This window comes from Ceratotherium simum, chromosome 33, assembly GCF_057802395.1.
Source record: "Ceratotherium simum simum isolate JZ-2026a chromosome 33, ASM5780239v1, whole genome shotgun sequence".
Classification (NCBI taxonomy): domain Eukaryota; kingdom Metazoa; phylum Chordata; class Mammalia; order Perissodactyla; family Rhinocerotidae; genus Ceratotherium; species Ceratotherium simum.
Genome location: NC_141932.1, coordinates 18,011,291 through 18,119,113, shown reverse-complemented (window position 1 = coordinate 18,119,113; position 107,823 = coordinate 18,011,291). Strand labels below are relative to the sequence as shown.

Sequence of the window (107,823 nt, the reverse complement as noted above, 5' to 3'; positions counted from 1 at the left end):
GATTCAATGTCACTAATCTTGAGGGACTGTTGGGTGGGAGCATGGCTCCCAGAACAACACTTGATCCCATTAAAGTTTATCAAAAAATTGCTTATTTTATCACAAATCAGATTTCTTCCCAGGAAGAATTTTTTTTTTCACTGAGGAAGATTAGCCCTGAGCTAACATCCATTGCCAATCTTCCTCCACTTCATATGTGGGTCGCTGCCACAGCGTGGCCGACGAGTGGTGTAGGTCCCCACCCAGGATCCGAACCTGTGAACCCCAGCTGCCGAAGTGGAGCCCACCGAACTCAACTACTACACCACGGGGCTGGCCCCTAGAAATCATTTTTTTTTTAAATAATTTTGCATTGTATCTTGCAAAATCAGGTTGGGGATCATTTGGCTTCTGTTGGAATGTGGACCTCCAAAAACGGCTTCTGTTCACTTACACTCAGGACCTAGAGTTGAGAGACTATGTCGTCTACAGGCCTAGCCTGTCAGAAAGTTTGCTCTCTAGAATCAGATCAGTAGCGAGACTAGGACACCCACTCTTGTCTGGAGGCTGTAAGTCACTTTGTCACAGAGGAGCAGCCTTGATTTCCAACCTAGGTGCAGGGCATCTGAGGAGGGGCTTCCAGCAACAACATCCCGCATTTATCTCAACTCTGGAGTCTCCAAGGAACAGGCCCTGGATGGAATTCTCAGACCAGGCCCTACATTAATCCCTTTACACAAGGCCTGCTTTGCCTTGAGCCAATCAAACTCTGTTTCATTTAAATTTTATGTAAATACTACTTTTCCTAAAAATCCTATAATAACTCTCTCTCTCTCTGTGTTTGGGGAGACAGCCAACGCTCCCTCTGTGGTCCTCTCTCCTTAGCTACTGCAAGTCAATACAACCCAACTTTGCCAGACTCCTAGTGTATTGCTGGTGGTCTTTATCAGGGGAAAGACTCAGAGAGCCACTCAGAGACAAGGGAGATTGTGAGCGAGTTGAGAGAGAAACACTCAGAGATAACAAAGAGAGAGACCTGGAGAGACTTTCAGAGACACGTGGAGAAATACAGAGTTGAAATGAGATGCTGTGATAAGAAAACAGCTCTTCTGAGTGGCTGTCTAGGCATTTTACAGTGACAACCCTGCTCACATCCAGAGTCTGGACACTGAGATAAGGACCTGAGCTCAGGATTCCTGCCCCAAGTTTCCGCTTTCCTTTCCCAGGAACACCTTTTAAAATAACCACTTAGGGGGGCAGGCCCCATGGCCTGGTGGTTAATTTCAGTGCACTCCGCTTTGGCAGCCCAGGTTCAGTTCCCGGGCATGGACCTACACCACTCGTGAGTGGCCATGCTGTGCTGGCGTCGCGCGCACATACAAGACAGAGGAAGATTGGCACAGATGTTAGCTCAGGGCGAATCTTCCTCAGAAAAAAAGAAAAAAAAAAAGAAAAGAAACACTTAGAGTTGAGCCTGTGAAAAGTTAGTGACCTCTGCTCCAACCACCTTATAATTAATAGGTGCATGCTACCCCCCTCGCCAACGATCCAGGACAGAGAACTGCTCTTCTGCCAGCTCCCCGCCCTCACGTTTCTGGAATCGGTAAGTAATAAATCTTGTGACTCTACTTCCTTTGTGTGCGTGTATTGAAACTGCACCTTCAATCAAAATGATCTGGGGTTTTCACTTCCCCAAGGTGGGAGCTTGGATGCTAGGGGAGCTGCCTGCTGACCTCGTGTGGGTGGCTTGTGCCTCCTCATTCAGCAGGTCATAATCTGCACATTCTTAACTTAATACACCAGCTATGGGCCCCTCAACACAGATGGCCATCAGAGAAATACGGTCACAAAGATACACTGGGAGATTCTCGAAGATTATGAAAGAAGAGATGTTGGGACATGAGAGTAGGGAGAGACGTGCAGAAAGAGGGAGAGACTTTCTCAGACCTGGGAGGCACCCAGACAGGAGAGAAAGAGGCAGGAAGAAAAGCTCAGAGTCAAAGAGAGAATTTGCTCGCTTACTCGTCAAGCTGAGGTCTCCCACCTGCCTGGCTCTAGGTGGGCAAAGCCAGCAGCCCAGAGATGAGTCCTCAGTTTTGTTGCTGGGGGACAATGGGGCGGACATCAGGGCTGAAACAACGGGAGGGATAGGGATTTTCAGGAGCCCAGGGGAGGGAGGAGCCAGGAAAATGGGGACCTCAAGCACTCTTTACTATGAGGGTCCCCCAAATAAGACCTACTCACCTCTGGGGCCCACTCTCATTGTTTTTGCGGGATTGTTAGACTCTTTACCAGTTCCTTGAAGGCATGCATGCTCTCGGGCGTTTTTGTAGGGTCAGCTGGGAGATGTCCCCCGAGTTAGAAATCTTGGCATCACCTTTCCCAGCTGTGTGATCTTGGGCTCAAAACTTATCCTCTTCAGTTTTCTTATCTGTAAAATGAGGTTGAAAAGAGTTCCATCCTCATTGTGAAGGTCCAATGCGTTCACACATGTAAAGAGTTTGGGAGGGCACGTGGCACAGAACAAGCTGTCCAGGGGAGCTGCCTACCGTTATCTCATCACCATCCTAGACTCCTTCCTCCTCTTGCCACCTCCTCCCAAGTCACCACTAGGCCCTGTTGAGTTAACCTCTCCAATCGGGCCACTTTTCCATCATCGTGCCCTCTGCCCCAGTCAAGAGGCAGCAAAGCATAAATGCAAATTACATGGATTCCAGGGCCAGGCTGCAGGGGTTCGAATCCAGGCCCGGCTGTTAGCGAACCAAGGGGGCTCACCTCCTCGTGAGTTAAATAAGACTCTACACTAGTGGAAGTTGTCTCACAAAGTAAAGTGTATTTGCAGCAAATAGGAGGCCATGAGGAATCATTTCCAAAGTCATGATGTCCCTGAACAAAGGAAAGCAGGAACTTTTATTTGGTTGGGGAATGAATATTCAAAAGAGGGAAGCGGGTATTTGCTTGCACAGGCTCAGTTGGAAAACATGCTTCCACATAAGGAGGCCTAAGCTCTCCCTGGAGAGATCTTTGTATTAACATAAGGCAAAGGTCATGGGCATAGCTCTTGTGGTGAGGCTTGGTCAGTTTCAGGATGGCTGGTGGTTACATCTCCTTAACACACAAAAGGAAAAGAAACAACTTGGAAAAACAGTTCATTGCTTCCAAATCCACCCTTGAGTTTCTGGAGGTACCTAGTCGGTGACCCTGCTACTTCCCGGCTGTGTGACCTTGGATAAATGACCTCCGCCCTCTGTGCCTCATTTTCCTCTTCTACACAACAGGGATAACAGTAACACTTCCTCTTAGAAAGCTGCTGTCAGGATTAAATGCATGCATAAAATATGAATATAAAGCACTCAGGATAGGTTCTGGTATATAATAAGTGCTAAATAAATGCTAGTAATTAATATAATTAAACAGCCTCCTCACGGGGCTTCTGGCTTCCACTCTGCGTCCCTACCATCCATTTTCCATGCAGTAGCCAGAGCGAGCCTTTTAAAATATCCATGTAAAAGAGACTGAAGAGTCACAGCAAATAGATACAGTGTGTGGATCTTGTTTAGATCCTGATTCAAACGAACCCAGGGTTATAAAAACATATTTATGGGATGTGATGTCTGGCATACAGCTTCAAAATCCTCTGGGAGGAGTGGGTAGGGGGAAATGAAACAACATTGGCAACAATTGGGTAATTGTTGATGCTGGCTGAGTCTATTATTAATGCAGAGAACAATTCTATGACTCTCTCGACTTTTCTGTATGTTTGAAATAAAATAAAACATTGAGCCTGGAAAAGAAAAAAAAGATATATATGGGACCATTGGGGGAATGTGAACTCTGATGGGATGTGTGATAACATGAAGAAATGACTAAATTTGGAAAGAGGTGACAATGATATTGTGGTTATGTTTAAAAGAGAGAAAGAGAGTCCTTATTTTTTAGAGACACAGACTGAAGTGTTTCTGGATGAAATGTCTGGAATTTGTTTCAAATAATTCAAGGAGGGGTATTGGGGATGATGAAACAAGATTGGCCATGTTGAACCCGGGTGATGGGTCTATGGGGTTAGTTATACTCGCCTCTCCCTCTCCTTTTGTGTATGTTTAAGATTTTCCATAACTTAAAAAAATGGTAAGAAAAAAAAGAGTACATGAAAACCTAAACTAGTCCACGTCACTTCCTGTGTTTAGAACCCTCCCTTGATGGGCCGACCCCGTGTCTTAGCGATTAAGTGCGCGCACTCTGCTGCTGGCGGCCCGGGGTTCAGATCCCGGGTGCGCACCGACGCACCACTTCTCCGGCCATGCTGAGGCCGCGTCCCACATAGGGCAACTAGAAGGAAGTGCAGCTATGACATACAACTATATACTGGGGCTTTGGGGGAAAAAATAAATAAATAAAATTAAAACCCTCCCTTGGTTTCCCACTTGGCTTCGGCCTTTTTCCAACTCCTTGACCTCAAGTTCGACATTCTCCCCATCATTCTATCCTCCCATTACTGAGGGCTTCTGGCTGTTAATTCTTTCAAGCATTCATTTGATACAGATTTATTGAACACCTACTCTGTGCTAAGCTCTGTACTGGATGCTGGGAACAGAGAGATAAACAAGATAGACAAGTGGTCCATCTTAACAGAGGATGCATTCTAACATGCATACAAGGGGGGTGCATACAAGGGGGATGAGACAACAGAGTCATGGAGGGAAGGGGGCTCCATGAGCTCAAGTAGGCAAGGGAGGCCCTCTGCAGTGGTAATATTTGAGGAGGGTGTCAGGCAGGCAAACTGATGGAGGAAGGGCCTTGAGAACAGAAGGAACAGCTAGTGCAAAGGCCCTGAGACAGGATTGACCATGGTATGTACAAGAACTGGAAGGAAGGTAAGGAAGTCTGGAGCATGGCATGACACACTCTTTCCCACCTTGAGGTCTGCGCACTTGCTGTTCCTGGGACAACCTTGACCCCATCATGGCCTAGTTCAAAGCGCAATAAAAACAAAAACCAATATTGATAACATTTATTGAGCACTGTAGGCACTGCTCCAAACACTTTCCATTGATTACTGAATTTAGTCCTAACAACCCTTCCTTTTATAGATGAGGAAACTGAGGCCCAGAAAGATGAAGTGACTTGCCCAAGGTCACACAGCTAGAAAGCAGCAGAGCCAAGATTCCAAACCGGTTACCCAGGCAATCTGGCTCCAAAGCCTAAATACCTCCACTGTATAACTCCTACAGCTCCCAGGGTTCACCAGACTTTGTGGGTTATCAGGCTGAACACCACCCATGCTGAGGATGTTTATGGGCACTCTAGGACTGCAGCCTCCTGGAGAGTTTCCGTGTAATCTGAAACCACCTCCCCCTTTGCACGGAGGGCAGGGAGAGATGGAAGAAAGAGGCAGACTACTCCAGATTGGTAGGTGGCGGGTTTAGTAAACAAGGGAATTTACGAGGCTCATCTTGGGTGGCCACGAGATGAGTAGTCCTCCACACCCACCTGCCAGAATCTTAAAAGTTTATAGAGAGGCCTTAACTGGGCTCAGTCACATGCACAGTCCAGAGAGGCTCATCACCACATTACTGTTTCAAGGCCGTATTCTTGGAGCTGCTTCTGGGAACCAGGAAGGCAAGTGGAATGCACAGTCCAAGGACAGAGGCGGGGGTGAGGAGCCTCCAATTGCCCAGGTCCAGCTCGAAGGTCAACTGGCAGTCACGTCCTCCCCGATGACCTCCTCCAACACTCCACCCCTCGTGACCAGCTCTTACAATCTCACGCGCCCCGATCTTCCACAATGTGCCCTCAGCGGTCAGCAAGGGACTTCACTGGCATGGAGATGGCTCATTTGGCAGATATCCGGCTGCACTGGAGGCAGACGCCACAACAACAGTACAGGCACACGTAAGAGAAAACACAGATTAAGACAATGATTCCTAAAATCAGTGACAACTTTTTCCACCAAGAGCCCCACGATCCAAACTACTGATTTACTAAGTCCCCGAGGCTGGGGTCGGATCACTCAGGGTGTTCACTTGTGACCTCATGTGATTTAATAAAGATTGATACTGGCCCTGGTATCGATTCCTCTACATTAAACCCAGCATATATGAGGTCAAAACCAGAAGCATCCATCCCCCTTCCCTGCGTCTTTAGTAACATTCATATGTAAATATCTGTTTCTTTAACCTTTGGAAACTTCTTTAACCTCTGAGCTTCAGAAAGGCAAATAGAAGTTACAAATTGTTGGGGCCTGCCCGGTGGCGCAGGCGGTTATGTGCACACGCTCCCGTTAAGTGCGCACGCTCCGCTGCGGCGGCTCAGGGTTGGCCGCTTCAGATCCCAGGTGCGCACCAACGCACCACTTGTCAAGCCATGCTGTGGCAGCGTCCCATATAAAGCGGAGGAAGATGGGCATGGATGTTAGCCCAGGGCCAGTCTTCCTCAGAAAAAAAGAGGAGGATTGGCAGATGTTAGCTCAGGGCCAATCCTTCCTCACACACACAAAAAAAAGAAGTTACAAATTGTTAAAGCCCAGGTGGCCTCACCCTGGGATCACACTAAGGTTTTGGCTAATTAGGGGTTCTTGAAGTTGATTGCAGCAAAACTGATGTCCAGAGAATATCAAGAAACTGAAGCTTCCCAAACCCCAACTTCTTGGCTTCCTGGAGCCAGAATCCACCATCCATCACAGAGGCAGACAACCAAGGACACCGACCTGCAGATTCCCTTACCTTGCCGTCCTCCTCCCTGCAAGCAGCGTCACAAGGCCAAATGCAGGCTGGTGGGAAGGCACCAACCAGCAAGGCTACATGCTGCCCCTCCCCTACCTAAAATCCCAAATAAAAACTCCTACCTTTTTCCCTTCAAGTTGGTAGATCTGAGTTTTTAGCTCCCATCTCCTCGTCTGGCTGCCTTTCGATAATAAAAGCCCCTTTCCAGGGCCAGCCTAGTGGCGTAGTGGTTAAGTTTGCACGTTCTGCTTCAGCGGCCCAGGGCTCGCAGGTTCAGATCCCAGGTGTGGACCTATGCACTGCTCATCAGGCCATGCTGTGGCAGCATCCCACATACAAAATAGAAGAAGATTGGCACAGATGTTAGCTCAGGGCCAATCTTCCTCACTAAAAACAAAACAAATAAAAAACCCCTTTCCTTGCCATAAGCATGGCATTCCAGTTTTTTAATTTTTTGACCCCTCCGTGTGGTGGGTAAAGGAACTTGTGTTTGTGTTCTGTAACAAGATGACACATTAGCAGACTCACCAGGTATGAACACACAACATCCTGTTTGGATAATGGCACAGGTGCCTCCTCATGAGGCAGTAATAACATTCAAGGCCATCCTATTTTGAAGGATAGCTTTTCTCATTAGAGACATTTCAGTGTTCAGTAAGGACCAGCTGTGTTGGCTGTCATTTAAGGCTTGCTGGGTGAATTTAGTAAGGGCTATAACACCCTCCAGGCCAATGGAAGGAACAAAGATGACAGCCAAATTGTGCCCACCTGACTTTGAGGAGCGGGAGGTTGGCAGCTTTAGGGACTTGACCTGGTTGTGCGTACCATACATGTCGGCCAGGGGAGGCAGCCCTGTCAGGCGTGAGGAGACGGACTGGGGGTGGGATGTGCCGGACTGGGCCCCGCCCCGCTCAATACTGCACTCTACCCTGGGTAGAGTGTGTTTCCACGGGCCTGGCTCGCAGCAGGACAACAGCATCCCAGCAGAGATTAAATAGTTCCCCCTCAGCCAGGGGCACCAAGTAACTCACTCATTCTGGCAGGACGTCCCATTGCAAATCCCAGCAGATAATGCCTCTCCCAGGCATGATGGGGCTTAGTGTTCTCAGCAGCATAGCATGTTGATCCACAGTGATAGTCAGGGCAATGACTGCCTCCTGCGACTCCCATACCTTTACAGTCTTGGGTGTCCCAGCAAGGGTCCCCCGTCTGGCATATGGGGCAACATATGGTTGATCATTCAAATGTGTTCACGCCTGGGACAGCACTATAGTCCAGTTGGCCAAGGTGGTTTTACCTGTTAGTAATTTATTCTGCTGTTTTCATATTCCATTTTTCCAAGCAACCCTGCTGCTTGCAGGTTATAGGGGAGATGGAACTTCCATCAATGTCACGTTCTTTTGCCCAGTCTTCGACATCATGACCTTTGAAATGTGACCCTTGATCACTGTCTAGTCAACGAGGGTATCTGTACATGGCACTCAATTTCTCTAATCCCCAATGGCAGCAGCCTGGTTTGTGCAGTGACAGGGGAAATCTTGGGTTGAACCAGACTCAGTGTCTACACAAACTAAGGCATATTTAGAATCCTCACTCACAGGAAGGGGCCAACATAATCAACCTGCCAGTCCCTCACCAGTTGGGAACGCCAGTGGATGACCCCAGATTCCTTTGGCAGTTGCCTTGGGCATTGTTTAGAACATACAGGACATGCTGTGACTGCATTACCCAAGCCACTGTATTTCAAGGGCAATCTGGCATCTTTGGCAATTAGCCATCCCACCCGGGCACTGCGGTGCCTGCTCTTTCTGTGCACTCAATTTGCTGTAAGTACTGAGGGGTCGGTTGCTGGGGCTCATACCTGGGTTAGGGCATTTGCTTCCTGATTGCCAGGGCGTGTCAGCTCCTTATGAGCCGGGATGTGGAAGACAGCGAGGACTGCCTCAGGCTCTTGCAGGTGAACCCAGATGTCCCTCCACATATCCTGACCCCACAACGGCTTATTCATGCTCATTCACCCCTTGGCTTCCTATTGTCCAAACCGTAGGGTTAATCCCTTTAGAACAGCCCAACTGTTAGTGCAAAGGGTTAATGGCCAGGGCTCACGAGGGATCATCAGCCAGATCCGTCTGAGTTCAGCCCACTGGCTGCTGCAGTTTGTTCCTCTTTCTGTCCAGATGGTGTCAGTGTTGGGCTGTGGATGGGCTGCCTCCACTAGAGCCATCTGTACACCAGGCATCAGTAGGAATTTCCCTTCATCCCTGTCTACAGGCCTCAGGGGCCTCCAGAGGGATGGGGGGAGGGGAGCATTTGGAGGATCTACATACTCTACGGGGCCTAGTAGCACCCATATGTCCCGAGACAGTGGGCTGGTGGACGGGGTGCTTCTCTGCTGCAAACAGACATGCTGCCTAGTCAACGTGGGGGGTTGAGCCATGGCAGAGGTGGGTCAATGGAACATATTCTCAATGGAACATATTCTCCCCACCCTCTGATAGGAAGGGAAGTTCTTACCACGATATGCTGTTCCTTTGTGAGCGGCTCTGTCTGGAGGAGCACCGTGTACACTGCTAGGAGCTGTTGCTCTATGGGGTATATTCGGGTTTTGCCCCCTTCCAGAGCTGGGGCCCAAATGCTAGGGCACTCTCTCCTTCTCTTGTCTCTGCCACAGCACCTGACCCATACCTTCTGGAGTCATAGACACATGCCACTCAAATGGCAGCCCTGCTTGCAAGATGCCCAAAGCTTTAATCTGTTTCACTAGTATCTTTGTCTTCTCAAAGGTGGCTTGCTGCTCGGATGCCCTGTCCCAGGGGCAGCCCCATGGCCTAGGGGTTAAGTTCAGCACGGTCTGCTTCGGCAGCCTGGGTTCATGGGTTTGGATCCCGGGCGCAGACCTACACCACTCGTCAGCCATGCTGTGGCGGTGACTGACACACAAAATAGAGGAAGACTGGCACAGATGTTAGGTCAGGGCTAATCTTTCTCAAGCCTTGCGAATCTTCCTCACCAAAAAAACCCCAAAAACACTGTGATCCCCTGTCTTACATGTGCCCTCTCTTTACCAGGTGGTATAAGGGACAAGAGGTGCTGTGCCAGGTGGGAAATAAAAGTCCTCCAAACTTGTCACCTCCCTACAAAGGCTTGCCCCTCTTTCATGTTCTTAGGGGCTTGCACCTTATCAATCACAGCTTCTGGGACAACACACATCTTACCAGACCAAACAACTCCCAAAAACTTTACGGAGGTGCCTGGGCCTTGAATTTTCTCTGGGTGCACCTCCCATCCTCTCCCTCACAGATGTTCCAGCAAAGTCTGCAGAGTGTCCTGCAGCAGAGGCAAGTCTTCACTTGTCACCATGACATCATCAATGTAATGGGCCCATTTTACTGAGGTGGGGAAGGAGAACAGGGACAGAGGAACATGTCCCAGGCTACCAGCCCATGACATCTGGTGGGGCTGTGTAGGGAACCCTGGGCAAGCACCTGGAAGGTCCATTGTTGCTATTTCCATGTGAAGGCAAATTGATCTTGGGACTCAGCAGCCAGGGGTATACTGAAAAAAGCATTTGCTAAGTCCAGCAAGGCATGGTACACTCCTAGGACCACGGCCAAGGTATTTAAGATGGTGGCAATGTTGGGCACAGCCGTAAGGATGGGGCACACTACCTTGTTCAATTCTCAGTAGTTCACCATCATCTGCCATGAGCCATCTGGCTATTTTACCTGTTATACGGAGCTGTTGAAAGCACTATAGGCAGAGCGTACAGTTCGCACTCGGTGCAGTTCTTGGATAGCTTCTCCTATCTCCTTGTGTCCCCTAGGCAATTTACACTGTTTGATAGTTACCACTTTTCATGGGGGCCGCGGGCCTTCCAGTTCCCAGTGGCGTTTCCCGTAAGCGCTGGTTCGATTACTCTAACTAGGAGCCAGAATTCACCGATAGAGGTTTGCAGAGTTTTTGTTTTGTTTTGCTTTGTTTTTGTGAGGAAGATTGGCCCTGAGCTAACATCTAGTGCCAATCCTCTGCTTTTTGCCAAGGAAGATTGGCCCTGGGCTAACATCCGTGCCCATCTTCCTCCACTTTATATGGGACACCGCCACAGCATGGCTTGCCAAGCGGTGTGACGGTGCACGCCCGGGGTCCTAACCGGTGAACCCCAGGCCGCCGCAGCAGAGCGCGCGCACTTAACCGCTTGCGCCACTGGGCCGACCCCGGAGCGTGCGAACTTAACCGATACGCCACTGGGGTGGCCCCCAAGGTTTGCAGAGTTTGACCCTGTAGGATAGCAATGCCCAATATGTTCCCTGGTATAGGAGACAGAAAAACCTTATATGCTCGGGGAGAGAATGACCAATTTGCAAGGTCAAAAGGACCTTCCTGACCATAACCATTTGCCCCCTATATCCATTGATGGCGCTGGGGGGGCCAGGAAACTTCTGAGGGTTACCATGTATTAGAGAACATTCAGCTCCAGTATCCACCAGAGCCATCACCTTTTGTTTATTTCTAGAGGACCATGAATAGTCAGTTCAACATGGGGCCTCCGATCACCCCCAACAGCCCTCACCTGAAGGTGATCTTGGCCTATACCCTATACCCGGGGCATGGGAGGCACTTGCCCCAAATAGGACTGTATCCCTCAGGCCTCTGCTGGAACAGGCAGGGCATCAGGGATGGCAGGGGCAGATGGGGCAGGTCTGAACTGCTGTTCAGGTTTTGAGGCTTTCCACAGGCCGACCAACACAGTGTCAGTTTGTCAGTCTATCTGCTCAGGTGCAGTCCCAGCATCAATGAGGTCAAACCAGACTTGCCTCCGGGTTACTTTCACCCGACCCTTTACAGTGATTGGGACAGCTCACTGATTTTCAGAGCTCCCTCACTATCTCGGGTCTTTCCCACAGCCCATACCTGTTTCTGGGATTTGTCAGTTTCTACCAGATCAGCAATGGATTGCTCAACATCATAAACTTCCTGTCTCACAGCTGCGCTCGCACGGAGATCAGCATCCCATACCAGGTGGGGGGGTGGGGTGGGGGTGCACTGGAGTATCTGGGCTTTCATTCCTACAGTGAATGTGGCCCGACCAAAGACAAGGGCGTAGATGGCCTGTCTCGTTCCCAGCTCTCTAGGAACTTTGTTGTACCTCCTCTATAGGTTTCCAGGGTCCCACATGCGCAGGGAGGTCCCCCTCATTGGGCCACGCCTCCCTGCAGACTAGAATAATCCAACCTGAAAGGGACTGAGTCCCTCAAACCACTGAGCACCACGCAGGCACTGCCAGAGGGCCAGGGGTGTGGTGATGTTGCTCATTTTCTCTGCCTCCTGCCTGCCGGGTGAGAGACATGCCATCGCCTCTCATATCCCATAGCCGCACTAACCACGCCTGGACACTTGCCTGGCCTTTTGCTGGATCTCGGCAGCTACATCAACAGCTCAGCCGGAGTACACTCTCTCATCAGGAGTGTTTCCTCAGTTAGGGGCTGCCTTTGTATGAGGGGTCCAACGGCATGGGACCTTTCGTCCTTTTCCTCATCGATCACCACATCCTCCTCTTCACCATCATCACTTTCTCAGGGTTCTGCCTCTTAGCATCCCAACCAGGCTTTGTCACAGCACTCGGACCCTACTCTGTGGCCTCTCGTCCCCTCCTAGCTTTGCTAAACGGCACGCTAAGGTCTCCAACTGATTATCCTGCTCTCCCACCCTGTCTGCCAGCCCCGGAGCTAGCCGAGGAGTGGACAATCACATGTCCTCTGTAACCTCAGCTCTTCTTCCAACTCTCTAACTCAAACTTCAGCCTCTAGTTGGGCCTCAGCAGCCAGCCAAACTGCCTACAGCAGAGGCCAGCCCACCGTGGCAGCCATTCGTGTCCCTTCTTTGCCGCAGTGTGCTACGCACAGTTCCTCAAACAAGCGCATTAGACCAGCCGGCATTTTGGGGGCAGCCCCATACTCAGTGGGGGCCCACAAGCATCTAACATACAGGCCACCTGTCCCCACAGAGGTGAAAGGCCAACTCGGGATTTCCCCCAACGATGCCGCTTTCCTGACGCCCATTTCTTTGGTCTCCTGACTGGCTGGACAATTGTTGCTTTGCAACCTCCTCCAGGAGCTTCAATGGCTGTAATCTGAAACCAGCCTGTAAGCAGACAGCAGGGAGAGACCTAAGAAAGAGGCAGACCACTCCAGATTGGAGGGTAGTAAATTCAAGGGAATTTACTTGAAGCTCATCTTGGGCAGCTGCAAGATGTGTAGATCTTGGCACCCACCCGCCAAATCATAAAAGTGCATATAGAGGCCTTAACTGGGTTCAGTCTAGCACACAGTCCAGACAGGTTCATCACCACATTACTATCTCAAGGCTGTACCCTTGGGCTGCTTCTGGGAGTGGAGAAGGCAAACGGAATGCACAGTCCAACGAGAGGGGAGGGGTGGGGAGACTCCAATTGCCCGAGTCCAGCTCAAGGGTCAACCTGCGGTCACATCTTTTTTTTTTTTTTTGGTGAGGAAGATTGGCCCCAAGCTAACATCTGTTGCCAATCTTTCTCTTTTTGCTTGAGGAAGAGTGTCCCTGAGCTAACATCTGTGCCAATCTTCCTCTATTTTGTATGTGGGACACCACCACAGCATGGCTTGATGAGCAGGGTGTAGATCCTGCACCCAGGATCCCAACACGCGAGACCCGGGCCACAGCCACCCAAGTGGAGCGCGTGAACTTCACTACACCACCAGGCTGGCCCCAGGTCACTTCTTCTTGATGACCTCCCCCAACAGGTACTTCATGGTCATTCTTGTGTGGGGTGGGAAAGTGCACCGTGACTGCCCGGGGAAGGGTGCCAAGGATGCTACCCGGGAATTGGCACCAGGAGCTCCAGCCCTCCCGGGAACAATGGCCTGGGCCCCTGGAACCCCCAGGGCCATAGCATTGGGGTGGGAGGGGATGAGAATCTTGCATCACCCAATGGCGAAGGGTGCCGCGGCGCTACGCAAATAACATGCCTTTTATTGGGCGTCAGCTGGCTCTGAGCCAGGAGTCCCGCCCCCGCCCTCTCTCGAAGAAATGGCCAGACTTTTTTGCAAACGCCTTGAGGGGTGAAATGGGCAGCTGGCTCTTGAAACTGACTTCGGAGACGCAACTCAAGCTCCCGGTGGAATTCTCTAAAAGAAGCGGGACATAGAAAAGGCAAGGTGCATATGCCAGGCGCTGTCTCGGTGATCTCTAAGCGCAGTTTCCCCGTGTTAAGTCCTGCACGTGCTTGACTCCAGTCAGCCACCGTAGGCCCTGCAAGCTGCTGTACACTTTCCTTCTGTCCTTCGGCCCATAGCGTGGCGCTTAGCTCACCAACTTGCCTGCTTTGCGCACTCACCCCCACCTTCCATTCCAGCTCCCCCGCAGCAGCCTCCGCTGGCTGCGGCTGCGCATGCGTACGGACGCCCCCACCGGCCCGGCGTGGGAGGAGGGGATGGAAATGAGGCTGGGCCGAGCAGCCCGCGCGCGCTCCCGCCCCTCCCCTCCCGCCGCTGGGCGCGCGCCGGGCGGTGTAGCTCCGCCGCGTCCGAGGGCAGCGCCGCCGCTGCAGCGGCCGCCGCGGGAGGGGCCCGGAGCCCCGCCCCCGGGGAGGGGCTGTCAGCAGGTGAGGGGGGCAGGGCTCCGGCCCCGGACTTCTGGGTCTTCGGGAAGTGGATTGGGGGCTGCACGGCAGGGTCTCCTGAACAGGGATCGATTGGGGTCCTGATGCATAGGTTCTGGAGGGCTGCACTGGTGCCTGGGCCTTGGGAGGGTGCATTGGTGCCCGAATGCCACCATCCCGAGGGGTGCATTGAGGCCCGGACGCTTGGGACCCCAAGGGAGAAGTCCCGTAGGGGTCTCTGAATGGCAACACACGCCACGTTCCTTCTGTGTCTTCCTCCAGGTCTCCCGTCTAGCCTCCACGGCCCCAACTCCATGCCGGGGATGAAATTTAGCGAAAAGGAAGCAGTTGACGCGGCGTCAATGGACTGAGACTAAGCCAAGAGCCGGGTAAAGCTACCTTTTCGCTGTGAAGTCCCGCCCACTGAGCTCGTAGCCCCTCCTCGGGGGCAGAGTTGCACAAGACCGGCCCACTCCCCTGGAAGGCCCCGCCCCTGAGTCTGAGTTGCTAAGCAACCGACTTTGGGTCCCGTTTGTATGTCTCCGCCCACTCCCGTCTCAGGTTCTGCGGCCGCGTGGTTCTGGTGGGGAGGTTCCGCCCACTCTGGGCATAGGTCCCGCCCGCTCCGCGCTCCGGACGGGCGCCGAATTTAAGCTGCAGAGGCCCCGCCAAAATCCGCTAGGTGGATCCAACCCTGGGTCTAAGTTGCGACGGGGCTGCTGCTGTCAATTTGTATAAACCCCGCCTATTGTGCTCTTAGGCTCCGCCTTCCCGCAAAGCCTGCCCTGGTCTTGGGATCCAAGGCTTAAAAAGACCCCGCTCCTAAACAGAGGGACCCCTGATTTCAGGCCCTCCAGCCCTATCCCCATCAGCCTGATAGTCACCGGCGGCGTCGCCCCCTCCCCGTCCTAGGCCCTCCCTCTAGGTTCTGGGCCAACAAGATGCAGGAGCGAGAGGCGGAGTCCGCGGCCGGGGGCGCCGATCCGAGTCCCGCTGGCAAGGAACCGGTGACCAAGGCAGGAGGTGAGAGCGGCGCCACCTGCGCGTAGGGGGCATTCTCCAGGAATTGGGGCTAAGAGAGTCACATTTTGAGGGAACCTCTGGGTGAAAGTTTGAGGGCGCACGGTGATGACCATTTGGGGTGCCCAAAACGCGGCGTTCTGGGAAATCCACCTGGTTATCTTTGGGGAGCCTCAGTGATCATTTCTAGGGCTCAGGAAATTACAGGAGGGACAGGGGGGATGACATGCGGGATTTTAGGGTGATCACTTGGGAAGATACTAGAAACGGACACCTTAGTAGCTTTGGGGAAGCCTCAGCTTTGGGGTTCCAGGTAGGTAACCCTTCGGAGCCCCTTAGGATGATGCGTGGCAGGGGGTGGGGAGTCGGAACATGCCATTTGGGGACTCTCAGTATGACCCCTGAGGTGTCCAGATACACTCGAACATCAAGCCTGGGGGTCGAGGGGGCTGACCTAGATTCAGGGCCTTGCCTGCTTCCTGGAGCCCACCAGCCCTCCTGTCCCCTAGCTCCCCACCAGGCCCCGCCGCAGAAGCCCAGCCAGCCGGTTCCAGGGCCCGCCGCGTCCCCGGGGGCGCCTTCCCGACCCCGCCGGCGGCCCCCGCCCCAGCGCCCGCACCGCTGCCCCGACTGTGACAAGGCCTTCTCGTACCCGTCCAAGCTGGCCACACACCGGTTGGCACACGGCGGCGCCCGCCCCCACCCATGCCCCGACTGCCCCAAGGCCTTCTCCTACCCCTCCAAGCTGGCCGCCCACCGCCTCACGCACAGCGGCGCCCGTCCGCACCCGTGCCCGCACTGCCCAAAGGCCTTCGGCCACCGCTCCAAGCTGGCGGCCCACCTCTGGACCCACGCGCCCGCCCGCCCCTACCCGTGCCCCGACTGCCCCAAGTCCTTCTGCTACCCCTCCAAGCTGGCGGCCCACCGCCACACGCACCACGCCACTGACGCCCGCCCCTACCCTTGCCCACACTGCCCCAAGGCTTTTTCATTCCCTTCCAAACTGGCCGCCCATCGCCTATGTCACGACCCCCCCACGGCGCCGGGCAGCCAGCCCACGGCCCGGCATCACTGCTCCAGCTGCGGCCAGGCCTTTGGCCAGAGACGCCTCCTGCTCCTTCATCAGCGCAGCCACCACCAGGCTGAGGGCCAGGGGGAGCGGGAGTGAGCCCTCCCTGGGCTCACTGGCCCCTCTGCCGCCAGCCCGGGTCAATAGAGGTGGCGTTTCTAAGCCAGGCTGTATGGACTTACCTCTCCCAGACAGCTGGCAGGGAGGCTGGCCCCTCATCCTGGGCTCAAACTTAGAAGGTGGAGGAACTCTTTGCCCGCCTGTTTTGGGGAAGGGAAAGCGTCACCCACAGAGAGTTGGCACTGTGCCCCAAACCATGGACCTGGAGGTGTGCTTTGAGAGCCCTGGCTCTGGTTTTCCCCTATTCATGTGGCAAAGGTAAAAGGTCAGCTGCATCGTGGGCTGGTGAGGAGGGTGGGGAACAGGCTCTCTCCACGTTGTTGTTGTGAGTTGAAATTAGTGGCTCCGCTTTGCCCATTTGACTGTATCGATAAAAAATTGAAAATGCACACATGCTCATGTCACCTATTCCACTTCCGGGAATTCATCCTGTAGATAAACTCAAGTGTGTGAAACAGGCACAAGAGTAGGGCTGCTCACTGCAGCGTGAGGGTTGGGGCCAACGATGAGAAACCACCCCGGTGCCCATTCACAGGGGACACAGCCACAGAATGGAGTATGTAGCTGTACGAAAAATGGCAGCTCTGCGTGACTGACGCAGCAAGACTCACAAGATATACTGGACGATAAAAGCAAGCACAAAGCCTGTACTACTGATAGTGTAAAAACACTTTAAAGCCCACGCTTTGGAGCCAGCCCTGTCACTCCTCTGGACTCAGAGGCCTGATCTGTGAAATGGGAGCGTTAGAAGGCTTCTGTAACAGCATAAACACCATCTCGGGCAAAGTCAGTTCCCCTCTTGGAGCCTGTTTCTCAAGTTATAAAATAAGGATGATCAAGCTAACCTTGGACTGCTGATCATTGTACAGATATGTATTAAGCACCTACTGTGTGCTGGGCCCTGCGCAGGGCATCAGGAACACAGCAGTCAACAAGACAGACCTGGTCTAGTGAAGGAAGTGGACACTAATCAAGTAGTGGCAAAAAAAGGGAAGGAAGCCAAGTCCATTTTGAAGAACAAGAAGGGGAGCTTGCCCCTCCGCCCACCGCCAGACAGCAAGAATTATTACAAAGCTATAGGAATGACGCCTGTGGTACTGGCTTGGGGACAGGCTGGTGGAAGAGAACTGAGAGCTCAGAAACAGACCTGTGCTTATAGGAGGTCCTGACATGTGACAGTCCCCACCTGTAGGTCATGGGTTGGCAAACTTTTTCTGTAAAGGGCCAAATCGTATTTATTTTTAGGTTTTGCAGGCCATACAGTGTCTGCTATAGCTACCCAACTCTGCCATTGTGGCACAAAAGCAGCCATACACACTGATACATAAATGAATGAGTGTGGTGGTGTTCCAATAAAACTTTATTTATAAAAATAGTAGGTGGGCTGGATTTTGCCTGTGGGCTGTAGTTTGCTGACCCCTGCTGTAGATGAGTGGGGAAAGGACATGCTAATCTGTGAACGTGCTCAGAGATATGGAAAAAATTAAATGGGACACTGTGGTAGGCAGAATAATGGTCCCCCAAAGATATCCACATCCTAATCCCCAGAACCTGTATGTTAGCTTACACATGGCAGAAAGGACTTCGCAGATGTGATTAAGGATCTTATCTTTTTTAAAATTATTTATTTATTTATTTATTTTCCCCCCCAAAGCCCCAGTAGATAGTTGTATGTCATAGTTGCACATCTTTCTAGTTCCTGTACGTGGGACGCGGCCTCAGCATGGCCGGAGAAGCGGTGTGTTGGTGCATGCCCAGGCTCCGAACCTGGGCTGCCAGTAGCGGAGCGCATGCACTTAACCGCTAAGCCACGGGGCTGGCCCAAGGATCTTATCTTGAGAGGAGATTATCCTAATTGTTAGAGTGGGCCCAGCGTAATCACAAGGGACTTTATATAGGAAAAAGGGAAGCAGAAGAGTCAGAGAAGGAGATGTGACAATGGAAGCAGAGACTGGAGTGATGCAGGGTCACAAGTCAAGGAATTTGGGCAGTCTCTAGAGACTAGAAAAGGCAAAGAAATGGATTCCCCTCTGGAGCCTGCAAAAGAAACACAGCCCTGCTAATAACACCATGATTTTAGCCTACGAAGACTGATTTTGGACTACTGACCTTCAGAACTATAAGAAAATAAAGTTGTGTTGTCTAAAGCCACCAAGCTTGTGGTAATTTGTTACAGCAGCAATAGGAAACTGATACAGATCCCTACCTCACACCATACACAAAAATAAATTTCTGATGATTTAAGATCTAAATTTGAAAAGCAAAACTCTAAAACATTTAGATGGAAATCAAAGAGAATAGTTTTGTAATCTCAGAGGAAGAGGAAGTATCCTTAAGATTAAAAAAGTGCAAATTGTAGAGGAAAAGACTGGTAAATCTGAACATAAACTATCAAGTTACAATTATGATAGAGACGCAGTATTATAAGAGTGTATACCTGGCACATATGATTATATAGAGGTTAGGAAAGACCTTTTTGAGGAGGTGATGTTTGAGCTGAGATGTGAAAGGTGTGGAAGATGGAACGAGAGATGGTTTGTAGAAGTTCCCAGCATAAGGGGTGGAAGCAAGCAGGCAAATGGAAATTAGCAGGCTGCTGGACTGCAGGCTACTCAGCAGGGCCTTGGGGGAGGGGTAGGGGAGGGTAAGGATTCGAGTCTCTCCTCCAAACCCAGCAGTACAGCTTGTATCCATGTTTACATACAGAGCTGTCCTGGAAGATTTCTTCCAAAGCAACTACACCACCATCCAAGTTTCAAATGCACAAAGTCATGTGAGAGGTGTTGATCTGGTCCAGCCTTACCTTGTACAGATGGGGAAACTGAGGCCAGGAGAGATGGGATTTGCCTGCAACCAAACAGTGGGGCAGTGCTGAGTCAGGGTGGATCCTGGGTCTCTGGATACCCTGAAGCCCTGTGTTCCTTGCACATGTCAAACCTGCTCCTGCCTGAGGGCCTCCGCACTTGCTTCTCCTCTGCCTGGAATGGTTGCCCCAGTGCCCCCTTACTTCTCCCAGGTCCCTGCAGAGGGGTAAGCCCCGTGAGAGGCCTTCCCCGATGACCCCATCTGAACTACCCCCACCCTGCTCCATCACTCCACTCGCCATGTACCTCTGCCCTGCTCTATCTGCTCTCACGGCATTTATCACTGCCCAGCACTGCAAGACACACTCAGCGTCTCTCTCCTACAGCAGATGTCAGCCCCCTCAGAACGGGGACTCATGTCTCCTCTTTCACACTGCAGCCCCAGTGTCTCACACAGGGTGGGTGCCTCTCAAAGATGTCCACACCCTAATCCCTGGAACTTATGAATATGTTATGTGGCAAAGGAAAATTAAGGTAGCATCAAGAATAAAGGTTGCTAATTGGGTGACCTTAAAACAGAGAGGTGGTCCCAGATTATCCAGGTGGGCTCAGTGTGATCGCCAGGATCTTTAACCGTGGAAGAAGGAGACAGAAGAGTCAGTGTCAGGGTGATACAGTGTCAGGAAGACCCCACTGGCCACTGCTGGCGTTGAATGTGGAAGGGGAATGGAGCGCAGATTGCGGAAAACACAAGAAAGCAGATTCTCCCCTCGAGCCTCCAGAAGGAACGCCGCCCCGCTGACACCTTGCTTTTTAGCCCAGGGAGACCCATTTCAGACTTCCGACCTCCAGACCTGGAAGATTATAAACTCCTGTTGTTTTAAGACACTAAGTTTGGGGTAAGCTGTAACCCAGCTCTGACTCTGCCCTCTGCCCTGCTGAAACCCCTTCCTGACCTCCCCACTCCCAGGATAACGTCCAAGCTTCTCGACCTGGCGTCCACAGCCCTTCACGACAGCCCTGTCCTTTTTCTTCTGTGGTGATGGAAATGTTCCCTGTCTGTGCTGTCTAGTACAGCAGCCACTGAGCACTTGAAATGTGGCCAGTGTGGCTGAGGAAGTGAATTCTTCCTTTCATTTCATTGTAGTTAGATTTAAATAGCCGCCCGTGTCCTGTGGCTGCCGCAGTGGACAGCACGGCTGCAAGGACTATGCCGACCTTTGCAGCCACATGGGCTCTACAGCCTCTTCATCACGAGTGGCAGTGCTCTCTCAACTGCCCCGAGGCACTAGGTTGGCTCCCACTTCGGGGACTTTGACCACGCCATGGCCCTGCCTCGAATGCCATCCCACTTCTGCCCTGATTCTCCAACACCCAGCTCAGTTCCCACCTGAAATGTGGTGGAGCCTTGAAGGGCGTGGGTTGATTCAAATGCCCCTTCCCGCCATTCTACCTCCCAAATAAGGTGATGTAAAACCACGCTGGCAATGGTTATACGGCTCCTTCTGAAAGCCCCAGAGAAAGGGAGCTATCCCTGGCCCAGGGGGGCTGAGACTTCAAGAAAGGCACACTGCCTGAGCATCCGGGCCTCCAGCCCAGGACCCACGGGGACAGCCAAGCACAGGAATGGGCTGAGGGGCAGAACCAGCTGAGAGGGGCGCTGAGTGTCAGATTCCCCATTCCCTGCCACCTGCCACCAGAGGGGTGAGGAGTCAGGGAGAGGGGACAAAGAGCTCCTTCCCTACCAGACCCCTCAGAGAGAGCCCCTCATTCTCTCCAGGACCCAGGACAGGAGTCTTACGGCAGCCAGAGACCTGGCGCTCAGAGGGGAAGCAAAAACCAAACCTAAGACAGAAAACTGTGAGCCTTCTGGAGGTTCTGGGAGATTCCTGAGGGAGAGGGACAGCTGCTCCAAACCAAGTCACCTTTATTAAACTCATCTTGTGTGTGCGAACATGCGTGCGCGTGTGTGTGCGTGTGCGTGCACGCACATACACGCAAGCACATATTTCAGGCCTGGGGCACCACCCCGTAGAGCTGGTGGGGAAGTAACTTCTGCTTCTCGTTGCAACTGTAGATCCATCGGGGGCGGACGAACACCAAGGAGGGGTTGTCCATCAAGGCCTGCAGGGTTGGGTGGGGTGCATACAGGAACATGTGAGTGAGGAGGGGATGGAGGGGATGCAAGGGCGGGTTGGGTCTCCCTTTCCTTGCCCCTCTGGGACTCACCTCCTCAAAGCTGGGGTCCCACTCCTGCGCCGTGATCACAAACTGGACCCGGTCGCTCATATAGTCCTCAAGCTCCCTGGTGGGAGAAGAAAAAAGGCAGAGAATCGGTGTCCCCTCTCCTGGCATCCTACTCCCCCATCATTCTCAAAGGCCATCCTCTCTGTCCCTACTGTGTCCCCTGTAGGCTGCCTGTGGACCCCCTTCCTCCCATGTGCCAGTCTTGCGCAGCCACAATACTGACAGATCCCCCAGTTCCCCCTGCCTCCCCCCCACCCCCACCGTCGCTAATCCTTTCAGAGGGGTGGTGGGGAGCCTCCCTTTAGAGAAGAGGAAACTGAGGGGAAGCCGTGCATCCCAGGCTGGCAATGAACCACATGGCCTGTGCCCATCCTGCAGGGTAGGCCCCTTCTCCGTCCTCCCATCGCCTTCCTTCCCACACCCTACCACAACCCTCCCGGGACCCATCACCCCCTCCCCCTGGAGAGGGGGACCACCCCCAGAGACTGACCCATTGAAGGCGGTGACATATCGGCTGAGCTTCCGCCGCTCATCCCCAGGGAACTCCCCATACAGGAAAAAGTGTTTGCCCTGGAAGAAGTCTGCAGGGGAGATGGTGGGAGAGCCAAGTGTGAGGCCCCTGGAGTTCCAAGGCACCAGCCAGGAGCCACAGAACACTTGGAGGCAAGACGGGAGGGCAGGCGCAGTGGCTGCTGAGGGGTGTTCACACACACCTGGCGGGGTGACAAGCAGTGGTTCCCGGCCAGGCCCATCAGAGCCTTCCGGGAGCTTTTGTTTTTCCTTTCTTGGCTTTAATGGTAAAAGACACAATGACTATTATTGCAACATGTTTCTTACACAAATCTGTGAGTGTTTTCTTAAATCACAGGTGGGCTGGAATCACTTATTTAGCCTGGCCTGGGGTCGAAACTCTCAAGCCTGCCCCTTCTTCCTTGGCTGTCTCACGCCTTCTCAACCAGCGCCTTCTCTGGCTCTGACCTTCAGGATGGCTCTGTCTTCATTCCCTTTTGACATGACTTTCCAGGCCATCAATTTGCTCATGCCACTTTTGGGGCTTTGGAGGACCAAAGTACTTTCCTGTCCCTCACCCATGAGGAACTGGGTAGAAACAGCTTCTTCCAGTGGCCACTGAAGCTCACTCCGCTCAGACTCTCTGACTGCCTCCATTCTTGACCGGCAGAGGCTCCGACTCCTGCCCCCACCCCACGCCCCCTGCATTCATGTCTGAGACGACAAATAACAATGCCAACACCACCCACGTCCCAACAGAGATCAGTGCCCACATCATCTGTGTGCCCAGGCAAAATTGAACCTGGCAGTGGGGCTGGACATCTGCAGATTCTAAAATCCCCTGATCCTGAAGCCTAGGGAGGGTGAAGCCCTGGGGTAAGGCAGGGCCATTCACGCTGGAGTGGAAAGCCAAAGGGGCTCACACCTGGCACTGGCTGTGACGGGCTGTGATGGAGGCGGTCACGGCAGGCAGTTGGGAGCGGGGTGGAGAGGAAAGTCACGAGAGGATGCCAAAAGGAAGGGAACAGGCCTAAGAGAACAAGGAGGTGGCAAAGGCGGGGGGGTTGGGGTTGGGGGGGACAGACAAACACAAGTCACAGGGGACAGCAGAGATCCCAAAGCTGCTGGGGTAAGTCACAGCTGAGAACCGAGAGGGACAAATCCCTCCTCAGGAGAGAGGGAGGGATTTCCTACCTGGGAGCTCGGGAACTGGTAGGTCGGGGGACTCCGGGGGACCCTCGTTGTCCGTGTTCTCATCCGTGGATCCCGCATACGGGTCCTCACCATTCTCCCCCTGGCCAGGAGGCTGCCTTTGTTCCCGCCGCTCAGTCACCCTGGAGGAGCCAAGAGGGGTGGAAGAAGAGCATGTAGACCAGATCCCCCTCCACCCAAGGCTGGGGCCACCCTGACTCCCAGCCCCCACCCTACCTTCTCAGCTCATCCTCAGTGTCCCCAGAATCTTCCGCCCCATTGTCCTGTCCTTCTGCGAGTGGAAGCTTAGTCAATGTGAGGTACCCGCCTTGTCTCCTGGGAAGACTGGTAACCCTCCCTCCCAGTCTCACACCCTAGCACAGAAGCAGGCATCCCAACCCCCAGCCTCGACTGCCCTCCAGATCCAGTTACAGAGCCTCTGCCTTCTCCTCCCCCAGATCCATTGTCTGGGATCCAGCCCCACCTCCCAGAGACCCAGGAGCTCACGCTTTGAGCTCCTTCCCCTCTTAGATACAGAGCCTGGGTCTCCAGTCCCTCCTCCCTCAGACCCAGGAGTCCGGGACCCCAGCCCCTCCTCCCTCAGACCCAGAAATCCCGGCCCCCAGCTCCTCCTCTCTCAGACCCAGGAATCCAGGCCCCCAGCCCCTCCTCCCTCAGACCCAGGAGTCCACGCCCCCAGCCCCTCCTCCCTCAGACCCAGGAGTCCAGGCCCCAGTCCCTCATCCCTCAGACCCAGGAGTCCAGGCCCCAGTGCCTCCTCCCTCAGACCCAGGAGTCCAGGCCCCCAGCCCCTCCTCCCTCAGACCCAGGAGTCCAGGCCCCCAGCCCCCCCTCCCTCAGACCCAGAGGTCCAGGCCCCAGTCCCTCCTCCCTCAGACCCAGGAGTCCAGGCCCCCTCAGACCCAGGAGTCTCGACTGTTAGCCCCTCCGCCCTCAATCTCTGACCTGACTGTTCCCGCTCAGCGTCGGTATCTTCCTGGGGTCCTGGTGAGGCTGGTTTGGTCTCTTCTGGGGTTGCAGGTCTCTGGGGTGAGCTAGGTCCTGCTGCCTGAGGGGGCTTGGTTTTGGTCTGGGGGCGCTGAGGAGGGAGGGTGGGTCAGTAAGGAGGGAAAGGGCAGTGTGGGTGTGAGTGTGTGTGGGGTGTGTGCCCAAAGGAGGCAGAAGTGGAGAGTTTGGGGTACCACAACAGATCCATGTCCTCCTCCCACTGTACCCTCCCACACTCGGGCAGGGGGAATCAGACCTTTCGAGGAAGCTTGGGGGCTTCATCCCCGCTGCTGCCGCTGTGAGAGGCCCCCTCGTCCTCGCTGCTGGAGCCTGGCCCTGCCATGAGGTACCTAGGGGAGGAATCAGGCCTCAGACAAAGAGCATATCGTGTCCTGTGGGGGAGGTAGGGAGCTGGCATTTACTAAATATTCAGGGTCACGATCGTGGCCGCTCTCCCAGCCTGCTCCTCCTCCCTGCTCCGGAAGGGCCCCAGTGACCCTCAGCCACCCCCCCACACCAGAGACCTGAGCACTCCCTGCCCTCCACTCCCTCTTGGGGAAGAAACGCCCCATTCCAGACACAAAAAAAAATCAAATAATTTTCCCCTTTGAGAATCAAAGTCAGTTTTTCATTAGGAGAATGCCTACCAATTAAGGGAAAAGTCTCAAAAGCAAATACATTTGTAAAGACCTTGACACTATATTCATGGTTCCTTAAGACGCTGACACTCCGGGAAAAGAATTCTCCCAGTTCTAATAATAATAGAAGCAGCTAACACTTACATGGGACTTCCTATGCGCCAGGCACTGTTCTAAACATTTATGACAAATTGAATCACTGAATCCTGGGGTAGGTGCTATTTTTAGCCCCATTTTACAGATGAGGAAACTAAGGACCAGAGAGATTAATTAATTGGCCCCAAATCACAGGGCAGCAGTATGCAGCAGAAGCAAATGAACGTGCTGGCTTTTCTCTCCTGGTGCGCACATTAAGACCCTTCTGTGCCTCATAGGGTTGTTTCAAAGCTGGTGAAACACTGTTTAGGTGACACACCCATGGGAACTTCAGAGGATGGAAGTGTGGCAGTTGATTGGAGAATCTAATGGTAGGTTTACTAAGCTTTTTCTTTAAAATGCTGTGAATTAAAAGATTTTCAAAAACTCAATTTGTGATCATTGTGGAGAGAGCCATCCCCCTGGAATCCTCCTTCTCTGGTTGATTTTTTAAAATATAAAGTGCTTTCTGATTTTTGTTTTTTGTCAAAACCCAGTCGCAAATCTAACACTGTTTGTCTAGCTGCCTTTTCTTCCACCTCTCCCAGGCGGACAATGATCCAAATCTAGTTCCTCTGCCCCTAAATACATCCCCAACCCACCCCTCTCTCCACTTCCGAGGGCCTGGCCGCTCCTTGACCCTCCACCCCTCACAGCAGAGCCTGGCCCTGCCCCACCTCAAACCCTCTGTGGCTCCCCATGCTCACAGAGGAGACCCCCGGAGCCAGATGGGTTTCAGAATTTTGAATTTTTCAGATTTTAGAAAGGCAAGTAGCAGGTGTACAGATTGTTACATAACACCCCCTAGTGGGGTATGAGGGACTGCCTTGTAAATCAAATCCATTAATATTTCTGTAATAAATATGATGACACACTTAATGGGATAAATAAAGCCCATAAATAGCCTCACATCAGTTCAGGATGATTGTGCAGCCAAATGAGTTTGTGCTAAACCTAGAGAAGCACTTTTGCTTCCAGAGATGTCTGGATTCCCGAACTACAGATGAGGGGTCTGTGGAGCTGGACAGAGCCTAGGGCCTTGGCCGGGCACTGGAGGCCCCTTCTCAGCTGACCCCACCCATCTCCGAGCTTCCACCTTCACCTCCACCTCTCCCCAGCACAGATCGTCTCTCAAACACACCAGCCGCAGCCCCAGTCCTGAGCACACTCAGGGCTTCTCTTCTCTCCCACGGAGTATGGTTCACATCTTCCCTCCAATCCATAGGCCTCAGATATGACCGTGCCCTTCCTCAGCTCAAAAAGCCTTCCACGGCTCCTGCTGCCCCCAGCTGAGCCCCACCTGCCACTCCTCGGGGCAGATATCGGGCTGACCTAACTCGGCTCCTCTGCCCAGCGTGCTTTCTGCCTCTGTTCTGCCCAGAAAACCTCTCCTCGTCCTTGAAGACAGCCCACTCACTGCGGCCTCCCCTTGGGCCTTCCTCCATACTGTTTTATAACAAGTATGGCCCCCTCATCAAAGTCGGAGCCCTTCAAGGGCAGCACCTGACGCCTGGGTGCCCAGCATCGTACAGCCCAGCCTGGCATCAAGCAGGGGCTTCATGGTCTCGCTTTGAATGAATCTAAACAGGCCCCGACACTCTGTTCTCCCACCTGTGAGCCTTTGCACGTGCTGTTTCTCCAGCCTGCGATGTCCTTTTCCTTCTCCACTAAGCAGACTGCCCAGAGCCTGCCAAGAACCCCCAGGCAGGCCCCTGCTCCCTCCTCTGCGTCTCCCAGCCCCTGCCCCTCCTCCTCTCAGAAGTCAGCTGACTCTGGGCTGGGCACCAGTGTCCTCTACCAGCAGGCCCCAGTCTGATTTCTCTCCAGATCCCTGGCATTGCCCAGCATGGGGATGAAGGGCAAGGTTGGTGTATGTATGTGTGTGCACGTGTGTGTGCATGCATGTATACCACACGCGTGCACCGAGGCCTCACCTCCGGGAGGGCAGCCGCCGACGCATGCGGTGACAGTCCAGCACCCACTCTTTACGCACGATGCGGCCTCCGAGGCCTAGGACCTGGCTGTACTTGGGGGTGTTGGCAAAGGCACAGCTAGTGGGGAACAGAATGGAGGGTGTCAGTCAGGTGTGATCTGAGGGGTGAAGGGGAAAGAGGGAGACAAGGAAGATAGAGAGAGGGAGAAAGAGAGATGAGTAAGAGATAAAGAGACAGATGCGGGAGAAAGAGAAAAAGACAGATGGAAACTGAGGGAAATAAGAAGCAGAGAGAAAAAGAGGCAGAGGATACAGAAAACTGAAGACAGAGAGAGAGAGAGAGAGGCCGACAGGGAGAGAGAGAAAGCAAGATGGAAGAGACAGAGGGACATGGAGAGGCAGCAGCAGGGAATGTGAGAGAAGGGCCCAGGCCTACATGAGGTGGGTGCTGTCTGGGGTCCAGTCTGGCCGATACTTGGCCCCCAGCTCTAGGGCCTTGTCCCGGAGCTCCGAGCGGAAGGGGTTCTGGAAGCCACTCAGCACCACCACCACACCCTGAAGGATCTTCCCCAGCTCCTGTGGGCCAGCTCGGTGTCCCCTGGGCTCGGTGCCTTCTCCTCGGGGCTTCCCTGGCACTGCCGCCCGTGCTGGGGCAGGCACTGGGGAGGTCGCTGGGGTTCGGGTGGAAGCTGGCACTGGGGAAGCCAAAGAGTGGATTTAGTTAGCACTACCAGGACTAGACCCCCAGCCCCTCCTCCCTCAGACCCAGGAGTCCAGGTCCCCAGCCCCTCTGCCCTCAGACCCAGGAATCCGGGCCCCCAGCTCCTCCTCCCCTAGGACAGGAGCACAGGCCCCTTTGAGAACAAGGAATCCAGTCTGCTCACATTTGGGTTTCTTGAGGGCAGGTGGTGACGGTTGAGGTGATGGTTTGCTGGGGGTCTTCTTTTCTTCTTGGTTCAAATCCAACTTCCTCTTCCCCTTGAGGGACTCCTGGGGCTGGGGGGTGGGATGAGTTGAGGCCTCTAGCTTCTCTCCTCCTCCTCCACCCCTCCAGGGTCTGATGATCTCACCTTGGAGGTGCTGTCTACTGCCTTGGAAGCTGGAGAGGCTGAGGCGGCGGCACTAGAGGCCTGCAGTGTAGCGGCTGCATAACTGGGTCCTGCTGGGTCACTGGCTGTGGCTACAGAGGGAGAAAGTGGATCCAGGATGAGGGCTGGGTCCTCAGACTCTTCAGCTCCTATCCATGGGACACAGAACGTTGTTCCCAAAACCCTGCAGTGACCCAGGAGTCCAGGCCCCACCGCCTCCTCCTCCCTCAGACCCAGGAGTCCAGGCCCCACCACCCCCTCCTCCCTCAGACCCAGGAGTCCAGGCCCCCAGCCCCTTCCTCCTTCAGACCCAGGGGTCCAGGCCCCCAGCCCCTCCTCCCTCAGACCCAGGGGTCCAGGCCCCCAGCCCCTCCTCCCTCAGACCCAAGAGTCCAGGCCCCCAGCCCCCTCCTGCCTCAGACCCAGGAGTCCAGGCCCCCAGCCCCCTCCTCCTTCAGACCCAGGAGTCCAGGCCTCACTGCCCCCTCCTGCCTCAGACCCAGGAGTCCAGGCCCCCAGCCCCCTCCTCCTTCAGACCCAGGAGTCCAGGCCCCACTGCCCCCTCCTCCCTCAGACCCAAGAGTCCAGGCCCCCAGCCCCCTCCTGCCTCAGACCCACGAGTCCAGTCCTCCAGCCCCCTCCTCCCTCAGACCCAGAGTCCAGACCTCCAGCCCCCTCCTCCCTCAGACCCAGGAGTCCATACTTCCAGCCCCTCCTCCCTCAGATCCAAGAGTCCAGGTCCCAACCCTGTACTCACTCAGGACTCAATTTTCCATACTCACCTGGGGGAGTCTTATTGATCCGGCTGAAGAAGAGGGCCCCTGGTCTCAGGGAGTTGGCGCCCTCATCCTCCTCCTTCACGCGGAACTGGCCAAGCTTGGTCACCTTCTAAGGTCCCACAAGGTCAGTGCGGTGGGTGGGCAGTGGGAAGGCAGGGGTGAAGAGGGAGGGAGAAGGCTCTGGGGGTGGTGGGTAGAGCTCACCTGGGATGAGGCCTCTGCCTCATCTTTGTCTGGGGGACTGTGAAACCGTACAAAACTCAGGCCATAGGGGGAGTCCTGGGAAAGGAAGGCTGGGAGTCAGGGAGTCTGGCTAAGGACAGAGGCCTGGCCCCCAGCGCCTTTCACTTAGGGAAACCCTTTTCTGGCTCCTTCCCTCTTATGGGCACACATGTCTAGGGAGGTGCCCGGATGATAGTGACAACGCTAATAACATGAAGCTGTTACTGAGCCATAACTCTGGGTTGGGCTCGGCACTAAGCCCTTTCCATGCATTAGCTCCTCCAGCCTCATAGCAACAGGCAAAGGCTGCTGGGTGTCCAAGCGAATCCACTCGTGTGTGCCCCAATTCATGCCTGCGGAATGGGGGGCGTATCATGTGCCACTTCTGGAACACAGAAATGCTCCAGGCTCTTTTCCCCTCCAATGGCTGGATGCAGAGACATAAGATGGAAGAAGCCAGGGCCCCTGGATGATCGGCTGAACACCCCCCCAGGACAGTTCCCCGGGTAAAAAGCATACTTTTATTGTGTGGTATCACTACATACTCAGTCTCATTGTCACCACAGCTTAACACCCCTAACTTACAGCAACCCTATAAGGATTAGGAAACTGAGGCCAGAGAGGTTAAGTCACTTGCCCAAGGTCACACAGCTGAGAAGTGGTGTAACCAGGTTTTGAACCCAGCGGTCTGACTCTACATCTCATGATGTTAACTCCTAGGCCCACTCTACCAGACCACCTCCCCAACAAGTCAGCTGCCCCCTCCTCCAATTCCCCTCTGAGGTCCTGCAGTTCACCTTCCCTGGACACCCCCCAGGAAACAAAGCATCCTGTTAGGGTGAGGATCTCAAACCCACTTCAGGGAACGCAGGGACCCAGCCTCCTCATAGTCCCATGGGGAGACCAGCTGTCCCTCTGCAACTCGATACTGGCCCCTGAGCTCTCTCCTCGCCCAGGACCAAGGACCCTGCACCCCCAGCTCCCACCCTAGGTACCTTGCTATAGGGCTGGCTGCAAACAATTTTGACGCGGTCCCAGCGCTTCTCGGCTGCTGCCCGGACCAACTTGTCAGGCCCAAAAATGCGAACGCGGTTGGGGTTTGAGCCACTGCGGCTCTCGGAAGGGGACATGAAAGACGAGGTGACCAGAAGGACCTGGGAGAAGGCACAGCGAATGAGAACCAGGGCTGGCTGGTCTAAATGACACCTCCTATGGGCTGGGAAGAGGGCAGGGGCCCGAGCGGGGGCCAGGTCGCCCCGTGACGTGCCTCAAGGTCTCTAGACTCTTCTCTTATTTCCAGGCCTCTAGTCAGTCCTCCCCAACATAGGCCCTAAAGGGATCTTTCTAATTCCAGCTCTGAACGATCCTTCTCTCAGTTCTTCCATAGTCTTCCATGTCTGGCCACATGGCGGTCTACACGGCCTAAGCAACCCTCCCAGCAGAGAATATTCACGACTCGCACAATATTCGAACACCTTTTGGAAATGCACGGCTGGGTCAGCGGAAAGGCAAGGGGAATTACCGGAGGTCAGAATGAGAGCGCGGAATCCAAAGAGGTAGGGGAGCTGCGCCCGTGACTGAGTGACCGGCTCTCAGCTCAAGCCCACCCTGGGATGCTCAGCTCTGGGGTGCTGGGCGGGGACATTTCTGCTTCTCCAGCTGCTCCTGTCAGGCTCCGCCAACAGGGGTCGCTAGAGAGAGGCCGCAAGGCTGGAAGAGGGAGGAGGGGTCCGCTCCTTCCCCAAGTCTGGTGAGTAGCCTCACGGATGAGCTTCCACTTCTGCCGAGGCTCCTTCTCCCGGCCGCAGATGAATCCAGTTGGGGCTTCGAGCTCTTGCAGAACCCGCCTCACTGCACGCCTCTCAGGGACACCAGGGCCAGCCGGCGAGTGCCCCCTCCTCAGGGTCTGGGTCTCAGCTCTATGGAACCCCACCTCCAAGTTTCTAAACAGCTACGTTTCAATAATCCCAACCTCTTCCTCTTGTTCCCCCAACCTTAGGGGTGGTAGCTGCTCCCTGCAGGTGCTTCTCCATCATACTCAGTCTTCTGGCCTGTTCAGTTCAGCACAGTCGGCCCTCCGTATCCGCGGGCTGGGCAACCGCGGCTTCAAGCAACCACGGATCAGACGGCCTACGATGCTTGCGTCTGCACTGATCCTGTACTTTTTTCTTGTCATTATCCCCTAAACAATATGGTATAACAACTACTGACATAGCATTTACATTGTATGAGGTATTATAAATAATCTAGAGATGATTTAAAGTATACGGGAGGGGGCCGGCCCCGTGGCTTGGCAGTTAGGTGCGCGCGCTCCGCTGCTGGCGGCCGGGGTTCATATCCGGGCGCGCACTGATGCACCGCTTCTCCGGCCATGCTGAGGCCACGTCCCACATACAGCAACTAGAAGGATCTGCAACTATGACATACAACTATCTACTGGGGCTTTGGGGGGAAAATAAATAAATAAATCTAAAAAAAAAAAAAGTATACGGGAGGATGTGCGCAGGTTATACGCAAATACTACACTGTTTTATATAAGGGACCTGAGCATCCACAGATCTTGGTATCCGCAGGGGGTCCTGGAACCAACCCCCACAGATACCCAGGGACAACTGTACCTAGTTACTAATTCTTTATGTTAAATTCTCTCTGCTAAAATAACTGGTGTGGTTTCAGTCTCCTGATGGGACCCTGACTGATACAGTGGGTGGCAACGATATTGGTGTTAGCCACAGTGACACAGAGCTTGATTTTAAAGGGCCCTAGGTGGTGGTGGCAGGGGAACAGAAGACAAAGCCTGGGCTTCAAGCAAGAAAGAACAGTATCTCAAAGACTTATCACCAAATCCCATAGAGCTGGGCCCCTCAGTGGGCAACCCCTCCACGGGTAAATTAGGGGAAAATGTGCCTTGTGCAGTCAGTAGGAGGCCTGAGCTCTGGAGGACAGCAGAGAAAAGATGAAACATTCTCTCTGGAGAACTCCTAAAGTCTGTGCCCTCAAGGATTCGGAGCAAAAATTCATACTAGGTATCTGCATGGAAAAACCCAAGCTGAACATTTTAAGTGGTCCCATGTACACAGTATGACCCGACATCAGGGCAAATCTTCTCTGGAGGAATGTACTTCAAATCAAGTCCTCAAAGATGTCCCACAGATACAGTCCCAAAGAACAGAAGTTAACAACTAAACACACACACCCATGAGGCATGAGGCAACAGCTGCCATGACTGAGGGTCAGCAGAAACCACAAACTGCAGACTCAGACCCACAAAGCCTGCATAATATTGAAATTATCAAACACACAATATAAAAGTAAGTATGTTTAATAGTTTAAAGAAATAAATGGAGATACTGACAGTATGATGAAGGAACAAATGACAATCAAAACTGACCAGGCCATTTTGAAAAAGTGAAAGAGCTGTGCGTGCAACACTAAGGAATGACCCATGGTTGGGCTAAGCAATCCAATTCCCTCTGCCAATAGCTGGTCCAAGGATGTGCACATGACCCCGTTCTGGCCAATGTGAGATTAAAAGGAAGGCTGCTAGAGCTTCTGAGAAAGATTTTCCTTCCTCATTAAAGAGAAACAGAGGACAGAAGAGAGCCACTGAATTTCTGCCATTCCACTAACTCCAATTCCTGCTTTGGATTCTACTAAGTGATGGAGGGAGCAGCAGCAATCATCTTGTAACGTGAGGGCAAGTCAAAAGAATCAAGAGGTGCCAACCAAGCACCTTGACTTTGTTAAGCTGCCAGATCACCTCTGGGTTTGCCTAATGCTAGACTTCCCTCCCAAGGGAACAATAAATATTCTTATACATAAGCCAATTTTAGTTGGGTATATCTGTTCTGACATGCTGTGAAATTTGTGAAATTAGAAAACAAAAGCCTTTTGCTGAGAAAAACAGAATATAACTACATGTCTCTTTGTGCTCAGCTCTGATTATGAAAAGGAAATGACAAAGAAAATTACACAGAAGGGAAGCCATCTCCCTGGCCTTGACTATACCTGTTTATAAAAGGCCTGACTGTAAGCTGACAGGGGAGGTCAATTTATCAGCTAGTGACTAAAATGAAGGCGCAATGCCGACTCCGGGTGGCGGCTGCTCCCTGTATAAGAGGTAGATTTCCTCTGCATATACTCTCCTCTCATTCATCGTAAAGAGAAAACAACTCTAGGTAACAGATCGTTTTATTACCCAACATTGTCTTTACGGTTCCAGGATTAAACCTTTCTTCTCTAGACTGTTAACTTCGAAAGCTTATAGATCTCCTTTGTAGAATTTAGGAGAGAAAAAAGAACATGTTGTTGATTTTGTAGAAAATGGTATTAGTTATTCCAATATGTGCCTTACACTTGATTTATATAGGTGACATCAACACTGACCAGCCCTGCTCTGCCCTTTGTCCTTTTCTTTCTTGGCTCTTCCAGCCCTATCTAGTCTTGGGGTTGAAGCCAAACATTATAAGCCTCAGAGTCTTTAATTCAGTCTTGGCTAGAAGTTGTAACAAAAACCAGAGGCTCCAGCAGAAGTTTAATTAAAAACCTTGAAAGAATGGGAGACTAATGGCATAGGCATTTTCAGACTTTATAAAGATAAAGCCCTGAGCTAGCCATTCCATCTTGCTAGATAGATAAAAGGGTGAATAACAAACATGAATAAAAATAAACCAGACATGATAAAATTTTAGCTAAAAACGCACTTATTCTGTTTTCATCATTATAAAGTAGAAGTTTGATCTAAATCTGTTTGCCGAGAACAGAGAAGTTTTTTTTCTTTTGGTGAGGAAGATTGGCCCTGAGCTCACATCTCTGCCAATCTTCCTCTATTTTGTATGTGGGACGCCGCCACAGGATGGCTTGATGAGCAGTGCGTAGGTCCGTGCATGGGATACCAGCCTGCCAACCCCGGCCACTGAAGTGGAGCCCATGAACTCAACCACTATGCCACCGGGCCAGCCCCCAGAACTTTTTTTAAATAGTCCAAAGACTGTTGACTTTGCTAAAATAGTTAAAGAAGGAGGCCATTAGACTGGGTGACTCTAGTGCCTTAGGTAGCCTGCGTAAACAACCAACATCTAAGCCAGAGCCAGGGCACTTGAATCTAAGAAAATGGAATGCAAGGACAACTATCATAACAGCCAAATAACTAGATTTTCCCAAATAATGCAACTGTTTAAGCTATAGCCAATTAAATAATTTCTCTGCTTTGCTTCCGTGTCTTCTCTATAAAAACCTCTACCCTAGCCCGTCCACAGAGCACTCCTAATCATTGTCAGTTTTGGCTGGCCAATTCAAATTGTATGCTAAAATAAACTCTTCAAAATTTAATGTGCCTCAGTTTACCTTTTTACAACTAATATAACCTTGAGAATAAGAATGTTAAAGTAGGGCCGGCCCCGTGGCTTAGCGGTTAAGTGTGCGCGCTCCGCTACTGGCGGCCTGGGTTCCAATCCCGGGTGCGCACTGATGCACCGCTTCTCCGGCCATGCTGAGGCCGCGTCCCACATACAGCAACTAGAAGGATGTGCAGCTATGACATACAACTATCTACTGGGGCTTTGGGGGAAAAAATAAAATGAAATTATAAAAAAAAAAAAAAAAATGTCTATATGTTAACAATTGGGGAATGTGAGTGCAGAGTATATGGGAATCCTTCGTACTATTTATGCAACTTTTCTGTAGGTCTGAAATAAATAGTTATTGACAAGCTGGTTTTATAATTTATATGGAAATAAATGCAAAGGATCTAGAATAGCCAAGGGAATCTTGAAGACCAAAGTTGGAAGTTCCAACACAATCTGATATCAATATTTACTATTAAGACAGCGTGGTAGTGGCATAAAGATAAACATGCAGAACAGTGGAACAGAATGGAGGGTACAAAAATAAACCTACATATATATGGTCAATTAATTTTCAAATAAGAACCAAAACAATTCAATGGGAAAAGAAAGTCTTTATAAAAAAAGTATTTTCAACAAACAAAAAACAAATAGGAAAAAAATGAACTTCATCCCCCACTTTACACAATATACAAAAATTCATTTGTGATGGATCAGAGATCTAATTGTAAAAGCTAAAAATATAAAGCTTCTAGAAGAAAACACAGGAGATGGTGGTAGACAGAATAATGGCCCCCCAAAGATGTCCACATCCTGATCCGTGGAACCTGTGAATATGGCAAAAGGGACTTTGCAATTAAGTTAAGGATCTTAAAATAGGGATATTACCCTGGATTATCCAGTTGGGCCCAGTGTAATCACAAGGGTCTCGATAAGAAAGAGGGAGGCAGGAGAGTCAGAGTCAGAGAAGATGATGGAAGCAGATGTTAGAGGAAGGGGGCCACCAGCCAAGAACTGCAGGTGGTCTCTAGAAGCTGGAGTACGTAAGGAAATGGATTCTCCCCTGGAGCCTCCAGAAGGAACCCAGCCCTGCAGACACCATGATTTTAGTCCACTGAGGCTGATTCTGGACTTCTGACCTCCAGAACTGTAAGATAGTAAATCTGTGTTGTTTTTAGGCACTCAGTTGGTGGTAATTTGTTACAGCAGCCACAGCAAATTAATACAGGGACTATCATCATTACTTTGGGACAGGCAAATATTTCCATAGGACACAAAACACACTAAGTGTTTGGAAAAAAACACCTTGGAAAAAAAAACCTTGATAGATTGGACTTCATCAGCTTCTGCTCATCAAAAGGCACTGTTAAGATAATGAAAAGGTAAGTCACAGACTCAGGGAAAAAATTGGCAACACACATATCTGCGGAAAAAAACCACTCTGAAAAAAATACATGTTAATGCCCATGACAAAAAGACAAACAATCCAATAAAAAATAAGCAAAAGACTCAAATAGACACTCAATAAAATAAATGAATGGTCAGTAAGTACATGAAAGGCTACACGATGTTGATGTCATACTATGTCAGGAAAATGCAAATTAAAGCCATAATAAAATACCACTACATACCATTCGAATGGCTGGGATTTAAAATATTAAAAAGACAGGCAATACCGAGTATAGGAAAGGATATGGAGAAACTAGAACTCTCATATACTGCTGAAGGGAATATAAAATGGTACAACCACTTTGGAAAACTGGCAATTTCTAATAAGGTTAAAACAGCTATCTACCCTAAGACCCGCAATTCCACTCTTACGTATTTACCCAAAAGAGATCTCCATACAGAGGCTTGTACGAGAATGTTCACAGCAGCTTTATTCGTAATAGTCAAAAAGTGGCAACAGCCCAGATGCCCATCAACAAGAGAACAGATAAACAAACTGTGGTCTGTGCTTACAGTGGAACACTACTCAGCAAGAAAGTGGAACAGATACCGACACATTCACAACATAGAAGAACCTCAAAAAAACGGTACATCAAGTGAAAGAAGCCAGCCACAAAAAAGGGGTACATACTGTAAAATTCCATTTATATGAAATTCTGGGACCAGCAAAACTAGTCTGTAGTGACAGAAAATTCTGAGATGAGAGGTTGCCTGAGCTGGGGGTGAGAAGGAACTGTCAGGGAAGCTGGAAGTGCTCTAAGCCTGGGTCTAGGGACAGTTACACAGGGGCATACATTCATCCAAGCTCTCTGACCCACAGTAAGATCTGTGTATTATACTGAATGCAAAATATACCTCAATTAAAAACAATTTCTTGGGGCCAGCCCCGTGGCATAGCGGTTAAGTGCGCGTGCTCCGCTGCTGGAGCCCAGGTTGGGATCCCGGGCGCGCACCGAAGCACTACTTATCAGGCCATGCTGTGGCGGCGTCCCACATAAAGTAGAGGAAGATGGGCACGGATGTTAGCTCAGAGCCAGTCTTCCTCAGCAAAAAACGGAGGATTGGCATGGATGTCAGCTCAGGGCTGATCTTCCTCTCACACACACACACAAAATCTCTCACTGCAGGAAAACAACACATCTTGTGGAAAACTGGTTTGTTCATTTAAGATTGTAAACTCTCCTTGTCACGGTAGGTTTATTTTTCATCCAAAATGTTTCGCTGATTAACCAGCTGGCTAACTATGATCTCACCGATCCAGCTCTAATTAATTAAACCAGTAAAAAAAGGCACGATGCTGACTTTTTTTAATATTCGTAATACAGCAAAAGGCATTCCCTCTTGTAAACGTCTGTCACAAATAGTGAGTAAGAGGCATCCGAAACTAACATGTGACTCATCTCCGCCCGGGCCTGGCACCAGAAGGCTCTGGGGAAGCGGTGATGGGGGCCTCTGGGGCTGGGATCAACCTCTCAAGGTCTGGCTTACCTCGTAGTCTTGCTCCCCGGCCCCTCCGGCCGAGCTGCCCACCAGCACCTCCACGAAGGCCGAGCCGTCATTCCCGATGTCCACGCTGTGTATCTGCTCCTCCTTCTCCAGCTGCGGGAGAGAAAGCCCACCGTCAGGGCCCGCTCTGCCCCTGGGCTTGCTGTGGACCTCAGGAGCGGGATGACCCCCATCTGGGCCGCCGTGTCTCCTTGCAAGGTCAGCTCTGTGACAGTGGGGGCCGGGGCTGAGTGGTGCCACTGTGTCCCCTGCACACAGCACAAGGTGTGGCACAGAGTTGGAGCTCGAAGAGTATTCACTGACCGAATGCATAAAACCCCTCCTGACTCTGCCAATCGACTTATAACATGCCGCCATGGAGCTCTGCTCGGGAGCACTTGCCAGAGTCATAACTTGATTCAAATAATCATGCAGACAAATGGCACACCTGTCCCACCTCCACCCCAATCATGCAGGACTCTGTGGAAGCTCCCTGAGGGTAGGGGCCTGGTCTGGTTTTGCTCACCATTGAGTCCTCGGTTTGAATCCCAGCTCTGCCACACACTAGCTGCTGGCCTTGTCAGCTAACCTCTTGGGGCCTCAGTTTCCTCATCTGTAAAACGGGGATGATCACCAGATCCAGGATGATGCACATCAATACTATGGCCACAGGGCCGGCCCGTAACAGGCACTGTACTGCTGTCAGTCAGGGGCATTATTAGTCAATGCTCAATAATTATTTGGCGGAAGAAAGAAAGAGCTGTCTGCAGGAAGGCTTCCCCCACAGGATCTGCCATTCCCTTCTGAGAGTTACAGTCACAGAAAGCCATGCGGGGGTGGAAGGCAGTTAGGAACGGCTGAGGCAAGTCTCCTGCTTTCCAGTTTGGGGCTCTTCTATTTGCATTCTAGAATGACAAGTTATTACAACCCTCAAAGGTACCTAGTCCACACCCTACACAGCCCCCACCCCAGGGACCATCTGATGCTCCGATCTGTCTGATCACCTCCCAGTTAGGAAGTCACTCAGATGTCGCCTGCCCACTACAGACTGGAATATCCCTACGTTGGAGGAAGGAGCATGGACTTGGGGTGAGGCAAGCCTAGGTTCAAATCCAGCCCGGCCACTTCCAAGCTGTGCAGCCCTGGGTGAGGTACAACCTCTCTGAGCCGCAGTTCCCTCACATGTGAAAAGGGAGGGTCGTCCTAATAACCCTCCTTCTGAAGGGAGTTGAGACGACACGGAATAGTAACAATCACAGCAACAATTGCAGTGCACATCTAAGTGCTCACGATGTGCCAGACACATCATACATATATCTTCTCTCCTCACAACAGCTCTGCGAGGCAAGGGCTATTATTATCTCCATTTCACACGTGAGCAAACGGAGGCAGGAAGCGGTTATGTAACGCCCCCAAGGTCACACAGCTGGTGAGCGGCAGAGCTGGGATGGGAGCCCAGGCAGGCTGGCTGGAGTCCAGGTGTGCTGGGGAAAGAAGCGGTGCTGAGAGAAGGGCCTTCTCAAGGCTGCACAGGGTTGGCTTCCTGGAGCCTCTCTCTGCCTCCACTGCTGCTTCTAGCTCTGAGCCCTGGGACGGGGTGTGGTGCTGCCCAAGTACACAAGAAGTCCCAGTCTGACTTAGCCTCCTGCCACACTGATGGCTCTCCTCCAGCCACGCCGGCCTTCCTTCTGTCCCAAGAATAGGCCAGCTCCTTCCCACTGCAGTGCCTTTGCACCTGCCATCCCCTTGCCTAGATCATCAAACCTTCCCAGGGCTGGCTCCTTCCATCACTCACGTCTCTGCTCAGATGTCACCTCTTCAGACCAACCAGAGCAGGCTCCCTCACCTCCTACTATGTGCTACTCTCTATCCCTAACTCTGCTTTATTTTTCTTCATTGTCACCACTTGACATTATACAGTTACAGTTTCTATTTGTATTTGTCTAGCATCTGTCTCCTCTACTAGACTTTTAAGCTCCACGAGGGCAAGGACAATATCTGAGTCATTCCCCACTGTGTCCCCAATGCCAAGGACAGCGTCTGGTCCTTCCCAGCTCTGCTTACTTACTGCTGTGTGACCCTGGAGCAAATGGTTTCATTTCACCCCTTGGGCCTCAGTTTCCTAACCTGTAACATGGGGACAGTAACAACTTCTACCTCTAGAGTTGTTGGGAAGATTCAAACAGGGCATACACACACAAAATCCCTGGAACGGAGCCTGCCACAGAGCAAACACTCCCTAAGTGGCAGCTGATACTATTATCCCTGGAGGCCTTCAATACATTCCTGATGGATGGATGCACAGATGGAGAGGAAGCCCCAGAAACCATCTGACAAAGGAACAAATGCCCCCTGGGTTGTAACTCTGGCTCCGCCCTCCCTGACCAGTGGTTTTGGTGAGTCACTTGCCTCAGTGTCCCCATCTGTCACAAAAGGACCATCCTGGCTAACATTTTCAGATTCTGTGTGCCAGGCGCTTTGTGTTCTAGTTTCCTACTGCTGCTGTGACAAATGACCACAAGCTTAGTGGCCAAAAGCAACAACACTTCTTGCAGATCTGGAGGTCAGAAGTCTGAAATTTGGTCTCACTGGGCTAAAATCAAGGTGTCAGCAGGGTTGCATTCCTTCTGGAAGTAACAGGGGAGAATATGTTTCCTTACCTTGTTTCCAGCTTCTAGAGGCCATGGCCCCTTCCTCCATCTTCAAAGCCAGCATGGCATCACTCTGACCTCTGCTTCCAACCTCACATCTCCCCCTTCAACTCTGACCCCTGCCTCCCTCTTTCCCTTATAAGGACCTCTGTGATTACACCGGGTCCCCCCAGATCATCCAGGATGCTCTCACCATCTCAAGACATTGCATCACATCTGCAAAGTCCCTTTTGCCACGTGAGGGAACATATCCACAGGTTCTGAGCATCAGGCCATGGACATCTTTTAGGGGCCATTATTCTGTCTACCACACTTGGCTAAGCTCTTCCTGGGCCAGACATCACTGAATCCTCACAAGCACCTTAGGAGGAATGGTCTGTTACTATCCCAGTTTTACAGATGGGGAAACTGAGACTCAGACAGGTTAAATAAATAGCTCACATGTCACACACAGCTAATGACTGGCAGAAAAATGTGGACCCAACTGCCTGACTATAAACCAACACTTTTTCTCAACTCCCCTATTTCAATCCTGAGGTAAAAACTCAACATCTTGATTTCTCCCATAATATAAAGCACAAGGCCCTACATCTAGTAGGCTGTATATACAGCAGTCCCCCCTTATCCATGGGGGATCCATTCCAAGACCCCCAGTGGCTGCCTGAAACCACAGATAGTACCAAACCCTATATGTACTATATTTTCCTATATACCCATACCAATGATGAAGTTTAATTTATGTTAGGCACAGTAAGAGATTAACAATAACCAATAATAAAATAGAACAATTGTAACAATATACTACAATAAAAGTTACTGTAGACCTAAGCAACCCCAGCAACTTCAGCACACGATTCTTTTTCTTTCCTTATTGAGTTGAGAACTTTTACTTTTTCACTTAAAGGAAGCACTTTACGGCTTCTCTTTGGCACATCTAAATCGCCAGCATCACTATTCTTGCGCTTGGGGGCCATTATTGAGTAAAATAAGGGTTACTTGAACACTAGCACTGCAATACTGCGACAGCTGATCTGACAACCACGACAGCTAAGTGACTAACGGGCGGGGAGTGTATACAGTGTGGATACACTGGACAAAGGGATGTTTCACATCCCAGGCAGGATGGAGTGACGGCGCGAGATTTCATCACACTACTCAGAATAGCGTGACATTTAAAACTTACGAATTGTTTATTTCTGGAATTTTCCATTTAATATGTTCAGACTGCCATTGGCCATGGGTAACTGAAACCGAGGAAAGCGAAACTTCGGATAAGGGAGGACTACTGTAGCATCTGTATTTTAAATGAATGATTCTTATTGCCTATATAACTACTTCTACTTTAAACACATATATATACTCCTTTGTATTTCTTCTTTTTGATAAATAAAAAATTTCTCATAAAAACAGTTATATGGAAACAACCCAAATGTCCATCACCTGATGAATGGACACACATTGTATGGTATACCCATACAATGGAATAGTATCCAACTATAAAAACGGATGAAGCACTGATCCACACTACAGCACGGAGGCACCTCGAAAACATTATGCTAACCTTTAAGTAGGACACAAAAGACCACATATAGTATGATCCTTTTTCTACGAAATGTCCAGAATAGGCAAATCCAGAAACAAAAAATCAGTAGTTGCCAGGGGCAACCTGGGGAGGGGGAAATTGGGAGTGACTGCTTAAGGTTATAGGGTTTCTTTTTGGGGTGATGAAGATGTTCTGAATTAGATAGTGGTGATGATTGCAGAACATTATCAATATACTAAAAACCATTGAATTGTACACTTTGGTTAAAATGGTGAATTTTATGTTATATGAATTTTATCTCAAAAAAGAAGTGAGTGTTCAGTAAGTGTCAGCTGTGAAGGGAAGGGCTTAAGCCCCAGATGACCGTTATCTGTGGCCTGGGTCTGTGTGTACCTTTCTCAGGAAGACACAATTCATGACAGTGAAACAAACGGGACTCGGAAGGCGTGCAAAGTTCCTGGGAGACATCATGTTACAAAATTGTTCCACATCCATGAAAGGTTACCTACAATTTAAAAGAAAAAGGTAGAACTTTCTGCAGTGACAGTGGATCTCCAAGATACACTGTTATTTGGAAAAAAAAGCAAAGGAGAGAACAGTGTATATACTATGTACTCTAAAAAGGGGTGGTAGGGTGGATGTATATGCTTATATGTGTACAGTGACCCAGGAGGGCCACACGAGAAACCACTAACAGTGGTTGCCTCAGGAGGGAAGAACTGGGTAGCAGGAGTCGGGGGAGGGAGCAGGAGGCGATGGGGGCAGGTGGCGAGGGGGACTTTCTTTTCCGTGTATACCCTTTCGTGCCTTTTGAATTTTGCACCATATACATATAATACCCATTCAAAAAGTAAAGTTAATAAAACCACAATGGCTCTCTCCAACAATGGAATACTATACAGAAATGAGAATGAACCAACATCATGACAGCGTAATGTTGAGTGACAGCAGCCAGATGCAAAAGTATATACTGCGTGACTCCGTTTATATAAAATTCAAAACCAGGCAAAACAAATCTATGTTGTTAAAAATCAGGACCGTGATTACACTTGCGGGCGTAGCGACAGGAAGGAGCACAAGGGGTGTCGAGAGGCCGGGCATGTTCTGTTACTTGATCTGGGTGTGGAGTCAGAGGTTGCAGTTTGCGAGGATTCACTGAACTGTGCACTCTGCTGTACATGTTACACATCAAAAGAAGGTAAAAACAAATTTAAAACACCATGATGGCAAACTGAGTGATTAGAAAACCACTGAAAAATAAAAACAAAACGTGTGTCACCTTGCTGTCGAACATTTCTTCTAAAGAACACACCTCCAGTGCCGCACCAGAGTTACACCTGGACTGCATCCCAGTCGTCCCCTTAGGCCCAGGAGCGGTTAGCAGAGAGGTTGGCACTCTCTGGGAGCAGGTGACGAGTTGGCGACAGAGCCTCCTGTGGCTACCACGAACAAAAAAGGCATGTGGGGCTGTCACGAGCAGAAGACTGAACCCCATGTGGTAACACCCCGAGGTTGCATAATATTGTTTGGAGGAGAAAATTCAGGGTAGTAGGAAAACCCACAGATCAGTCTACGTGTCTTGGTGTCCGGAAATTTCTGCCTTACCACTTGCTTGAAAAGAACCAAAATTAGCGTTCGGTGAATTTGGAGTCACCCTGCATATTGGCAAGTGCCAAATACAATCAGATTTTCCAAAGAGTCTCTAACGTGGGATAAATTATCAACAGCTGCGATGCTGCTTGCTCCTGCATTTGTTCCCTGCAGTTTATTCTCAACGTGGAAGCCAGAAGGATTCTCTGAGAACCTAAGTCAGAGTCATTCCTCCTCTGCTCAGAGCCCTTCAGTGGCTCCCATCTCGTCTCCAGTAAAAGCTGAAGTCCTTACAATGGCTTTCAGGCCCTAAGTGTGTTGGGGGCCCTCTACCACCACCCCATTAGCTCACCTCCTACTTGTCTCCCCCTGGCTGACTCCACTCCACCCACACTGGCCTCCTTGCTGTTCCTCCAGCCCGCCAGGCACCAGCCTGCCCTGCAGTCTGTGTTTCTTCCCCAGATGTCTGCATAGCTCACTCTGCAAACATGTCACCTTCTCAGAGAGGCCTTCTTGGATCACTATTTAAATAAAAACCTCTTGCCACTGCCTGCTCCCCCAGCTGAGGCATTCCCCATTCCTCTTACCTGTTTAATTTTCCTCCATAGCACTCATCATCTGACGTATGTTTTACTTACTGATTTCAGTCTTTCCCGACTATGTGAAGCTCCAGAGCACTGATCTATTTTTGTCTGTCTGTCCACTGCTATATAGCCCCAGTCCCTAAAACAGTGCTTGGCCCGGGAGAAGGCGCTTTGTAAATAATTATTCAATGAATGAATGAACAAATGAATCCATTCACTCCCGAGTCTACAGGTCCTGTCCCTGTGCTGACAGTCTCCATGCTTCTGTCTCCAGCTTCATGCCTGACTCCTCACTGCCTCCTGGATGCTGCCCCTTGATGTCCCAAAGTCACATCAAACCTGGACATCCCAACCAAACGTATCACCTTCTTAAGCTGCTCCTTCTCTGGGTTTCAGTGACAGCTGCGATACCTCCCTCAGTCTTCCAGGCCAGAGAATCCTGTGCCTCATTCTGGCCTCTCTGGCTCCCTCACCCCCCCATGTCCTGTCTCTCCTGCTTCTGGTCTCTCTGCTCCCACTGCAACTGGGGTACAGAATGGAATGTGGTTTTCCTGGGGTCACCTGATCATAGGAGAGCCCTGCAGATTCATCACTCAGTAATAATAACAGGAATCCCTCCCTTTACACAAACACTTACATGTTCACAGAGCACTTCTGCAGACATTATGTCACCGGATTTTCACAACAGCCCTGGGCTTAGATCTCATTATTCCCAATGGACGGATGAGAAAACGGGTTCAGAGAAATAAAACAATTTGCCTGAGGTCACAGAGTGAGTAAGAGGGAGAGCTAAGGACTTGAATCCAGGTCCCAAGACTAAATTGTCAGCAACCTGTATCTCCCTCAGTTTACAGTATTGGCTCTGGGCAAGTTGTATAACCTCTCTGGGCCTCAGTTTCCTCATCTGTAAAATGGGGATAATAACAGATCCTAGGTCATGGAGTTTTTATGAGGATTCAATGAGTTAATCCATGTGAGGCATTTAGAATGGTGACTGGCAGTTGTAACATTGAATAAATGTTAGCTCTCATTATTATTACTATGTTAGGGACTTAGGAGATGTTTCAAGTCCCAAAATCATTCAGAAAATCTCGTAGGTCTGTATATTTTTCCTCAGAAGAGAATCGTCAGCTTCTCTCTAATTCTCAAAGGCTCTGTGACTCAAAAGTTTTTCAGAACCATGGGACAAGAGAGACCAAGAATATGTTCAACACAATCATGTAAGCCTTGCCCCCGAACATCCTCCAAAACACCCCTACATTCAGAAATAAGGAATATGGCCAAAATCAAGAAAGCCAACGTGTGAATACAAAGCAGTATGACAGAGTGGTTAAAAGCACCAAGAATGGGTTCAAGTCTTAGTACTGCCATTTATTAACGGTGATAACGGTCCCTACACGATACTGCTCTTGTAAAGAGCGAGCTTGTGCAGATAAAACACCCAGGCCTGCACCTGGCAAAGAGCAGATGCTTAAAACACACTTAGCTCTCTTCTCCCACCAGTTTCTTATCCCTGACAGGAACAGCCTGTTTGGAATTCTGTAACCATCTCAGGTCAAACCACCCTTTCCTCTTTGCTTCCCTCCACGTTCACAAGGCTATGGTGCAGATTCGGTGAGAGCATGGACAAAGGCACCCAGAAAGAGCCTGGCCAGCATTCCAGAAATGGTAGCTTAAACTGGCCACTTCACATCTCCCCTCCGGATGCTTCAGTTTCCCCATCTTTGAAATGGGGTTGATTGGCTTAGATGATCTTCCAAGACACCTTCCAGCCCGCAGCCCACCGACTTTAGAAGGCAGGATACATGGCAATGATTCACTCTGTTCCGGCGGAGGAAACTGAGGCCCAGAAGGTAGAAGCCATCAACTTGGGCCACACGCTGATTCCTATGGTCATCCTTGGCCTAGCGCCTGGATCACCTTCCTCCTCTGCTAAGGGGCACAGTGACCACGCTGCCCATTTTCCAGGTAAGGAAGGCAAAGTGCCTGGACTCACTGCCAGTTGGCTCAAGAGCAGAGTCCGGGCCCTGGGTCTCCAGACCCCTATGAAGAAGAAGATGGGGGGGAGTGGGGGCAGGATCACCTGGAGCACCACAGAGATGGTCTTCTCGCCCGCCTTGGCTGCCCGCCATTTTCGGTAAGTGTCGGCCTTGAGAAGGTTTTCTGCACAGTGGGTCTGGAGATAAGAGCGGAAAGGGGAAAATTAGGGTACAGAGATGCAGGCCCCAGCTCTCAAATTATTCATTTCAGTCCTCCCAAGCCCCCTGTGACCCCCCTAGATTTAGGTTTCCCCGTTAATCCCCGCCCCCACTCTGCCTCGAGTCCCCTACAGCATTGTCCCCTGGACGTTCACCTCTGGACTCTCCAAGCAAGCTCCCCTATTCCTCCTTTCCTCTCCGGAAGTCCCACAGCCGCCCAGAAGTTCCCCTATTCCCCATCTCTCCCAGAATTCCCTAGAGCGTCCTGGAAATCCCTCCACGACCCTCCTCAGACTTCCATGAAGTTCCCTTTTACACTCCAAAAGTTCTTACAGAGCCCCCTGAGAATTCCCTTACGTCTTCCAACCTCCCCCACGCCAGTCCCTCACCGAGTCCTGGCTACTGCAGGACACTACATGGCGGAGGCGGATCTCCGGCATGTCAACGTCGTGGGCTTCGCCAGGCCCGAAGGATGAAGAAGGGTCCGAGTTTGGGGGGCGGGGAGGGGGTGCTCCCTGCGCGGGCCTAAGTGCGCAAGCGCGCGAGGCTCGGGCCTTTCAAACCGCGGCGCGCCCGCGCTCGCGTCGACACTGCGCAAGCCCAGTCGCGCCTCTCCGGAGAGAGGCGCCAAGTCCCCTAGCAACGAGCTTCTCCTCTAGCCCCGCCTCTCATTGGCCCCACCACTCTCTAGCCCCGCCTCCCGATGACGCAAACACTCTGCTTTCTGGGCGCCTAGCAACAGGAGCGGCTCCCAGGATTGGGCCCTAGAAAAAACTCGCCATTCTCATTGGATGACGCAGTCACCGCCCAAACCGAAACCTATAAAGAGAAAAAAAGGACCGCAAACCTGAGCGACTTTTCTCAGGCAGTCGGGAGCCTTTCGCAACAGGATCCGTTTCACCGGTTCCTTGTGGCTACACTCTTCACCGCACACACGAAAAAAATCTCTGATCTCTCTCAGGGGTACGCCTGAGGCCAAGAGAGAGTGGGTTAAGGACCTAAATAAAACACAAAGCATGCGCCCAAACCAGACACACACGCCCAGCCTGGGTGCTTCAACCCATGCCTCAGTTTCCCAATCTGACGCGTGGGCATCTGTCTCCCGCCACGCCCGCCCCTGCCCGTTGACAAGCACCCCTCTGTTTGGTCCCCGCGAGACCCAGGGATGCAGCCCCAGGCGGGGTCCAGCCCGAACACAGAACAGGGAGCAGAGCCAAGATCTCAGAGAAGGGAAAGGAGACAAGGCTCCGGGCCCCCGCGGAACGAGCCTGGACATGCTGGGCGCTCCCAGGTAGGGCCCCACCCACGCTGGGCGCCTTCTTGGGCAGAGAGAGGAGGGACGGGATGTCAGTGCTTGCAGCTGCTCTACACCTGCAAGAAATCAAGTGACCTAACTCTGACCTTGAGCTTCAGGCCAGGAAAAAAAGGGGGGGGGGGGGCGGTGGGAATGTGAGAAAACTGGAAAGTGACCTTCTGGGTCCTTGATGGAAGAGGGGGCTGGAAGCCCAGACTCCTGGGGTCCCCAGGGAGGAGGGGCTGGGCACAAGATGCCTCTGTCCCTTTCAGATTCTGGTTCCACTGCCCCAACCCAGAGTCGCAGAGGCCTGCCCTGAGATCTTATCTCAGCTGTTTATCACCCCAGGGTGAAGGTGGGTCCTGACCCGCCCCTCCTCAGCTTCCTATAAGGGCTGGGGACCAGGACTGCAGGTTCACACACCATGAGTCCCTCCACCCTCCTGCTGGCCTCCGCGCTGCTCTGCACCCTGCTGGGTCTCGGTAAGTGACTAGGGGCCTGGACTCCTAGGACCTCAGGAGAGAGAGGACTATGAGAGAACATTCAGCAAGGTCCTCGAGGGGAAAGAGGAGGTGTTGTGGGAATTCAGATTCATGGCGAAGGCAGAGGCTCAAGGAAGAGAAAGCCTGGGGCCCCAGGAGAGGAATGGCTCAAAACCTTATGTGATTGGATCCCTGAGAAAGGAGGGCACAGGGTGGGCTCTGAATCCTCTGTCCCCCAGGCAGCATCTTGAAATAAGACATTTGAATTCTAGAAAATCTCATGAGAGCATGACTAGAAAGAGAAATATTAAAAAAAAAAAAAAAAAAAAATTGGAGAGAGGGGAAGAGATTTCCTTTCTCCCTGGACTCTAGGGAGTTCAGGCCCCCGGCCCCTCCTCCCTTAGATGCAGGAATTCAAGCAAGCCCCACCTTCCCCAGGAGCCAGCTGTGTGGGCCCCCAGTTGCCTCCTCTCTCAGGACCACCGAGTCCACGCCCTCAGCACTCCTGGTCCTCGCTCTCCCTTCTTGACCTGGGATGCAGACCCCAACCTCAGGTGCCCCTGCCTCAGCTCCTACTGTCTGCAAGAACTTCGCGCGGGACCTACAAGGAGGAGGGTCCCACGTCCAAGAACCAGCTGGACCTCAAGCTGCACAGAAGTCCACGGAAACTTCGCCAGGACCCTTCCCTATGCCCGAGCTTAGCGTCCAAACTCCCCAGCCTTGTAATTAAACAGGCTCCCTGGTGGAGTCGCTTCCCGCCCCTGGAAACAGCTTTGCTGGCACCACCACCACGTCCCTGTCAGAGCTGCGGACAGTCCCCTGGACAGCAGTCAATGCCCCGTCCATTAAGAATGAGGAGACACCTGTCCCTCAGGACCCAAAAGTCCGGCCCCCCTGCCCCCATCGCCCTCTGGACTCTGAAGTCGATGTCGTGGTCCGCACCACACCACCCATGTCTACAGCCCCACCCTCTACACTGCAGGGTGCCCGCTAAGCTGTGAGATGTGCAGGGCCTCCGGACCCACGTGCAGCGGGAAGACGAAGACTTGCGAGGCCGGCAAGGACGCATGCGTGATCGTCGTGGGGGAGTCCAGCACGAGTAGGCACGCGGGGCGCCAGACCCCGGGGAGGGGTGTGCCCTCAGGGTGGAAGATACCACCGCGCGAAGTGGGGGGGGGGGCATCGCGGGTCCCGTGGTGGGTGGGCAGGGAAGAGAGAAGGCTATCTCGAGGCAGACGGAGGGAAGTGAATTCAATGGGACGACAGAAACCATTGTTGTCAGAACTCAGATGGGAGTTCTGAGTTCTTCAAAAGAAGATGGGAGGGCAGATATGGAGACTTTCTTAGGTAGGAGGGGTGAGGAAAGGACACGGGGGAACAGAGAGATAGTGAGAGGGGAAGAATCTAATAGGCAAGAGATGGGCAGGGGGCTAGAAGAGAAGGAAGAGGCTGGGGTGGGTTGGGAGGAGTGTGATCATGTTGACCATTTTGGGCGGCAGGCAATGGCCAGGGGAGGAGGGGGGTGAGGGAAGTACCGAATAATCCGCTCCAGTCTGTACCCCAGGGAGATGAGGGAGCATGGCTTTCGTCGGCTGGAGGAGACCACCCTAGAGAATCACAGGTGGGGGAGGTGTATGGTTGGGAGAGACCCCGAGGTCGGGGTTGACGCCAGGGTGGGATCGGCCAGCGCCACCCGAGCCCTTCCCTCCGGTCCCCCATCCCGCAGAGGGCCGCCACTCAGTGAACACCTACAAGGGCTGCATGAAGTTCAGTGACTGCTACTCGGGTTTCGTCTCCACCACCACGGGCTCCCAGGACTACATGGTGTCCACCACGTTCTGCTGCCAGAGCGACGGCTGCAACCAAGGCTCCGTGCCCCGTAAGTGCCAGCCCAGCCCCGCATGGGGAGTCCCTTCCAGCCAGCCCCAAGAGCCCACTGTGTGTGCTCTGACCTGCCACTGACTGGCGCTGTAACATTGGGCAAGCATCTTGCTCTAAGCCTCAGTTTCCTCACCTGTAAAATGCAGTGTCCATTAGCATCCGGTGTTCCCCAGGCTGTTGTGAGGTTGGGGAAGGGTCTAGACGACCCTATGCACCTTACACTCCACCCTCATCCCCAGCTCCCCAGAACAATCGTACTGAGAACGGCCTCCACTGCCCTGCCTGCCTCGTACCCTTCCAGGAGACATGCCTGGGGACCCAGGCAGCCCGCTGTGTTGGCCAGGAAACCCACTGCGTCTACTTCGCTGGCAACGTGCAGGCTGGTGAGAGGCACCTGGCTCTCTGGAGGAGGTTACAGGGCCCCCAGAACTGGAGGCCCATACTTGCAAGTTCTAGGGAAGATGGTGGCTCGCGGGGACTGGGTGACGAAGTGGCAGAGGCCAAGACTCCTGGGTCATAGGAAGGAGGGGATGGAAGCCCTGACTCCAGCCTGAACCCCCCTCCCAGGTATAATCAACGCCAAATTTGCTACCCGGGGCTGTGCTACAGAGAGTGCCTGCTACGCCAAGGCTGGGGCCCAGGTGCCCTCAGCCTCCTATCTCTACTTCCTCCGCCGAGCTGACTGCCTTCCTGCCCCCCGGCCCCCTGGCAGGGCTGAGTGAAGAACTGAGGAACATGTGGCTTGTGGTCTCCATTAGTCCTTGGCCTGCAGCTCCCCATGTGCCTATAAATTAAAAAGGTTAACAAAGCAAGCCTAAGTCCTCGTGATGTGATGCATCCTGGGGAGGCAGGGGATGTAGACATCGGGGGTCCCAACCCTTGGGAACCCCCTCTTTGCAAGGAACAGAGGGAAGACCCTACCTTTTATTAAGGGATTACTCTCTGCTGGGCCCCTGTGCTAAGTGTTTCCATGCTGTACCTCATTTCAGAATCACAACTCTATGTAGTTGACATTATTATCCCCATTTTACAGATGAACAAACTGAGGCACAGATTGTGGTGTCACTTGCTTTGGGTCAAACTGCTAGGGAGGGTCAGGCTCCAGAGTCCAGGATCACTTCTACTAATAACCTCTCCCTCTTTTTGCCTCTGTTTTCATGTCTGCAAAATATGGATATTAATAGTTATAACCTCAGAGTGTTGCTGTAAGAGTCAAATGAAAGAAAACCAAAAAGGCACTTAGTGCAGTTCTAGAGACAGTATGTCTGACTAAATAGTAATCATCATAATAGCTGCCACTTACTGGGTGGCCATTAGTTGGCAGGTGCTAAACATTGTCACCAATCAGGACAGACTAGATTATGCTACAGTAACAAGTCCCTAATCTCAGTGGTTTAAAACAACAAAGTTTCATTAGTCAGCCAGTGCTGCAGTGATGCTGTGTAACAAACCGTCCCCAAACTGAGACTTGTAACAACAAGCATTCTTTCTAAGCGTTTGTGGGTGGCTGGGGTGGCTCTGCTTCTGGCTGTGCATTGGATGGTTTGGCTCCAGTCTGGGAAGAGGATTCAAGTTCTCCTCCATGGGGTTCCACAATCTTCTGGGATCAGTGGCTCCCTGGCTAATGTTCTTCTTGTGAGAGATCACAGGAGCACAGAAGCCAACTGTATTTAAGGCCCCTGTTGAGATCTGGTGTGCTAACATTCCATGGAGTGAAGTAACTCTTGTGGTCATAGCCAACACGAATGGAGCAGGCAAGTGTACTCCCCGTCCAGTGGGAGGAGCGGGGTGGTATTTGTGAACAAGTACCCATGCATGAAAGGTTGATTCTTCCCTCACCCCACATGGTTGCACCATCCACAGGGCGTCTGCTCATCATAATCACAGACAGAGTGGCTATACTTGAACATGGCCAATTTTTGTGCACAGGAAAGTCTCATATGGGTGATTAAATGAATCCCAGAAGTGACTTGACACAACTCGTTGGACGGGACTATTCATGTGGTCCCACCAAACCACACGGGGACCAGGAAGTGCAATACTGCCCTGGGACATGGACATGTTTCATAAACAGCACCAATGGCCACTGTGGCCTCTTAGGGGCTGCTTTTCATTTTATCGTCACAACTCCATGTGATATGCACTATTATTATTCTCATCCCTGCTTTCAAGAGAAGAATCGGAGGCTCAGAGGAGGGATGTCACATTGGAGGTTGCACAGCAAAAAAGTGGTAGAGCTTAAGGTTGTATTGATTGGGTCATGTTGAGGGGGAAAGAGACCACATCACAGAGAAAGGGAACAAGCCTGTCTTAGTTATCTTTTGTTACATAACAAACCACTCCACATTGTAGTGGCTTAGAACAATCACCTTTAATTTAGCTCATGATTCTACTGGTTGCCAGTGTGGTCTGGGATCAGCTGGGTGGTTCCTCTGCAGGTCTCTGCTGGGTTCAGCTGCCTGTCACCTAGGCAGCTCTGTTTCAGTGGGTTGGCTGCCTGTGGGCTGGAGTGTCAAGGCTGACTGGGCCACATCTCTTATCACAGCAGGTCAGCCTGGATTTGTTGATGTGGCGGTGGTGGCAGGGGTCCTGAGGGCAGCAAGAGAGGGAGCCCCAAGGCATGAGCACTTTTCAAGCCTCTGCTTGCGTCCTGTTTGCTCTTGTCCCGCTGGCCAAGCAAATCACACGGCCAAGTGCGGAGTCAGGATAAGGGACTATCCAAGTTCATGGCTACAGAGAAGCTGAACAAATTGGTGGCATCAATGGGCCAGGCTGCTTCCAGAGCTAAGATGCTTTACCATCACAAGTCCCCAGGTCTGAACAGTCCCAGGTCCACTCCCCTCCCACGGTGGCAAAACTCAGATCCAAGTCCCTCAATTCCAGCCCAGAGGAGTCTTTCCTATACAGACCCCCACCGTCCCTCCTCTCCCAGGACGGAGGAGTCCCCACCCTTGGCCCCCTCCTCCCTCAGACCCAGTAGTCCAACGCCCAGCCCCCTCGCCCTCCAGACCCAGGAGTGCAGGCCCCCAGCTCCTCCTCCCTCAGACCCAGGAGTGCAGGCCCCCAGCCCCTCCTCCCTCAGATGCAGGGGTCCAAACCCCAGCCCCTCCTCCCTCAGATCCAGGAGTGCAGGCCCCCTGCCCCTCCTCCCTCAGATCAGGAGTCCAGGCTTCCAGCTCCAGTCAAAATCCCAAGTATCTTTTTTTCCCTTTCAAATCCCCAAAGAACAGACAAACAACGGGATTTCTACTTATTTTTATTCACTCCTCCAAAAAGCACTACAGACCAACCACACCCTTGATTCATTCACCCTGCATGGTTCCCCACCCCAGTGGACACAAGTCCCTCCATCATTATCCAAAAATGTACAAAACTCAGCTCAGGTGATGAGACTGTCTCATACTCGAGTTTTTGGTGTCTATTCTGCTTCTGGCAATGGCAACACTAAGAGTCATCATACATTTCCTTGAATTCTTGCCTTCGAGGGTCTTCCAGCCTGGAGATGCCACGTAGACACACCCTGATGGCAGCCAGCGATCAGTCCACAAGGGAGTCTTAGTCTTTTCTGCTTGGATGCTCCCAGAGACAGATGCCTCACTAGCAACCTTATGCTTCCACAAAGCCTAAAATTCAATCCCATTGTAAGTCATGATTTAAAAGGCAACCACCCCAAAAAGTAGACACCCAAGAGTGCCAATATATAACTATATACACATAATCAGCACACTCCAGTGGACAGATGCATGCAAACAAAAGTGGGTCTTGCTTTCTCTGATATGAGCTCTGGCATGATTGCCACTGGCGTGAGGACAGAGGGGATTTGGAGCAGGATGCACAGGGCAGAGAAGTCACACAGAACCAAATCAGAGATGGTGTCGAAGCAGTAGAAAAAGAGGAGGGCACTCTGTGAGCAAAGGCATGAGGCTGAGACAGAAGGTGCCCAGACTAGACTCATCTGGGTGCTGCTGGAGCCTGAGGGCACGTGGGCAGGGGCAAGGAGACTAACCTTTGAGCTCCCAGTCTTCTCAGGAGGGGCTGTGGTATGTTGACATGTATGACAGAGAATGCATGTACATACGTACATACACCGATTTCTCACAATAACCCTGTGAGGTAGATGCCATCTGCTGAGTGACTCGCCCAAGGTCACCCCCAAAGTCAGGAGAAGGACTGTCTGACCCTTGAGCTGTGCTAATAGAACTTCCTGTGATAGCAGAAATGTTCCAGGTCTGTGCTGTCCAGTGCCGTAGCCACTCACCACCTGTGGCTACTGAGCACTTGAAATGTGGCCAGTGCAACTGAGAAACCGAATTTTAAATTTTGCTTACTTTTAATTAACTTAAAAATTGACACTCATCTCCATTATTGGAAAACTATTCAATATAATTGGGACAACTTGGGTATATGAATCTACTTCTCCAAATATGAGTTTTATGAACTCTAAATAGAGGTCAGGTATTTCTGATGAAAAGTTATCACCTGAATTGTGTAAAATACACACGAGATTTCAAAGACTTAGCATAAAAGAATGTAAAATATCTCATTAATACTTTTCTATATTGATTACATGTTGAAATGATAATATTTTGGGTATATTGGGTTAAGTAAAACATTATAATTAGTTTCACCTGTTTCCTTTTACTTTTTTTTTTACTTTTCCTTTTTTTGTGAGGAAGATCAGCCCTGAGCTAACATCCGATGCCGATCCTCCTCTTTTTGCTGAGGAAGACTGGCCCTGGGCTGACATCCGTGCCCATCTTCCTCCACTTTATATGCGACGCCGCCACAGCATGGCCTGACAAGCGGTGCATCCGTACGCGCCCGGGATCCAAACCCGGACCACCAGCAGCAGAGTGTGTGCACTTAACTGCTACACCACGGGGCGGGCCCCTCCTTTTACTTTTTTAATGTGCCTACATGAAAATTTAATGTGGCTACAAGAAAATTTAAAATTACATACGTGGCTCACATTCTATTTGTACTGGACAGCGCTGCCCGGTGGCTCTCCCTCTCTTCCACATGGCTGGCACGCTTGATGGAGAGGCCTGAACGCTCAAGCTGGAGATGGGGTTACCATCCCTCGAGTATCTGCCCCTCAGATCGGTTACCCTTGTCCCCAGCTGTCAGAGGAAACAGGGTCTAGAACCATACCTACGTATGGTTCTTGTCCAGCCCTTTCATTTCACAGATGGGAAAATAAGGCACTGGTCCAAGTCACCCAGAGTGAGAGTGGCAAGGCCGCGCTTGCTTCCCAGGTCTCCTGACCTCAGACAAGGGCTCTCTCTCCCATTAGATGCTTGTTTCTCCCCCATCTTGCTCCTTTTCCCTGTCTTGTGGCAAGAGGCTGGCACTCTAAATTCCAGCCCTGGTTCTGCCGCTGATGAATGAATTAAAATATTTACTAAGCACCTGCTATGTAGCAAGCACTATTCTAGGTGTTGGGGGTACAGAAGAGAACAACACAGGCAAGGGGATAATAGCCGATAAACAGGTAAATAAATAAATAAATAAAGTGATTTTCTATTGTAATAATTGCTACAAGGAAAATTAACAGGCCGAGATGAATAATGGGGGTGTGTGAGCTACTTCAGTTAGAGCAGTCAGGGAAGGCCTCTCTGAGGGGCAGTTGGGGTAAGACGTGACTGACAAGACAGCCAGGCATTCTAGGGAGAAAGAACAGCAAGTGCAAAGGCCCTGAGGTAGGACCCAAGGTGGCCCACTCAAGCATCAGTAGGAAGATTTGTCAAGCTGGTTGGGGGATGAGGTAGGGCAGAGAATGTGAATAGGCAGGGGCCAGACCACATAGGGCCTTGCTATGTGCTGCTGGGCCTAGAGCCTGCCCTCTCTGGGCTTTGCTCTCCGTATCTATCATAAAAGAGATTCTACTGGATAGCCCCTCAGGTCCCCCCTGTTTTTGACATTGAAGGATTCTGTGACCTGTGGCTTCTCCTCTACATGTAGCTGGCAGCCTAGAACATTCCAAGCACTGTGGTTTCTGTCTTTGCCTCACTCATGGCACATTCACACGCTCTGGAACACTGCCCCACTGTTCTGTGGGTGCCTTGAACTCCAAGGCAGGGCCTCTTGGGGATACCTGAGGTAGCCAACACAGACACGTCTGGGTTAGTGCAGCAGTACAGCTGCTTTTCCAGAAAAGCAGGTGTACAAAATACAAAGGCCAGAAAGGGTTAAGGTTTAAAGACAGAGGAAACCAAGACCAAAAAAAGACAGAAACCCCTAAAGGAGGGAGGGAGAGAGGAAGACTCCCCAGAGAACCTCGGAATTGCCAGCACCTATAAAATGGGGGCAGTCATATCCCTTCTTGGCCAAACTCACAGAGAGAGAGAGGCAGTTGCCAGGATCCACATCTGTTAGGGATTTGTGGGAGAAACCTCTGAGGTGTGGGTTCCTGCCCTTCCATAACCAGAAGACCTCATTCCTGGTCTCTGGCTACCCCCAGAGCCTACCACCTCCCTCTTGCCTCCTCCCCTCATTTTTGTGGGGCCATCCTCCCCACAACAGCTGGGAAAGGAGTCTGGGTCACCAGGCCCCCAGAAGGAATAAATATTAGACCAAGAGGGACAAAAGGGTCTCTGCTCTGTCACACAGCCCCCTGCTTCCTCCTCTAGATGCAGCCCTCCCACCACGCAAGAGTTAGGAACCAAGGTCCACAGCCCTCCTGAGAGCCAGGAGTCTGAGACCCCAGAGACTGCCCCTCCTCCCAATAAAGATTCAAAGCCCACTGCCTCTTGAGGAACTGGGAGGCTGTGTGCAGGCCATTCCCCAGGAAACCTAGACTCTATATCCCTTTGTGGCTCAGAAGTCCAAGGGTTCCAGCCCCCTGGGGTACTAGACCCCCCTTCTCCACACTGGAATTCCCAGTGGATGGAGTATGATGGAGATGCCCCTCATCAGGAATCAGGGCTGCCATCCCCTCTCCCTCTGGAAGACTAGATGCCCAACAACCCCAGTTTCTACTCCCTTGGAGACCAAGATATACCCCCTGCTAGGAGTCCAACCTCTCAACTCCTTTCAGGACACAAGTCTTGGTGTCATGATCCGTGGTCCCCAGAGAAATCAGGAGTCCTGTCCCCCAGACTCTATTTGCCTTCAGGACCCAGGAATCCGGGTAACTAGAAGTCCCACATCCCAACCAGTAGCCAGAGCCCTCTTCCCCCTCGAACACCCAGGATACTGAGTGGCAGCCCGCCCGCCCCCCCGCCCCCGTTATCTCCGAGGCCCAGACACCCCATGCCAGAGTCTGGACCCCCAAACCCCTTCCTTCTAACGGGGACTTGGAGCCCCCCGGCCCCTGGTGGAGCCAAGCAGCCGGGAGGCCGGGCACCCCGGGAGCCCCGCCTTCGCCCCACCCCTCACTGCGCGGGCGCGTGGGGTGCCAGCACCGCCTCGGCATCGGCCAGCATCTCGTCGAGCGCCTGCAGCAGGACGCCGTGCGCCGCGCGGTAGCCCAGGCCGCCGGTGGCCGCCGCGCCGCCCGCAGGCCACAGGAAGGAGAGCGCACCCAGCGCCGCGCCCCCGGCAGTGCCCTCGCCCGCCCAGGCGCCCAGCCTCGCCTCCACTTCAGCGCGCGTCACCGGGCCGGGGAAGCGCGTCCGCGCTGCCAGCTCCCCAGGCGCCAGGCCCAGCGCGCGCTCGCGTCGTGCCAGCGCCGCCGGTTCGAGCCCCAGCGCCCGCCGCCACTCCGCCAGCTGACCCCGCAGCAGCGCCACGTCGCACGCCCAGCCCAGCCCTGGTATTGGGGCCGCCGCCGCCGCCAGGCTAGCCAGCAGAGCCGGCCGCCACGCCCCGGCCCGCAGCGCCGCCGCCTTCGTTCGGGCCGCGCGAGGAGACGCGGGCGGCAGCGCCAGGAGCAGCGCCCCCGCCTGCGCCGGGGGGAGCGCGCGCCGCAGCCACTCGCAGAGCCCGGGGAGTCCGCCCGGCCGCAGGGGGAACACGGGCGGCGGCGCTTCCTCGAGCACCTCCCACGTCTCGTCTTCCGGGCTCAATGAGGCCGCCCGCTCTGAGTCCCCGCTGCCCGATTTCTTCGCGACGACGCCAACCTGCTGCAAACTCTCATGGCCTCCTTTCTCTAAACCTTCCCCATGGCCTGCTTTCTGCGATCCAGTGCCATGTTTCTCCCTTCCCTCACTAGTTGCATTCTCCAACCCCTCTCCGCCTGCGTTCTCTAAGCTCTCGCAGCTGGGCTTCTCTACTTTTTCTTCCTCTTCCAGAGACTCTGGATCTTCGCCCTTACCATCTGTTCGCACGCAGACTAGCGGCGCATCTGGTAGCACCAAGGGCCGGACCTGAGCCCAGTCTTTCTCAGTGGGGGCCTCAGGGGTGACAAGGATGAGGGCGTCGTAGTGGGTTGGGTGGGGGGCGGCCGCAGTGCCCGCGGAGCCCAGAGGCACGGTCCAGAACACCACATTGGGGCGCTCTGGGGCCGGGTAAGGCGTGGTCCCCGCGGGCGCCGAAGCAGGCACCGCACCTGGGTCACCAGCATCCAACCCGAGTAGCATGTTCAGCACGAGGCCCACGTCAGCCGTGCCGGCCACGGCCAGGTCCAGCCGTGCGCTGCCCAGCCGCTCCAGGCCCGCGCGAACCCACGACAGCACCGCCTCCAGGCCACCGGTCTCGAAGGCCTCACGCACAGCCTCCAGCTCTGCTGCGCCCAGTACCTCGAAGCCATCCTGAGCCGGTGGCAGGAACCTGTGGGGACAGGGAGGGATGGGGTCATGGGCAGAAGAGGGGCTAAACGCTGGAGAGCTGGGCTAGGAGGACAGGACTGGGTTATGATGACAAGGGCGGGGCTTTCCGAATAATCTGAGTGGGGAGCTGGAGCGGGAAGCCAGACTGATGGCACAGCAAACAGAAACCAGGACTTAAAGCAGGGATGGGGCGGGCTGATTGAGCTTCCAACAGAGCTTAAAATGGGAACCCCACTAAGTCTTCTCCCGGATACAGCCTTTGGGACCCGGCTTTTCGTGCAGGGTTAAGTAAAGGCGTGCTGGGCGGGGCAAAACTCACAGAGGTTGGGGCTTGGAGCAAAGACAGAATCGAGACTGTATTGTGGACTAAACGAAAGTCGAGCACTATTTGACATGGGCAAGGTCACCATGGGCGCTCTGTCCTAGACTAGGCATGAGGAGGGGAGTAGGGACCAGTGAGGGGAGAAGCCTCATCTGCTAGTTCTTACCACGGGGGATGGCTAAGGAATAAAGACGAGCAGTGGACCTGGAGGAGAGGCTGCCCCTCTCTGAGCCTCATTTTTGACATCTATAAAATGAGGCGGCTCGGGGTTGGGGGAGAGAATTCAGGAGGTAGGCAGCAAGTGGGCACCGAAACCAGATGGGATTAGAGAAAGGAAGTGGGGGAGGGCACCTGGAAATAACAAAGCTCATTGAGGGTGGGGTCGCTTGAGAACCAAGCTGCTGGTGGGAAGGACGGAGAGGACTTAAGAGTCTTGGGGTAAAATTTTTGCGGGGATCAAAAGCTTGTGTGATGAAACTGAGCCTTCCTTCAAGCTTTCGCCTGGGGCAGTATTTGCACAATAGGTCCCAGCCTCTCCTAGAATTCCTGCTGGGGAGCGGGGCTTGTGACCTCGCCTGAGGCAGGAACTGGATGACAGATCGGGACCTCCAGCTGACCCTTGGCTGGGGGTGGGCCTAGACGTGAGAGAACAGTCAAGCAGGACCTGGATGAGGGAGCAGGGCCTGCAGCAGGTATCTGGTTAAGGCTGGCCCCAAAGTCGCTGGGGGAGGAGGTCTCGCGGACCTCAAAGAGTCCCTTATCGGTGTGAGGTCTGTACTAAAGTACCAGGCCTCCCCAACCCACCCAGAAAATCTGCGCTCACCTCTGCAGCGCCTCCGCCTGGCTCCGCAGCGCCGCGCGCAGGCGCTCCAGCTCCTCGCAGCCGTCTCTGCTGCCGCAGTCCGCCGGCAGCACGAAGAGAGCCGCGGCCCCCAACCCCGCGCTGTCCAGCAGGGCCGCTGTCTGATCCCGGGCCTGGCCTTCATTCTGTGAATCCCCAGGACGGAGGTTCCGCACAGCCAGCAGCGGGGTCCCTCGGGCCAGGGCGGCCCGCGCTGCCTCCGCCAGTGCGGGGGCCAAGGGCTCCCCGTTCCCCTCGGGGCCTGGCAGCACCAGTACTAGCACGTTGGCCTCGGCCGCCCAGGGTCCCGGCGCTGCGGGTGGGCAGCTCAGCTCGCCCAGGAAGAGGCCTGGGCCCGCAGCTCGCAGGCTGGGGATCCCGGAGTCCGGCCGTCCGTCGGGGATTTCTACCATCTCCACAGCTTTGTCGCACAGCGCTGCGATCAGCGCAGACTTTCCCGAGCCCGGCGGCCCCAGGAACAAGGCGGTCACGTCACCCCGCGGCGGAGGCATAGCTGGAAAGCAAGGGGTGGGGAAGACTGGGGTCAGGGAGCCCCCAGCCTTTGTCTTTTCTAGCCGCCCCAGTCTGGCGTCAGACTTCAGTCCTCCACCCTGTTCCCTTCTTCCATTCTCGGGTGTCACTCCCAGGGACCTAGGAATCCGGCGCCCAGACCCTATTCCCCAGGGACCCAGGCGTCCTTTCCGCTCTCCTAGATATGTTTCTCTCTCTGCTTCGAAAACTCAGAAATTCGGCCTCCAGCCCTCTCCTCTCTCAAGGGTACAGATGTTCCCCCCACCCCCTTCCGAATCACTAACCGAGCCAACGGCCGGCACAAGGGAGAGCGCAGCTGATGGAGGCTGGTCAGCCGCTGAGCAGCCCCGCCCCTGGAGTCCGGCGGACGGAGGCCGAAGAGCCTAGAGCGCGGGGATTTGGGGATGTCCAGACACGTCCCGGGGACTCTAACCTGACGTCACTCCTTTTAGGAGGGGGTGTGTCTTGGAAGCGTGATCTCCGGGCGCAGCCCCTCGCAGCGCCTGCGCAGAACGGCCAAAGTGCGTTCGCTCCCCAGCTCCGGCTGCCGCAGGGCCTAAAACAATGAGCGAGCCACAGCGCCTGCGCGCCAGGAGCGCCCAGCCACACCTGCGCAATGAGCTTAGGTCCTCACGGCACCGGTGGCTTGCAACGTCATCATAACGCATCCCAGTGCGGAGAAGGACCCCACCCGCTATTTTGAGGGCCGGTTGGCGCGACTGCATCATTGCCGGATGGCAGTCCAGGATCTCGGCTTCGAGAGGCTCGACAGGCGAAAGGGCGTGGAAACCACCGGGACTTGGAGACTCGGTGGGCCCTGTCCTGCTTCCCTCCGGGTGGCGGCGCTGTGACGAGCGACTGACAGGCGCAACGAAAGGCAGCCCTGTGCTGTCTGGAGAAAAAGCAGAGGCCTGGGCTACCCGCCTCGGGAGGAGGGAGCCAAGGGCAGTGCTGGCAGCAGCGGGACACGGAGGCTGAAAGCGCGTGGGAGGCGGGGGCTCTGGGTGGAACAAGAGTTACAGGATGTCAGAGAAGGATGTCTCCCGGGAAGAGGCGAGCTAAAGCGTGGGTACCACTACCTGCCTCAAGACACGTGGGAGAAACGGGAATGAGGCTGATGTCAAAGATCAAGGGTCCTGCGCTGAGTTCAGGGAGTTAGTTTGATGTAGAAGGTCATAGGTCTCACACAGGTGAGAAGGCTCTAAGGGGAGTCACAAACCCCGGGGAGTCAAATGGTTTGGGAGGGTTGAAGCTTCTCTAGGGAGAGCTCCATCAGGTTAGAGTTCAAGGAGATGGTATCTCGTGGGGGGGTCCAAGGCTGGCAAGGAGAGCCTCTATGTCAAAGGTCATAGGATTAGCGGGCCCTCTAAGGCTGGCGAGAGATGAGCGACTTCACTTGATTTACTATTCTATCATCCGTGCTCCTCTCTTGACCAGAGGGGTCCCAGCCACCATGGAGGACCCGCACCCCAAAGAGATCATGGAGCAGCAGGATTCGTCCAGGGAAAGGAGTCCCGGCAGTCCAAGAGGCGACATCTGTGAGTACTGCTGGCCAGAGGAGGGTGGGGTGCAGGAGCTGATGCTAAGAGGATTTCTATAGCATTTTAGTGTCCAAGGTGCTGCAGGGACTTGCCTGTTGGGGTCCTGCCCTACCAGGAAGTGCCACTCCCCACCTTCACCCCCATTATGCTCAGATGTCCCCACCCTGCTCTGTCCACATAAGCATGAGTGGGATGCATTTCAGAGAGACAGAGTGGCATCAAGAGGCTTCGGGTGGGAGATGCAGCTGGGAAAGGGCAGAGACTGTGAGAGGAGCCCTAAGGTTCCAGTCCCAACTCTGCCCCAGACTTCCATTGTGACTTGGGCCTCAGTTTCCCTATCAGTCAAAAGGGGTTGCCACTGCTCACCTCACAGGGCTGTTATGGGGATTAGTGACAAAAAAGGGGAAAGCTTGATATTAATGAAGGTAGCCAGTATGACATATAATAATAGCAACAGCTTCTACTGAATTCTTATGATGTGCTAGGCGCATTCTAAGAGCTTAACATTCGTTATCCCATTCAGTCCTCCTAACAGACCCTGTAAAATTGGTTACTATCACTTGCAGAAGAGGGAACTGTGGCAAAGAGAAGTATTTGTAACAATTGGAGGCAGTTATCAATGCCCTCCAGCCAGAGACCACCAGAACACACCTGCAGTTGCACAAGTTGGGTTTATTGCTCACTGTACTGAGGAAGTGCACACACACCATGGGGGCACTGTGGGGCACCTCAGTAATAGAGCGTTAGGAAGAACTTATTATAGGATTTCGGCTTGTGATAGGTGATATGGGGAGGGCTCAAGGAAGAGGGGTTTTGCTCTGGATTGGATGCTGCCAGGAAGCAGGGGCAATTGTATGGTTGGCTATCTTAATAAATCTTATCTAGAAGGAGGGTGGAACCAAGCGAGGTGCAAGCTGATTGCAGCAGCAGCAGGCACTCGTGTGAGCCAGGATGGGGGGCGTCTGGTCATTTCTGTGGTTTGGACAACATTCACCGTTGTGTCTGCGTTCAGACGTTATTATGGTGTGGTCCTGTTGTCTTGTTGCGTCTTAGTCACACCATGGCCTTGTCTGACGATGTTCTGTGAAACCGTTTATGTTCAACAGGAGAACACCAAGGCCAGCTCCCAGCTGTCGGGCTGCTTTTCTCCTTCTCAATAGTAATACTTGCAGACCACTGTGTAGCACTGTTCTAAGTTCTAAGCACTTTATATCAAAAAATTCATGTACTCCTTCCAACAACCCTATGAGGCAGATACTGAGAGGGTTATTACCCCATTTGCCAGATGAGGAACCTGTTGTACTTGCCTAGGAAGTGGCAGAGCTGGGACTCGGTTCCAGGCAGTCTGGCCCCAGAGGAGTCTGGCTGGAAGGGCAGACTCCCTGGGTTCCAGTCTTGACTCCACCATTTTCATTTCCTAGCCTCATGACTGTGGGCAAGTTGCCTAACCTTTCTGAGCCTCAGTCTGCTCACCCATAAAACAGGTCCAATAAGAGTTTGCCTGTACTGCTTGCTGTCCAGCCCTGGCATAGAACCTGGCACATAGTAAGCACTGAATGTTAATTGTTGGCATGATTCTGGGGCTTGGGAGAGGTTCCTGGAGACTCCTGCTGGCCTCCCCCGACTTCTCCCCACGTCCCTCAGGCCACCTGGGGGTCCCACAGTGCACCCGCTGCCTCATCACCTTCGCTGATTCCAAGTTCCAGGAGCGTCACATGAAGCGGGAGCACCCAGCGGACTTCGTGGCCCAGAAGCTGCAGGGGGCCCTCTTCGTCTGCTTCACCTGTGCCCGTTCCTTCCCCTCCTCCAAGGCCCTGATCGCCCACCAGCGCAGCCACGGTCCAGCCACCAGGCCCCCGCTGCCGGCTGCACCCACCACTGCCCAGCCCACCTTCGCCTGTCCTGACTGTGGCAAGACCTTTGGGCTGGCTGCTTCTCTGAGGCGGCACCGCCAGGCCCACGAGGCCCGCACCCCTCCTGGCCCCTTCGCCTGCACTGAGTGTGGTCAGGACTTTGCCCAGGAAGCTGGGCTGCATCAACACTACATCCGGCATGCCCGAGGGGAGCTCTGAGTGCAGCTTAAGCCCTCCCCAGGGCAATGGGGGCTCTGTGGCTGGTAGGACCCTCCTCTGATATGGGATGGGGGCCTTGGAGGGATTTGCTCCCCTCCCTGGAAAGGCAAAGGGCTCCTGATAAAGAGGACCCAGAAGATGCTTAATTAGAGCTTCAGTCTTTGGAGGACACAGGCTTTCAGGGAAACAGTGAAATCAGACAACAGTGAGATCTTTTGTTTAAAAAAAAATGAGCAAGAGAGGGAAAATTGTTATTTGTATCTCCCTCATTCTCAATTAAATAGTTTGAAATCACAGCTAGCTGCAGATTGTGTAATCATCTTTAATTCTTCCCAGATGGATGCCGTGGGCTATAGGAGCAGATTGTCCTGGAGTTGTGCCTGAATGGGGGCAGGAAAGGTGAGGTGTTGCTGGCCTATAATGCCACTTGATGGGTCCCAGATGTGGAGCAACTTGGGCCCTTGGGGATGGGGCTGCAATGTTGGGAGCTGTACTCTGAGTCATGTGGGGTTGCAATTTGAGTCCTTGTCGCCTCCCACCCCTGCCAGCCTTTCCCACTCAAGGAGGGGCCATGGCATTGGATGGCTTTGCCTTCCCCCCACCCCCGATGATTTATTGCCCATTTAAATAACTTGATGTACCATTCTGGCCATGGAATATTTTTTATATGTGTAGGAGAGATGGCATCAATAAACTGACAGAAATACTATCTAAAAACAGAAAAGGTCTATATTAAAATGTCTAAACAAGGAACTGGCTTTTGAACATGAATTCCCAGAGAACATAAGAAGGGCACGGGGAGGGGGAGCTCCGGGCAGAGCTGGCCCGGCCCTGTGTGGAAACTGGTTTGGAATCAAACAGAGATACCTTCTGTTTCCTGTTGTATTTGGCCAACAGTGGGAGATTTCCCGTTAAGATCCTATTTTCAGCTCTTGAAAGGCCCAACCAGGCCAGTTTTACCTTCCTGCATTACCTGCCCTGCCCCTGGAGTGGTTAATGTCCTGCATGCAATAATCAGAGACTCTATTTGAATTGAGGGATGTTTTTAAAGCCCAAAAGTGAAACGGATGTGGCAGAAACTGATAGCTGTCTTCCAATTTTTAGCTAGGCACATGGTGGCTACGAAGACTACATTTCCCAGATTCCCTTGCAGCTAGATGTGGCCATGTAACTGAGTTCTGGCTAAATTCCTAGTGGGAGTCCTCAAGCTTCAGAAAGGGACATGCCTTTCCTCCACCTTCCTGCCTGGAATGTGGACATGGTATCCAGCCATCTTGGACCATGAGAGCAACACATGGGATGGCAGAGCAATAAGAGAGCAGGAGCCTGGGTCCCTGGTCAACTTCATGGAGCAGAGCCATTATACCAGCCCTAGAACATCCACTTGCATACTGTCTTGTAAGCGAGAAATAAACCTCTATCTTGTTTAAGCCACTATTATTTTGGGTCTCTGTCACATGCAGCATAATTTATAGCCTAAGGAAGACATCTGCAAACTATGGCCATGTCCATCCTGCCTCTTGGTTTTGCAAATAGTTTTTCTGGAACACTGTCATGCTCGTTCATTTACGTATTGTCTATGGCTGTTTTCACATAGAACAGCAGACTTGAGTAGTTCCAACAGAGACCGTATGGCCCACAAAGCCTAAAATAGTTACCATCTGGCCCTTTACAGTAAAAGTTTGCCGACCCCTGGTCTAACTGATAGACATACAACCTACTCTCAGCCTGGAAGCAGGATTCCCGCCCTGGGAAATACTACCTCTAGCAGGAGTCTAGCAGGAGTGGGGGGTGTGTGTGTGTGAGGGGTGTGTGTGTGTGTCTAAGATTTGGGGAAGGGATCTAACCTGGATCTCTTTGCTGGGGTGACTTATGGGGAAACTGGTTTGGAGGAGGTTGGCCATCACTTTTTTCCAAGTTATCAAATTCACTAAAGCCAAACATTTTCTCTGGCTCCTGGTGAAAGCCCAGAAGTTTCTAAGTCAGATGTTTCACACCACTGCCACAGTGGCTCCACCAAACCCAAACCTAAGGATCTAAGCCCACATTCTTTCCCCAGGTAGAGAGCAGCCTGCCCAAGTACACCCTTGGCTTCCTGTTCTCTCTACACTCTCCAGATGTCACAGATTCCGAAGACTTTAAATAGCATCACTGGGAAGTTCCAAATCTTTATCTTCAGCCCAAACCCCAGACTTACCTACATGAGATACAGCCACTTGGATGACGAATGGGAAACTTAAAACGGGTCAGCGTGACTCCTGCCTCCACAACTGCCATCGTCTTAGTAAACTGCGCACTCGACTTCTAAATTCCTGAGCCCGACTACTCCTCACCCCAGCCCCACTCTCCTGACTGTGCCCCTGCTACCACTGCAGCCCCCTCGAGTCTCTACTACAGGGCACTCCTCATTTATAAGCCTCCACTGACATCCCATAAATAACACCCACAGACCGTGCCCAAGCCCACAATACCCAAGAATGACCAGGCCCCAGCCCACTCAGCAATCTCAACTCCCTCCCTGCTCTATCTTCACTACACTCCCACCACACATGCCAGGCTGGCTTCTGCCTCAGGGCCTTTGTACTCACTGTTCCCTCTGCCTGTAGTGCTCTTACCCAGAACTTCGCAAGGCTGCCTCTTCATTATTCAGGTCTCAACATGTGCCAGCTCCTCCGAGAGGCTCTCCTCGACCTGCTTGGCTAAAGAAGCACCTCCAACCCTTACCCTGATTTAATTTCTTCCTAGCACTCTTCAACACCTGGAATTATCACACTTTTATTTATGTCCTTATCCGTATCTTTATGCTGGAATCCAAGCTCCTGAGGGCAAGTGTCCTGTCTGGCTCACTGCTTCATTGCCAGCACCTAGGACAGCGCTTACCACGGAGGCTCAAAAAATACTCTTGACTGGGCGCAGTTTACGTAGTGTCTCTCGGCCTCCAGCTCTTCCACATTGCTCTGTGAACTATGCTCCCCAGACTCCCTCGAGAGCAGGCTTCCTTAAGTTCTGCCCCTGACAGGTATGGGCAGAAGGAAGTAGGAAGACAGGGAAGGGACTCCCCTTGCTTTGGGGTCTGGCTGGCACCCCTCCAGCAGCAGCTCGGGGTCCAGTACTGTTCTCAGCAGAAGGCAGCGTGTCCCTCTTGAGGTCTGAGCACCACCTGCGTGGCACCTCATCACTGGTCCCTGCTCCAGCCGCACGTGGCCTGCCCTCCAAGCTCCTACTGGGTTCTGGTAATCCCACTCTTTTTGTATCCCAGTCCTAGAGGTGGGGGCTTCTTGCAGACACTGATTTCTCGGTTACCTCCCTTTCCCACGTGTCAGCTTTCAGCCTTCTAACACCCATGTAACCAATCCCCTGTATTAAACCCTCTCTTTGGGATTCCTAGCTTGGCTTCCATAGCCTGACTGGGCCCTGAGGAACTAAACGAACCCACTGGCAGCAGACCAGGTCTCTTGATTCCTAGTCTCTCGTGATCCTTAGGAATTTCTGCTGATGAAAGGATAATTCTCTACATCTGTGCTTAGAAAGCCCTGTCTTAGGGCAGAAGAGGGCTCAGGCATGCTGCCCTGGGAAATAAAATCCATCTTGTGGGGCAGGCCCCGTGGCTTAGCGGTTGGGTGCGCCCACTCCGCTACTGGCGGCCCAGGTTCGGATCCGGGCGCGCACCGATGCACCGCTTCTCTGGCCATGCTGAGGCCACATCCCACATACAGCAACTAGAAGGATGTGCAACTATGACACACAACTATCTACTGGGGCTTTGGGGAAAGGAAAAAAAAAAAAAAATCCATGTTGTTTTAATGAGCTGTGAATTTCTCCTTTGATGATTCTGAGATTCAGTGAGGCTAAGCCATAGTGGTTATACAAGTCTCAGTTCAGAGTGGATAAATGTCAGGTTCTGAGATTCTGAGCTTCTAGGATGAAGTGTGGGTTTTGAAAGATGCTCTAGTCTAAGATATGGTAACAGGCATCAAAATGCAAATACCCTTTGGGCCATGTAGGTACCATAAATTAGTGAAGCGAGCAGGGTGTGAGGGGTCCAGATACCAGATGGTGGGGACTGAGCATACGGGAGGGAGTGCCCCATTAAGAGGATGTCCCTGTTCAGCAAACTACCGCCCCAAGGGATTGTGGGTTTAGCAATCTAGAGCTCACAATTTTTCAAGAGAAGGCAGAAACTTCCATTTTTATGTGAAATCTCCCATTTTTAAATATTGGTAACAGATGTGATTATAACACCTCAGTAACTCTGTGGAGATCAAATACACTCCTGCCAGTCAGACGGTGGCTGTGGACCACAGACTGCTACTTCTGGTGGGTGGCTCAGTGGCTAAGAATGTGCACCCTGCATCCAGGAATCAAACCTGTCTGGAATCAAACCCGGGCTCTGCTTCTGTGTGATCTCCAGCAGACAATTCAACCTTTCTGTGCCCCAGTCGTAGCAGTTGTAAAATGGTCATGATAATAGCCCCTGCGCCTCTAAGGATTATGACAATGACTCAGACTTAGAGGAAAAGCCAAAGTCAGTATAATGGCCTACGCACCTGGCCCTTCCACCAGTCTTCCCCCCCGCCTTCCTCAGCAACAGCCTGTGGCCACGTGTGCTCCTCCACACACATCCCAAGCAGGCTCCAACCTCAGGGCCTTTGCACTTGCTGTTCCCACAGACAACCACATGGCTCACTCCTTTCCCTCCTCTAGGTCTCTGCTCTGATGTCACCTTCTCAGTGAGGCCTTCCTGACCACCCTATTTGTAACTGCTTCACACACACACAAGCCTCCCCACCCCCTTCCCTTTTCCTCCACAGCACTTATTACCTTCTGACATTCTATACATTTTATACATTCGACTTACATATCTAATTACATATCTGTCTGTCTTCCCCATCATAATATAACCTCAACAAAGGCAGGGAGTTTAGTTCACTGTGTTCACCGCTCTGCTCCCAGCTCCCAGAACAGTGCCTGTAGCCTGCAGGTGCTCAAGAAATCACTGTTTAACGAATGAGTAAATAACAGTCCCTACCTCATAAGGATCCGATGCGACTGTCCATATAAAACGCTTAGCCCAGGGCCTGGTCCACTGTGAGCGCTGACTTAATGATGGTCATTACGGTAATTCAGGTTCTATTCTGGAAGATTCTTAGCTGCCAAGCTTCTATGAGTTAACACACGTAAAGTGCCTCAGAATAGGGCTTGGCACACGGTAAATACCCAGTAAATGATAACTATCATTATAATTAGGCTTCTATTTTCAAAGGAGCTTCGGTGCCAAACTTCTGTGAATTACTACTTCCCATCTCAGAACGAGAGCCAAAGTTTCGACAAGGCCGTCATGAGCTGGCCCTCTGCTCCCCTGTGACCTCATCCCTTCCTCCCTCTGCTCCAGCCACTCTGGCCTTCCTGACACGCCGGCAGGCTCCTGCCTCCTCCCGCCCACTCATGTGCAGGGCTCCCTCCTTCAGGTCTCTGCTTAGTTCCCCGTCACCTCCTAGGGAGGACCACACTATTTCAAATTGCAACCCCCTTCCAGAACTGTCCACAGCCTTTACCACCATCCAGCATATGCTACATCTTACTCATTTACTGTCTGTGCCCACCAGCGGCCCCTTCCCGCCCCCACGGAAGCTCCAGGAGGACAGGATTTTATTTTATCCACCGGTGTCTTCGCAATGCTTAGCACCCAGCAGGTCCTCAAAAGCTACTTGTCAAATGAGTTAACAGATCCCAGCCCCTACCTCACAGAGTTATTCTAAGGACCTGATGATCTCATGCAAATCACATGCAGCACTCTGTGAGCACTGGGAAAGTGGCAGCTGTAATTATAATTAAGGTTCTATTTTTGTAGGTTCCTAGATGCACAGCTTCTAGGAGTCAATATGTACAAGGCTCCTGGACTGGTGCTTGGCACCCAGGAGGTGCTCAGGAAGCACAGCTGTGATGGTCACTCAAGTCCTCTTTGTGAAGGTTCTTAGACGAGGTGGCAGAGAGCACTAGCGGTCCTCCACAAACCCCTCGCTGCTTTCCAGGCACTTGGCTGACCACCTTTCCCAGACTCCCTTGCAGGGAGCCGTGGCCATGTGACTAATCTCTCGGGAAGGGAGGTAACTGGAAGCAGTTATGTGCCACTTCTGGCGGGGCTTGTGAGAGAACATGTGTCCCTCCCGGGCTCCCTTTCCTCTTCCGCCAGCAGGACCCAGGCCAAGGCCACCTGGCCATGACCACGTGGATGACCACAGGCTTAAGGGATGGCCTGCACCCCAAACCACCATATGGAGAAGGGTTACCCGCCCACCTGAAACACCCACGCTGGACTATTATGTGAGCTAGAAACAAAATTCTGTTGTATTCAGCCTGTCCATCATGGGGTCTATGAGTAAATACACGGAAACCACATTGAACATAAGCACTTAGTAAATGTTAATTATCGTGGCAACAATGACCCAAAGGTTCCCCCAAGAAGGAGCCCAGGGGGATGGTGGGATAAATGCCCAGGTGCATGCCTCACACTCGAGTGTACACATGCACAGACACCAAATACACATGGGACCGACACACACAGAATTTGGCTTTTATTCTGGCCTTCACACATCTACTGCTAAGACGACACAGATCGGCGGTACCCCATCCCCCAAGACCACGGCGACCACCCCAATCTCCTCAGTCCCCTCCTCCCACCCCCCTCTGCCAAGCTGCCTGGTGGGGGCTCTGCCTACACCTCCCCCCGGGCATGCAGCATGAAGTGCCCATGCAGCTCCCCGAGGCTGGCGAAGGAATCCTCGCACTCCGTGCAGTGGTAGGTGCCCTCCTCCTCCTCCTCCTCCTCCTCCTCCTCCTCCCGCCCAGCTGGTCGGCCCTCCCCAGCCCGAGGCGGCTCCTCCTCTTCCTCCCCGAGGGCCCTGCCTTCAGGGGCTGGCGCTTCCTGGGGGGCTGTAGCGGGGCAGCAGAGCCGGCAAGGTGGGGTGCCTGGTGGGGCCTCCCCAAGGGGTGAGCGGCCACAGAGCTGGCAGGGCTGGGCTGGGGGGCCCGGGGGCTGGGCTGCACGGGGGGCCCGGCGGGACGGGCCGCCCCGGCCCCCGCCCAGGCGCTGCTTCACCTTGTAGCCAGGATCATATTCAGGGTCGTCAGTGGTCTCCTCTTCCTCCTCCTCCTCATCTTCTTCCTCTTCGGAGTCCGGCTCTGAGAGAGTGTATTCGGAGTCAGAGGAATGCTCGGGGCCTGTAGGGGTGGACGGGGAAAAAGAGCAACATCAGAGGACAGAGGGCTGTGCCCGGCTGTGCCCTCCCTGAGCCCTAATCAGACTCACCACAGTACGGAGAGGGTAGCCTGGGCACAGCCCTGCCCTTCCCCACAGATGCATCCCCGTCACATGGAACAGGGCCTGGCACACAGTAGGTGCTCAGAATCTAGGTGTCAGGGAAATGAATGTCTTGCAAGAACTGTACCTTAGGGGTTTAATGAGGGCCAAGTAGCAGCAGGAATAATAAAAACAACAGAAGCAGCATCCACTGCTGTTTTAAGAACAGTTTAGAAGTTTAAGAATCCCATTCTTAGCCAGCCCCGGTGGCCTAGTGGTTAAGTGTGGCGTGCTCCGCTTCAGAGGCCCAGATTCGGTTCCTGGGTGTGGACCTACACCATCATCCGTGGCCATGTTGTGGTGGCAACCCACATACAAAATAGAGGAAGATTGGCACGGTGTCAGCTCAGGGTGAATCTTCCTCAGCAAAAAAAAAAAAGAACCCTGTTCTTATATATTAACTCACCTAATCCTTATAACAACCCTTTGAGGGAGGTACTATTATCCCTAAGTCACAAATGGAGACACTGAGGCACAGAGAGGTCGGGCGACTCACTTGCCTCCAGTGGCACAGCTCTAACAGGGAAAGCTCAATACGGGTAATGGCCTACACTGGATCCCTGAAGGGAGATGGACGAACATTTGATCACGTGAACAGGTATTTAAGCAAATTAAAACACACATATACGTGTACCTTGATAGATGTGGTTTTATATATAAATACCTAGTTAAGTGAGTTAAAATATTTATTTCTAAGTACAGATATATTACTGTGATTTCATGGGTATGAAGGACATGTCTAGGAGAAGTTCCGATTACAGAAAGGAAAAGAAATTGAAGTCGATGTACAGGAAAGAGTGACAGCAGCAGTGGTTATGGGGGGGTGCACACACAGGCACGGGTTGGGGAGCAGGGGCATCCCACGACAGCAGCACAGTGGGAAACACCAGCTTCTTCAGGCGCAGTGGCAGGAGCCTGCCAAAGCATCTCCTAGGACTGCAACAGCCTAGCCCTGCATCCACCCCGGCCCCCCTTCCTCAGTGTCCCCAGGCAGCCCAGAGGGATCCAGTTAAAAGTGAGCCAGCCACACCGGGCTCCTCACTGTTGCTCAACACCCCAGGCATGCACCCGCCTCAGAGCCTTTGCCACCCTTTCTGCAGATGGACTAGGGCTCGCTCCCTCCCCTGGGCCACGTCTCTGCTCAAGTGTCACCTTCCCAGTGACACCCTGGTCACCGTGTCCCACCAGCAATTCCTCCCCAGCACTCCCTACGCCCCTAACTCTGCTTAATTTTCTCTTCAACTTATCATATACAACATCTACTTGTGTGTTTACTGCCTGTCCCAGAAAGCAGGGACTCTGTCTGGTTCACTGCTGCGTCCCTAGCATCTAGAACACTTCTTCTGAGCCTGGCATTCAATCTGACAAACCTTTTCTAAGGCTTTCACACACGCTGTTCCCTCTGCTGGGAATGTCTCGCCCTTGTTTTTCCCGTCATCCTTGAGGACCCAGTAGGAGGCCGTCCCAGATCTCCTCAGCCCAGGGAGCCAGTCCCTTTCTTTGGCCCTCCCGCTGTCCTAGCCCCAAGCCTTCAGGGCTGTGCCTGTCCATTGTCCTTTCCCACCAGACCAGGGGCAGGCCTGGTCTGACCCACCACTGGGTACCCGGCATCACCCGCCCCAGAAGAGATTAGAAATGTGTGCTGAACGTCCCTCCCTGCAGCTCTCCTCTTTGTCTCTCACTTGTTCCTGCCTTTGTCCTGCTGTCTCTCTGCTATTTAATAAACGTTTCCTGAGGCCTTGACGTGGGCTGGTCCCCCTGCCTGGAATGCTGTTCCCCACTCTGTTTGCCTGGTGACCTCCTGCTCATCCTTCAGGACCCAGCACAGGGTCAGTCCTCTATGAAGTCACCCCTAATCCCCTAGAGGTCTCTCCCCTGCTCCCTCCCCCTGGCCTGGCATCTCCCCTTGCCACAGGCCTAGAGGCTGTAGCCATCTGGGCCCCAGTACGTCTCCCCCATCAGACTAGGACCCACCCCCTCAAGGCCTGGTCGGACTCACCTTAGGGTCCCCAACACTGCCCAGCACAGGACGTGTGGGTTGAATGAACAAGGATGGCCCCAAGGCCCTCATCTCCCTGCTCCAGGCCCTTGCCTCTGCTCTTCTCCCACCTGGGGCGACCTTTTCCTTCTCTATTAGCAAACTCCTGCTCCTCTTTAAGGCCCCAGCTCACACAACACCTCCTCTGTGAGGCCCTCCCTGACTTCCCAGGTGGATGGTGTCTCTCTCCTTTGGGGTCCCCCTGCCCTTGCCCCCCCTACACCCTGATCACCTGGGCAGTAACCCTCTGGGTCTGGAGACTCCTAGAAGGCAGGACCTAAGTCTGACCCATCTCTGTGTTCCCAGAGATGCTGAGCATAAGTCAGCCTCAGGAGACCTTTGCTGAATGGCTGCAAAACACAGAGGAAATATCTCTGGCTTTGGGCTAGGGGCCCCATCCCTCTTTCTCCTCTGACCTCTGACTTCACACCACCCACCCTCCAGGGTCTTCAATGCCCTCTATGACTTCACGCAGTTGGCCTGTGAAAGGCAATGAGGTCGTCGTCCACAGTGACCAGTCCTTCATGTCCACCATGACTTCCAGGACCACCAGCCCTTCTGTGCCCACCATGCCTTCTCCAGCTACAAGATCCTCAAAGCCCAGCATGTCTCCAGCGTCCACTGGACCCTCCATGCCCACAGCGTCTCCCAAGCCTCCCGCCTCCTTGAAGACCACCAAAGCAGAGATGCCCAACAGCTCCTCAGTGCCCACCAAGCCACTGACAGCCCCCAACTTGCTCACGAGCCCGAGCAGTTCCAAGTCTACCAAAGGGGCAGGTACAAAGCCAGCCCCTTCTAACCAGCCCAGCAGCAAGTCCCGAGTCCACAGCAGGGCAAGAACATCCAGCAAGGCCAGCACTGATACCAGGGCCAGCACTGACACCAGGGCCAGCAAACTGAGCAAGGCCAGTGGAGTAAGACACCACCAGCGGAGGGGCACGCAGAGCCGGGGCAGAACTCCTGGCAGAAGGGGAAGCCACAGCTCCAAGAGGTCACCCAGTAGGGCCAGCACTCCCAGGAGGATGAGAACTCATGGTGCCAGACCCAGCAGGATGAGAACTCCTACTTCCCAGCAAAAACAGAATAGAGGGAAGAGTTACAGCCGGCCTAGAACTGGCAACCAGGAAAGGAGTGAGAGCCAGCCTAGAGATATGAGCAGAGAGAAGAACTACAGCCCACCAGGAGCCACGAGTATGGAGAAGAGTTCCAGGCTGGCTGTAACCAGCAGTACAGCAAAGAGTTCCAGCTCCACTAGAACTCTCGTCAAGGAGAAGGGTTCCAGCCAGTCTCCATCATCATCGAGGGTGAAGAGTTACAGTCAGATGATCAGCTGCAGCAGGGAACGGAGTTCCAGCCCCATTGAAGTGTCCAGCAGGGTCCAGAGTTACAACCAGGGTAGTGCCCCCAGCAGGACCCGAAGTCACGGCCTGTCTGGCGCCCCCAGCAGGACCCAAAGTCACAGCCAGTCTAGCGCCCCCAGCAGGACCAAAAGTCACAGCCGGTCTAGCACCCCCAGCAGGACCCGAAGTCACAGCCTGTCTGGCACCCCCAACAGGACCCGAAGTCACAGTCTGTCTGGCGCCCCCATCAGGACCCCAAGTCACAGCCGGTCTAGTACCCCCAGGACTCGAAGTCACAGCCAGTCTAGTGTCCCCAGGACCCGAAGTCATAGCCGGTCTAGCACCCCCATCAGGACCCGACATCACAGCCGGTCTAGCACCCCCAGCAGGACCCAACGTCATAGCCGGTCCAGTGCCCCCAGGACGCAAAGTCGTAGCGGGTCCAGCACCCCCGTCAGGACCCGAAGTCATAGCCGGTCTAGCACCCCCAGGACCCAAAGTCACAGCCAGTCTAGAACACCCAGAAGGGCAAGAAGTCGCAGTCGGAAGAGGGCCCACAGCAGGATGAGAAGTCACAGTTGGAACAGAAATCATAGTAGGGCAAGAAGTCGTACCTGGAAGGGAAGTCCCAGCCAGATGAGAAAACATAGCCAGTCTAGAACCTGCAGCAAGGGGAAAAGTTATAACCAATCTAGAACCCCCAGAAGGGAAAGAAGTCACAGCCAGTCTAGAAGCCCCAGCAAGGAGAGAGATCACAGACAATCTAGAAGCCCCAGCAAGGAGAGGCGTCGCAGACAATCTAGAACCCTCAGCAAGAAGAGAGGTCGCAGACAATCTACAACCCCCAGCAGGGAGAAAGATCAGAGCCAATCTGGAACCTCCAGCAAGGAAAGAGATCACAGCCGATCTAGAACTCCCAGAAAAGAGAGTTATCACAGCCGATCTAGAACCCCCAGCAAGGAAAGAGATCACAGCCGATCTAGAACTCCCAGAAAAGAGAGATATCACAGCCGATCTAGAACTCCCAGAAAAAAGAGTTATCACAGCCAATCTAGAACCCCCAGCAAGGAAAGAGATCACAGCCAATCTAGAACACCCAGAAAAGAGAGCTATCACAGCCAATCTAGAACCCCCAGCAAGGAAAGAGATCACAGCCAATCTAGAACTCCCAGAAAAGAGAGCTATTACAGCCAATCTAGAACCTCCACAAAAGAGAGGCATCACAGACGATCTAGAACCTCTAGCAAGAAAGACCACAGCCGATCTAGAACCCCCAGCAAGGAGAGCAAGCCCAGCCAATCTACAACCCCCAGAAGTCTCAACCGGAAGGGATCCTCCAGCAGGGCACAGAGTCCCAATCAGAATAAAATACCTACTGAGACAAAGAGCCACTCCCCCTCAAGATTTCTTAGTGGAGCCCCAATCCCAAGCCACGACAATGTTCAAGCCAACACCACCACCTCTAAGGCCACCTCACCTGGAGAGAGGTCCTCATCATCTTCTTCCAAGCTGGCGTAGCCCCCAGTCTCAGCTGGCTCACGGGTCTCTGTCATGGCCAGGGGAGGGGACAGGAGACAGGAGCAGAGCAGCAGCTGGGCAGTGTCCCTCCCTGGCCAGCTCTCCACAGCCACAAGTTCTCTAATGCAGGATGTCGGCAGGTAGAGAGGGATGCTGGATAGGGGAAGGAAAAGCCTGTGGTGACTCAATAAATTTTTACATAGCATCTGCCTCCCCAGCTGCATGTTCAGTGCTGGGGACAAGGCAAAGAAGGCCCCAGCTCTGTCCCTGACAGCCTACGGGGCCTTGGCTACAGGCCTCGCCACTCTGGAGGCCTTAATTTCCCCATCTGGGCAACAAAACTGTCTGTGGTTCTTATTCGATGGGGTGAGGAAGGGTAACATTCCAAATATTTAACAGCAGGTACTAGCATGGGCACCAGTCAGAACTGAGAGCGGAACATGGTCCCATGCCAGGAATTAACCCTTTAGTTGCTGGACTATAGGAAAGTCTGAGGCTGGGGGAGGGTCCAAAGTGGAACCTGGGGGTAGGGATTACCTGGTGTAGTGGTGATATACCAACCAGTCTAGAAGAATTTCAATACTGGAACAACTGGTATGGATGAACCAGTTTGTGAATGTCAGCTCTAGTTCTGTATCAATTTATACCTTGGCGAGATAGTGTCTAGGTTGGTTCGTTTTTTTTTTTTCTGGTGAGGAAGATTGGCCCTGAGCTAACATCTATTGCCAGTCTTCCCCTTTTTTTGCTTGAGGAAGACTGGCCCTGAGCTAACACCTGTGCCAATCTTCCTCTACTTTGTATGCGGGTCACCGCCACAGCGGTGGTGTTGATAAGTGGTGTAGGTCTGTGCCCGGAATCCAAACCCGCAAACCCCGGGCTGCTGAAGCAGAGCGGCCTTAACCACTACGCCACTGGGCCGGCCCCGTGTCTAGGTTTGAATCCTAAATCTAGCCAGTTTCCTTCTCAGTACAAAAAGAGCTTCTGGGGCTTAACTCATGTACCCCTCATAACCATGTTGAGACAGATTATTATCTCCTTAGTACAGAGAAGGAGACTGAGGCACAAAGAGGATTAACAAGTAGCCCAAGGTCACACCAACTGGTAGCTGGGTGAACTGGGATTTGAAGCCATGTCATCCCACTTCTCATAAAATGATCCCTTTGCTGAAAAGAGTTTTTGAAGATTCAGTAGGCTCATTCGCATAAATTGCTGGTATGTGGCAGGCACTCCATTAACAGTGGGTGTTACTCCCATCCCCAAGCCTCTATAAATCCCACTCCAGCCATTCCAGACTTCTCCCTTCTCCCTGCGCATGCCAGGATTTTTCACATCTGTGGGTCTTAGCAAATCCTGCTGTTGCGTTCTAGAGCGTCCTCCTTTCCCCTTGTCTGCTTGGAGAACTCCTATTTACCCTTCAAAGCCCACCTCAAACACAAGAACCTCTGTACTTCTTCCCAATGCAAATACCACCCCTGCCTCTTCCAAGAAGCCTTCTCTGACTCCTCTCCTTCCTCTCCCTCTTCACCAATACCTCCCTACACACATACACACACACAGACACAGACACAGAGCACTTCTTTTGTCTCTCACTGCACTTCCTAACAGTAGAGAGCCAGGCAGAGCAAGTCAGTGAAGGGGTTGGCAGCCTCAGCTGCACCTCTTATACACTACGGACGGCACTGGGCATACAATGCTGGAAAGTACACCATCCCTTCAAAGCCTGGAGGTCAAGTTTAATGCTGGGGACTAAAGAGAAAAAGATTAGGATTGAAGCCTGGAGGAGGCCGGGGGATGAGAGGGCTGCCATCAACGGCAGGGGGGCTTTCTAAAGACACTTGGATGGGCTTTCGGGACAGAGGATTTATAACTGGTAGGGGAGAGTTCTCATAACACCCTATTGCCTGTTCAGCCCCACTTACTTTGGCAATTCTATTTCACACCTCGATAAGCTTGCCAGATTTAGTAAATAAAATCAGACGACACCCAGTTAAATTTGAATTTCGGATAAACAACAAAGGATTATTTAATATACATATGTTCCTTGCAACATTTGGGACGTACATTTCTAAAAGATTATTTATCTATCTGAAATTCAGGGCTTTCTCGATTTTAACTGGCAACCATACACCAGGGGCAATCAGGACTTCCCATGAGATTACCAGGAGACATGGCTCACCAGTCCAGCCTACCCTGCCCCAAGCCCACATCCAGAGTCCCCTTCCAAGGCCCCTTCCAGAGTATTCCAGAGGTCAGGTGGAGCCATTCAGTAGCGCACAAGTCCCATTCCTACAATGACTACGGCGGCCAGACTGACTCCCACGATCTTAGAGGAGCATAAACGAGACTCCCTCACTACCGTAAGGAAAACACAGCGCCCAAGAGACCCCACAATGTCCCAAGCCCATAGCAACCAACTCCCAGAAAGCTCTGCGCGAACATAATAGGCACGCGGTCCCACAATGCGAGGGCAAGGAGGCCAAAGCAAAACCTTATGAGGGGCAGTAAAGACCAGTCCCGACAAAGCTCTGCGGCAATTCTTCCCAGGATGCCTCGGGCCTATAATGACCACCCTCCAAGGTGCTCTGCATCGAAGCACTCTAAGCTTCGAGGATGCTCAGAGGAAGGGGTGTGACAAAAGGGACCGGTTCCCCACAAGGAGCTAAGATAATTCTTCCCCAATGCACCAGGCCCATAACGACTAGCGACCGACTCCCACAGTGCTTTAGGGCGGGGAGTCCTGTTTTCCCAGGATGCCCAGGGCTGCACGGAGCCGCGTGGGGGGAGAAAAGGCAGCCTGGGCTCGCCCTCAGGCCATCACGGGCCAAGACCGCGGCCGGCTCCTCGGTGGCGGGAGCCGTCACTCCCATCATGCAGCGGTGCCGTAGCGCCCGCTTCCCAGCATGCCCCGCGCGCCTCCATCCCGGACACTCACCGGCGCCGACGGCCCCCGCTCCGGCTCGGCGGCGGCGGCTGCACGCCCGGGCTCTGCGCCTGCGCTGCTGGTGGGGTAGGAGGGAGTGCGGGGGGCGTGAAGAGCCTAGGGCGCTTGCGCGGAGAGATGGACCGTTCCTGTCTCACAGTGGGAAGGGGGGTCTCCGAGTCGGGCTCTCGACGAGGCCCGCGCAGGGGGTTTCGGGCTTTGCCCCCCGCTGTCCGGGTTTACTTGGTACAGTCCGCAGCCCGGCGGAACGAGAAACTGCAAGACTCGCGCGTGCTTGAGCGAGCAGGAACGCGCCTTGTAGAAAATAGGATGCGCTGGGGGTGGGGGGCGCCCGCTCTGCCTGGATCCTGGACCTGAGGCCTTCTCATTTGCATAATCTTCGCGCGGGACAATGGGAGGCCTCGGGCGCTGAAAGGGGTGATTTGCATATTCCCCGGAGAGGCCGTACTTCGGAGCGCAGTGATTAGCATATGTGGGGTGGGGGCGCCTGAGCAATGCGCGTGCGCACAGGGACTGCGGACTAGCGCGAAGCGGGGAGCCTTGTCTTAGGATCAGTTTGCATCCCGAGAGCGGCTACAAGGGCTAGGACCCTTACCAACCCTCACAACCCTCCCCGCTAGCCAGGATAAATATTTATTGCTCTCCTATGTGTCAGGCCTTGTGCTAGTGGGCACTATGGTTTCCGCAGTGAACAAGAGGCGCCCCAGTCAAAGGAAGGAGATCCACACATAATCAACCACAAGCCAGAGCGGTCAAAGTTGGGATGACTGGAGCATAGGAAGCTGTGGGAGCCAGAGGAGGCGCCTGCCCCAGCCTGGAAGGCTTCCAAGAGGTGGTGATCTTTAAGCCAAGGATGAATAGAAGCCAACTAGAGAGGGAATCTTTCTGGCAGAGGAAACAGCAAGGGCAAAGGCCTAGAGGCAAAAAAAAAAAAATGCATGGTTTGAGGAAGTGAAAGCAGTTTAGTATGCCTGGAACAGAGAGGGGAAAGTCTTCTACAGGTGATGTTGAGCTCAGACTTCATGCTGAGAGTATAGAAAGGTATTGCAACATTCCAGGCTTCTAGGAAGTGACTCATGTTCCAGCTTAAAACTTGCTAATGAGATCTCATTATACTTAGAAAAAAATCTAAACTCTATCATGGCCCATGGGCTGTACACAGCGTCTGGCCCTGCTTATCTCTGACCTCACCCACCTCTCTCTCCTCTTTATATCCACTCCTGTCTAGCTCCACTTCCCCTCAAACACCCCAGTCTCTTTACCGTCTCAGGCCTTTGCCCATGCTGTTCCCTTTGCCTGAAAATGCTTTTCCCTCTGATCTTTGAATACTTGCTGTTGTGCTCCTCATTCCTATCTTGGCACAGATGTCAGTCTGACAGGTTTTCTGGATCTTTCTAACATAGCACCTCCAGATTTGCTTTCCAGAAGGGAGCAGGGTTGTGGATAAAGCAGGACTGGCTGTGAGTTGATGGTTGTTGAAGCTGTGGTGAAGGGTGCAGGGGACTTCATGTTCCTGTTCTGTCTACTTCTGTATGTTTGAAGTTTTCCAATAATAACAAGTTTAAAGAAAATGGTAGCCTACAGCCCCTTACTCTGCATCTTATCTTAATAGCACTCATGGCAATCTGAAATTCAGATTTTGCTTCCTTGCTGTAGTCTGTTTTCCTCATGAAAGCTTCATGAGGGTAAGAATAGAGTCACCCTTTTTCATTTTGGGTCCTCAGTGCCTAGAAGAGGATCAAGTTTCAGATTAGCGCTAAGCTGTCTGAAACACCTAACATTTGCCTGTTTTATTCACCATGGCATCTTCACGCCTTTGAGCAGTACCTGGCACAAAGTAAGAGGTCAATATATTTTTGTATCTAAAATTAGAATCACTCACCTAAAATTTAGATGAATGAATGAGGAGCCTGGAATGCTAGGCTAAGGAGCTCTGACTCGATCTAGAGGTGACAGGGAGCTACGGAGAGGTTTTGAGAAGAGCAGGGACAGATTTTGTTTGACAGAGCGAGGTGTGAGTAATTGAAATCTCCTTTGGAGAGTGAAGTTGGGGGTAGGGGGTAGGCCAGGGGAAGGGTCCAGGCCATTGGTTGGAGATAGGGTAGCTCAGAGAGCCAAGACTTGGTGACTTTTGGCTGAAGGAGTGGCCAGGAAAAACCCCAGGTTTCTTAGAAGGGTGGAGGTGCCGTTGGAGAGGTAAGTACCCTCTCCTGGCCTATACTGTTCACCAGCAACCATCCCACTCCTCTCCCTCCCCGCTCCCTTAGTTCAGTCCCCCTCCCAACACAGTGCAGCTCTAGGTAGAGGGACAGACACACAGCCACCCCAAACACTTGTTCTCTCCTCAGTTTAATGGTGGTTAGTGGGATTGCCAAACCCCCTCCCCGGCCCGTACAAAATGTGTTTTTGTTTTTTTTTTAAAACAAGAAAAAGGGGCAAAAGCCAGGAAGGGGGGGGGCACAATCTGATATTTTCATACAGATTTTTGATTTTTTTTAATATATTATATATAAAACCATAGAGACCAACGCACTCCCCCCCAACTCCCTTACCCCTCCCCGGGGGGCCTGGAGGAGAGACGGGGAAGGCCCCCCCAGGAGTGGGTGGACAGAGAGACAAAAATGGGTGGGACTGATGTGGGGGGAGGGGTTGGAGGGAAGGGGAGCCCAGGAACCTGGGAAAGGGGGATTGGAGAAAAGGGTCGGGGCTGTCTCCCTCACTGCCCCCATCCAAGTTATGACACAAAGACACAGAATCCCTGTTTCCATGCCCTCCCCCCACCCTTACCCCCACCGTGCAAACATGGCTTTGCAAAGAGGTGCCCAGAGCTCTGTGGAACTCCTACAATGGCTGGCATGGGGTCTGGGACCCCCAAAGAAATCTGCATTCCCCTTCCCTGCCCACCCTGCCCTTCCCAGAATCTGACCCCCTCCCCACAAGACCTGGTTCTGCAGCCTAGGGGCCCTGGCCTTCCCCCAGTTATTTTCCCCCAACCCAATCCCTACCACCCGCCCTGGACTTGGGGGGACCTTTGGCCCCTGCCCCCTGGGGGACCCAGACCTCTGGGCCCTTGCTTCTGGCCCTTGTGGAGACTCAGGCATCTGACACCCCCATCCCTGCCCAAGCATCTGAGGTGTTAGTGGTGGGGGAGAAGCCCACCATCCCAGACTCTGGTAAATGTCTTTGCCGCTGGCAGTGGGGTGGACCCCAGCCCAGGCCTGGGGTGGAGGTGGGGTCAGATGAAGAATTCTTCTTTCCTCTTGTGTCCGTCGCTGCCATTGAGAAAGGCTTCTCTTGCTTCTCCCTGCTCATCCAGGCCACTGGCCTCGTGGGTCAGATAGGAGCCTGAGGGGTGACAGATCCCCAGGCAGTGGTGACATATATGTCAACCCAGGAGTTGGAGAGAAATATACGGGAAGAGGGAGCCAGACAAGACACACCAGACGAAGGAAGAGGGAGAAATGGAACATACAGGGAGAGAGAATCAAGTCCAGGGAATAGCAGAACAGGGGCAGAGAAAGAGGTAAAAGCAGAATTAGGAAGACTCTAAAAGTTCATGCAAAGGTCAACCCTTATCTGTTCTCTTGGTGGAATCCCCTTGCTCTGCTCCCAACGAATCCAGCAATTAGGAAGATAAGTTGTTTTATTCAAACCCATGGCCTTAATTCAACTTTTCACCCCTGTTACAGTCCTGGGCCGAAAGACCCGCCCCTTTGGGAATCATGGTCTCAGGTCCCACTGGGTTTCAAATCCAGGATCTAGGCTCCGCCTCCTTGTTATCCCGGCTCTACGCTCGCCCTCTTTCGAATCGGGCTCTACGCCTCGCCCTGTTCAAATCTCACAACTAACCACACCCCTCGCTGAATGCAGACCCTCAGACCCCGACCCACTCACCCTTCTGCCGTACCGAGCACCAGACCATGCCCACCAGCACACAGATGATCAGAAACACCAGTAGCGCCAGGATGCCGCCCACGATGGCGTAGGGCACCGACGTCTGCGCCTCTACCACCGCACCGGGGTCTGCCAGAGGGACAGGGGGCAGGACAGGTCATCAGAGGACGGTCCCAGCCCGGCCATCGCTGTCAACCTCTTAAACCATTGCGCACACTCCATCTAACCGCCCCCTTTTACGCGCCACGCCCCTCAAAAATTACTGCCACCTGGTGGCCCCTTCTCAGGGCGCCTCTCCCCTGATGCTCCACTTCCTCAAGGAATGCTGTTGATTTGTACACGGCCCCACCCGGACCGAGTCATTTTGCTAATACGCATCCTGCCTCCTTCTCCCACCGCACTCCCCAGAGAACAGAAACACCGCATCCCTTTTCTTTTGACTGTTTCTTTCCCCACGGAACCTTAGGTCCCAGTCCCTTCCCATCTCGTCTAAAATGCTCCAGGTTTTTAAAATGCTGCGCTAGGGCCTAACCACTTCCAAAATTCCTGCCCCACCATTGTCAGAGCTAAACACATCACACTTATTTTGTGCTAGGGGCCATTCCACCCGCTTTATATATTTAGCTCATATAATCTTCACAACAACCCTATGAGGTAGGTGCTTATTTCCACTTTATGGATGAGGAAACTAAGACGCAAAGTCACTCGCAATAGAATGCTGCAGAACCGAATCTGAACCCAGGCGGTCAGTCTGCCCCAGAACTATAAGAACTCTTGGCTGTTGACCCCCTCCACCCCCGAACAGGCCCCGCCCTCCAACGCCCTGCAGGCCTTGGACCATCCAATCCAGCCCGCCCATTCCCAAGGCCCCGCCCTAAGAGGCCCCGCCCCTGCCCTGAGCCCCGCCCCCAGGCCCACTGCAGCCTGCCCTCACCGTAGACCACCAGCACATAGAGCGCCCTCGCGTGGCCGTGCTTGTTCGACGTCTCGCAGGTGTAGGTGCCGTTATCCGCTGATACCAGGCCGGGCAGTGTCAGCGTCTCCCCGACCGCCTCGGCCCGCTCCGGCAAAGACTCATTCCCGCGGTTCCAGCGGATCTGGTTTGGCCTGGGCGGGAGTAAAATATAGTGAGAGTTAGGGACGCAGGTGCCAGCACCCAATTCTGACTTCTCAGGAATCTAGATATGCAGCATCTCCAAATAAGAGGGTCCCTACTAGCCCTTTCCTTTCTAGCAAACCAACCGTCCCGTGCCCAGATTCCATCCATCCATCAGGATATCAGGAATCCTAGCCCCGACCCACCCCCCCCCCCAGCCTCTTCCACCCTCAGAATCCAGGAGTCCGGGCCCCACAGCCTCCTTCCTCAGGATCTAGGAGTCTGAGCCCCCAGACCCGTCCTCCCTCAGGACTCAGAAGTCCGGGCCCCAGCCCCCTCTTTCCTGAGACACAGGTGTCCAGGTCCCCAGTCTTCTCCTTGGGCCCCCCAGAGCTCACCTGGGGTTCCCCGTTACAGCACACGTCAGCACCAGCGTGTCTCCCTCCCTCACCACAGCTTGGGAGGCATGGATCCGGGCCGTGGGGGAGTCTGTGGGCAGACGTGAGATGGGAGAGTGGTTGTCCGGGTCATCACGCAGGGCTGCAGCCCTCCCGGGGGCGGGCGGCTGGCGTTGGGACCCTCCTCCCTCGGGTCCCAGACCGCCCGGCACTTACACTGCACGTCCAGCACGTACTGCGTCTGCTTGCTGTGTCCGGAGGGCAGCGCCTGGTTCTGCGCCTCGCAGATGACGATACCGCCATCGTCCTTGCGGTCCACGCGAAACCGCACTGTGCTCGCCACGCTCCAGACCTTGCCATTTTCCTGGGCGCTGCTCACGCCTGCCCCGCCCGGCCCGTAGACTGTCAGGCCGGGATTCCGGCTCCGCCCACCGAGGAGAACACCTCTAGCCAATCCCAAAGCAGGCTATTTGCCAAGCTCCGCCCCTTACCGATAGGCCACGCCCCATATTCCCCAACCACGCCCCTCCCCGAACCCGGCCCACAACCCCACGTGCCTCTTCCCAAAGTTCCTCCCTCTCTCATTCCCACGCCCTCTCGTCTATCAGTTTGTTACATAGCTGCATATTGAGTGGCTAGTGTCTGCCAGAAACTGTGCGCCTTCTCCAAGCCCCGCCCACACATAAATGAGCCCTTCCTAAGCCACGCCCCCTGAACACCGCCTCCTCTCGAGTCCCGCCCCCCTCCGGAACCTCCCCCGTCCACCCCATCCCCGCTCCAGGTAGTACCTTTCAGCTCCTTGCGGTCCCGGTACCAGCGCAGGGTGGCTGCCGGGCGGGACCGCGGCACGAGGCAGCTGAGCTCGACCTCGCCGCCCTCCACCGCCTGCTCCCGGACCTCCACCACCGGATTCTCGGGGGCCACTGCCGCAGGGAGAAGGGGGTAAAGGGGAAGGGGGCGTCAGGGGAGGCACGGAGGTGGGCTCAAAGTAACCAGACTGCGGGATCCCAGGGACCAAAGGGGAACAAGGGTCCCAGGTGGCAGAGGTCAAACACAGAGGCCAGAAGTCAGGAAAACAGGCCATATTTACTGGGGCCAGCTGTCCAGGAGGCTAAAAACTACCAGGGTCAGGTCTAGGATAACGGATAAGCAGAGGAGAAAGGCAGAGGGGATGGGTCAGAGGAGGGGGACGCTGTTACCCAGTACAGTGAGCGTGGCAATCTGGTGGTGGGTATCTTCCGTGTAGAGCTGGCAGAAGTAGCCCCCCTCATCCTCCAGGCGGGCATCTGAGAGCCGGATCCGCACCCGGCGCGGGGAGAACTCCTCAAGCTGGAAACGCTCGTCCTTCAGGGCTAGAGAGAGGGAACGGGGGAAGGAGTGAACTTGGGGAATCATGGCTTCAGGGGTCCCACCCTTCCTCCAGGAGCTTAGAGTCCCGTCCTCTGCCTCTTTTCTCCAGCCAAACCTACATGTCTACGCTGTCCAGCTAGTTACTGCCCTGGGAACCCATAATGATTCAGGCCCTCCCGCCCACAGGACCAGAGTCCAGACCCCCAGCTCCATGCTCTGTCACAACCCAGGAGTCCAGGCCCCCAGCCTCTCCTCCCTCAGATCCAGGAGTCCAGGCCTCCAGCCTCTTCCTCCCTCAGACTCAGGAGTCCAGACTCAGCTCTGTCCTCTTTCAGGACACAGGAGTCAGGCCTCAGCCCTCTCCTCCCTCAAGACTCAGGATTCGGACCCCAGTACTCACCGCGGGTGCCGTTGAAGAAGAGGGTCTGCCGCGCTGGGTTCTGAATGACAACTATGGACCCATCGTACTGGTGCAGACGGCAGGTTATCTCAGCCACCCCACCCTCAGCCACTGTCACATTCTCCGTCTGCACTTCCTGTCCTGCCCCTGGACCAGTAGACAGACAGACAGAAGAGGAGACGCGTTGAGGGCTGCAACTCGATCTTTTATCTCTTCCTCTGTGTTTCTCCCATCCAAACCTCCAGTCCCTCTCCTTCCCCTCTCATTCAGTTCATTACACCCAACATTTCCTGTGGTCTGGAGTCTAGGAGATGGAGGGAACCTGCTCCCTGCTTTAGATGAGCTGCAGTCAAGATCCAGTGGTATGTGCTCTAATGGGGGCAGCAGAGGGCACACTGGGAGCCCAGAGGAAAGGCAGACTAAGACTGCCTAGGGAGATGGGTGATCAGAGAAGCTTCTGGAAGAAAGCACCATTGGATCCAGATCTTAAAGAGTGAGCAGAAGTTCACCAGGTGTGGGAAACTGCTATGTGTTCACCAAACCCCATCTTTCACACATGGGCACACGTTGTAGCTTGTCTGCAGAGACGGCTACACTATTCTTCCAGTACATGCCCTTTGTAAGGTGACTTTGCTGCTCCTCCCATTAAGGAGGCACTCCACCTCTGCGAATCTGGTCTTGTGACTTGCTTTGACCAACAGAATTTGCTAGAAGTGATATTGTATGAGTTCTGGAGCCTAGGCCTTAAGAGACCTTGCAGCTTCCCACTCATGGCCCTGTGCTGCCCTGAGACTGTTGGGTGAAGACGCCTGGACTAGCTTCCTTGAGGATGAGAGATCACAGAGAGAGGGAAGCCCACCCAACAGCCAGCACCAACTGCCAGCCATGTGAGTGAGGCCATCCTGGACCATCCAGCCCAGTTACACCACCAGGTGACTGCAGCCACATGAGTGACCCCGGCAGAGACCAAGAGAAGAACTGCCCAACGGATCCAGTCCCAGTTGGTGACCCCCAGAGTCATGAGCAAATAATGTGATTGTTGTTTAAAGGCACTAAGTTTTGGAGGGTCTGTTACACCGCTAAAGTTAACTGGTACAACACATGAGTAGACTCCACTTCCTAGGATCCCTTGTACTGACGTGGGGCCACGTGACTGATTTCTGGACCACAAGCTGGAAGGAGCCCAGGGCCCTGACTGACTGCCCACACACAGGACTGTAACCCAAGTGAGGAATACACTTTTTTGTTAAGCCGTGGAGATTTCAGTGCTGTTGTTACAGCAGTTAACCTACCCTGATTAATCAGAGGAACAAGATAGGGAATTAGCGAGGGGGTGTTTCCAGCAGAGGAAACAGCCTGGAGTAAACTCAGAGCTGAGACTGATTATCAGCATCACCGTCATCATTGTCATAGTCATCTTCAAAAAACAATAACCACAGTAGCTACTGTTTATTAGACACTTGCTGTGCCAGGCTCTGTGCTAAGGGCATCACCTATATATTTTCCATTTAATCATCACAATACCTGAAAAAGGTGGACACTGTTATCAATCTCTAGCTGTTTTCCAATTCCCATTTTATAGATGACAGAATTGGTCCAGAGAAAGAAAATGACTTGCCCAGGGTCACAGCCTTAGAGTGGCAGAGCCACTGCATCCACTTCCACTCCTGGCTGTTTGAGTGAAAAGTGTCTGGCCTTGGTGAGGGGGCATGGAATGTGCTAGCAAAGGGCCTCAAAGGCAAGCCAGGAGGTTAGCTTTTATCCTGAAGGCTCCAAGTGGAGGTTTTGAAGCAGGAAAGTGCCCTGATCAGATCTGGTTATTTACCTTTAAATGCTGGATAACTATCGCTGCCTGTCTCTTACATTCTGTCTCATTCATTCATTTGAGCATTTTGAGCATACTTCCTGAGCAGCGGATAAGTTTTCAGGGGCTGGGCACCCAGAGATGAGTCAGATAAGGTCCCAGTCCTGGAAGGCCTTCAAGATTTATGGGGAGGTAGACAGAAATCACTGCAATATCCCATCAAAAGTGTTATGTTTTCTGTAAGAGCGATAGGTAACCTGATTTGGGGGCTGAGGGGTGGAAAAGATTAATTCCGGGGGATGGAGGCAGAGACAGCTAGCTTCCTACCCTGCATCCATTCTTCCCTCTCTCCTTAGTAAAAGGACCCTGATTGTATTTTGTGGTTGCCCTGATGCAACAGAAAGAGATATTTCCCAGATTTCCTTGCAGCTAAGTGAGGCCATGTAATAAAGTTTTGTCCAAATGGATATAAGAAAAAGTGTCATGTAATAATTTTGAGAGGACTTCCTAAAAAAAAAAAAAAAGAAGTCCTTTTTACACCAAGTCACCTTACGCTGCCTGGACGTGATGCCTAGAATTGTGGCCGCCATACTGGACCACGAGGCGAAGGGCAGGAGGGATGGAGGAACCAAGAGCTGGAAGGTGCCTGAGTCTCTGGTGATGATGTGGAGCTGCCATAAAGCCCTGGATGCTTACTTCTGGACTTTTTTTCTGTTTGAATATAATGCTTTGTGTATTTAAGCCACTATTCGGGGTTTATCTAGCACCTCCTGGAATATCAAGCTTAACATGTCTAATCCTTGCCCCAAATATTTTCCTCCCCATGTTTTCTCAATCTCAGTAAATGTCACAACGATCCACCCAGTTGCTCAGACCAAAAACCTACAAATCATCCAAGTTCTTCCCCTTTCCTTCACCTCTAACACCCATGCCATCAGCAAGATCTATCCACTCTACCTCCAAAATATATCCCAAATCTACTCACCTTTGTCCACCTCTTCTACCGTCACCCTAGTCCAATGACACCATCTCTCCCCAGGACCGTCAAGAGCTACTCATAGGTCTCCCTGCTTCCATGCCTGCCTCCCTCTAGGCCATTCTCTACACAGCAGCCAGATGGATTTTTCAAAAAGGTAAATCAGATCAAGTCACCTCTCTACTTAAAACCCTCCAAAGGCTGCCCATTACACTTAGAACAAAATCTAGACTCCTTCCCCAGCCCTCAAGGGGCTATGTGGCCTGACCCCTCTCTGACTGCAGTTCCAACTACCTTCTTGCTACTCACTTCACTCCAGGCTCATGGCTTTGATGTCCCTCAGACACACCAAGCTTGAGCCTATCTCAGGGCCTTTGCACTTGCTCTTCCCTCTGCCTGGAAGGTTTTTTCCCCCTCGATCACCCCAGGACTGCCTTCTGTTCTCATTGGGGTCTCTGCTCATATCGACACCTCCTCAGACTTTCTCTCACTCCGAGTCTCTTCACCTCCAGAACATTTTCTATGTCATCACCATTGTTTTATTTCCTCTATGGAAATTTCACTGACATTATTTGATTAATTTGCTTCCTTGTTTATTGTCTGTTTGCCCCCACCACTAGAATATACGGCCCGTGAAGGCAGGGATGTAAGCCATTGGGTTTCCTGCTGCACCCCAAGTGCCTAGAAGTGTGCCCAGCACTTGATAAATGTCTGGGAAACTGAGGAATGAATTGCATGTGTCAGACAGGATCTCATTTCAGCCACACAACGACTTTGTAACATCATTATTCTCATCTTAAACACCTGGGTTGATCCCAGCTGGACCCCTTGCCATCTGTATGACCTTGGGCAAGTGGCTTAACCTTTCTGAGCCTCAGATGCCCTGTCCATAAAATGGGGATGCCAGTGCCTGCCTCGTAGGGATTAGCCCACTGCCTGAAGCTCAGGGAGCCCTCTCTGCAGAGCTGCTATTATTACAACCTCCGGAAACATGCCCATGCACATGAAAACTGCACATTCTGGCGTTTTTGAAAAACATCTTGTGGCCTATCTGCAGATCCTGGACCTCAGGGCTAGCCCAATGCTAGGCCCCCATTTTACAGATGTGGAGAATGAGGCTCAAGGGTCCCAGGCAAGTCAGTGGCAGAAACTCAACATCTCCTGGGGGCCATCAGGACCTCTGGATATGTCCCCCCAAATTTATCGCCTGCTCTCTGCTTGAGGGTGCACATGGGGTGAGGGTGGGGGGCTTTTGTCTTATTCCCTCCCCCTCCTGAGGAGTCAGTAACCAACAGTGTCTGTGCCTGGAATATTAATGTCCCGGGAGCTTTTGTTTCGGGGTTGGGGGGTGGCGGGGCGGGACTTTCTGGTCAGAGGGGCTGAGCTTTGGGACTGGGGCACTGGCCCTTTAAAATGTGTTGACAGCCTGGAGTCAGCAAGGAGTCGTCATGGGGATGGTGCCTGGAAAAAGGGACTGGGGAGGGTTTGGGCAAGAGTGGCTGAGCAGGTGATGTGTAGAGACCCAGAATCCAGCACTCTCTTCCCTCAGACACAGGAATCCAGCCCCTAACTGCCTCCCCTCCCAGGATCCAGGAGTCCAGGCTCCTGGCGCCCTCCTCCACTGGGACCCAGAGGCTGGGTTCTCAGCATCCTCCTCCCTCAGATCCAGAAGTGCAGAGCCGACAGCCTTCTCCCCCTCAAACCCAGGAGTCTGAGTCTCCAGTCCCCTCCTCCTTCAGGACCCAGGAGCCAGGGGCCCAAGTACACAGCTGGTGGATGTTTCCACGGAGACTAAGGGGGGCGGGGGAGCACTTCCTGGGTCCTGAGTCAGCAAATACCCAAGGGAGTCTCAAGGTCACAGTTCTGGGAAGGTCACAGCCACCCCCTCCGCATCCGCTCCCCAGGGGGCTTGTGGCATCATGCCTCCTTCCCCTACTTCCTCCCCTAGGGAGGTGGTACATCCCTGCGCCCTGATCAAACCCCCCTCAGCCCCCCATCAATGGCGGAGTCCGAACATCCTCTCACAAAGCATCAATTCTTCCCCAGCTCAGCCTTGTGAAGGCGCCTGTATTCCCAGGACCTAGGCATCAGGGTCCCAGCCCCTCCTCCCTCAGAAACCTGGAGTGGGACCCCAGCCCCTTCCTCTCTCAGGACTCGAGAGTCTGCACCCTCAACCCTCCCTCCCTCAAGACCTAGGAGTATGGACCCAACCCCCTTCTCCCTCAGGACCCAGGAGTCCAGGCCCCCAGCCCCCTGCTCCCTCTGACACACAAGTCCAGGACTCCTAGTCCTCTCCTATCTCAGACCCAGGAGTCTAGGACCTCTGCCCTCTCCTCCCTCAGATCCCGGAGTCCAGGCCCCCAGCCCCTCCTCCCTCAGACCAGGAGTGCAGGCCCCCAGCCCCTTCTTCCTCAGACCCAGGAGTCCAGCCCCCTGCCCCTCAGACCCAGGAGTCCAGCCCCTCCTCCCTCAGACCCGGGAGGCCAGGCCCCCAGCCCCCACCCCCTCAGACCCAGGAGTCCAGGCCCCAGCCCCTCCTCCCTCAGACCCAGGAGTCCAGGTCCTTAGCCTCCTCCTCTCCTGCAAACTTTTGACTCCAGGTCCACACTCAACCCCCAGAACCACAGTCCTGCCTTCCCCCAGCCCTCTGTCCCTCTCCTCTCTGGGGACCCAGGCATCAGGTGGGGGCGTAGGAGTGAGTCAGCAGCCTCACACACAAAGTCCCCGCTGTGGCCCCCACGTTCCTGGGATATTCAGAACTCCCTGGATTCCAGGCCTCAGGCCCAGCCAGGGGGTGGGGGAGTCCTCCGGAGGTTCCTCATGGCTGTGGGGTCAGGGAAGGAATTCCTACTCCGGGAAGGGTGCAGGCCTGCACTGAGTGCTCACTGTCGTACCCTCCACCCTCCACAGGGGCCTGTTCGCCCCCTCCCAGAAGAGACCAGGCTCTGCCACTGTCCCCTGCCCCATGGGTGCCTGCAGAGGAGCCCTGGGGCCTGGTTCTCCGAGGACCTATGGACCTAGCGTCTGCACAGGCGGGAACCAGTGGGTGCTTGGGTCCTGGTGCCATAAGCCATTGGGTGCTGGCGAGTCTGACTGTCTCCAAGCTCCCCCCACCCCACCCAGAGAGAGAAAGATGCCTTTGTGTTCCCCAAGACGGGGACAGGCCAGGCTCGCACGACATTAACCCACCCCAGGCCCCAGCCCTGCTCTGTCTAAGGTCTTGGAATCCATGGCAGAACCTGACCCTCGCTCCGGGGTCTCAAGCATCCAGCTCCTGGGGGGGTGGGGGTCAGTGACAGAAACCTCCCAAGACCTGTACCGCGGGGTGACTCTCACCGGGGGGAAGGTCCCCCTGTTCTCAAAGTAGCTGGTCAGAACTTTAGCAGGGAAAAATGAGTCACCTGGGAGGGAAACATTACTCGGGATCAAGAAGCCCCCCTTCCACAAGGTCCCCCAACTCTTAACAGCCCCTCTCTCTTTTCTTTGTATCTGGATATCTGTTTCCTCTGCTCCCTTCTGTTCCATCCAATTCCTGGTCTCTGGGTCTCGGTTTCTGCCTGTGTGCATCTCTGGGCAGGCAACTCATCTCTCTCTCTTTCTCACTTCCTCTCGCCCGCCCTCCTTGGACCCTTCTTTCTTTCTTTCATCTTCCTCTTCTAGTATTCTTGGCAGATGAGTGAGCCAGGAAAGAGAAAGTACGTTTTTGAAAGGGCACAAATGGACCCCATCTCCCATCCCCACTCCTGCTGGCTGGGCAAGGTGAGAGAGGACGGGGTGACTAAGGGGGAAAGGCAGGGACCAGGGACACCCCCTAAAATATGGGGGCCAAATCCATTCAGAAATGTCCAATGAAAAGGAAAGCAGGCGCGGCACCTCTGAAGCCATGTACTCCGGCTTCCTACCCCGCGCTTTACAGAAGGGGAAAGCGAGGCTCAGAGAGGGATAAGGGCTGACACAAAATTACACCCGAGAGGCCTGGTCCCTCAGCTCCCAGGCAAGAGTACTTCTCATGACACCTAGCTCTCTCCCAACTTGTAAAGCCCCATGACATTTAATTTAGAGGAAGTTTACAGAAGGGATTAGGGTGCCAGGAAGCAGTGACTTTAAAACTAAACAAGGGACACGCCTGTCGAGCTACCTCCCAGAAGTGCCAGAGAAAAGATTCTTGAACTGGGCAAGTGGTCGTCCTAGGCTATATTCTCATTCTGAGAATCCAAAATCCCACAAATCTAAGCTGTCAAGATTCCAGACATCAGGGCCGGCCCCGTGGCTTAGCGGTTGAGTGCACGCGCTCCGCTGCTGGCGGCCCGGGTTCGGATCCCGGGCGTGCACTGACGTACCGCTTCTCCGACCATGCTGGGGCTGCGTCCCACATACAGCAACTAGAAGGATGTGCAACTATGACATACAACTATCTACTGGGGCTTTGGGGGGAAAATTAAAAAAAAAAATTAAAAAAAAAAAAAAAAGATTCCAGACATCAGAGGTGTCAAGATTCAGAATCTCCAAGAGGTCAAGGTTTCAGAATTTTAAAGGTGTCAAGAGGCTGGAATGCTAACGCCATCGAGGTTCTAGAATTTTAAAGGGGTCAAGATTCTAAAGGCTTTGGGATCCTAGAATCTAAAAGATGTCAACGTTCTAAAATACCCTCAGGCTCTTTATGTACTGAATTCATTGGTTCCAGGGTTCTATGGGTCTGGTTTTTTAGGGCCTAAAAAATAAAGAAAGAAAAATAAAATCACATGGAAATGTAGCTAAGGTACCAAAGTGCTCATCTGGGAAACTGTGCCATGTCTGCCACAAAGAAAAGAAGTCATGAGGAAAGTTCTGAAGCGATGGCAGAAGACTATAGAAGAAAGGAAGGTGCAGAGTAGGAGGTCAGGTTTGCCCCTCGCTGTGACCCTAGGAGGTCGGGAAAATGTAACTGCACCCAGCTTGCCAGAAACCCCTTCAGAGTTCCCAGCTGGAGTTCCTTTCCTTTCAGGTCACTGAGTTCAACATCTTCATTTACAGAAAGGGAAACTGAAGCCCAGGGAGAGCACCCCATTGGCTGCTGAGCCAGGATGTAGAGCCAGGCAGGCCCCCAGCCCTGTGCCATCTGGTTACACTGCTCTCCCAAATCCACAGAACCCCCAGCCCTCCCACTTCTGCCCAGCCGCCTCCCAATCATCCGCTCCTCCCACGAGTGGCTTCACCCACCAGGGAAGAGGTGATCTGTGGTAGGCGCCAGGCAAACACAGTGTGAGAGTGTGAGTGTGTGGGTGACATTTCCTGACCTTGTCCCCAGTCTCAGGGTCACCCTATCTTGGAGGTCTCCAGCTCTTTGCAGTGTGTGAGAAGGGTGTGTGAATGGCTCCCTGGCTGTTCTGGAGGGGGCTTCTGTGTAAGTCATGGGCTGGGTGTGTGAATGGGTGAGGAGGGGAAGCACTGGAGAGGCATTTGCTGAATCCACGTGTGTGCCCACACGCTGAGGTTCCGCACACTCTTCCCCACACACATACATGAATCCATTTCCCTCCAGGGCCCTTTAGGATGCCCTGCCTGACTCAATTCCAGGACTCCAGGGGCACAGAGAGATGGAGAGATGGAGGAACGAAGGATAGGGATGGGGGATCCTGGGATGGAGGCTGGAAGGGTAGAGAGGAGAGGCAGACACACGGGGGACAGGGAGAGAGTGGGACAGAGAGAGTGGGGAATGAGGGAGATAGGTGACAGAGTGGGCTAGAGAAACAGGCATGACAGAAAGACAGAGGACAGAGAGACAAGGGGATGGGACAGATGGGGAATAGAGAAGCAAGAGTGACGAGACAGGGACAGAGGGAGAATGGGGGCAGAGAGGGAGGGCAAAAATACAGAGGGAGAGAGAAGGGGGAATAAAGAGGATGATGGAGGGACAGAGTGACCCAGTAAAAAGGGACAGAGGCCAAGGGACAGAGGTGGGGGACAAAGACAGGATAGAGAGGTGGGGGACAGGGAGGCAAGGAGAAAGAGGGACAGACAGAGGGAGGGAGAGGACTTCGAGACTGAGGGACAGAGGACAAGGGTAGGGGGACAAGGAGAGAGACTGAGGGACTCAGAGACAGGCGGACAGAGGGACGCAGAGAGCGGACAGAAGGACAGCAGGACCGGCCTGGAGAAGGCGGGCTCCGGAGGGGGGGTGGTCTCAGGCCCTTTGTCCCCGCCGGGATCGGGGCCTGCGCGGGTGGGGGGGCTGCGGCACGGCGGCCGGGGCCCGCGCCCCCTCCCCCGCTCGCGGCTCCCGGCGCCGGCCCGCGCTGCGCTTTGTCCCGGGGAGGGGGCCCGGCCCGGCCCCGCGCGCATTGTTCGGCCTCTGCGGCCCCGCGGCGGCCGGGCTGTCACCGCGGCGCGCCCCGCCCCGGCCCGGCCGGCCGGCCGGCCCCGGCCCGCGACCCTACCTGGCCCCGCCGCGGCCGCCCACAGCAGCAGCAGCGGCCACTGGAAGCGCCGGGCCCGGCCCATGGTGCCGCCGCCGCCGCCGCCGCCGCCGCCGCTCGCTCCCGGCCCGGCACCTGCACCGCCCGCGCCGCCCGCCCCGCCCCCGGCCCCGCCCCCTGCCCGCCCGGGGGGCGGGGCGCCGAGGCGGAGGCGGGGCCGCGCTGGGAGGCGGGGCCGGGGTACCAGAGGGGCCTCGAGACAGCGGGGGCACGAGGGCAAGAGCCCGGCAACTGGGGAGAGACGGGCAGGCGGGGGCTGTGTGTGAGCGTGATGGGGTGCGGAGAAGGCGAGGATGCTAGGTGAGGGCAGAGGTCATGGGTGCTGTGTGAAGAGGTGAGAGTGTGCAGGTGGAGTGTGAGGGCAAGAACACTGTGAAAGTGTGAGTGTGTGGTGTGACATGGGAGTGTGTGAGGGTGTTGGTGGAAGGCTGTGCGGAGGTGCAGGTGTCTTGGGAGGGTAAGGGAGTGAGGGGCAGGTAACTGTGAGGGGTGATTGTGTGTGCGAGTGTGTGCCGGGGAGAGTGTTGTGTGAGGAGTGTGTGTGAGGGTGTGAGCATGGAGGGAGGGGGTGTTTCGTGGGAGAGATGAGTGTGAGAGGTGTTCTGTGGACAGGTGAGCAAAAGTGTTGTATGAGAGGATGGGTGAATGTCGGGGTGTGGGGTGCACATGTTCCAGAGGGGGAATGTAGGTGAGGGTGTGAGCAGTGAGGGAGGAGGAGTGTGCTATGGGAAAGTTGAGTGTGAGGGGTATTCTGTGGACAGGTGAGTGTGAGGGTGAGAGTGTCACAGGAGAGGCTGTGAGCTGAGCCACCTTGAGAGGGCAGGCAGCAGCCTGGTGTCTGGGCACGTCCAGGATCTCCAGGGCAGGGCTGGGCTGAGATGGGGTTAGGTGCCACCCTCCCTCCTGTCCTGACCTGGAAACTCTGTGTTTCTGCATCATTCCCCAGGAGGGAGAGGCTCCTGTGGACTCCTCCCAGGCCCCAGCATCAAGCTTCCCCACTCTGCTTCCCTGTTCTTCCTGCCCCAGTCTCTCTTTGTGTCCCTGTCTCTCTATGTGGCCCCCCCATTCCCTCCCATCACTGGTGCTAACTCACCCTTCCAGATTTGGACCCCTTCTCCCTACTGGACAGTGGATCTCCCTGAGCCCACTTCTATGGGATCTTGTAGACGTGGTGCAGGATTTCACCCTTAGGACCCAGGAAGAGTGAGAAACCATGGAAGATAGGAGACCTCAACCTCTCCCATGACCATAACTATCAGGTAAACTGAGATATGCCAACTATGAAAATCCTTGCTCTTTAGCTCCATCACTACAAAAAAACTCTGCATCCAAGTCCATCAAGGGACTTTAGCTCCCAACACCCTGTCTGTCCTCAGTACCTAGTTCCCAACATCCTCTCTGTCCTGGGGACCAAATCTTCCATCAACTCCTGTATCCCCAGGACCACGGCTCCCAGCATCCTCTCTGTCCTGGGACCCAATCTCCCATCAACTTCTGTGTCCTCAGGACCACAGCTCCGAGTGACTCCTTTCCTTTTCAATCCTCAGTTTACCCTTTTGTAAACTGAGGAAAGAGGTGGTCAGGCTGGATAATCTCTAATCCTTCCAGGGCTCACATTCTGTGTGTTAAGATAGGTGAGAGAGAGGTGTTCAACTTGGCTTTGGGATACTGGGTTAGAGAGTAGCTAACAGTTGTCTTTCCCCCCAAGAACCTATAGATCTCCTTGCTCATGGCTCTAATCAATGTCTCCTGCTACAGCTGCAGGGCACCCTGGGAGATGTTGGTTTGGTTCTTATCTGTCTTCTTTGGGTCTCACCATTTCTTCCACCTAAGGACATCACAAGAGAGGTGGTCCTGTCCCCATCCTCCTCCAGGGTACTTTGTCCATTTGAGTTTTCATGCAAGTGACAGCAAATCTAACTCAACTGGCTTAAGAGAAAGAGAATTGTTTCACATATAATAAAAAAAAGTTTTGGGTGTGGCTGGCTTCAACATGGTCTGTCCATCTCTCTGTCCTGAGGATAAATGGCTTCTCTTGCGTTGCAAGATGGCTGGCAAATTCCCCTGGGCCCACACTTTTCCTTCACATTTGGAGAGGAGGAGAGAGAAAAAGACAGACAGACTGAGAGAGCCAGACTGAGGGAAACTGAGGGGAGGAAAGAGAAAGGGAGAGAAGAGACTTTGACAAGCTCCCTCAGCAGAGGGGAGAAATATTTTCCCCTAGAACCTTCCCCAAAACCTTCCATTGTGTCTCATTGGTCCAGATGATGCCTCCTGCCTATCACTGAACCAATCTCAATGGCCAGGGGATGAGACTGTGCTGATTGAATTAGACATGAGCCACAGGTTCCCCCCACCCCCAGGTCAGAGGTGAAATCAGCTTTCTTAAACAGATGTGATATTGGGGAGACAGCTGCTATGCCTGTTATTTTGGGGAGAGGGTGGGCTGCATACCACGAGTTGACCATTCTTGAGTTTTTGAAGTCTTGGGATGGTGCAGACTTTGTTAGCTGTTTTCTCGGTATCCTTCTCACAGATAATAGAAATGTGTATTTGGTTTCTGTCCCCAGTTCCTGACACAGGGCTCCTGAAACTCTTGTAATTTCTTGGGTGATAGGAGTGTCTTGTGTTCTAATGAGGTGACTCTGGGTTGGCTCCGGATGGCTCCTGGATGAGAGCTGGTTACCAGAAAGGCCAAGACGTGATTAGAAGCTTGGAATTTTCAGCCCCGCCCCCCATTCTCTTGAGAAGGGAGAAGGGCTGGAAATGGAGTTAATGATAGGTCGTGCCTGTGTGATGAAGCCTCCATAAAATCCCAATATTATGGGGTCTGGGGAGCTTCTGGGTTGGTGAGCATGTGCAGGTGCTGGGAGAGTGATGTGCCCGGAGAAGGCATAGAAGCTCCAGCCCCTTCCCTCACACCTTGCCCTGTGCGTCTCTTCCATCTGGATGTTCATCTGTATTCTTTATCATATCCTTTTATAATAAACTGGTAAATGTAAGTGCCTGTTTTCCTGAATTCTATGAGCCACTCTAGCAAATTAATTGAACCTGAAGAGGGGGTCACTGGAACCTCTGATTTATATAGTCAATCAGTCAGAGGCAGGGGTGACAACCTGGACTTGCGATTGTCATCTGAAGTGGGGAGTGTCTTGTGGGACTGAGCCCTTAACCTGTGGAATTTGAGTCTATCTCCGGGGTCAGAACTGAGTGAAATTGTAGAACACCCAGCCGGTGTCACAGAGAATTGCTTGGTGTGGAGAAACCCCTCCACACACACATTTGGTGACCAGAAATGTTGTGAGTGTGGTAGTAGTGTGAAAGTAAAGGAGACACACAGGAGAAAAATATAGTATGGAAGAATTGGAATTTTCCCTATACAGGAGGAAGATTGGGTATTTTTTTCCCCCGAATACACATTCTCTCCCTCTTTGTTCCTTCCTAAGAGAATCCTGATTTTGTTCAGGCATCCACTTTTCTTTATTAGCTGGATGATGTGCGGGAAGCCCCAGAATGGAATCTGAATATACTTTGCCAAATATTGTGGTTCCATGCCCTCTTCCTGTGATTGCTCTAGGCATGGGTGTATGAAATAAGTCTGGCGAATAAAAAGTGAGTGCAAGTCAGCCTGGAAGTTTTGGGATAAGCTTTCTTTGTTTTAAAAAAGAGACGCAAGAAGAGATGGCTCTTTGTTATTGCCTCTGAATGTGGGTGTGATGTCTGGAACTGCAGCGGCCATCTTGAGGCCATGAGGTGGACAAGCCTGAATGGATCCTTTAGGACATAGTGGAAACATTGAATTAGTCAACCCAGCAACTGCCCTAACTCATGATCTCTTGTTCTGTGAGATAATCAATTTCCTCTTTGTTTCAACCATTTTGAGTTGGGTGCCCTGTTACATACAGCCCTGGCCACCATATTGCTTGTGATTCACATAGAATACATGGAGGCAGCGCTGCTTGCAGATTAAAACATTCTAAGGGATAGTTTTGTCTTTCAGTTGCTCCCCCATCATGTGGTGGGATCTCTCTCATAGATGTTGTTGTCCCAGCTCTGGCTGAGTGGGCTGCATACCATGAGAACTTCAGGAGCAGTGGATTCCTCCTGTTTACAACCTGAACAACTGTATGCGGTGGCTTTGACGTGAACTTCCCTGGCTATAGCAGAGGGGGTCATAGGCAGAGCTCTGACCCAAACTGGACCCCATCAGAGCCTGTCTGTTAAAATTCTAGAACCAGGACACAAGTAGTTCTTGGTACTTGATATTTCAAAGGTAGATTTGGCTACTATGTGTAAAGCAGAAGAAGGGAGTTTGTGGAGAGACAGAGAAATAAAGTGGAAGCCCACGAGGGAAACCACACATTCAGAGAGAGAGAGAGAGAGAGAGAGATTTTGCAAAAGGGAGACAACCTTGATTTCATACAGCTTTTCAATTCTGTTTCTTGTCCCCAGTGAGGCCCAGAGACCTAGCTCTTGCTTGGATTCTAAACTTCCAATCACGTTGTCATTTTTGCTTAAGTCAGCTGAAACAGATTTTATTTCTTGCAACCAATTGCAACCAAGATCCCTGAACAAAAACTTGGGAGCTATTAATGATGAGGTCCTGATCACAAGCTCTGGTGTAGAACATTATGAGAAATTTATCCCTAGCCTCAATTTCTGCTGTAGGGCATCATGGGACGTGTATTTCTCTCCTCTGGTCTGCACTGTATGGCATCATGGAAGATGTAATCCTAGCCTCCCATCTCTGCCATAGAATCTCATGGGAGATGCAGTCCTAGCCTCAATTCCTGCTGTGAGGCATCATGGGAAATGTATTCCCAGCCTCCAATCTGTGCTGTAGAGCCTGTGAGGCATCATGGGAAATGTATTCCCAGCCTCCAATCTGTGCTGTAGAGCATCATGGTCTTTTTTTCCTTCCTTCCTTCCTTCCTTCCTTCCTTCCTTCCTTCCTTCCTTCCTCCCTCCCTCCCTCCCTCCCTCCCTCCCTTCCTTCCTTCTTCATCACCTGCCGTGTCCCAGGACTATTCTAGGTCCTGAGAATACAGTAGTGAGCAAAGAAAAGACCTTGCCCTTTATGGAGATTATAGGGGGGAGAGTTAGCAAAAAGACAACGACTGTTCCTGTTAACCATTGCAGCATAACAAAATACCCCAAAACTCAGTGATATAAAACCTCAGCCTTTTTATCTTATGATTCTGTGCGTCAGGAAGTTGAGCAAGACACAGTGGGATCAGCGTGTATTTGATCCACAATGGACTGGGGCCAGAACGGGCTGGCTTGAACAGCTGGAGAAGGATGGGATGGTTCATCTGGGGCCATATATCTGAAACCTTGGTTCTGACTGTTGGCTGGTGTTGTGGGTGAATTGTGTCCCCTCAAAATATATGGTGAAGTCCTAACCCCCAGGATCCATGAATGTGAGCTTATTGGGAAATAGGGTCTTTGCAGATGTGATTAAGTTGAGGTCATACTGGATTAGGGTGGGCCCCTAAATCCAATGACTGTGTCCTTCTAACAAGAGAGAGAGATTCGGAGACGCACAGCCACAGTCACAGAGAAGAAGGCCATGCAGCAACAGAGGCAGAGATGGGAGTGACGCAGCCTCAAGCCAAGGAACACCAAGGATTGTCGGCAACCCCCGGAAGCCAGGAAGAGGCCAGGAAGGATTCTTCCTCAGAGACATTTCGGACTTGTAGCATCCAGAACTCTGAGAGAATAAATTTTTGTTGTTTGAAGCCCCCTAGTTTGTAAGTTTGTAGTAATTTATTATGGCAGCCCTCGGAAAGGAAAAGAGCTGGCTTTCCCGGTTCTCCTGCATGTTATACCTGCTGGGCTTACGATGTCCAGGGTGGATCCCACTTGTCTGGCACCTGGGCTGAGGTGGCTGGAACATCCGGGGCTCTCTCTCCATATGGCATCCGTGCATGAGTAGTTTGGGTGACCTCAGAGCATGGCAGTCTCAGTACAGGAGGACTTTTACATGGCAGCTGGCTTCCTCAGAGCCAGACAGCTTCTAAAAGCCTGGGTCCAGGGGCCTGCCCCGTGGCTTAGCGGTTAAGTGCACGCGCTCTGCTGCTGGCGGCCCGGGTTCGGATCCCGGGCGCGCACCGACACACCACTTCTCCGGCCATGCTGAGGCCGCATCCCACATACAGCAACTAGGAGGATGTGCAGCTATGACATACAACTATCTACCGGGGCTTTGGGGGAAAAAATAAATAAATAAAAATTATAAAAGCCTGGGTCCAGGATCTGGCCTGGCATAACTTCCACCATGTTCTATTGGTCAGAGAAGTCACAGAGCCACTCATGTTCAAGAGGTGGATACCGACCCCACCTCTTTAAGCCACCACAATGACAGTTGGTGATATGTGACTTGAGGAGGTCCTAAAAAGAAACCCTGTCCCTCACCTACCCTCAAATACCATGGAAGATGTCCTATCTTTTTCTTCATGAACCATAGGGCCCCAAGGGGAGTGAAATTTTGTCTCTATGAGTTTGCCTCAGCAAACCACAGGAAATAGGAATTCTTCAGTATTGTGCTCCAAGAGTGCCATTGAAATGGTAGTTCTGTCTTTTCCTGAATCAGTCTGAGGACATCCTAGAGAATATAGCCCAGCCTTTATGTCCTGCCCCAGAGCATCAGGGGAAATGTAGTCCTGTCCTTATTCCTCACTGCAGTGCATCATGGGAGTTCTGGCCATGGTGTTATCTCTTCTATTCATCTCCAGTCTCAGAGTCCCCAGGAAATGCAGACCTGCCTCCTTAGAACAACAAAGTAGTCTTGACCTTTGGAGTTTGGGAGAAGAGATTGGAAAGTTTATGCTTGGGTGAGCACGTTAGAAGGTTGCATTAGGAGCCCAGAAAGATGTGGAGGCAGCTTAGGGTGGAAGCCCATTTTGGACTGCTCCCAAGGCTGGGGCCTCAAATGCCTGGCTCCTACAATGTGACCCCTAATTCCAGAAGCCTGCGGAAAGGTGCCCCAGTTCACCCTCCCAAAGACAGACGCTATGGAGGAGGGCAGATCTGGCCTTGTTCAGTGGTAGAAAATTCTTTATTTGAATATAAAATATTAAATAAAACAAATATTCAAATATTAATAATAACAACAGCGACAATAATAATAATAAGAGCTCTCCCGCTGGCCTGCAGCCTTTCTCCAACTTTTCTCCTCTGGTTCTCACAACTCTGCAAGATAGGTGTTTTGACAGCTGGGAAAACTGAGGCCCAGAGAGGGCAGCACACTGGCCTGAGGTCACACAGCAAGTCTGCAGGGCTAGGAGCTGAGGAAAGGGCATACGGGGCCCCTGGATCCAGCCAGGGCAGGGGGAGTGTGGGGTTCAGGTCCAGAGGAGAGTGCCTCCCCAAAGTCTGGCAGTTGTAAGCAGGATGACGGTGAGGCTGAGGTGGGCAGGGCTAGGCCGGGGGGCGCCCCCCATGCGGGGCTGGACATCCTCCAACATGTAGTTAGAGCCATTTCCAGTAAGGCATGAGATGTTGAGATGGGTCAGGCCGAAGGCCTCAGCCACGTGGAGGCCTTGGCACCATGAGGGGGTTGCACAGCCTCGTACTGTGTAGGTTGTGTTCCCCAGGTCTGAGGAGAGAGAAAACTGTATGAGACTCCACACCCTGGGGCCTGGACCTAGAATTCTCACTGGGTGACGTGCCACCTTGTGATGGATGCCACCTGGAAAAAGTAGCAGTTCTCAGTGTGGTCCAGGGACCCCTGGAGGTCCCTCAGACCCTTCCAGGGGATCTGCGAAGTCAAAATTATTCTCACAATAATGCTGAAATATCATTAGGCTTTTTCGCTCTCATAAGCATACAACGGAGTTTTCCAGAAACCCCAGGACAAGTGATCTTGGAACAAACTGGCTGCAGAAGCACATATGAGCATCCAGCTGTCTTCTATCAAACCAGACAGTAAAGAGATTTTCAGAATTGTAGAACAATGCCAGTCTTCTCATTTAAAGTTTTTCATTTTGGAAAAGGTCATTTTTTTTTTCGTAAAAATATGTTCACATGTAATAAGTTTTTAATTGTTATTTTAAAATGAATTCATAAATACATCTTTTAAAATTTCTCAGTTTTAATTTTGAATGCAGTAAATATCTGTAGATATAACTGACATAAACAGTAACTTTTAAGAGCATGAAGGAATTCTGAGACCAAAAGATTTGAGAACCCTTCCCAGGACGTCTCAGGATAGAAACTAGCAATGTCCACGGGAGGTCCCACCCACCTATGGGAAGTCCCACCCCCAAGTCTACATTTCTGTTGCCAAAATATCCATTTCCTAAGGAACGAGTCCTAATTCCTTAGTACACTTTGCACCCTCCTGAAGGAAGTCCAGCTTAGCTAGAAGTCAACCTCTTGCAAACCCCACCCTCCCATAAGCACCTCTCCTAGCCTCCTGAAGGGCCTCACCTTTAGTGCCTGTGGCTTCCAGACATTGATTCATGGGGCCTCGGCAGGCGATGAGGGAAGTCTCTTCAAAGGAACATCCATACGTGCTGTTCCCCTCACAGCTGTAACACTGGAGGCCATTGAGTGGCAGGTTTTGAAGCTCCAGGACTTGGGAGAAGACAAGAAACCAAGGAAAGGAGCACGAGGGTGTGGGTAAGAGGGTGAAAGAGTGTCCTCCGTCCTTGCATTACCTCCCCCGCACTCCCAACTCTCAGCCTGAGATGTCATGGCGCCACCTTGTGGTCAGCATTGGAATGACACTCTCTTTTGGCGGGTCTCTGGGGCCTGTGAGAGAAATCCCAACCCCCCGCTCCCCCTGAGCCCCTATCTGACCAAGCACTGGGTAAGCAGCTGTGTAAGACGAAACAGTCCCTGCCCTCAGAGAACTTAGAATTTAAAGCTGTGCTGTCCCATATGGTAGCCACTAAGCCACATGTGGTTGTTTACATTTACATTGAAATTAAATAATATTAAATAAAATTCAAAATTCAGTTCACATTTCAAGGGCTCAATAGCCATATGGGGCAGTGGCTACCATATTGGACAGGACAGATACAGAACATTTTCATCACTGTGGAAATTTCTGTTGGACAGTACTGGTTTATAGAGACAGAATAACACGAAGGATCTAGATTCTGTTGGAGAGGAGGGACAGAGAAAGTTTCCTTGAGAATGATATTTTAAAGCTGAGCCCTAAGGAATGAGAAGTAGCCAGCTGGGTGAACTCTTGGGGCAGACGCCTTCCTGGTGGAGGGCACTGCTGTGCAAAGGCCATGAGGCAGAACAGAGTTTGGCAGTTGCAGAAACTAAATGAAGACCGTGAGGCAGACAGGTGCTGGATTACACAGGGCATAGTATGGTCTTTGGGTTTTATTCCAAGAGCAAGGGGAAGTTGTTGAAGTGCCTAAGGAAGGAGGGTGACATGATCTGATTTACATTTTTAAAAAACCACTCTTGCTGCTCTGGTCAACACTGGCCTTAGGGTGGCAGGAGTGGAGGCAGCGGACCATCCAGGAGATGATTTCAACAATCTAGGTGAGAGGTCATGGTGGCATGGACCAGCGTGGCAGCAGAGGAGGTGCGAGCAGTGGAAGGGTTCAAGAGGATGTAGGCAGCATGAAACCCGGGTCTTGGTGAAGATTTTGTGGAAATTAAGAAAAGAAACCTTAACTAAATTGGAGTCAGGAAGGCCTGTAGGGGGAGCTCTCATGCTATATCATACGTCATCAGTTACACCAAACAGGAAGAAACACAGGCTTGCGTCTTGGATGGGAGGTAAAACTACTTTACTACTGAAGGAAGATTTCTCTCCCCACCTGGCAACAGCCCAGCCAATGAGAAATGTCTCAGTTCAGCCAATGAGAAGCTGTTGCCGCCCTTGTTACTTTCCCCCAATGGACTCTCCTTTAGAGCAGCCCCTCCCTACTCCCCCTCTTTCTCTATAAAAACAGCTCCCCTCCTTTGCTGAATTTGCCTATGGTTTAGCGGTAGCAGGCGCATAACTGAATTGCAATTCTTTTGGCTATTCCTGAATAAACTCGTTTTGAGGCTTTTCAAGTTAACAGTTTGATAGTCTCATTGAATTCCCACAAAAATCCTTCTGTGAGGAAGGGATTGATGCGACCATTTTTCAGACGAAGAAACAGAAACTTAGAGAGGAGGGGTTTGCCTGCGAGCCAGTAGCGGTCAGCATAAGTGCACCTCCCCGCCCAGATCCCAGGCCTCACACCGGGTCTCCAGCCCCTTACCTGGGCCCCCATTGCATTTGGTGGTGTTGCAGCACCGCAGGAAGTGGAAAGTGTCGTTGTTGTGGAAGCCGGTGGGGCCTGGGCAGCCAGGAAGGTTGCCGCAGCCACGAATGTAGCGCTCATCCCTTGGACTTACTGTTGGGGGTTGGGGGTGGGGGGGGCAGAGGAGAGAGGTCAGATTGTTGATGAGGGGCTGAGACTAGGTTTGCCTACCACAGCAGTCTTCTGACCATTCTCTGCTTCATCCTTCATTATAGGACCCTCACTTTATTTGGGGCAGCCATATATCTAGCCAAAAGACACATTTCACATTTTTCAGCTTCTGTAGGGATAGTCATGTGGCTAAATTCTGGCCAATGTGATGTAAGTAGTAAGGTTTTATGGGACTTCCAGAAAGGAGAACGCTTACAAAAGGAGGGGTACCCCTTTTTTGCCCCATCTTTCCCCTTCCTCCTTCCTGGAACTTGGACATAAGGCCTGGAGCTCTGGCAGCTATCTTGGACTATGAGGCTATCTTGAGAATAGAAGAAATGAGAAGGCATCTGGGTTTCTAGTGACTGTGGAACTGTCCTAGTGACCCTGGACTTCCTATCACTGAATTTTTTGTGTGTGTGAGAACTAACTTTCTACCTTGCTTAAATCACTGTTATTTTGTTAAGGTCATTGTTAAGTGCAGCCTTGGGGAGAAGCAAAGCAGGGAGGAGGAGTTCCTGGCAGGTTGGGGCTCACCTTCCAGGTTCCGGTGCGTGACCACTTCCATGCACCGTTCTCCAGGGTTGCGGCATTGCAGGCTCTGCTCCCAGCCTCTCTCACAGCTCAGGTCTGATGAGGCGCAGGAAGTGCATTCGAGGAAACGGCTTCGGGGAAAGGGTCGAGGCTGGCCTGTTTGGGGAGAGGCAGGAAGGTGAGACTCCATGGGGAGAGTCCAGCTCCCTTGAGGACTCAACTCAGCATCAATTCCTCCTTATCCCACCCTTCAGCCAACCATCAAGCCCTGGCCATTCTGGATCTTTCTGGAATCCATCTTGGCCTTTCCAGCTCCATGACCAAGTCCAGCTGAGACCTCCTTCAATATCAGCTTCCTCCTTGGCCTCCCAGTTTCCATTCTTGCCCCACCCCCCACCCCCAGGGCATCCCCATATGGCCACAGAAGGATGCTTCTAATACTCAAATCTGACCCTGCCTCTCCTCTGTTCAAAACCCCTCCATGACTCCCCATTGCCCTCAGAACAAAATCCAAGATCCTCAGCATGGCATTGAAGGCCCATCAAAGACTGGGTCCTGGTCACCTCTCCTCCCTCATCTCCCTCCACCAGCCCCTCAGACTCTTCTTCACATGACTTCCCACAGTCCTCGCATATACATGCTGACTGGCACCCAGACCTACACATGCTGTTGCCTTTGCCTAGAACACATTCCCTTGCTCCTACTTTCCCTATCTCCTACTCATTCTTTAGGCATCATCTTCTCCAATTTCACCTCCTCCAAGAAGCCCTCCCTGACCTCTCGGGCTGGATCAGGTGCCCCTCTGGGCTCCCCAATCCCAGCCATGCCCGCTCCGGGTTGTCCCTGTCTGGTGACAGGTCTTTTTCCCTCACTGGACTCTGAGCCCCAGGAGGGTAGGGCCAGGGCTGTCTTGGTCACTACTGTGTCCCAGCACCACCCAGCACAGGGCCAGGGCCAGAGAGAATATTCAATCAATATTTATTAATTGAATGAATGAATGAATGAAAAATTAGATAAAACCTTTCTATTGTTCCCTGTGGTAGCCAATCTCCAAGACGGCCCCCAATGATCCCTGCTTCCTGGTATTCAGGCCCTTGTGAGGTCCCTTCCCATAAAGCATAGGGTTGACCTGGGTAACCAATAGGGTATTGTGGAAATACTGGTGTGTGACTTCTATGCTAGATCATAAAAGACATTGCAACTTCTTCCTGGCTCTCTCTTGCATCACTTGCTCTTGGGGAAGCCAGCTGCCATGTTGCAAGGACACTCAAGCAGCCCCATGGTGAGGTCTGTATGGCAAGGAACTGAGGCCTTTGCCAAAGCCATGGAGTGGAACACCCGTGTGAGTGAAGCTATCTTGGGAGCTTTCAGATGACTGCAGCCCAGCTGTCATCTTGATGCAACCTCACCTCTAGAAAGATCCAGAACCACCTACCTAAGCCACTCCTGGAGTCTTTACCTTCAGAAACTTCATAAAGTAACACATGCTTATTTTTGTTTTAAGTTTTGGGGCACTTTGTAATGCAGCAATAGATAATCAATACACTACTCAATTGTGTCAGGGATCAAAGCCTCACTTGATTGCTCTGTGATAACTTTGCTTCTCACATGGACCTTCTGGTCCAGGCCAAGTGGAGTAGTTACTTTTCCCTGGATTCACCAGTCACTGCTGTGCCCAGGCCTTGGCTCACACCA

General features: G+C 52.7%; 9 protein-coding genes across 17 annotated transcripts in view; 4 read left to right on the top strand and 5 right to left on the bottom strand.

Annotated features, from left to right (window-relative positions):
• The first annotated feature begins 14,546 nt into the window (after nucleotides 1–14,546).
• ZNF575 (zinc finger protein 575) lies at nucleotides 14,547–18,800 on the top strand. 2 transcript variants are annotated; one of them, XM_004440113.3, is made up of 3 exons: nucleotides 14,547–14,723; nucleotides 15,247–15,357; nucleotides 15,864–18,800. In XM_004440113.3, exons 2-3 carry the CDS (start codon nucleotides 15,276–15,278, stop codon nucleotides 16,520–16,522), a joined length of 741 nt encoding a protein of 246 aa, XP_004440170.1. In that variant the 5' UTR covers nucleotides 14,547–14,723; nucleotides 15,247–15,275; the 3' UTR covers nucleotides 16,523–18,800. The 2 variants fall into 2 exon arrangements, with proteins under 2 accessions (XP_004440170.1, XP_087277776.1); XM_087421650.1 differs by lacking the exon at nucleotides 14,547–14,723 and having other exon boundaries at nucleotides 14,732–15,357.
• A 2,457-nt stretch (nucleotides 18,801–21,257) lies between these two features.
• On the bottom strand, nucleotides 21,258–46,511 carry XRCC1 (X-ray repair cross complementing 1). 4 transcript variants are annotated; one of them, XM_087421647.1, is made up of 17 exons: nucleotides 46,333–46,508; nucleotides 45,829–45,921; nucleotides 37,381–37,491; nucleotides 30,094–30,252; nucleotides 29,081–29,155; nucleotides 28,880–28,985; nucleotides 28,080–28,189; nucleotides 27,894–28,005; nucleotides 27,446–27,704; nucleotides 27,011–27,127; nucleotides 24,560–24,653; nucleotides 24,262–24,394; nucleotides 23,533–23,587; nucleotides 23,299–23,438; nucleotides 22,085–22,175; nucleotides 21,577–21,652; nucleotides 21,258–21,471 (listed from the first exon to the last, which is right to left on the bottom strand). In XM_087421647.1, exons 1-17 carry the CDS (start codon nucleotides 46,381–46,383, stop codon nucleotides 21,358–21,360), a joined length of 1,896 nt encoding a protein of 631 aa, XP_087277773.1. In that variant the 5' UTR covers nucleotides 46,384–46,508; the 3' UTR covers nucleotides 21,258–21,357. The 4 variants fall into 4 exon arrangements, with proteins under 4 accessions (XP_087277773.1, XP_014650623.1, XP_087277775.1 ...); XM_014795137.2 differs by having other exon boundaries at nucleotides 23,533–23,584; XM_087421649.1 differs by lacking the exon at nucleotides 30,094–30,252.
• Nucleotides 46,512–47,460: 949 nt separating this feature from the next.
• Nucleotides 47,461–50,412, top strand: PINLYP (phospholipase A2 inhibitor and LY6/PLAUR domain containing). 4 transcript variants are annotated; one of them, XM_087421646.1, is made up of 5 exons: nucleotides 47,461–47,719; nucleotides 48,702–48,818; nucleotides 49,446–49,598; nucleotides 49,840–50,049; nucleotides 50,168–50,412. In XM_087421646.1, the coding sequence occupies exons 1-5, from the start codon at nucleotides 47,662–47,664 to the stop codon at nucleotides 50,320–50,322; spliced, it is 693 nt and encodes a 230-aa protein (XP_087277772.1). In that variant the 5' UTR covers nucleotides 47,461–47,661; the 3' UTR covers nucleotides 50,323–50,412. The 4 variants fall into 4 exon arrangements, with proteins under 4 accessions (XP_087277772.1, XP_014650628.1, XP_087277771.1 ...); XM_014795142.2 differs by having other exon boundaries at nucleotides 47,466–47,719; nucleotides 49,840–49,983; XM_087421644.1 differs by lacking the exon at nucleotides 47,461–47,719 and adding an exon at nucleotides 48,058–48,441 and having other exon boundaries at nucleotides 49,840–49,983.
• Nucleotides 50,413–56,828: 6,416 nt separating this feature from the next.
• IRGQ (immunity related GTPase Q) lies at nucleotides 56,829–60,730 on the bottom strand. 2 transcript variants are annotated; one of them, XM_087421639.1, is made up of 3 exons: nucleotides 60,436–60,730; nucleotides 59,454–59,985; nucleotides 56,829–58,309 (listed from the first exon to the last, which is right to left on the bottom strand). In XM_087421639.1, the coding sequence occupies exons 1-3, from the start codon at nucleotides 60,728–60,730 to the stop codon at nucleotides 56,974–56,976; spliced, it is 2,163 nt and encodes a 720-aa protein (XP_087277765.1). In that variant the 3' UTR covers nucleotides 56,829–56,973. The 2 variants fall into 2 exon arrangements, with proteins under 2 accessions (XP_087277765.1, XP_087277766.1); XM_087421640.1 differs by lacking the exon at nucleotides 60,436–60,730 and adding an exon at nucleotides 60,287–60,429.
• A 194-nt stretch (nucleotides 60,731–60,924) lies between these two features.
• Nucleotides 60,925–65,425, top strand: ZNF576 (zinc finger protein 576). The gene is made up of 3 exons (XM_087421643.1): nucleotides 60,925–61,067; nucleotides 61,440–61,540; nucleotides 63,188–65,425. Exons 1-3 carry the CDS (start codon nucleotides 61,039–61,041, stop codon nucleotides 63,613–63,615), a joined length of 558 nt encoding a protein of 185 aa, XP_087277769.1. The 5' UTR covers nucleotides 60,925–61,038; the 3' UTR covers nucleotides 63,616–65,425.
• Nucleotides 65,426–70,014: 4,589 nt separating this feature from the next.
• Nucleotides 70,015–75,970, bottom strand: ZNF428 (zinc finger protein 428). The gene is made up of 2 exons (XM_004440117.3): nucleotides 75,831–75,970; nucleotides 70,015–70,836 (listed from the first exon to the last, which is right to left on the bottom strand). The coding sequence occupies exons 1-2, from the start codon at nucleotides 75,904–75,906 to the stop codon at nucleotides 70,331–70,333; spliced, it is 582 nt and encodes a 193-aa protein (XP_004440174.1). The 5' UTR covers nucleotides 75,907–75,970; the 3' UTR covers nucleotides 70,015–70,330.
• On the top strand, nucleotides 73,512–75,871 carry SRRM5 (serine/arginine repetitive matrix 5). Its single transcript, XM_087421638.1, has one exon. It carries the CDS (start codon nucleotides 73,538–73,540, stop codon nucleotides 75,869–75,871), a length of 2,334 nt encoding a protein of 777 aa, XP_087277764.1. The 5' UTR covers nucleotides 73,512–73,537.
• Nucleotides 75,971–81,145: 5,175 nt separating the features above from the next.
• Nucleotides 81,146–95,256, bottom strand: CADM4 (cell adhesion molecule 4). The gene is made up of 9 exons (XM_087421641.1): nucleotides 95,147–95,256; nucleotides 85,951–86,097; nucleotides 85,400–85,552; nucleotides 84,989–85,123; nucleotides 84,417–84,581; nucleotides 84,201–84,291; nucleotides 83,641–83,813; nucleotides 82,707–82,835; nucleotides 81,146–82,157 (listed from the first exon to the last, which is right to left on the bottom strand). The coding sequence occupies exons 1-9, from the start codon at nucleotides 95,208–95,210 to the stop codon at nucleotides 82,048–82,050; spliced, it is 1,167 nt and encodes a 388-aa protein (XP_087277767.1). The 5' UTR covers nucleotides 95,211–95,256; the 3' UTR covers nucleotides 81,146–82,047.
• Nucleotides 95,257–102,220: 6,964 nt separating this feature from the next.
• PLAUR (plasminogen activator, urokinase receptor) overlaps nucleotides 102,221–107,823 on the bottom strand; it is a 12,698-nt gene continuing 7,095 nt past the window's right edge. Inside the window, exons 4-7 of the mRNA XM_014795252.2 lie at nucleotides 106,132–106,284; nucleotides 105,403–105,537; nucleotides 103,616–103,762; nucleotides 102,221–102,782 (exon numbers count right to left, since the gene is read on the bottom strand). Coding sequence (XP_014650738.1) covers nucleotides 102,529–102,782; nucleotides 103,616–103,762; nucleotides 105,403–105,537; nucleotides 106,132–106,284 — 689 coding nt within the window. The 3' untranslated portion in view covers nucleotides 102,221–102,528. The remainder of the gene's footprint in view (nucleotides 102,783–103,615; nucleotides 103,763–105,402; nucleotides 105,538–106,131; nucleotides 106,285–107,823) is intronic.

Coding starts and splice junctions, on each gene's coding strand:
- ZNF575 (XM_004440113.3), top strand. CDS start 15,276: ATGCAGGAGCGAGAGGCGGAGTCCGCGGCCGGGGGCGCCGATCCGAGT. Junction 15,358..15,863: donor ACCGGTGACCAAGGCAGGAG/GTGAGAGCGGCG, acceptor CCTGTCCCCTAG/CTCCCCACCAGGCCCCGCCG.
- XRCC1 (XM_087421647.1), bottom strand. CDS start 46,383: ATGCCGGAGATCCGCCTCCGCCATGTAGTGTCCTGCAGTAGCCAGGAC. Junction 23,588..24,261: donor CGCTGAGCGGGAACAGTCAG/GTCAGAGATTGA, acceptor TTCCACTCGCAG/AAGGACAGGACAATGGGGCG. Junction 22,176..23,298: donor ACCAGTTCCCGAGCTCCCAG/GTAGGAAATCCC, acceptor TCTCCCCTGCAG/ACTTCTTCCAGGGCAAACAC.
- PINLYP (XM_087421644.1), top strand. CDS start 48,255: ATGCAGACCCCAACCTCAGGTGCCCCTGCCTCAGCTCCTACTGTCTGC. Junction 48,442..48,701: donor CGTCCAAACTCCCCAGCCTT/GTAATTAAACAG, acceptor TCTACACTGCAG/GGTGCCCGCTAAGCTGTGAG. Junction 48,819..49,445: donor CGTGGGGGAGTCCAGCACGA/GTAGGCACGCGG, acceptor CCCATCCCGCAG/AGGGCCGCCACTCAGTGAAC.
- IRGQ (XM_087421639.1), bottom strand. CDS start 60,730: ATGATGCAGTCGCGCCAACCGGCCCTCAAAATAGCGGGTGGGGTCCTT. Junction 59,986..60,435: donor CCTAAAAGGAGTGACGTCAG/GTTAGAGTCCCC, acceptor CTTGCTTTCCAG/CTATGCCTCCGCCGCGGGGT. Junction 58,310..59,453: donor CAGGCGGAGGCGCTGCAGAG/GTGAGCGCAGAT, acceptor CTGTCCCCACAG/GTTCCTGCCACCGGCTCAGG.
- ZNF576 (XM_087421643.1), top strand. CDS start 61,039: ATGTCTCCCGGGAAGAGGCGAGCTAAAGC. Junction 61,068..61,439: donor GGGAAGAGGCGAGCTAAAGC/GTGGGTACCACT, acceptor TCTCTTGACCAG/AGGGGTCCCAGCCACCATGG. Junction 61,541..63,187: donor CAGTCCAAGAGGCGACATCT/GTGAGTACTGCT, acceptor CACGTCCCTCAG/GCCACCTGGGGGTCCCACAG.
- SRRM5 (XM_087421638.1), top strand. CDS start 73,538: ATGTCCACCATGACTTCCAGGACCACCAGCCCTTCTGTGCCCACCATG.
- ZNF428 (XM_004440117.3), bottom strand. CDS start 75,906: ATGACAGAGACCCGTGAGCCAGCTGAGACTGGGGGCTACGCCAGCTTG. Junction 70,837..75,830: donor TGATGAGGACCTCTCTCCAG/GTGAGGTGGCCT, acceptor CCACCCCTACAG/GCCCCGAGCATTCCTCTGAC.
- CADM4 (XM_087421641.1), bottom strand. CDS start 95,210: ATGGGCCGGGCCCGGCGCTTCCAGTGGCCGCTGCTGCTGCTGTGGGCG. Junction 86,098..95,146: donor GGCGGCCGCGGCGGGGCCAG/GTAGGGTCGCGG, acceptor CTACTGGTCCAG/GGGCAGGACAGGAAGTGCAG. Junction 82,158..82,706: donor GTGCTCGGTACGGCAGAAGG/GTGAGTGGGTCG, acceptor GTCACCCCTCAG/GCTCCTATCTGACCCACGAG.